The sequence below is a fragment of the Sturnira hondurensis genome, unplaced genomic scaffold (assembly GCF_014824575.4).
Source record: "Sturnira hondurensis isolate 20B ecotype Veracruz unplaced genomic scaffold, ASM1482457v3 Scaffold0007578, whole genome shotgun sequence".
Classification (NCBI taxonomy): Eukaryota; Metazoa; Chordata; class Mammalia; order Chiroptera; family Phyllostomidae; genus Sturnira; species Sturnira hondurensis.
This window is the reverse complement of record NW_028080209.1, coordinates 907,587-1,045,340: the sequence shown is the minus strand read 5'-3', so window position 1 is coordinate 1,045,340 and position 137,754 is coordinate 907,587. Positions and strand designations below refer to the sequence as shown.

Below are 137,754 nucleotides of genomic sequence, written 5' to 3'. Positions count from 1 at the left end.
TATTTTTCTTTTTTCTTTTTTTTCTCTTCACTTTTTTAAATTTAATTATTGTTCAAGTACAGTTTTCTGTCTTTTACTCCCATCCCAGCCCACACACCCCCAGTGCTCCCCACCTCCCTCCCATTTCTACCCCCCACAATTGTTGTCCATGTGTCCTTTATACTAGTTCCTGTAGATCCTTCCCCTTTTTCCCCTGAAATTCCCTCCCCTCTCCCCTCTGGCCATTCTCACTCTGTTCTCTATTTCAGTGTCTTTGTTTTTATTTTGCTTGCTTGTTTGTTTTGTTGTTTAGCTTCCTGTTAAAGGTGAGATCATATGGTATTTATCTATCATCACCTGGCTTAGTATAATGCTTTCCAGTTCCATCCATGCTGTTGCAAAGGCTAGAAACTCCTGCTTTCTTTCTGCTGCATAGAATTCCATTGTGTAAATGTACTATAGTTTTCTAATCCATTCATTTACTGATGGGCACTTAGGTTGATTCCAGCACTTGGCTATTGTAAATTGTGCTGCTGTGAACACTGGGTTGCATTAATTCATTTGGATTGGTGTTTCAAGGTTCTTAGGATATAATCCTAGCAGTGGAATTGCTGTGTCAAAAGGCAGTTCCACTTTCAGTTTGCTGAGGAAATTACATACTGTTTTCCATAGTGGTTGTACCAGTCTGCAATCCTACCAACAATGGATTAGGGTCTCCTCTTTTCCACAACCTCTCCAACACTTGTTGTTTGTTGCTTTGTTTATGATGGCCATTCTGAATGGTGGGAGGTGGTATCTCATCATGGTTTTAATTTTCATCTCGATAGCTAGTGATAGTGAACATCTTTTCATGTGTCTCTGGATCCTCTGTATGTCCTCCTTGGAGAAGTATCTATTCAAGTCTTTTGTCCATGTTTTAATTGGGTTGCTTGTCTTCTTAGAGTGGAGTCATGTGAGTTCTTTATTTATTTTAGAGATTAAACCCTTGTCTGATGAATCATTGGCAAATATGTTTTCCCATATGGCTGGTTCTCTTTTTATTTTAATAGTTTCCTTTAGCTGTGCAGAAGCTTATTATTTTGATGAAATACCATTTGCTTATTCTTTCCTTTATGTTCCTTGCTCTAGGGGACATATCAGTGAAAATGTTGCTGTGTGAAATATCTGAGATTTTCCTGCCTATGTTCTCCTCTGGGACTTTAATGGTATCACAGCTTATATTTAAATCTTTTACCCAGCTTGAATTTATTTTGGTGTGGTGTAAGTTGGTGCTTGAGTTTCATTTTTCTGAACATAGCTATCCAGCTCTCCCAAAACCATTTGTTGAAGAGGCTATCTTTACCCCACTTTATGTTACTGCCCCCTTTGTTGAATATTAATTGACCACAGAGACTTGGATTTATTTCTGGGCTCTCTGTTATCTCCCATTGGTCTATGTGCCTGTTTTTATGCCAGTACCAGGCTGTTTTGATTACAGTAGCCTTGTAATACTGTTTGGTATCATGTATTGTGATTCCTCCTACTTTGCTCTTCTTTCTCAAAATTGCAGCAGCTATTTGGGGTTGTTTGTGGTTCCATATAAGTTTTTGAAGTGTTTGTTCTATGTCTGTGAAATATGCCATTGGCACTTTAATAGGTATTGCATTGAATCTGTAAATTGCTTTGGGTAATATGGACATTTTGATGATGTTAATTCTTCCAATCCATGAACACAGTATATGTTTCCATTTGTTTGTGTCTTTCTTGATTTCTATCTTCAGTGTTGTGTAGTTTTCTGAGTACAGGTCTTTTACCTCCTTGGTTAGGTTTATTCCCAGATATTCTATTTTTGTTTTTGCTTTATTGAATGGATTTTTTCTTGATTTCTGCTTCTGCTGTTTCATTGTTGGTATACAAAAATGCCTTTGATTTCTGGATATTGACTTTGTATTCTGCTGTTGTGCCAAATTCATTTATTAGTTTGAGCAGTTTTTTTAGCGGAGTCTATAGGATTTTCCATGTACACTATCATGTCATCTGTGTACAATGCCAGTTTTGTTTCCTCCTTTCCAATTTGGATGCCTTTTATCTCATTTTCTTGTCTGATTGCTGTGGCTAAAACTTCCAATACTATATTGAATAGAAGTGGTGAAAGTGGGCAACCTTGTCTTGTTCCTGATCTTAGTGGAAAAGCTTTGAGTTTTTCCCCATTGAGTATGATGTTGGTTGTAGGTCTCTCATGCACAGCTTTTTTTAAAGATTTTATTTTTCTAGAGGGGAAGGGAAGGAGAGAAGGAGAGAAATATAAATGTATGCTTGCCTCTCGTGTGTCCCCTGCTGGGAACTGGCCTGCAACCCAGGCATGTGCCCTGACTGGGAATCGAACCGCGATCATGTGGCTCGCAAGCCCCGGCTCAATCCACTGAGCTACACCAGCCAGGCCATATATGGCCTTTATTATGTTTAGGAATGCTCCCTCTATTCCCACTTTGCTGAGTGTTTTTATTATAAATGGGTGCTGTACCTTATAATTTTTTTGCATCTATTGATATGATCATGTGACTTTTGTCTTTGCTTTTGTTTATGTGATGTATTACATTTATAGATTCATGAATATTGTACCATCCTTGCATCCCTGGGATGAATCCCACTTGGTCGTGGTGTATAATCTTTTTAATGTATTGTTGGGTGTGGTTTTCTAATATTTTATTGAGGATTTTAGTCTCTACGTTCATCAGCAATATTGGCCTGAAGTTTTCTTTCTTCGTTGTATCTCTATCTGGTTTTGGAATTAGGATGATGCTGGCTTCATAAAAAGAGTTTGGGAGTGTTCCATCATTTTGGATATTTTGGAATAGCCTGTGAAGAATAGGAATTAGCTCTTTCTTTAAAACTTTGTAGAATTCTCCTGTGAAACCATCTGGTCCAGGGNTTTTAGTCTCTACGTTCATCAGCAATATTGGCCTGAAGTTTTCTTTCTTCGTTGTATCTCTATCTGGTTTTGGAATTAGGATGATGCTGGCTTCATAAAAAGAGTTTGGGAGTGTTCCATCATTTTGGATATTTTGGAATAGCCTGTGAAGAATAGGAATTAGCTCTTTCTTAAACGCTTTGTAGAATTCTCCTGTGAAACCATCTGGTCCAGGGTTTTTGTGCTTTGGGAGATTTTTGATTACTGCTTCAATTTTATTTGCTGTTATTGGTCTACTCAGGCATTCTACTTCTTCTTCATTGAGTTTTGAAAGATTATATTTTTCTAGAAATGTGTCCATTTCACCTAGGTTTTCAAATTTCTTGGCATACAGTTCTGCATAGTAATTTCTTACAATCCCTTCTATTTCTGTGGTATCAATTGTAATCTCTCCTCTTTCATTTCTGATCGTGTTTTTTGGGTCCTCTCTCTTCTTTTCTTGATGAGCCTGCTTAAAGTCTTGTTGATTTTGTTTATCTTTTCAAAAAACCAACTCCTGGATTCATTGATCCTTAGAATTGTGCTTTTAGTCTCTATGTCATTTAATTCTGCTCTGATCTTGGTTATTTCCTTCCTTCTACTTGCTCTGGGCTGTCTTTCTTGTTGTTGAGTTCTTGCAGGTGTCGAGTTAGGTTGTTTGTTTGAAATGTTTCTATCTTCTTTAGGTAAGCCTGTATTGCTATGAACTTCCCTCTCAAGACTGCCTTCGCTGTGTCCCATAAGTTTTGGGTTGTCATGAGTTCATTTTCATTTGTTTCTAGAAACTTTTTGATTTCTTCCCTAATTTCTATCTTAACCCATTTATTGTTTAATAGCATACCATTCAGTCTCCATGATTTTGTGTGTTTTGGGTTTTTTCCTTTGGGGTTTGTTTCCAATTTCAGTCCCTTGTGATCAGAGAAATGCTTGGTATGATTTCAATTTTCTTGAACTTTTTGAGACTCGTTTTGTGTCCTATCATGTGGTCTATCTTGGAAAATGTTCCATGCGCATTTGAAAAGAATGTGTATTTAGCTTCTTTGGGATGAAGGGCTCTCTATATATATCAATTAGGTCCATTTCATCTAGGGTGTTGTTTAATGCTGCAATATCTTTGTTGATGTTTTGTTTGGAAGATCTGTCCATTTTTGACAGTGGGGTGTTAAAATCCTTTACTATAATTGTGTTACTGTCAATATCTTTCTTGACGTTCTCTAGAATTTTCTTTATATATTTGGGTGCTCTTATGTTGGGTGCATATATATTTATGATGTTAATGTCTTCTTGGTGGATTCTTCCCTTGAGTATTATGAAGTGACCTTCTGGGTCTCTCTTCATGGCCCCTTTTTTGAAGTCCATTTTGTCTGAAATGAGAATTGCTACCCCAGCTTTTTTTTCTTGTCTATTTGCTTGGAAAATTTGTTTCCATCCTTTCACTTTTAGTCTGTGATGGTCTTTTGACCTGAGATGGGTCTCTTGAAGGCAGCATATGTGTGGGTCATGCTCTCTTATCCATTCAGCTATTCTATGTCTTTTGATTGAAGCATTTAATCCATTTATGTTTAAGGTTATTATTGATAGGTACTTACTCATTGTCATTTTTATACCTGTGCTTCTCATTGTCTCTCTCTTTTCCTTCCTTTCCTTAAAGCAGCCCTTCTAGTATTTCTTGCAGAGCTGGTTTGGTGGAGATGTATTCTTTTAGACTTCTTTTGTCTTGGAGGCTCTTTATTTGACCTTCTATCTTGAGTGAGAGCCTTGCTGGGTAAAGTAGCCTTGATTGTAGGCCTCTGGTTCTCATTACTTGGAATATTTCTTGCCATTCTCTTCTTGCTTGGAGTGTTTCCATTGAGAAGTCAGTAGCCAACCTTATTGGGGCTCCCTTGTATGTTATTTCGTTTTTCTCCCTTGCTGCCTTTAAGATTCAATCTTTGTCTTGGAGTTTTGCCATTTTAATGATGATGTGTCTTGCAGTGGGCCTCTTTGGGTTCCTCTTGATTGGGACTCTCTGTGATTCCTGGATTCATGTGACTTTTTCTCTCATCAAATTAGGAAAATTTTCCATTATTACTCTTTCAAGTAGGCTTTCTATCCCTTGTTCTTCCTCTTCTCCTTCTGGTATTCCTATTATTCAGATATTATTATGTTTCATATTGTCTTGCATTTCTCTTAATCCCTCCTCATTCTTTCTGAGTCTCTTTTCCTTTACTTGCTCTGTCTGGAAGATTCTTTCTACTCTGTCCTCTAACTCACTGATGCAATCTTCTGCCTCATCAGTCCTGCTTTTCATACCTTCCACTGTGTTCTTCAGTTCAGAAATTGTATTCTTCATTTCCTCTTGGCCTTTGCAGATGGTTTCTATTTCCTTTTTCATGTTGATATAGTTTGCAGTGAGTTCATTGTAGCTCCCCTGTAGTTTCTGGTAGCTCGTTGTGAGCTCTTTGAACTTCCTGATAACCAGTGCTTTGGATTCAATATCTGATAGCTGACTTGCCTCTATTCCACATAACATTCTTTCTGAGACTTTCACCTTTTCTTTCATTTGGGGATTATTTCTCTGTCTTTCCATTGTTTGTGATACTCTTCTTGTTGGCCTCAGCTTCTTAAATTGATCTGTTCTGATTCCCTGGGTTTATGGTGTGAACCTCTGTGGTAGAATACCTGTGAGATTCAGTGGTACAGTCTCCTGCAGGTATCTTGGTGTTCTCCACTTCCACCTACTGCTTTTTTTTTTTTTTGTTCGTTTGTGATCAGTTGGAGGGGGAGGCAAAATGGTTTATAATAGCGGAAGAGTATTTTATATTATTTATAGTCACAGTCGTTAGAGAAGAAATTATCAATCTTTAAGCTATGTATAGTGTTAACCATACTCTTTGACCCAGCTTGCCACTTTTAAGAAAGGATGGACAGAGGATAAGTCTCTTATTGGGAAGGGAAGGCTTGTGAGTTGTATCTAGAAAGCAGTGAGGGTATGGGTGGTCAGATTTTGAGGTAAGGTGAGAGTAAAGGATAGTAACTAGGTGTGGCATGTGAGCAAATAGAGTTAATCACTACAGTAATAGAATTCAGGAACCTGTAATGTGGTCTAAGGTTCAAGAGATGTGTTGTGAAGTATTTACCATTGTATAGAACAGCTGTTATGTACAATAAAATTAGAGCAACAGTCACATGACAGACTCTATGTGATCTGTTTGAATGGGGGTTACAGAGCTTGGGTAGTATGCCAAAGGAAAGTAAGTGGTGTGAAGTATAGAAAATTAGCAATACACTGTGGAGGAAAGAACAGGGGAAACCTGTCAAATAGTACAATATAGCCAGCCAGGACTAAGAAACCTATACAGAAAGAGGAGGAATACAAAGATACTATTAAAATAAAAAAAGAAGTGAGAATAATGAAAAAATAATGCACCTATGCAGCAACTTGAGGCTTCTCTGCTATAGCAAAGTGAAATTTGTCTCTGTGTCACTATTGTTGAGATGCCCCCTCTTTAGGTCCCACTATGGTCCTTTCCCAGTTCCCAGTTATTTGTGTCTCTTGTGGGTAAAACTAAGCAATGAACAAACAATCCAACATACACACACACAAAAGTTAGGAGAAAGGAGGAATAAGCGAAAACTTTGGAAGAAAAGAAGAAGGACTAAAACCGGACAGAAAGAAAGGAGAGGAACAAAGTATTGAAAGATAGAGCAATAATACAATTAAAAAATATATAAGATTACTTAGAAAAGAAGTTGCTAACAAAAAAAAAACTTCCCTTGTCGGTTTCAAACTGTCCAAACTGGATTTTCTGGTTGCAGCAGGACCTCTCTGTAGGCTGGGATGCAGGTGCGCATGCTTGTGCACCTGCACCAGCCAGGCTACCAGATTGGGATGTGGGTGCCCGCACCCCCAGCAGGCTGCCTGGGTCCAGCAGGATCTGTCACTGTCCTTCCCAGTCCTGTGGCTGGACCCAACTGCTCCAGCCCCTCCCCTGGATGGCTGCTGGGCTAGTTGGGCCGTGAGGCAAGTTGCTGTCGCAGAACACTTCAGTTCACTTTCCAATAAAGACTTCTCCACAAAGCCTGCCTCTCAGCCCAGCCCAGTGCCCAAAAGCCCGGCAATGACAGTGTCCTCAAATCCCCCGGGCTGGCGAGCTGGTGGGCTGGTGGGCTGGTGACCACAGAGTCTGCAGTTGAACTCGGGCCTCTGCCCTTGTTACCCTTTATGTAAACTTAAGCAGACAGGTCTCTGCCCGGTATTGCCCAGCCTGGCTTAGACGGGGAGGGAGGGAGTCAGTTCTTTCCCACGGACCCTATAGCAGGCCCACGGTTCCCACAGAGTCTGTTGTAGACCCGCCAGGTGTCGGGCTTCCAGAGATCCCTCCGCAGCAGGCGCCCCGGAGCTGGTCCCAGACCGAGGCCTGTTTCCTGGCCGCGATAGCGGCACTGAGGTCATTAGGTCGCCGGCCGCCTCTTATTGTCTGCACTCAGGTATCAGGCCATGGGTACAGCCCACAGCTGCTTTTGTCCTCACTCACATCCTGGAGTCCTCACTGATCTAGCTGTCTGGTCCCTCCGTCACACTCTCTGGTCTCTAATTTTCATAAATGCTGGGGAACTGTTGGTTGATTATGCTATTCCTCCGTAGATCCGCCTGGATTTTCTACCAGGTGTATGGGAGCTGGATCCCCTCTGTGCTACTCTGTCGCCATCTTGTCCCCTTCGCAAATATATATTTTTAAAATAGTTACCTATTATCCTATATATTCTGCAAACTTCCCTATTCTCATCACAGAAAAACAGGGTCTGGCTCTATTATCTTAAGAAAGGAATGATATAATAGAATCCCAACTACAAATGAGTCCAACATTTGACTTTGGGATTTTAAAAGCCAAAGACTCATGACATAAGAAAACAGCTTTGGAAGAATAATTGGAGAGTTCATTTTTCTCAACACATCACACATACACATACACAGCCCTACATATACATATGTGCACACTGACACATGTGTGCACGCACACACTTAAAGGACTAGATAAAAATTCCCTGGACTTTGGAGTGGGGAAGTCAGATGGAAGCAGGAAGGTAGAATGGGTAATATATGGGGAAATTATCCATGTGCTTTCTTTTTGTCCTCAGTAACTAAATGACCTTTTTATTTGGGAATCTTGTGAGGAGATTAGGGTTGTTTCAGAGGAATATAAAGAGAAGACAAGAGCTAATATGAGTCTATTGAAATTCAAAAATAGAATTTCCAACAAGACCATAGGCTTGAAAACTGGACTCTGTGAGAAATAATTTTCTACATTTATTTAGCTCCCATTTCACAAAATCAAGATACAGACCTAGATTCAAGTTTCTACCAAACAGGAGGTAATTTAATCTCTTATCTTTGATTTCCTCATTTTTTCATAATGATAATGATGACACCTACCTCAAAGGTTGCTTTCAGAGGAAGGTGCCTCTTGGCTGGAGGGAGACAAAGGGAGAGCCAAAGATGGTGCTCACCAGCCAGCAGTCCCCATGGTTTGTATTCAAGTACTGAGATGTCTGCCCCTCAGGCTGATTAACGCTATAGGGTCTGCACTTGGCCTCGTTCACCTTGTGCACAGGAAGTCTGGGTCCTTCACAGTGGGCTTCTACCACACACCCCTGGGTCAGTTTTAAAGTAGAAAGTAGAGAGGGAAGATGGAGGCCAGGTAGGAGGGAGAGGATTCCACTTCCCCTTGCACACGGGAGAAAAACCTAGCCAATCTACAGAGGAACAGAGCAAACAGCCAACAGTACCCCAGCATATGTGAAGATAGGAGACCAAAAATTGTAGTGGACATTGAAAAACCATACAGTAAGAAGAGTGCTTCAGGACAATAAGGTCCGTGGGACCAGAGCGGCTGCACCCCCAGACCCCATTCCTGCTGGTTCTGCCACAGGGTTCTTGGGAGAGTACCAGGTCAACAGCTCCCTCCCCAGCCAAACAAGGTTTGAGCAGCACTAGGAGAGACCTGATTGCTTGAAGTCGAAGACAGGGGAATAAGGACTAAGTGGCAAACACACAGGGGCTGTGAACACGCACAGAATCTGTGGATGCCAGCTAGGGAGAGTTGAGAGTTGGGCTGTGGTGGGCCCCAAAACGGAGAGTCCCCGGTCTGGTTGGAGAATTGGGCTGTGTTAGAGGCCAGGCCTCTGTACAGAGCAGCAAGCTTGAGTAGGAGAAATTTCTCAAAAAGAAAAAGTAAAAAAAGAGACACTGTTTTGAGAATTCTCCTGCAGCAGCCACTTTGGCCACCTCCCCACCCAGCCGGCCAGCGCTCCCAAGGTGGCAAGGAAGGCCCTGCGCACCTCCATGGCACTGGGAAGAGACCACACCTAAACCTGAGGGACCAGATGTGGCCTGGCCAAGCACGCAAGCCCAAAACCTGGGGAGAGTATGCTAGGCAGAAGGCCTGGATCCCACACCCAAAGCCCTAGGAAGAGGCACCCAACTAGCCCTGGGGAGAGTACATGCCCTAGGCTGACTGAGTGTAGATCAGGAAGGGATAAAAGCAAAACCAATCGCCCCTCAGCCTGCTGCAGCCAGCAAGACCAGCAAGACGGGTTTGGCCAGTCTGAAGCCAGCAAACCAGCAAGAGGCTTTTTTTTTAAAGTAATTCTTTATTTTTATTGTTTTATCTTTCAATTCCTTTTTCCTCTCTTTCCTTCTTTCTTTTTTATTCCTTCTTCTTTTCCCTCCAATTTTATCTCTTCTTCCTTCTTCTTCTTCTTCTTCTTCATTTTCTATAAATACACACAAGTGAGACCAAAAAAACCTGGAGCTGTGAAAAGACCTGAGTTGGACCAAAAGAGGGGTCATCCCAACAGCTGAGACAGTGAGACAAATTTCACTTTGCTATTAGAGAGTATTAGAGAGAACCTGCAAGTTATTGCGTATTTGTATTATTATTTTCTTCATTATTCTTACATCTTTTATTTTATTAGCATTTTTGTATTTCTCTTCTTTCTGTTTAGTCTTCTTTGCTTTGCTGGTTAAATTGTATCATTTGACAGATTTCCCATGTTCTCTCTTTCATAGTGTATTGCTAATTTACTGTCCTTCACTTCACTTGTGTTCCATTAGCACACTACTCAAGGTCCTATACTTCCTATTCTTGTTATCCAGATCACATAGATTCTGTCATATGATTGTTGCTTTTGTATTATTGTAAATAATAGTTGTTCTATACACTTGTAAATACTACAAAACACCCCTCCCAGATCTTAGCCCACTTCACGGTTTCCTGAACTTTATTACTGTAGTGGTTAACTGTATTCTCTCAAACACTAAACCTATTTACCATCCTTTATTTTCACCTTACCTCAGAATCTGACCTCCCTCAACCTCACTCCTTTCTAGATCCAAATCACAAACCTCCCCTCCCCAACAAGAGCCTTATGATTCTTCCATCCTTTCTAAAACGTGGCTAGCTGGGTTGAAGATTACGGTTATTGCTGTACATAGTCAGGGGATCACCTATCTCTTCTCTACTGGCTGCTACTGTAAATATCATAGAATACTCTCCTGCTGTCATAAACCAGTTTGCCTTACCCTCAAACTGATCACACACACAAAAAAGAGTAGGTGGAAGCGGTGAACACCAGGATACCCAAAGGAAGAGGAAACCCAACAACAATGAAACCACCAACAGATAACAACAGAAGGAGGTGAAGGAAAGAGTAGAAACCACACAAACCTCAACCCAAGACCTATCTGTAAATACAACTAAACAGCAGAGAAACTACCCAGGGCAAACAACTGAACAAGAAGAAAAGAGAATCCTCAAAACCCTATACACGCAGAAGAACTGGCTTCAATGCAACCCATCCTCAACAGCAGAGCAAATTAAAAAGGGTAGCAGACAAAGGGACCATCAGTTCATCAGCAGGTGGGAAAGACCCACAAACAAACAAACAAACAAACAAACAAGCAAAAAACCCAGAAACAACAAAAACCCAAAGACAAACTCAGAGCCAACGTAAAGGACATCCCAAGACCAGTAATCTGGGGAGATCAAGGAGGCTACACCACTGAATCTCACAGGTATTCTACCACAGAGGTTCACACCATAAACCCAGGGAATCAGAACAGATCAATTTAAGAAGCTGAGGCCAACAAGAAGAGTATCACAAACAATGGAAAGACAGAGAAACAATCCCCAAATGAAAGAAAAGGTGAAAGTCTCAGAAAGAATGTTATGTGGAATAGAGGCAAGTCAGCTATCAGATATTGAATCCAAAGCACTGGTTATCAGGAAGTTTAAAGAGCTCACAACGAGCTACCAGAAACTACAGGGGAGCTACAATGAACTCACTGCAAACTATATCAACATGAAAAAGGAAATAGAAACCATCTGCAAAGGCCAAGAGGAAATGAAGAATACAATTTCTGAACTGAAGAACACAGTGGAAGGTATGAAAAGCAGGACTGATGAGGCAGAAGATTGCATCAGTGAGTTAGAGGACAGAGTAGAAAGAATCTTCCAGACAGAGCAAGTAAAGGAAAAGAGACTCAGAAAGAATGAGGAGGGATTAAGAGAAATGCAAGACAATATGAAACATAATAATATCTGAATAATAGGAATACCGGAAGGAGAAGAGGAAGAACAAGGGATAGAAAGCCTACTTGAAAGAGTAATAATGGAAAATTTTCCTAATTTGATGAGAGAAAAAGTCACATGAATCCAGGAATCACAGAGAGTCCCAATCAAGAGGAACCCAAAGAGGCCCACTGCAAGACACATCATCATTAAAATGGCAAAACTCCAAGACAAAGATTGAATCTTAAAGGCAGCAAGGGAGAAAAACGAAATAACATACAAGGGAGCCCCAATAAGGTTGGCTACTGACTTCTCAATGGAAACACTCCAAGCAAGAAGAGAATGGCAAGAAATATTCCAAGTAATGAGAACCAGAGGCCTACAATCAAGGCTACTTTACCCAGCAAGGCTCTCACTCAAGATAGAAGGTCAAATAAAGAGCCTCCAAGACAAAAGAAGTCTAAAAGAATACATCTCCACCAAACCAGCTCTGCAAGAAATACTAGAAGGGCTGCTTTAAGGAAAGGAAGGAAAAGAGAGAGACAATGAGAAGCACAGGTATAAAAATGACAATGAGTAAGTACCTATCAATAATAACCTTAAACATAAATGGATTAAATGCTTCAATCAAAAGACATAGAATAGCTGAATGGATAAGAGAGCATGACCCACACATATGCTGCCTTCAAGAGACCCATCTCAGGTCAAAAGACCATCACAGACTAAAAGTGAAAGGATGGTAACAAATTTTCCAAGCAAATAGACAAGAAAAAAAAGCTGGGGTAGCAATTCTCATTTCAGACAAAATGGACTTCAAAAAAGGGGCCATGAAGAGAGACCCAGAAGGTCACTTCATAATACTCAAGGGAAGAATCCACCAAGAAGACATTAACATCATAAATATATATGCACCCAACATAAGAGCACCCAAATATATAAAGAAAATTCTAGAGAACGTCAAGAAAGATATTGACAGTAACACAATTATAGTAAAGGATTTTAACACCCCACTGTCAAAAATGGACAGATCTTCCAAACAAAACATCAACAAAGATATTGCGGCATTAAACAACACCCTAGATGAAATGGACCTAATTGATATATATAGAGAGCCCTTCATCCCAAAGAAGCTAAATACACATTCTTTTCAAATGCGCATGGAACATTTTCCAAGATAGACCACATGATAGGACACAAAATGAGCCTCAACAAATTCAAGAAAATTGAAATCATACCAAGCATTTTCTCTGACCACAAGGGACTGAAATTAGAAACCAACCCCAAAGGAAAAAACCCAAAACACCCAAAATCATGGAGACTGAATGGTATGCTATTAAACAACGAATGGGTCAAGATTGAAATTAGGGAAGAAATCAAAAAGTTTCTGGAAACAAATGAAAATGAACTCACAACAACCCAAAACTTATGGGACACGGCCAAGGCAGTCCTGAGAGGGAAGTTCATAGCAATACAGGCTTACCTAAAGAAAATAGAAACATTTCAAACAAACAACCTAACCCGACGCCTGCAAGAACTCGAAGAACAACAACAAAGACAGCCCAGAGCAAGTACAAGGAAGGAAATAACCAAGATCAGAGCAGAATTAAATGACATAGAGACCAAAAGCACAATTATAAGGATCAATGAATCCAAGAGTTGGTTTTTTGAAAAGATAAACAAAATAGACAAGCCTTTAAGTAGGCTCATTAAGAAAAGAAGAGAGAGGACACAAATAAACACAATCAGAAATGAAAGAGGAGAGATTACAACTGATACCACAGAAATAGAAGGGATTGTAAGGAATTACTATGAAGAACTGTATGCCAAGAAATTTGAAAACCTAGGTGAAATGGACAAATTTCTAGAAAAATATAATCTTCCAAAACTCAATGAAGAAGAAGTAGAAAGCCTGAACAGACCAATAACAGCAAATGAAATTGAAGCAGTAATCAAAAAACTCCCATCACACAAAAGCCCCGGACCAGATGGTTTCACAGGAGAATTCTACAAAGCGTTTAAGGAAGAGCTAACCCCTATTCTTCACAGACTATTCCAAAAAATCCAAAATGATGGGAAACTCCCAAACTCTTTTTATGAAGCGAGCATTATCCTAATTCCAAAACCAGAGAGAGACACAACAAAGAAAGAAAATTACAGGCCAATATCACTGATGAACATAGATGCTAAAATCCTCAACAAAATATTGGCAAATCGCATCCAACAATACATCAAAAAGATCATACACCATGACCAAGTGGGATTCATCCCAGGGATGCAAGGATGGTTCAATATCCGCAAATCAGTAAATGTAATACACCACATAAACAAAAGCAAGGACAAAAACCACATGGTCATATCAATAGACGCGGAAAAAGCTTTTGATAAGGTACAACACCCATTTATGATAAAGGTACTCAGCAAAGTGGGAATAGAGGGAGCATTCCTCAATATAATAAAGGCCATATATGAAAGACCTACAGCCAACATCATACTGAATGGGCAAAAACTGAAAGCTTTTCCACTAAGATCAGGAACAAGACAAGGTTGTCCACTTTCACCACTTCTATTTAATATAGTATTGGAAGTTCTAGCCACAGCAATCAGACAAGAAAAGGAAATAAAAGGCATCCAAATCGGAAAGGAGGAAACAAAACTGTCACTGTTTGCAGATGACATGATAGTGTACATGGAAAATCCTATAGACTCTACCAAAAAACTGCTGGAACTAATAAATGAATTTGGCAAAACAGCGGGATACAAAGTCAATATCCAGAAATCAAAGGCATTTCTGTATACTAACAATGAATCAGCAGAAGCAGAAATCAAGAAAAAAATCCCATTCGATATAGCAAAAAGAAAAATAAAATATCTGGGAATAAATCTAACCAAGGAGGTTAAAGACCTGTATGCAGAAAATTACACAACACTGAAGACAGAAATCAAGGAAGACACAAACAAATGGAGACGTATACCGTGTTCATGGATTGGAAGAATTAACATCATCAAAATGTCCATACTACCCAAAGCAATTTACAGATTCAATGCAATACCTATTAAAGTACCAATGGCATATTTCACAGACATAGAACAAACACTTCAAAAATTTATATGGAACCATAAAAGACCCCGAATAGCAGCTGCAATGTTAAGAAAGAAGAACAAAGTAGGAGGGATCACAATACCTGATATCAAACTGTATTACAAGGCCACTGTAATCAAAACAGCCTGGTACTGGCATAAAAACAGGCACATAGACCAATGGAACAGAATAGAGAGCCCAGAAATAAACCCAAATCTCTACAGTCAATTAATATTTGACAAAGGGGGCAGTATCATAAAGTGGGGTAAAGATAGCCTCTTCAACAAATGGTGTTGGGAGAACTGGACAGCTATGTGCAAAAAAATGAAACTCGAGCACCAACTTACATCATACACCAAAATAAATTCAAGGTGGATAAAAGACTTAAATATAAGCCCTGACACCATTAAAGTCCTAGAGGAGAGCATTGGCAGGAAAATCTCAGATATTCCACATAGCAATATTTTTACTGATATGTCCCCTAGGGCAAGGGACATAAAGGAAAAAACAAACAAATGGGATCTCATCAAAATTAAAAGCTTCTGCATGGCTAAGGAAAACAGTATCAAGATAAAAAGAGAAGCAACTGTTTGTGAAAACATATTTGCCAATGATACCTCAGACAAAGGTTTAATCTCCAAAATATACAAGAACTCAAAGAAGATGAGCAACCAAATTAAAAAATGGGCAAAGGACTTGAATAGACACTTCTCCAAGGAGGACATACAGAGGATCCAGTGACACATGAAAAGATGCTCAATATCACTAGCTATCAGAGAGATGCAAATTAAAACCACAATGAGATACCACTTTACACCAGTCAGAATGGCCATCATAAACAAAGCAACAAATAACAAGTGCTGGAGCAACAAATAACAAGTGCTCCTTCTGATGAATAACAAGTGTGGGGAAACGGGGACCCTAGTTCACTGTTGGCGGGATTGCAGACTGGTACAACCACTATGGAAAACAGTATGGAATTTTCTGAGAAAACTAAAAATGAATGTGTCTTTTGACCCAGCAATTCCACTATTAGGAGTATATCCTAAGAACCCTGGAACACCAGTCCAAAAGAACCTATGCACCCTGATGTTCATAGCAGCACAATTACGATAGCCAAGAGTTGGAAGCAACCTAGATGCCCATCGGTAAATGACTTGATCAAAACACTATGGTACATTTACACATTGGAATTCTATGCAGCAGAAAGAAAGAGGGAGCTCCTACTCTTTGCAACATCATGGATGGAACTGGAAAGCATTATGCTGAGTGAAATAAGCCAGGTGGTGAAAGACAAATACTATATGATCTCACCTTTAACAGGAATCTAAACGACAAAACAAACAAGCAAGCAAAATATGACCAAAGACACTGAAATACAGAACAGGCTGACAGGGACCAGAGGGGAGAGTGGAGAGAATCACAGGGGAAAAGGGGAAGGATTCACATGAACAAGTATAAAAGACACATGGACAATAACTAAGGTGGGGGGTGGGAATGGGAGGGAGGTGGGGAGTACGGGTGGGGGGGCAGGGCTGGGAATATAAGACAGAAAACTGTCTTATATTCCAATGACAATATAGATAGAAAAGAGGACAGTGTCTTATATTCAAATGACAATATAGATAGAAAAGAGGATAGTGATGGTAACCCAACCAAACTGCCACTGAGCTGTCCCAACTGCAGCTCCTTCTTTGATTTTGAGTCATCACCCTGGCTCCAAGAACCTCCAAAGGCAGGAAAATGAAGCCAAGATATTTTTGCCCAAAAATATGTTTTGTACTTTCATATACATTACCTTGTTTTATTCTCAAAGCACTCCTTGAAGGTAGGTATTAACATTCTTACTTTTTAATAATGAAAGAATGTAGACTGAAACAGGTTGAATAACTCCTCCAAAGGTTCACAGCTAAAACCCAAAAGAAGTGGGATTCAAACCCTATCCCCTGTGATTACCAATATCACTATCCCTTCCCCACAAGGTGCCTCTTGAGAGAATGTGCCAGCACTATGTGGGGAGGACTCTATAAAGATGAGTGTCTCTTTCTCTAGAAATTTATTTTGAAACAAGCTTAAAATAAGTTTACCTAACTTAGCTTAAACTAAAGGGGGCCATATTTAAGGCCTTCTCAAGAAATATCATATTTTTGTGAGAGTGAGGCCCTGCTCCCCTGCCAACTATTAGCAGGAGCTCACCCTGGGATGGGTCAAGAACCCAATCTGGAAGCACTATTTGGGCATTTCCCACTCTCATCTTTAAACTTAGGCTTTTGAAGGCTATAACAATGGGTAAATAAAACAATGTTTATGCTTCATATTTTTAAAATAATTTTAAAAGTTCTAAAATGCGTATTTTCGTTTGTATAACACGTGCTTTTAGCTCCTCTGCATGTTCAGCTCTTTTCAAGCACAATAAAAGTGTCACCAAACCTTCCTGGTCTATTGAGGGAATACCTCAAACACCAAGAACCTAAAGTTCCTCTTTTGGTTCAGTTTGGGTTATCTATGGATGCAAACAGGTAGCCCCAAAACTCAGTGTCTTAAAAAGTAACCATTGTATTGTTTCTCACAATTCAATGGGTCATGTCTATTGGTAGGTGATGTCCACTGGGCTGGATGTCCATCAAGGGTTCTTCACTCATGTGTCTAGAGCCTCAGCTGGGAAGGCTCAAGTAAAACTGCTTAACTGAGCTCACATGCCCTAGGCTTCGGTTCTTTGTCATGAAATCTCAGGATCTTTCCTGCCATGTGGCCTCTCCATGCAGTCACTCCCACAGGGTAGAACGTGGACACTCCAAGTTCCCAAGAGAGGAAAAATATTACCAGGGTTTCTTAGGGTTAGGCTCAGAACCAGCATATACTCAAGTCTGCTGTACTTAATGATTAAATCAGGTGACAGGATCAGTGCAGATTCAAGGAGAGGGGACTACACAAGGTTGTGAATATTGGGAGGCATCCATTAGGGGTTCCTAAAGTAACAGACCACCACAGGTCTCCAAGTGCATCAGCCAGCCCTGCAGAAATTTCTCTTCTCTGGTTCTAGACAAGCCCACGCGAGGCCTTACATGTGTTCATAAACATCAGCTCTAACTACCATGAAGTATCTGCCATGTTCCTCCTCTCCTATTCTGGTTCAACACCTATAGTTCTCAAAGCTGCTCAAGGAAACTGCTGTTTCCTCAACTGAAACCTACAGAAGATGCCATCAGCCAATCCTCAGAGTATTACATTAGTGCTGGGATCTGTGACAAATTTGGACAATAAACCTCGCCTTGGGAGCTGGGCTCCACAACATTGTGGGGACTTGCTTCTAGCATCCCTGACATCTCTCAACAAATAGCTCCTTCTGATGAACACAAGCCTGCTAATCACTGGCACTCAAACCCATACTACAGCCTGGGGTGATGTTGAGCAGACATCATGTTATCCCATAACATGTAAATCTCTTTCCCATAAATGTTAAGTCAGAAGGTCAATGCTCTCAAGCTTCTAAAGCAATACAAGCAGAAGGTGGAAGGGACAGATGTCTTCACTAGACAGAAAAATGCCCTGTTACTCAAAATAATTGTGTGATAATCTCTTTCTGACAAAATATTGAAGTGGTATTCTCCCAAGTTATTAGAGTTGGAGATTAAATGTCACAAATAAAAGAATGTAGGTCATAAAAGAATGCAGAGGGAATTTTAATGAGGTACTTTTTTCTTTTATTTTTAAATACATTTTATTGATTATGCTATTACAGTTGTCCTAATTTTTCTCCCTTTGCCCCTCTCCACCCAGCACCTCCCACTCCCTCAAGCAATCCCCACACCACTGATCATGTCCGTGGGTCATGTGTAGATTCTTGGCTACTCCATGTTCTACACTGTACTTTAATGAACTATAGAAACGATCCCTGAAAGTATAGTCTTTTTTTTTTTTAAGAGGGGAAGGAGAGAGGGAGAGAAACATCAATGTATGGTTGCCTTTTGTACGTCCCCTGCTGGTAGTTAGCCTGCAAGGAACCGGCCTGCAACCCAGGCATCACGATCGTCTGGTTCGCAGGCCCGTGCTCAATCCACTGAGCTACGCCAGCCATGGCTGAAAGTATAGTCTTTACACTGTACTTTACATCCCCATGGCTATTCTGTAGCTACCTATTTGTACTTTTTAACCCCCTCACCTCTTCATCCATTCCCCTACACTCCCTCCCATCTGGCAACCATCAAAATGCTCTCCATATCCATGATTCTGTCTCTGTTCTTCTTGTTTGCTTAGTTTGTTTTTTAGATTCAATTGTTGATAGATATGTATTTATTGCCATTTTGTTGTTCAAAGTCATAAAAAGCAGGGACCTACAGCCAACACTGCTCTAACCAGAAAATACATTATTTAGAATTGAGGGGCAGATTAAGCGCTTCCCAGACAAGAAAAAACTAAAGGAGTTCATTATCACCAAGTCATTATTATATGAGATGTTAAAGGGACTTATTTCAGTAAAAGAAGAAGCTCAAAATTATGAACAATAAAATGGCAATAAATATATATCTATCAACAATTGAATCTAAAAAACAAACTAAAGAAGAGTGGAGACAGAATCATGGCTACAGAGAGGGTTTTGATGGTGCCAGATGAGAGGGGGTAGGGGGATGTGTGAAGAGGTGAGGGGATTAGGAAGTACAAATATGTAGTTATAGAATAATCATGGGGCTGTAAAGTACAGTATAGGAAATGGAGTAGCCAAAGAACTTACATTCATGACCCATGGACATGAACAGTGGTGTGGAGACTGCCTGAGGGAGTGAGGGTGCTGGGTGGAGGGGGGCAAAGGGGGAAAATTAGGACAACTGTAATAGTATAATCAATAAAGTATAATTTAAAAAATGAAAAAAGAAAGCTGAAAAGCAAATGTAACTACTTCAGTAGATCAGAGAAAGCTGAGGAAAACAGAAGCAACCAGGTTTACAACACAGAAGCTGCAAAAGAAATTAGTGACCCTAGTTACCTATGGAGGTGAGGATGGGGATAAAAACAGAATATTTGATTGAAAGTCTACTTAAAAAGTAGTTAAACCTCAGGTACCTTTCCTCTGAGAGCAGGTGTGTGGCTTCCCCTCTTGCCCCATAAGAAGTCTGAGAATTTTACCCTTGAAGGTACTGATTAGAGAGTCTGTGGATTGGGAGACACCAAAGAGCAGGGGTGTCATCCTGAACTAGGAGGGTGAAGTGAAAACAAAATTTCCCACCGGAAGTTGAGATTTCCAGCCTGCCCTCTCACTTAGCTCACAGAACCCTGGCAGCTAGGTTGGAACCCTTCAGACAAGTGGTTGTCTGGAAAACATGAGAAAGACAAAAAGAAAAGGTCTCAGTACAGATGGGAGTTCCCAAGTAACAGTCCCATTAAACGGCTGTAGCAGACATTATTCTCCCCACCCATAACCCCTGGGCAGTCCCACATGAATGTATTCCTGCTGACTTCCAATTGCTTGTATCTGAGTTGCTTATTTCAAGTTTCTCTCCAAAGGCAGGGAAAGCTACTCTGCTCAGGCATCAGCCAGGCTAGGAGGGCTAGGAAATACCCTCTCCCCAGGAGCGGCTCTCAACCAATGACTGTCAATATTTGATGTATAAATAACTCAGCCACCTTGTCTTTGCATGCGATAACTCTAAAGTGTGTGATTTCGCCATTTTCCAAAAATCTTTCTGTAGGATTAAGCCTTAGTCATTTTCAGTTCTACTTAGCATTATAACTGCCTTCTCTGCTTGTCTCATTTCTGTGCTCCCTTACTTTTGTATCTCTGAGTACTTCCATTCAAATACATTTCTCAGGGTCTCTTTTAGGGAAACCCAAATTAAGACAATCAAGTTGGAGTTCCAAAGCCCCACACCAGTGAACAGAGCTTCTAAACAGCCTTTTAGTCCCCCACCCTTAAGTAGAAGCAGACAGCCAAGGGTCACCAAAAATTTAAGAAAAAAAATTTAAACTTGAGATATAGAGATCAAATAAAACAAAGATAAAAGAATAATTTGGAAGAATAGAAACTAAAAAGGGAGAAGAAAACTTACAAAAATCTATTATTAATATCTTCAAGGAGTTGATATTACATTTAAGAAATATGAAAGGAATACTATAAAAATAATATTCAGAGGACAGCCCTGGCTGGTGTGGCCTAGTGGATTCAGTGCTGCTGGCCTGTGAACTGAAAGGTCACTGGTTGGATTCCCAGTCAGGGCACAGGCCTGGGTTGCGGGCCAGGTCCCAGTCGGAAGCAAGTGAGAGGTGACCTATCGATGTTTCTCTCACACATCTGTGTTTCTCTCTCTTCCTCCCTCCCTTCCCCTCTCTCTAAACAAATAAATAGAATCTTAAACAAAATAAAAATAAAAAATATTCAGAGAACAAGGCAGCCTTGAAAATTCAAAAATAACACATGATAGCAGAAATTAAAACATGCTAAAAGATTTGGAAGGTAAAGTTAATGGAATCTCCCAGAAAATAGAGCAAAAGAAGATAATAAGGAAAATGGGAGAAAAAGAGGATTAGAAAGTCCAAGAGGTCCAATATCTGATTTGGGAAGTTATGTGAAGAGAGGATGAATAAAGAAGTTGAAAGGATATTATAAAAAAATATAATTTAAGGTTCTGGCTGGTGTGGCTCAGTGGATTGAACATGGGCCTGCAAACCAGAGAGGGTCACCAGTTCAGTTCCCAGTCAGGGCACATGCCTGAGTTGCAGGCCAAGTCCCTGGTTGGAAGCGTGTGAGAGGCAACCAGTCGAGGTATCTCACATATTGATCTTTCTCTCTCCCTTTCCAGCTCTCTAAAAATAAATAAGTAAAATCTTTTAAAAATAAAAATATATATAATTTAAGAAAATTTCCCAGAACTCATATTTGTAGAGTTGAAAAGGCCCAGCACCCTGAATAAAAATATGCTAGCTCCAGCCTGGCTGGTGTAGCTCAGTGGATTGAGCGCAGGCCTGCGAACCACACGATCTCGGTTCGATTCCCAGTCAGGCCACATGCCTGGGTTGCAGGCTAGTTCCCAGAAGGGGACTCACAAGAAGCAACCATACATTGATGTTTCTCTCCTTCTCTCCTTCCCTTCCTCTCTAAAGACAAATAAATAAAATCTTTAAAAAATATATGCTAGTTCCACAGTTCCATCATTTTGAAATTTCACCAGTGAGGACAAAGAGAAGATTCTAAAAACTTCTGGGATAAAACTGGTTTTATGTAAAGGAGCAAGAGTCAGAATGTCATGCACTGAATGCACGAACACAGTGGGACAATGCCTTCAAATTCCTGAGGAAATTTTTTTTGATCTAGGATTCTACACTAAACAATACTATTAATTTAGTATAAGAATAGAAAACATACATTTTCAGACATTCAAGAACTCAAAGCATTTATTTCCCATGTACTAAAAACTTCCTTTTCTCCCCTGGCGGGTGTAGCTCAGTGGATTGAGCACGGGCCTGTGAACCACACGATCGCGGTTCGATTCCCAGTCAGGGCACATGCCTGGGTTGCAGTCCAATTCCCAGCGGGGGACTCACGAGAGGCAACCATACATTGATATTTCTCTCCCTCTCTCCTTCCCTTCCCCTCTAAAGATAAATAAATAAAATATTTAAAAAATAAATAAAATAAAAACTTCCTTTTCTCAAGAAGTTTTTAGAGGATGTCCTCTACCACGACAAGGAGATAAACAAAAACAATGACTTGATATGTATGAAACAGAGGTGTAACATGGGGGAGGAGGAAGAGAATTCCCAGGAAGACAGTGAAGGGAAACCCCAAGGACCACAGCTGTTCAGCAGTCCTGGAGGGCAGCCAGTGCACCCTGGAGCTGGTCAGAGGCTTCAAGAGGGAATTTCATTCAGATGTAACAGACTATATAATATGTTTGAACAGACTGAGAAGAGATACATAGTGGGGGATATCTGGGGGTTGAATTAATGGTAGAAAACACAGAAACAATTCACACATAGGCAATTATCAGATCAAGGGAAAATGAGAGTTTATGCAGTAACATTTGCGAAGTCATCATAGGTAAACATTGAATGTCCATCTAACCAAAATAAGTTCTGTTGGGCTGATAGGGAGATGAGAAGTGGGCAGATGAGGCAGGGGGGGAGGGGCATGTTTCTTTTCATAAAAAGCTACATAGAATTATTTGGACCTTTAAACTACAGCTTTGGTTGTGTGGTTCAGTTGGTTAGAGCATTGTCACCAAAAGGCTGCAGGTTTGATCTCCAGTCAGGGCACATGCCTAGGTTGTGGGGGTGGGGTGTGTGTGTGTGTGGGGTTATCAACCCCCAGTCAGGGTGCATACTGGAGGCAATCGATCAGATGTTTCTCTCACATCTCTCTCTCTCTCCCCCTCCCTCCTTTTCTCTCTCTCTAAAAGCAATAAACATATCCTTGCATGAGGATTAAAACTAAATAAATAAACTATGTGCCTGAATAACTTTGATAAAATAACAAAATTGTGAGATTAATAGCAAAATAAACAGCTAAGTAAAATAAAAGCTGGAACCTCTAAACAGGAATGGAGGTGCAAATAGGTATCAGTGGCCTGTTGCTTTTTGTAAAAAAGCCTTATTAAATTATGTGACTCTTTGTTTTTCAGTTTCTTTGTTGACACTTTTTTCTTGATGTATAGCATGCATACCTAAAGTGTACGTACCATAAATATACAACTTGATTTTTTTCACAAATTGAACTACTACCCAGGTCAAAAAAACAGAATATTGCCCTTATTGGCCAGCACCATTTACTTCTTTCCAGTCACTACTGACAAGGGTACCTCTTCCTGACTCTAACATTGTATCAATAGATTGAGCTTGATTATTTTGCATTTTATATAAATGAAGTTCACATAGTATGTCATCTTTTATGTCTTGCTTCTCCATTTAATATTATGTCAGGGAGACCCATCTAGTTGTGTGCAGCTATAATTCATCCACTCTCATTTTTATTGTATTTCTTTGTGAGAATATGCCACAGTTTATCTATTCTACAGTTAATTGCATCTGCATTGTTTCCAGTCTAGCACTACTATAAATAGTCCTACCAAGAATATTTTTTTAAATATTTTATTTATTTATTTATCTTTAGAGGGGAAGGAGAGAGGGAGAGAAACATCAATGTATGGTTGCCTTTTGTGCATCCCCTGCTGGGAGTTGGCCTGCAGGGAACCTGCCTGCAACCCAGGCATGTGCCCTGACTGGGAATCGAACCGCGATCCTCTGGTTCACAGGCCCGCGCTCAATCCACTGAGCTACACCAGCCAGGCCCTACCAAGAATATTTTAGTAAATATTTTAATAGATATCATATACATATTTTTGTTGGGTATATATACCTAAGGCTTATACCTTATACATACCTTGGTCATAGGTTATGTGTATGCTCAAATTTATGTAATGCCAGAAAATTGTCCAAAGTTGTACCAATTTTCATTCCCACCATCAGTGTGTGAGAGCTTCAGGTGATCCACATCCTTACCAATTCTCACTATTATTAACCTTTTTCATTTTATTTTATTTTTTTGTCACACGCACACCCATTTTTATTAGCCTTTCCTGGGATGGGGGTTTGCATCAAGTTTAAAATGCAATGTGTGTTTGTAAGTTTGTGCTCAGGCCAGAGAGAGAGGCAAAGCGCCTCGTTTGCGTTCTAGTCTCAGTAGGTTCGTAGAGCCCTCGCGCCACCCGCCCATGGTTTTTGTAACGGTGTTTGTTGTGTGTGTGTGCGCGCGTGTGCTCTCTCCCATCCATGCTCCCAGCGCATCTCGAGCCCAATAGCGGGGTGTGGGCCAACCTTTTTCATTTTAGTTAATCTGGAGATATGTAGTGGTATTGTATTGTGGTTTTAATTAAGATTTCACTAATGACTAATGGAGTACTTTTTCATAGGTTTATTGGTCATTTGCATATCATTTTTCATGAAGTGTCTCTCCAGGTTGTTTGTTCAATATTTCTATTGTGTTTTCTTCCTCTTATTGATTTGTAGAACTTTTTCACTTATTTTCATATCAGTCTCTTGTTGTCTATACATATCATAAATGTTTTCTCTTACTCTTTGGGTTACCTGTTTTACTTTTGAACACTGTTATACAAATAAAAGCCAGAACCAAAATATACACCCTCTGCAATTTAGGTTAAAAGTAAAGAATGCAAAAAGACAAATTATACAAACACTAAACACAAGAAAACAGAGGAAATATATTGATACCAAACTAGATTAATAATAAGGACTATTACAAGGGATAAATAGGAACATAATGATAAAGAAATCAATTCATGAAGAAGACATAACAGTTGGAATATTTGTGCAACAAACACAGACTCAAAATACTTATAGTAAAATTTATAGAACTAAAAGGCAAAATAGGTAAATACACAAATTATCATTTAGAGATTTCAACACTCCTGTCTCAGTAATTGATAAAACAAGTGTACAGAAAATCCGCCAAGATATAAAGACCTGAACACATTGTCAACAAATCTGAGCTTCTGGTCAAGATGGCAGCATAGTAAATATGGTATTTGCTTCCTCCACAACCACATCAGAATTACAAGGAAACTACAAAACAACCTGAAGTGCCTGAAATCTGGCTGAATAGAAGTCTTTCAACAAGGGAATTAAAGAAGTCACATAGAAACTGGTAGGAAGGGTATAGATGAAGAACAGGCTGGTCTCACATCTGTGTGTGGTGGGTAAAAATCAGAAGGGATATCTTGGCTGCACAGGTACCCCTGAGGAGTGAGGGATCCCACCCCCACACCAGGCCCCCCAGCTCAGGGTTCCAGTGACAGGAAAAGGAGTCCTCATAACTTCTGGTTGTGAAGATCAGCAGGGATTGAGATTAAGTGAGACAGGGTGGGGGTGGGGGGCGTGGTTCTGGATCCCAGGAAGATCCTCTTAAAGGGCTGGTGTATGGACTTACTCAGACTCAGAGCTCCAGTGCTAAGGCAGCAGTTCAAAAAGGCACCAGAGATATACGAGGAGTTCAATATCAAGGTGAGAGCTGGAGGAATGGCTTTTGCCCAGACAGAAGTACTGGCAGAGGCCATTGTTCCTTTGATGAGCCCTCCCCTCACAGAGCCAGCAGATGGGCACAACATTGGAGACACCATGAATCTGGTTCACACTGTTTTCCCTGCACTGATTCCTTGAGGCCCTACCCCACCCAACATTTAGGCCCACCCAAGCTGTCCATAGTGACATTTCTATACAAATAGCCTGTCTTGGCTCAAGCTTCAGATTTTCCTAACATCTATCAAACAAACAACATCTGGCCTCAATGAGATCTATACCTCTCACTAAGTGGCCTCAGGCCTGGCACTAGCAGCAGCCAGCCTTGGTTCATAGCTTGGCCTCTCCTAGACAGCCAAGCACAGGTAGCAACCATCTGCAGATAGCTTTGTAGCTCATGCTGGGTGGTCCCAGGCAGAACATAGGCAGTAGCTGACCTTGACCTGTATCTCCCTGGAGGTCACAGAGCCAGTGCACCCAATGGACAGCTTCAGATCACATCAAAGCAGCACCCAACCACCTCTACAAGTGACACACTCAGGGAGCAGACTCAACAGGAACCAGATCCCTGCCAAAGTAAGTCCTGTTCTGTGGGGTCGGTCCCTGTACAACTGGTTGTTGGTCAAAGTCATCCTTGCTGCTGATCAGCCTGGGGACAAATCACTTCCACTGTTATGCCAACAGCAATCAAGGCCCAACTATAAGAGGAAGGTGTATACAGCCCATGAGGGTGCCCACCTCCAGTGCCCAGTTTGGGTGATCAGAGAGGCTATGCCATTGAATCCTACTGAATACCTACTACATAAGTGCACTCTACCAAGGCAGTGAGATTTAGCAGTTCTACCTATACATAGAAACAAACACAGAGAAGCAGCCAAAATGAGGACACAAAGGAACATGAAAGAACAGTACAAAACTCCAGAAAGAGAACTAAACAAGATGGAGACAAGCAATCTACTAAATGCAGAGTTCAAAACACTGGGTGCTCAGTGCACCTAGGGGAAGAGTAGATGACTCAGTGAGAACTTCAGAAAAGAGAGGGGAAACATAAAAGTAGATCTAGAAAACATAAAAATGAACCAGTCAGAAATGAAGAATACATTAATCGAAATGAAGAATACATTACAGGGAATCAACAGAGGAGTATATTGAAGCAGAGGATCAAATCAGAGATTGGGAAGATAAGGAAGTAGAGAACACTCAATCAGAACAGCAAAAAGAAAAAAGAATATGCTCCAGCTTGTGCGGCTCAGTGGATTGAGTGTCAGCCTGTGAACCAAAAGGTTGCCATTTCCATTTCTACTCAGGGAACATGCCAACAACAAATTTAAAAACAAAAAATAACCAGAACTGCCAGAAGAAGCTTGCAGGCAAAAAGGGGCTAGAAAGAAGTGTTCAAAGTCATGAGAGGCAAGGACTTACATTCAAGATTACTCTACCCAGCAAAGCTATCATGTAGAATGGAAGGGCAGATAAAGTGCTTCTCAGATAAGGTCAAGTTAAAGGAGTTCATCATCACTAAGCCCTTATTATATGAAATGTTAAAGGGACTTATCTGAGAATAAGAAGATAAAAAACATGAACAATAAAATGACAACAAACTCACAACTATCAACACCAGAATCTAGAAAACACAAAAACAAAAACAAAAACAAAGCAAACAGCTAGAAAAGGAACAGAATGACAGAAATGGAGATCACATGGAGGGTTATCAGCAGGGGAGTGGGAGGGAGAGAAAGGGGGAAAAGGTACAGAGAATAAGTAGCATAAATAGTAGGTACAAAATAGACAGGGGGAAGTTAAGAATAGTATAGGAAATGTAAAAGCCAAAGAACTTATATGAACAACCCATGGACATGAACTAAAGGGTGGGTGTGGAGGGGTGGGATGCTGTTTGAGGGTGGTACAGGGCAGAGGGGAATGAAGAGGAGAAAAAAAACAGGACAACTGTAATAGTATAATCAATAAAATATATGAAAGAAGAAGATTAAAATATGAATAAAAATTGCAATAATACATTGTCAACAACTGAATGTAAAAAACAAAATAAAGCAGAACATAAATAGGCTCATAAATACAGAGAACATTGTGATGGTTGTTAGATGAGAGGGATTTGGGAGGCTGGGTGAAAAAGTGAGGGAATTAATAAGTATAAAGTTGTTGTTACAGAGTAGTCATGAGGATGTGAAGTATGGTGTAAGGAATATAGTCAATAATATTCTAATAACTATGTATGGTATCAGATGGATGTGAGATTTATTGATATGATCACTTAGTAATTTATGTAATATTTAATCAATGGAGTATACACTTGAAATTAATATAATAATGTATATCAACTATAATTTAAAATTTTTTGAAAATTGTTTTTGAAAAATTTGAGCTTTTTAAAAAGCTTTACAGAGAGGGGAAGGGAAGGAGAAAGAGAGGGAGAGAAACATCAATGTGTGGTTGCCTCTTGCACACTCTGTGAAGTGTGCCCGGTCCAGTATGTGCCCTTCCACATACTGGAACCCTGGCCCACAACACAGGTGTGTGCCCTGACTGGGAATCAAACGTGTGACCCTTTGGTTCACAGTCTGGCACTTTATCCACTGAGCCACCCCAGCCAGGGCAAATTTAAAAATATTTTTAAAATACAAACAAATTTAGCCTAATTGACATTTATATAACACTCCACCCAACAACAAACCAACATTCTTTTCAAGGGTACATGTAGCATTAATCAAGATAGATCGTATTATGGGCCATAAAACAAGCCTCAATGAATTTAAAATAATTTAAATCCTCAAAAGTGTGTTCTCTGACCACAACTAAATATAACTAGAAGTCAATAATGAAGCAATATCAGGAAAATCTCCCAAGTATTTGTGAATTATACAACACACTTCTAAATAATCCATGGGTGAAAGAGGAAGTCACAAGGGAAATTAGAAAATATTTTAAATTGAATAAAAGTGAAAGCACCACATATCAAAATTTGTAGGACACAGCCAAAGCTGTGCTTACATGGAAATTTAAAAATCAAACTAGAGCCCTGGCTAGTGTGGCTCAGTGGATTGCACTCCAGCCTCCAAACTGAAAGGTCACTTGTTCAGTTCCCGGTCAGGGAATGTGCCTGGGTTACAGGCCAGGTCCCCACTTGGGGGGCGTGAGAGAGGCAACTAGCTGATGTATTTCTTATGCATCGATGTTTTCTCTCCCTCTCCTTCTCCCTCCCTTCCCCTCTCTCTAAAAATAAATAAATAAAATCTTTTAAATATTAAGCTAGAAAACAAGAAAACCTTTAAATCAGTAATTTAATCTTCCCTCTTCAGAAATCAGAAAAAAAAGAGGACTTCCACCAAAATGGAGACATAGGTGGAAACAGTGTGCCTTCTCCCACAACCAGGTTTGAATACAGCAAAGGTTTAGTAAACAAAGATGCAGCCAAAGAACAGAAAATTGAACTATAGGGAAGTCCAACAACAACGAACCATTCAACTGGGACGGGTAAGAGGGGCGGAGCCAGCAGTGGAGCAGGGTTGGGTAGGAAAGATCCCCCAACCCAGGTGTGCAGGCAGCCAGGGTAGCATCGTGGACCTAGTGAGAGTGCAGGGCAGGCTGACTGCGGTCACACATTTGCATGCAGATAAACCAGCAGAGGAGTGAGCAGTGAGGAGGACCACACAGGCCCCAGCAGGTGAACCCAGTGAGTGTGCAAGGCAGCGGACCGTGGTCGCACTTTCAAGCACAGTGGGACAAACCGAGAGGCCCTGGTGGCAGGAGGCAGCAGAGGGGACGCCATTGCTTTCCTTTGACCCCGCTCCCACATACAGAGTCACAACCCAGCAACTGAGTTGCCCCGCCCTGGTGAACACCTAGGGCTCTGCTCCTCATACATAACAGGCACAAACAGACCAAAATATGGCTCAAGAAGAACTCAAAGCTCCAGAGCCGATACCTCTAAGGGACCAAGAAATAGCCAGCCTATCAGATGCACAGTTCAAAATACTGGTGATCAGGATGCTCACAGAACTGGTTGATTATAGTCACAAATTAGAGGAACATATGAAGGCTAAACTAATTGAAATGAAGGGAAATGCACAGGAAACCAATAGTGATGAAAGGAAACTGGGACTCAAATCAATGGAGTGGACCAGAAGGAAGAACAAAACATCCAACCAGAAAAGAATGAAGAAACAAGAATTCAAAAAAATGAGAGGCTTAGGAACCTCCAGGACATCTTTAAATGTTCCAACATCTGAATTATAGGAGTACCAGAAAGGGAAAAGAAACAGCCACGAGTGGAAAGCTTATTTGAACAAATAATAAAGGAGAACTTCCCCAATCTGGCAAAGGAAATAGACTTCCAGGAAATCCAGGAAGCTCAGAGAGTCCCAAAGAAGTTGGACCCAAGAAGGAACACACCAAGGCACATTGTAATTACACTAGCCAAGATTAAAATGAAGGAGAGAATCCTAGAAGCAGCAAGAAATAAGGGGACAGTCACCTACAAAGGAGTTACCATCAGACTGTCGGCAGATTTCTCCAAAGAGACCTTACAGGCAAGAAGGAGCTGGAAAGAAGTATTTCAAGTCATGAAATCCAAAGACCTACATCTAAGATTGCTTTATCCAGCAAAGCTTTCATTTAGAATGAAAGGACAGATAAAATGCTTCTCAGATAAGGTCAAATTCAAGGAGTTCATCATCACCAAGCCCTTATTATATGAAATGTTAAAGGGACTTATATAAGAAAAAGAAGATGAAAAAGATGAACAGTGAAAGGACAGCAAACTCACAGTTATTAACAACCACACCTAAAACATAAGCAAACCAAGAGGACAGCTAGATCAGGAGCAGAACCATAGAAATGAAGAACACATGGAGGGGTAGCAACAGGGGAGTGGGAGGAGGAGAAGGGGGGAGAAGGTACAGAAAATAGCATAGACAGTAGGTAGAAAATAGATAGGGGGGAGGGCAAGAATAGTAGGGGAAATATAGAATCTAAAGAACTTGAGACACGTGGTCATAAACTAAAGGGGGGAATGGTGGAGGAGGGGGTGTGCAGGGTGGAGGGAAATGAAGGGGGGAATAGAACAACTGTAATGGTATAATCAATAAAATATGTTTTAAAAAGAAAATTAAAAAATAAAAAATAAAAATAAATAAAATATCTAAGCCTCCATTTAAAAAAAAGATTTTATTTATTTATTTTTTAGAGAGGGAAAGAAAGGGAGAAAGAGAGGGAGAGAAACATCAATGTGTAGTTGCCTCTCTGCATTGTGTACTGGAGACCTGGCCCACAACCCAGGCATGAATCAAACTAGCAACCCTTTGATTTGCAGGCCAGCACTCAACCATTGAGCCATACCAGCCAGCGCATCTAAGCCTCCATTTTTATGACTGAATTTTGTATTTTTCAATTAAAGTTGAAGTACTTATAGTTGGCTAGTATAATTTATGTTATATTAGTTTTAGGTGTACAACAAAATGATAGACATTTATATACCATATGAAGTGATTACTCCAATAAATCTAGTACCCATCTGGCACCATACATAGTTATTATAACGTTATTGACTATGTTTCCTATGCTGTACTTTACATCCCCATAACTATTTTTTATAAGTGGCAATTTGCACTTCTAAGTATCTTTCTCCTTTTTCACCCATCCTCCCAACGACCCTCTCATGTGGCAACCATCAATCTGCTCTCTGTAGTCCTCTCCATAGTTCATTCTGCTCTCTTGATAGTTCATTTCTGTTTTGTTTGTTTATTTTGTATTTTTAGATTCCACATGTAGGTGAAATCATATAGCATTTATCTTCTACCTGATTATATCACTTTGTATAATATCCTCTAGGTTCATTCATGTTGTTGCAAAGGCAAGGTTTCATTCTTTTTTATGGCCAAGTAATACTTCATTGTGTATATATACCAATTCTTCTTTATCCAACCATCTATCAGTGCAAATGCAAAGAAAACCATCAACAAAACAAAACAAAAAAGCCCAACCTACTAAATGGGAGAAGATATATTCAGATGATATATCCAGTAAGAGGTTAATGTCCAAAATATATAAAGAACTCAGCCCTGGCTGGCGTAGCTCAGTGGATTGAGTGCGGGCCTGCAAACCAGAGGATCGCGGTTCTCTTGAGACCACGTGTCTCTTTGTTGCAGCCCCTCTAGTCCTTCCATGATGGCCTCCCAAGTGATCCAGTCTGGCTTAGGTTGCTCCTTGCTGTGAGGAGACTTACCTGTCATCGACTTCCAACCATGCTTTGGGGGCAGGGAGGAAACTGAGGCAGCATTTGCTACCAGAAACAAGCTTTATCTCCTGTGGCTCACATTCTGGAGGTTGCTCACTCATCCTTAGCCATGGGGGTAGAGTTACAATTCCTGAAACCAAGCAGAGCTGGTCCACAACACTCACCCCCCAGCCCTCTCCACTTCTCTCCTGTTTCCACCACTCCCCCTTGTTATTGTCCATGTGTCCTTTATAATTGTTCCCGCAAACCCTTCACCTTTTCCCCTGAAATTCCTTCCCCTCTGCCCTCTGGTTACTGTCAGCCTGTTCTCTATTTCAGTGTCTTTGGTTATATTTTGCTTGTTTGTTTGTTTTGGTGATTAGGTTCCTGTTAAAAGTGAGATCATATGGTATTTATCTTTCACTGCCTGGCTTATTTTGCTTAGCATAATGCTTTCCAGTTCCATCCATGCTGTCACAAAGGGTAGGAGCTTCTTCTTTCTGTTGCATAGAATTCCATTGTGTAAATGTGCCATAGTTTTTTTATCCGTTCATTTACTGGTGGGCACCTAGGTTGCTTCCAGCACTTGGCTATTGTAAGTTGTGCTTCTATGAACATTGGGGTGCACACTGCATAATTTCTGAGGCTAGGCCATAAAATATGTGGTTCGCAGGCCCGTGCTCAATCCACTAAGCTACACCAGCCGGGGCTAGGCCATAAAATATGAAACAGCCTCTTCCTTGCTTACCACAACACTTGCTTTTGGAACCATGAGTGCCATGTAAGGCTTCTAACTATCCCAATGTTGCCATGCTGTGACGAAGCCCAGGCTACATGGGGAGAACACACATAAGTGTTCTGGCCAGCAACCCCAGCAGAGATCCGTCTGACAGCCAGCATCAACTGTCAGACATATGAGAGAAGATACCTCCAGATGATTTCAGCTCTCAGCAGTTAAGTCATTCTCAGTCCTAAAGTTTTCCAAGCTGACATCACTGAGTAAAAATAAGCTGTCCTGTGTCCTTTTTGAATTTCTGTCATGGTAATCCATGAGCATACTAAAATGGTTGTTTTACACCACTATGTTTTGGGGTGGTATGTTAGGCAGCAATAGTGACTAGAATAGTGTGTGTGTATACATATGAGGTCTGACTAGAAGCTATCCAGCCATGTAATATGAAAAATAAAGACATTTATTGAAGAAGACACAAGAGACAAGAAACAGTGTACATAGGACAATGACACCTCAGTCTCCTTCAAAGTAGGCACCAGTCCCCCCAGTGAGCTGCCTTGTTGTATTTTCCTGAATCTCATTGATGGTCTGAAATCTTCTCTCTTTCAAAGGTGATTTTAGTTTTGGGAAAAGTCAGAAGTTGCAGGGCACCACATCTGGGCTGTGGGGGCTTAGTCACCTGGGTGATTTGATGTTTCATAAAAAAACTCTGCACAAGATGTGATGTATGAAAGGGTGCATAGTAGTGATGAAGTTGCCAATCACCAGTTGCCCATACCTGCATTCTTCTGGCTAATCTGAATAGTTTCTGTGGAGGTATGTTCAAGTTTAATGCAAAATTTGATGCAGATTCGTTGTTTTACTCACTCAGTCATTTCGAATGTGATGCCACACAATACACATGCTCTCTCAACAGTGTCTACTGCCCCTACTGACTAGTACAGTGAAGTCATCATTGTTTATGCATGTGTATTCCAGTCCACTCTCCTTGGTGGCCAGTAAATTGTTTTCGTTATGTTAACAATAGATGCACTTTTTCCAGACAGACCTCGTATATACATATATATTCATGTATTTTTTAGCTTTGTGTGCTGAGAAGGCCTAGAAACAATGGCATCCTGGTAATACTGAGGAAATCTGGCATCCATATCTTGGTTTCCAAATACCATCCACTGCTAAAGGAAGCCAGAGCCACTTAAAGAAATGGCTGATTCCTGAGCTGAGGCAGGAAAAGTAAAAATGAAATCTGAATTATTTCTTGTACCAGAAAGTAAGGAAGTGCTTAAAAAATGTTGAGGACATTTCAAAAGGACATAGGAACTAGCCTGAAGGGCATTCCCATTTGCAAAATTGGGGATAATTTAGACATCCAAAATAATAATGATAGTAACTGATTATAATTTATTGAATAAAATAGAAATTTATTGGTCCATCCCTGGCTGGTGTGGCTCAGTGGTCTGAGTGTGGGCTTTGCAAACAGGCATCGCTGGTTCAATTCCCAGTCGGAGCACATGCCTGGGTTGCGGGGTCCTGAGTTGGGGGCATGCAACAGGCAACCACAAATTGATGTTTCTACCCCTCTCTTCCTTCCTTCCCCTCTCTCTAAAAATAAATAAATACAATCTTAAAAAAAGAAATTTATTAGTCCAGAAAATCTAAATAAATATGGTAATGGGTTACACTTCATTGAGTAAAATAAGAATCCACGAGTCCATATTATATAAATAAATGAATAAATGAGAGAACAGGAATGCTTTCTCTTACACTGTATGTCAGCTAAAAACTGAAGGAGAAATGATGAATTTTTAAAAATCACCATTTAACAAACATCATCATGGTGGTTATTACAATGGGGGTCATAGACGAATTAAAAGGTAGATAAGTGGAGATTTGATAAGGTATCAGACACCTAGGAATTACAGAGACAAGTAGTGGCTTTATGAGGGAGAAACCAGGCAGTACCAGGGGTGCAAGGGGCTCACCTTTTGATGTGATGTACTGAGAAAGGCATGCATCATTTCTCTTTTGCCCTTACATATATTTGGGTTTGAGGGACATCTAACAGAAATGAAAGGCCTGTACTCTTTAAAAGGGATTCATTAAGTCCTGGCTGGTGTAGCTCAGTTGGTAGGGCATAATTCCACAAAGAGAAAGGTCTCTAGTTTGATCCCCAGTCAGGGCACACGACTGGGTTGCAGGTTTGGTCCACACATGTGAGAAGCAACTGATTGATGTTTCTCTCTTACACTGATGTTCTCTCCCTCTCTTTCTCCTTCCCCTCCTCTCTAAAAATGAATAAAATCTAAAAAAAAAAAAAAATCCAAAACGCAAAACTGAAAAAGCAACTGTTTAAAAAAAAGAAATTTTTGTTTAGTGTTTTGCTGCTGAAACTTAATAGCTTTAGCTTCTAAAAATACTTAGTTCTCTTATGATTAAGGAAAGGGTACTTTTTTTGTTTTTCTGCATTTGATTGCTGTATAAATCTGCATGGTGACCTAACATGGTTTATTTTTTCAATCAAATGTACATCAATTTCAGATTTCCCCCAGAACTCTATTATTTCATTTACTACATGCTACAACAACTTATTTTTCGCTTTGCTTAATAAATGATAAGCAAGGCCTTTTGTTCAATAGATTTTTATACAGGTTATTACATAAACTGAACTAAAAGATAATAAAAAGTTAAAGTTAAAAAAAAGAACAAAAAGCCCTGGCTGGTGTGGCTCCGTGGATTGAGCATGGGCCTGCAAACCAGAGGGTCTTGGTTCGATTCCCAGCCAGGGCACATGCCTGGGTTGCAGGCCAGTTCCCAGCAGGGGACACACCAGAAGCAACTGAACATTGATATTTCTCTCCCTCTCTCCTTCCCTTCCCCTCTGAAGATAAATAAATAAATAAATAAAACAAAAATTCAATAGAGTAAATGTAAAGATCTAATTGGTTTTATTCAATGAATACATTTATTCATGAATCAGGCAGCAGCCCATCTAGTAAATAGATAACCCCCCAGGAACTAGACAAATGTAAGGCTTTCATAAGCAGAAATAGGGGGAAAGGGGAACAAGGAAGTTAAAAGAGTAGATTATTTCAGGCAAGGTCATCTTTTCTTAGGGGAAAGAATGGGGTCTCATCAGGCAGATTACCACCTTAGTGGTAACTAGGAAGGTACCACCAGTAAGATGCCACTAGTAAGGTACCACCTTAGTGTGACTAGGAAATACCAGACTGATTCATTTAAAATTCCATTCCTGGGAGAGGCTGAAACTGCAGTTAAATTAGGTATTAATTCTTGGTGGGATTAGCAAAAGAGACTTCATTTCAGGCCTGTTTTTTTTTTTTTTTTAAAGATTTTATTTGTTTATTTATCTTTAGAGGGGAAGGAGAGAGGGAGAGAAACATCAATGTATGGTTGCCTTTTGTGCGTCCCCTGCTGGTAGTTAGCCTGCAAGGAACCGGCCTGCAACCCAGGCATGTGCCCTGACTGGGAATCAAACCGCGATCCTCTGGTTCGCAGGCCCTTGCTCACTCCACTGAGCTACGCCAGCCGGGGCAGGCCTGTTTTTTTTTTTTAATAAGAGCCATTTCAATATAAGGGCCTCTTTGTTTAACTTAACACAACTAATAAATTATTAGTTTGGATGCTGATCCCAGGGTTTTTTTTTTTTTCATAATGTGAACCCCTGTGGAAACAGCAAATGATGATATGAGTTGACTCTAAAACAAAATTGTGGCGTTGTTTGTACCATTTTGGGTCAAGAAAATCTACCCAAGTAAATAAGATCTTCCTATTAAGGTGAAAATGAAGTTTAGGTAGGAGACCTTAAAAGATTCAGGTTTGAAGTGCACTACAACATTCACACATTCTCCAATGTCTGCCCCATCACCACCACTTATCCCAGGAGCCCCAGGCTTCCATTTTTCTTACTGAACTTCAGGTTGGTGCCTGGGGAGCAGGGTCCAGAAAAAGCCTTCAATCCCTAAGACAACTTTTGGGGGAATATTTCCCACCAACAACACTCAGATCAGGACCTCTCATGGAAAAATCTCTCTTTCTTATTGGCCCAACTGGTAAGTCCCAATCATACATTCTTGCTCTACTGACCAATCATGGTCTTTGTTTCTCCCTCCTTCTTCCTCCCTCTCCCCCTTTTCTTTTCTTCTTACGTCTTTCTCTCTCTCTCTCTCTTTCTCTTTCATATTTACAAACCTCCCCTTAAACTCCTGCAGCTGCTTGTTTCTACCAGCCTCTTTAGGAGAGTTCCACCGCTCAACCCCAACACCAACTGTTAATCTGGAATGGACATTAGATCTTTGACTGACAGAAGCTCAAGGTAACAAACCAGATCATGTACATTGGATTGGATAATTATATGATTGTTCCAAAGGCTCAGAGGCTCTACTCTCCTGCTTCCCTCCCATGCTCTCTCTGTTTCTCTCTCTTTTTTTAAGATTTTATTTATTTATCTTTAGAGGGGAAGGGAAGGAGAGAGGGAGAGAAATATCAATGTATGGTTGCCTCTCATGCATCCCCCGCTGGGAACTGGCCTGCAACCCAGGCATGTGCCCTGACTGGGAATCAAACCGCGATCGTGTGGTTCACAGGCCCGCGCTCAATCCACTGAGCTACGCCAGCCAGGGTCTCTGTTTCTCTCTTTTTCTCTCAGGAATTAGGGTCAAGCCAGGCAGGTGCAGGACTTGCAGCCACCACATCCCTTAATCCTGGCATTGCTGAGCAAGGGCTTCTATTCCAGCCTCCCTGATTCAGCTAGATGCCAGACCATCAGTTAAGATGGCAGAAGAGGAAGGTGGTGTGGACAAGGAGGATGTGTTCCTGGTTTTTGCCCAGGGTCCTACCCCTCCCAGGGGTACCCTACGTCGGGCCTTGGACAAGGCCTTTTTTATCTTCCTGGCCATTTTTCTGACACTACTGATGCTGGAGGCTCTTTATAAGCTGCTGTGTTCTCTACCATGGACAATGTTTGGGGACTGGCTCCTGGGAACACCTCAGAACGAGGAGGAGTTGGAATTGTGACCACCTTTTCTGTAAATGTCCTCTTACCCTGCTATGGAGGTGAGAGGGGAGATGGGGGCAAGTAAAACTGTTGGGGACTATGGAGGGCACATTTGGATAGCTTAGAGCAGCTGTCTAAAATTTCTGCACCTATACACCAGGAAACGATTTAGAAAATATTTGTACTCCTCACATATTTTTAAGTAACCGTATAAATTTTTTCATCATAAATTGAAATTATTTCAAGGATGTAATTCCTGGCATATTAAAAATATTCACATTTTAAAATAAAATAATTAAATCACCCTTTTGAATATCCAGGGGAACTGAAATATCAGAGTGATTTGATACCTACCATCATCCATTAAAAAATACATAAATATGTTCTTAACAATTGGAAATCATTCTTTTTCTTCTTTTTCTCTTTTCTCCTTGAACTCCTCTTAGTATTCCACTTCCCCAGAAGCAATTTTATGCTTTTATACTTGAAGGTCCCAGGTGAAAATTATTTTTCTTTCTTGTGACCAAAACTCTAGTTTAAAAAATTTTCTTCAGGGTTATCATTACAATTATTATGACAGCAGAACTGATCAAATAGCATGAAGATTGTATACACTTTTTATAACTGTTAAAAATAAAAAATACATTTTTAATGAGTAGATAAGGTGGTGTTTATGGTGCCTTGGGAAAAGAAAGGGACTACCTATGTATTTATTTAAGACAAGGTGAGATTATTTCCAGATTTCATGGCTGAGAACTACACTCTTTTTTTAGAGGGTGAAAATGTACAGTAAATGAGAAAAGGAAGAAAAAGAACCCCTACTGCAGGTATTTACTCAGGAAGACAGAATTTGGAAAAGTTGAGGATCTGGAAATTAAATTCTTTGTATCTCCCAAGTCCTAGTGCTCTTTGGGGACTTTCATTTTCCCCAATTTGAAGACGGTAGGCTTATACGACTGGAAAGAAGTGGTTTGAAATTCTTCAAATGGAAGGGAGGGTTTGAAGTTCCGGGTCTCTGAGGGCTTGGAGGTGTGGGGATCTCTGCAGTCCTAGAAAGTGACAAGATGCTCACCAGCTGTGGAATGCGGACGGATCCAGGAGGTGGGGAATCTCAGCCACTGGAACCGTGTCAGCCTTTCCACTTTCTCCACAACTCACCTTTCGAGCCTGCCTTGCCTCCACGAGTCTCTCCAGCCTCCCTATAACTGACTGAGGTGGAATGCAGGTGAAGTGGATGTCAAAGTAAGCTCTGGCCCCGTATGTAGCTCAGCTGATTGAAGCGTGATCCCCATACGCCAGGGTCGAGGGTTTCTTCCCAGTCAAGACAAAAGAAGAGTCAACAAAATCTCTCTCTTTAAAATCAATAAATAAAAGGGACAGGGGAGAGAAAATTTCTCAGCATTTATAAAACAAGCAAACCAAAACCAAAGTCGATTTATTCTTTGTTCTTTCCTCAGCTCCCCGAAAGATAAAGGAGACAAGACCCGAGGTATTTTCGGAGGCTCATTTCGTCTCGCAGCCCTCAGAACGGCAATTTGCACTGATTCTCTTCAAGGTCCCCGTCACATATGCCCAGTCCTTAGGCTCTGGCAAAGTACGGCTTCTGGGTCATCACTGCCTGTGCCTAAGTGATCCCTCCAGAAATGGACGGAGAATCACCTAGGTTCCACCTATTTGGTTAGTCATTATTTCTGTGGTGAAGCTTGAGAAGCAAATCAACAATAGCAATAATAATAACAACACAATGTTTAGCGCTTTGATTTGTGTGCATGTGTTTTGAGTTCACGTTTGGGAGACTGTTGGGAGACGTTGTCACCATTATGTAGAAACAGCAAAGGCACGAGCATCCCGTGTAAGAGGAAGGGCAGGTGCCGTGGGATGAAGCGGTGGAATCTGGAATTTGGCAGGTAGGAAAGAAGATGAGGAAAACTTCTCAGCAGCCCATTGGACGGAAAAGGTTTTATTTCCCTTATAAGTGACTCCCGCCCTTCGGTGCACCAGACGCAGCCTTGGAGATCCCAACTCCTGAACTGCCTTGTTTGGTTACCCCTCACCTACTAGGAAAGGTGGCAATGTCCTTCCGGCACGCGACTCGGCGGCGGTTGGCTGGTTGAAAAGAGCTTCATTGGCGGCGCCCGGGTGTCCCGGCAGTCACTGACGTACAACAAAATGGCGTCCCCCAAGTTCTTAAGGACGCGCCGAGGGGGCTTGTTACCCGTCCCGTACAGGTCAGGCGGAAAAGAACCTCATACTAGGAAGGCGGCAATGGAGGGGTTCGGACATCCGGCGTACAGTCAGTTCCGGCCACAGTGGGGACTGGATTCCGTACGACAATATGGCCGCACTTAGGTTCCTGTAGGCGGAAACCCTGCAGCTTCCGGTCCAGAATAGGGCCTGCGGTAGGAGGGGGAAGGAAAGAGGAGGGGACCATGCGAGCTTCTGATATCCGCGATGAGGGTCGCCTCGAGAGGCTGTTTCTGAGGTGCGGGCCGGACGGTGCGGGGATCGAAGGCGGGGGCGGGAATGTCAAGGGTGAGGTACTCGGGAGTCCCGGGCACTAAGTCTGAGGGGCAAGCTGTGGTACTCTTCCCCCCTATCCCTGAAGGGGAGAGGGGCGGGCGGGGGCCGAACTGGGGGAGGGGGACTTGGCGGGAAGCTCTTCCTGGGGAAGGGGCCAAACAGCGCTGGGATCCGAGAGGAATCAGGAGAATCCATTGCGGGTCTCAGAATCAGTTACAGGTCATAGTGAGAGAATGGGGAAAATTAGGGTGGGGTGAGAGGGAGGTTGAGGTGAGACACCTCCAGTCTAACTCCGCGGTTTGAGATCCATTAGGGGTGGGATATGGAGATAATTCAGAAAGGGTAATGTATTATTAAGAGGGAATCTTATTCACCTCAGAGAGTCTGGGAGTTGGGGTGATCCTTCAGGATGGGGTGAAGGTGTGAATTTGACGTGTTTGAGAGCAAAAGAGGGAAACACGTGAGGTGTTACTGACGGGTGTAGTTTTAGTGCCTGTGCTAGGGGATGTCAGTGAAATCTGGAGTGCAGTGTGAGAAGTGGTCCAGGGGTTGGGAGAAAAAATCAACTTGCCAACTAGGAGAAATACTGGGGAAACCGAAAATGAAAGGGCGGATATATTATGAGGGGTGGAGCTGGTGGTGGGGATTTCAGGTTTCAGGTGCCTTGGGGCTCCCTAGTAGGGGCCCTAAAAGACATGGTACTAATAGTTGCTAAAAATAGGTAGTGAGGACACTATTGGGAAGGGCCGGGGTTACTGAAGCCCAAGAAGATTGGAAAATGTGTGAGATGGAGGGATGGGGCTATGCTGGAGGGGGCTCTTTCTAAGGCCCCATCCCCTTCTAGCAGGAATTACGAAATCCCCAACACTTCCTCCCTCTGGGGGATTTGATCCCCCATGGCCACCGATAACAGCATCATTGTGCTGGATGATGATGACGAAGATGAAGCAGCTGTTCAGCCAGGGCCCTCCCACCCACTCCCCAATCCGACCTCACCCCGGGCAGAAGCCCCTGGCTCCTCTCAGTCCCATGGGGCTGGAGGGAACAGTAGTTCGGGCGGCAAGAAATGCTACAAGTTGGAGAATGAGAAGCTGTTTGAAGAGGTGAGCTTTAGGGGAGAGGATTCTTGTACCCCAGGGAGAGGGGTGGCTGACTGGCTTTCCTGTCCTTTCTTCCCCACTAATCCCACCTTGCCTTCTTTCTCTCAACCCCTTCCCTTCTCTCTTTCCCCCTCTCTTCTTCCCCTGAATCCTCCAGTTCCTTGAACTGTGTAAGGCGCAGACAGCAGACCACCCTGATGTGGTCCCATTCCTCTATAAACGGCAGCAGCGTGCCCACTCACTGTTTTTGACGTCAGCGGAGTTCTGCAACATCCTCACCCGGGTCCTGTCTCGGGCCCAGAGCCGGCCAGCCAAGCTCTATGTGTACATTAATGAGCTCTGCACTGTTCTCAAGGCTCACTCAGCCAAGAAAAAGCTGAACCTGGCCCCTGCTGCCACCACCTCTAGTGAGTCCTCTGGGAATAACCCTCCTGCAGACCCCTCCTTGGACCCCACAAATACTGAGACCATTGGCTCTGAGGCCCCAAGGACCCGTGGTTCCCGGCGGCAGATCCAGCGCTTGGAGCAGCTGTTAGCGTTGTATGTGGCAGAGATTCGGCGGCTGCAGGAAAAGGAACTGGATCTCAAAGAACTGGATGACCCAGACTCCACATACCTGCAGGAGGCAAGGTTAAAGAGAAAGCTGATCCGCCTCTTTGGGAGGCTGTGTGAGCTGAAGGACTGTTCTTCACTGACAGGCCGAGTCATAGAACAGCGCATTCCCTACCGTGGCACTCGCTACCCAGAGGTTAACAGGCGTATTGAGCGGCTCATCAACAAGCCAGGGCCTGATACCTTCCCTGACTATGGAGATGTGCTGCGGGCTGTGGAAAAGGCAGCTGTTCGCCACAGCCTTGGCCTCCCCCGACAGCAGCTCCAGCTCATGGCTCAAGATGCCTTTCGAGATGTGGGCATCAGGCTACAGGAGCGACGCCACCTTGATCTCATCTACAACTTTGGCTGTCACCTCACAGATGACTATAGGCCAGGTAGGGATTAGTGAGATGCCCATCAATAACTCTTACATGTCAGATGTGTGGTAGAGGGGGCATCTCTCTAGTCCCTTCTTCCAGGATTTGGACTGAGTACTCTGACTTTATATCTTCTCATGTAGGCATTGACCCCGCACTGTCAGATCCCACCCTAGCCCGGCGCCTGCGGGAAAACCGGAGCTTGGCTATGAGCCGGCTGGATGAAGTCATCTCCAAATATGCGATGATGCAAGATAAGAGTGAGGAGGGCGAGAGACAGAAGAGAAAAGCCCGGCTCCCCCAAGCCACCTCTTCTCATTCTGCAAACCCCCCCAAAGTCTCCTTGGATTCTGGTGAGGTGTGGAAGGGATACACTCTTCAGAGAAACCCCTTTCTTCCCTTGCACTGGCCAGCAGGGAGTCTAGGGTGACTGATGGGGGAGTTTGCAGAAGGAACACAGAAGTAGACTCTGGAGCAAGGGATTGCTTAAAGAAACTCCTTTGTCCCTCAGGGCCCTAGTGGAATGGTATCCCAGGAATGTCTCACCTCCACCAAGGCTGAGACAGATGACGAAGAAGATGAGGAAAGTGAGGAAGAGGAAGAAGAGGAGGAGGACGAAGAGGAGGCCACAGATTCTGAAGAAGAGGATTTGGAACAGATGCAGGAAGGTCAGGAGGATGATGAAGAGGAGGAGGAGGAAGGAGGTATGTCCAGGAAAGTCTCCTCATGTGTCAGTTCCCCCTACTCTACTCTATTGGGCATAAGGCACCTGTTTGAGACCCTTCCTTTCCTCCTCATACTCCTAGTGTTTTCTCAGCATTCTTTCCTTAGTTCTCATGCTACCCCTCCCCTCTTTTTACTTTTCCAGGTAAAGATGGAGACAAAAGCCCCGTGTCCCCACCACAGATCTCCACTGAAAAGAACCTGGAACCTAGCAAAGGGATCAACATGTCTTTGGGGGATCCGCAAAACAAAGGACTCACAACATCACCATCTTCACTGTCAGAAAAGCCCCTGGTCCCTTCCAGTGTAGATGCTGAAAGCAATGGAGGAGAATACCTCGAGGAATTGCCCCTGGAGAAAGAGAGCCCTGTGTCTCAGGTCTTTGAGCTAGAGATTGAAGCCTTGACTGTGGATAACACCCCGTCTCCTGAGGAAGGGGACACTTCCTCTTCCAGGAAGCAATCAGAGGACCCCCTTACCACTGTCTTGGAAAATGGAGCAGCCATAGTCACCTCTACTTCCTTCAATGGAGGTGTCTCTCCTCACACCTGGGGAGATTCTAGTCCCCCCTGCAAGAAATTTCGGAAGGAAAGGCAAACAGGAGCAGGGCCATTAGGAAACAGGTAACAACAAAGAAGAAAAAGAAGAAGAAGAAGAGGGCAGCAAAGGAGGGATTGCAGGGAGCTTTCTGAGAGTATTGAGGAACTGAGTCTGTTGGGAGAGACTGACACTCTCCCTCCAGCCTCAAGCTCCCTACATTTATGTTTCTGTCCCTAGCTATGTGGAAAGACAAAGGGCAGTACATGAGAAGACTGGGAAGAAGATACGTACCCTGCCCAGCCCACCTTCCCCTTTGGCTTCCATGGCCTCAGTTGCTGATTCCTCAACAAGGGTGGACTCTCCCAGCCATGGCCTGGTGACCAGTTCCCTCTGTAGCCCATCTCCAATCCAGTTGCCCCTAACCCCCCAGTTAAAACCATCCAAGCCTGGTACTTACAAGGTAAGAGGGGGAGGCTGTTTTCTCTCACTTCATTCTCTTTCGATGCCTGTTATTTTTCAGATGCTCTATCTGAACATTGCACTCACCACATCCTCTCCTCCTTTTTTCTACCCTAGTTTTTAATCTGATGAGGCCGTCCCTCTGCCTCTCCTCCCCCTATATTCCAGACCTCTCTGACTCTTTTTCTCTCACTACCTTGCAGATGAGTGTGGCCACACAGTGCGATCCAGAGGAGATCATCGTGCTCTCAGACTCTGATTAGCTGCCTCCCCACCACCTGACTCCAGAATGTTTGGGCATAGTATTTGGAGGACGGTGGGAAGCAGATGACTGAGGGAGGGATGGATTGATCTAATTAAGCCCCTTTGGGTGGTGTTAAAAAAACAATTTAAGTTTTACACAAAACATTAATAAACAATAAAGTTCTTATTGTAATCCTGTCTTGTCTTTGTCCTTCTGCTCGCCTGATTTGACACCAGCTGTTATCTGGCTCAGGGTTAGCTGGCCCCAGGATACCTGGATGCTCCCTTTCTAGCATGCCTTTAGCCCTGCTCTCCAGGAGTTTCATTGCCCTCAGGCTATCCCCTTGCCCTTTGCCAGGCACTAAAAAAAAAAACCCCCAAAAATGCCTCAGCGCTTTACTTTCTCACTTTGAGCGGTGGGAGTAAAAAGGCCAATCAGGAGCAGACTCAAGGTTATTCGGCCAATCCTAGGCCCGGAAAAAGAGGGCGGGGTTTCCGGGGCTACTGTCAAACTGGGAGATTTGGGCGATTAGATTTCTCAAACGCGTTGATGGCCACAGCTCCAAGGCCCAGACCTTGCAGTAATGGAAGAGGCAGGCTTACAGAATTAAAGGGAAATAAATGCTTCAGCTGAACCAAGTGCTGAGTTCTAAGCGAAGAGACCTGGTACCTTTAAGGTGGAATGAAACAACTAGTTTTTAAAGGAGAAGTGGTCGAGTCTGCCGAGTATTGCCCAGCGGCACGGGCGGGGTGCCTGACTGTGCCTTTAAAGCCGAAGAAGTAGGAAGTGGAGCAGAGGCGGAGGGCGGAGGGAGTCGGCGCAAGATGGCGGCGGGAGGGGCTCAGGCTGCGGCTCTGGTGGCCGAGTGAGGGGCGGGGGGGGCCCGGGGGCGCGCGGCCCGGTAAGCGGAGACGCGCGGGGTTGTGGGGCGCCTTCCGGGTGGGCGAGAAGGTCGAAGTAGCTCTTGGGGCGGAGCAGAGGGGGGCGGGGGTAGGCAAGGGGCGGGGCCGAAAAGCTACAGAGGCGGATCTTGAAAAGGGCGGGGCCGAAAGGGCTTTGGGGCGGGTCTTGATTGGGGCGAGGAGGCTAGAGTTATGCTGGGGGCAATGGGGCGTGACTAGCGAAAGAGCCCGAGGCATATAGCCTAAAAAGAACTGGAGACAGGGTGGTTTTAAGTAGCAAAGCAGAACCCCCCTGCCGAGAAAAGGGTGCAAAACATCAAAAAGATAAATTTTGGAAAATCGGGCTCTCTGATATATTGGAAATTCCAAGAGGAGGCACCCCATTTCGAAAGAGCACCTATTTCCCTAACCTCCCAAGAAAGAGCACTGAATTTGGAGTCAGGACACCTGAGTTTGCTGGTGCTGCCACTTGCTGGCTGTGACTATGAATAATCTCTTTGTCTTTCTTAGCCCCAGTTTCCTCATCTATAAATGGGTTGAGAGGAACAATAGCATTATGGGAGTTACTGAAATAATGGATGTGAACACGTTTTTAAATTGTAAAAGGCTGTTTCATTATGAAATGTTCTCTTTTTTTCTTCCCAGAGACCCACCCCCCCAGCCGCCCTCCTTCCCTTGTTCCTGTGGCTGGGGGGGTACTCCCTCCCTCCACACCATGGAACCATCTCCTTTGTCTCCAAGTGGGGCAGCACTTTCCCTGCCTCTGTCGCTGGCCCCGCCCCCACTGCCCCTGCCTACAGCTGCAGTGGTACACGTGTCCTTCCCTGAGGTAACCAGTGCCCTCCTGGAGTCCCTCAATCAGCAGCGGCTTCAGGGGCAGCTCTGCGACGTGTCCATCCGGGTGCAGGGCAGGGAGTTCAGGGCTCATCGTGCTGTCCTGGCTGCCTCCTCCCCTTACTTCCACGACCAGGTTCTGCTCAAGGGTATGACCTCCATCTCGCTGCCCAGCGTCATGGACCCAGGCGCCTTCGAGACTGTCCTAGCTTCAGCTTACACTGGTCGCCTCAGCATGGCCACTGCTGACATTGTCAACTTCCTCACAGTGGGTTCTGTGCTCCAAATGTGGCACATTGTGGATAAATGCACTGAACTTCTTCGCCAAGGCCGAGCCTCAGCCACCAGCACCACTGCAGCAGCCACCTCTGTCACTGTCCCTGGTGCTGGGGTCCCATCAGGAAGTGGGGGTACTGTGGCCTCTGCCACCATGGGCTCTGTGCGTTCCCATGCCTCTAGTCGAACCAGTGAGAATCAATCACCCAGCAGCAGCAACTACTTCAGCCCCCGAGAGTCCACTGAATTCTCATCTTCTTCCCAAGAGGTGTTTGCAGTTTCTGCAGTGGGCAGCAGGGAGCGTCGAGGAAGCGGTCCTATATTCCCAGCCCCTGTGGTTGGCAGTGGGGGGGCTACCTCTGGAAAGCTGCTGCTGGAGGCAGATGAGTTGTGCGATGACAGTGGGGATGGGAGAGGTGCACTGGTCCCTGGGGCTGGGCTCCGGAGGCCTACCTATGCACCCCCTAGCATCATGCCACAGAAACACTGGATATATGTGAAACGGGGTGGAAACTGCCAAGCACCAGTGCCTCTGGTTCCCCAAGACCAAGATCTGGAAGAGGATGAGGAGGAGGAAGACCTGGTTTTGACCTGTGAGGATGATGAAGATGAAGAGCTAGGGGGTGGCTCTGGGGCTGCAGTGGGGGGAGGACCTGAGGCTACCCTTAGCATAAGTGATGTCCGGACCCTTACTGAGCCTACGGGCAAAGGAGAGGAACAGGTCAATTTCTGTGAGTCCTCCAATGACTTTGGAACCTATGAAGGTGGGGGTCCTGGGACAGGGCTTGATGATTCAGGGGGGCCTACCCCTTCCTCCTATACCCCTTCCCACCCACCACAGCCCCTGCTTCCTGTAGACATGCAGCAGGGCAACCAGATCCTAGTCTTCCCATCTTCGTCATCCTCCTCCTCCTCACAGGCTCCAGGCCAGCCTCCGGGGAATCAAGCTCAACATGGGGCTGTGACCCTGTCTGGCACATCTACAGGGGGCCTGGGTGTCCCAGCTGGCACTGGAGGGACAGGCAGTGGGGATGGCAATAAGATCTTTCTGTGCCACTGCGGGAAGGCCTTCTCCCACAAGAGTATGCGAGACCGACATGTGAACATGCACCTCAACCTTCGACCCTTTGACTGCCCCGTGTGTAACAAAAAGTTCAAGATGAAGCACCACTTGACCGAGCACATGAAGACTCACACAGGCCTCAAGCCCTATGAGTGCGGTGTCTGCGCTAAGAAGTTCATGTGGCGAGACAGCTTCATGCGCCACCGTGGACATTGTGAACGCCGGCACCGCTTAGGTGGTGGTGGGGCTGGACCCGGACCAGGAGGGCCCACAGGGCCAGCTTTCCCACCCAGAAGAGAGTCCCCTGGGGTGGGTGGGGGCAACAACGAAGAGGTGAGTGGGGCCATGCCTCCGTCCAGCCGTAGGGTCTGGTCCCCACCCAGTGTCCACAAAGTAGAGATAGGCTACAATGGGGGTGGCGGAGGAGCAAACTGAAGGGGCAGGCTACTGGGAGTAATTTTCAGGTAAGAGAAAAATAGCAGGAGCCAGGGGTGTTGCGGTTCTTAGGTGATCTCCCACTCCAGTTACTGTCTTCCTTATCTCTATGGACTTGTATATATTATGGAGGGGGAACCACACTGAGCCATCGACCACCCCATTGCACTCCTCAGCCTCTGCCCCTCAAAGTTTCCCTGTAAGCCCTTCTTAGACGTGTACACTGAAGCCCCAGCTCCAGAATAGGGCGCATGTAGTGGGGGAGCAAGAGGGCACCTGTTGAACATCGTGGAGTCACGGTGTCAAGGGCCAGGTGGTTGTAGTTTGTATCTGAAGTCTGTGTTTGTGTTGTGAGGGCCAGGCCTTGGATCCCCATCCTTGTCCTAGAACCCACCCCGTCCCCTCCCCCAATGATGTACCCCTAATGTCTACCCTAATCCCTCCTCCCCTTCCTTGGGGTCTCTCAACTCTCTTACTGGGGAAGGAGTGGAGATAGGGAGGTAGGAAGTCGTAGAAATACAAGGTTTTTATTTTAAATCTTATTTTTTTTAAACAGTGATTAAAATATTTATTGGTCATTTTGCTTGGCTTCCCGACGCCCCCTGTGTATTTGCTGGGGACCGGGCACGAGCCGGGGGAGGGGGGGGGCGAAGCGCAGTAACGGTTCTTGAAGTGGACGCTGGGTGCGGGGAGGTGGCGGGAGGAGGAGCCTAGGGTCGCGGAGGGCGCCTCCCCGCGGCGCCGGGTGGTTCTAGAGGGTGAGGTGCGAGGTCTTCAGGACTGGAGCGGTTGTTCGGGCGTTCGGACTGCACCGGCAGAGGAAGCGCCCACCTACCACACGCCCTCACCTAATAAGGGTGGGGATTTCCCCCGCCTCTCCTGCCAGCCTTTCGAGGGAAGTGAAAGTGAAAGGGGGAAAGAGGAGGCTTCAGGGCTGAGGAGAGCATAGCGCCATGAAGCTCCTGTCTCTGCTCCTCGCTGTGGCTTTGGGTGAGCAAACCCCGCGACTCTTCGCCCTGGAACCGAAGTGGGGGAGCGGAGGGAAATGGAACACGCCGAGCGCGCCCCTCGGGGGTGGGAGGATTCGGTCGCCTGAGGTCTGAGCTGCGTCTTCACTCTCACCCAGGCTTGGTGACCAGGGTCTCCGCGGGACCGGCAGTGGTAGAGTGCTGGTTTGTGGAGGATGCAGGCGGGGGCCGCCTGGCCAAGAGACCCGCTGCCTTGCTGCTGCGCCAAGGCCCGGGGGAACCGCCTCTCCGGTCGGACCTCGACCCTGGGCTCTACCTCCAAGTGCGTGGTGAGTCTTCCCGGACTCGCCCCCGACTGTCAGCCTCCACGGAAACCTCTTCCGTTTTAGGTTGCGCAGCGACCTCGGGCCTCGGTTTCCCCCTCTGTAAAATGAATCTGGATGACTTCAAAATTTTAACCTAACGGGTTGCGCGTGCTCTTGACATTCCCTGGAATGCCCTCCTGGACGCTGCCCTCCCCATCCCGTTTAACGATGACTCTGCAGCTGCAATCCTTCCTGCTCACTCGCAGATCCTGCGGGCGCCCTCCAGACGGCCTTAAGGCGATACCCCCGGAGCGCCCCCGCACCTCGCTGTGAGATGAGCCCCTACCTCCCTCTCCCTGCCTCAGCAAACTGGGCCAGCAGCCTGAACCCAGAGCAGAGCTGCCCGCGGGCCATGGACGGGACTTGGCTCGTGGTCAGCATGTCCAGCCGGGTCATCAGCCTCTCCAGCCTCCTGCAACTACAGTCGGAGTCTCAGAGGGACTCTGCGTTCATCACCATGGCAACAGGTAGCTGGATCTGAAAAGTGGAACTGAATGGGTGGATTCTAAGCATCTAGGTCAGCCGGCGACCGCTGTGTGGACTTGAGCAAGTTCTGTTTTTTTTATTTGCAAAGCGAGTGGGTTCTAGGAGAAAGAAACTATCTCTACCGAGTCTTCTAGCCCCAAACAGTTAAAAAAAAATCCCCAAAAAACAAAACCAAAACCAAAGAACACCTTGAGGTTTGGGCGGGGCTTTGAAGAGAGGCGGGACTTCCAAGTACCGGACTTTGTAAGGCAACACTTTTGGGAGGGCTCAGGGCGGATACGTTTTTCTCTTCTCTCAGATCTGTAACTTGCTAGGTACCCCCACCTTTGCGTTTCAGCACCCTAGTGTTTTGACTTTCCTGACAGCCCCTTCCCCGTGGCCCTTGGGGATGCCTTGACTCTGGTTACCAAATGGTGTGCTCCAATGGGCGGAAGGGGCACTTCGGAAGACCAGATGGTTTCCATTGCAAGCAATTCCTACTGCTTAAATTCGGTGTGAGACCCCAGGGTGGGCGCTTCACAGTGCAGGGGCTCAGAGATGAAGAGGGTCGGGTAAAGCCGAACGGTGTGATCTGACTGGGATATCTAGGAGCTCACCTAGTGAAGGAGGATGTGAGTAGAGCTCTCGGCTTCCTTCAGTTTTTCTGTGATTCTTTGTAAACAAAGCAGCCTGACTGGCAGGTCAGCCCCACCCTAGTTGTGCACCTTCCCTTCCCCAGTACCTTCTCCCTGCCACCTTCCTGACTGAGAGAATCATCCGCAGGACCCCACACCTGGGCAAGGGCTGGAGCAAACTGCCCTTGGGTACAGTAGCTCTTTCCAGTGTGGAGGAGTATTTCCCAGAGCTACTACTGGCTTTACTGGGATGGGGCAAAAATGTCCTTATATCTTGAGTCTGTTTTTCCAACTGTAAAATGTGGATGCTGTTTCCCATCTGCCTTTAAGTTGTTGTGCCTGTCAAGGGACACTCTTTTTTAATTTATCAGTGATTCAGGAAATACTTATTAGCACCAAGAACCCAGTAGTTCTCAGTCCAGGTCCAGGCTGCAAATTGGAATCCTCTTGGAAGGAGGATTGCATTGAGTTGCATTCCAGACAAATTAAATCAGAATCTGTGGGATGGTCCTCAGCCCTGTATGGGTCACAGAACTGATATGATGTAGATTCTGCTCTCAAGAAGGTTCTTGGCAGATTTGTCATTTGTCATTCAGGAAGTCACTTGGACCCTGAAAGAAGTGCAGCTAGGGGAATGCCCAGGTCTTTGCATCTCACTCCCACTGGAGGTAGAAATTAGTTGCTGTGTTTCGCCTTCCCTTTCAAGTATTTCTGTTTGATTAGGAATTTAAGACAATGAAGTTTGTTGTTTTAATGTAAAATTAAAAATGGAATCTTCAGGGCCACAGATCATTGATAATTTTGCTAACATACATTTATATATTATTTCTTATCAAATATAGGATATTTTTATTTTATACATTTTAAAAGATTTTATTTATTTTTATTTTATTTTTAAATATATATTTTATTTATTTACTTATTTATTGAGAGGGAAACAGAGGGTGAAAGAGAGAAACATCAATGTGTAGTTGCCTCTAGCGTGCCCCCTACTGGGGACCTGGCCTGCAATCCAGGCATGTGCCCTGACTGGGAATCGAACCAGTGACCATTTGGTTTGCAGGTCTGCACTCAATCCACTGAGCTACACCAGCCAGGGCAAGATTTTATTTATTTTTAGAGAGAAAAGAAGAGAGGGAGAGAAACATCCATGTGGTTGTGCCCCAGCTGGGGACCTGGCCCTGCAATCCAGTCATGTGCCCTGACCAGCAATCAAACTGGCGATTTTTCAGCTTGCAGGCTGGTGCTCAATCACTGGGCCACACCAGCCAGGGCAAATATAGGATACTTTTAAGTGTTTGTTGACAAATACACTTTATTAGCATATATTGAATGACATTTAATTCTCATCGTTCTTTTAAAAGATTGTTATGGTGATATTTCTCCCTTCTTTCTTGAAGGTCTTTTTAAAAAAACGTTTTAATTTAATTTAATTTATTTTTAGACAGGGGAAGGGACAGAGAAAAAGAGGGAGAGGAACATCAATGTGTGGTTGTCTGTCATGCACCCCCTAATCCCTGGGGACCTGGCCTACAATTCAGGCATGTGCCCTGAGTGAGAATCAAATTGGTGACTGGTTCACACACCAGCACTCAATCCACTAAGCCACACCAACCAAGGCTTTCTCTAAAATCACTAAAACATATCTTCCATTGAGGATTTAAACAAAACCAAACATTGTTACAGAAAATCTCAAAGATACACAACAGTAGAAAGAATAGTATAATGAACTCACATGCCTATCACCAACTTGTAGAGTTGTTACATTTTACCAATTGTTTCACCTATCCTCCCCACCTTTTCTTTTTTTTTAAGATTTTATTTATTTTAAAAAAAGATTTTATTTATTTATCTTTAGAGGGGAAGGGAAGGAGAGAAATATCAATATATGGTTGCCTCTCGTGAGTCCCCTGCTGGGAACTGGCCCGCAACCCAGGCATGTGCCCTGACTGGTAATCGAACCACGATTGTGTGGTTCACAGGCCTGTGCTCAATCCACTGAGCTATACCAGCCAGGGTCCCACCTTTTCTTTTTTTAAAACGTGTTTTAAAGAAGATTCCAGGCATTATATTAAATATTTTACTCATAAGTAATTCAGAAAGCATCTTTCTCTCATCAGTTTTTCTTCTTTGTTCAATACCTTCACTTCCCAGCTTCCTCCACTACAGCTGTCAGTCTGCTTTCTAGCTATGAACCTGTTTATATTTTGCTTCTTAGTTCATTTTTCTCACTAGACTCCACATATGACTGAAATCATTTGGTATTTATCTTTCTCTGACTGGCTTATTTCACTTAGCATAATGTTCTGTAGGTCCATCCATGCTGTCACAGAGGTTATGATTTCCTTCTTTTTATCATACCTAACAAAATAAACAATACAGTTCCTTAATATCATTTAATTCCTAACCCATATTAAAAATTTCCTAATTGTCTAAATGATACTTTTGAATTGTTATTTTATAGTTTATTTGTTCAAATCAGGATCAAAGACAGGTCCATGTGTTATATTTTGTTGTTGTATCTGGTCAGGCTTAAACAACAAACTTATTTTCTCACAGTTCTAGAGGCTAGAAGTCTAAGATCAAGTGAGAGATCAAGGTGCTAACAGGGTTGGTGAGAGCTGGCCCTTTGTGGCTGTGTCCTCACAGGAGAAAGTGACATCTCTGGTTTCTCTTCTTGCAAGGACACCAGCTCTGTCAGATTAGGGCCTTACATTTTTTTACCTCATTTAACCTTTCTCGCCTCATAGCCTCTATCTCCAAATATGGTCACATTTTGAGTTAAAGCCTTCAACATATGAATTTGGGAAGCGGGGAGACCACAGACATTCAGTCCATAACAGTTTCGTTTCTTTAAAAAAAAAGATTTTATTTATTTATCTTTAGAGGGGAAGAGAAGGAGAGAGGGAGAGAAATATCAATGTATGATTGCCTCTCGTGCGTCCCCTGCTGGGAACTGGCCTGCAACCCAGGCATGTGCCCTGACTGGGAATCGAACTGTGATCCTTTGTTCACAGACCCACACTCAATCCACTGAGCTACACCAGCCAGGGCTCACAGTTTTGTTTCTTAAATCTCTTTTAGTCTATAATTGTGCCCTCCCCCTGCTTTTAAATGCTATTGATTTGTCATTTGTTCTATACTATTTCCCACATTCTGTATCTGGTCAATCATTTCCTCACAATGTCATTTCCCTTCTTCCTTTTTTCTCCATAGTTCCTTTAAATTGATAGATCTAGAGGCTTGATTACCTGATTTTCAGTAATATTTAATTTTTTTTAAAGATTTTATTTACTTATTTTCAGAGAAAGAGAGGGAGAATGAGAGGGAGAGAAACATCAGTGTGTGGTTACCTCTCGCACGCCCTCCGCTGGGGACCCACAACCCAGGCATGTGCACTGACTGGGAAGCAAACCAGCAACCCTTGGTTTGCAGGCTGGCACTCAATCCACTGAGCCACACCAGCCAGAGCTTCAGTAATACTTTGTAATAGTTGTTACCATTCACTTTTTTTAACAGAAAAGCAAAAACCTATATAATACAGGTTACAAAAACAGATAGAAATTCTATTTGTTTAGAATTTCTATCTAACAGATAGAAATTACTATTCTGGCCCTGCTGTACTTACATTTGTATTTTTATAGAGTCCAGTGTATGGGCTGCAGATCTAAAACTGCGTCATAACCTGTACTAAAAGAGCAGTTACCTTGAGGGTTAAACCCTAAAACCTCTAGCTTTTGTTATTAATCCCCTGGATTGTTTTTAACAATTCAAAAGTATGTTTCTGGACTTTGATAAACTAAGTGACATTGTCTACTTTTGTTTATTCTGTTGAAAGAAAACAATCCTATGAGGTTAAGAGAAGTTTAACCTTGTAGGCCCCAGAAACTAGGATTGAAAATCACATACAGATAATGACAAGAAAAAAATAATAGTTCTACCTGGAGGACCCAAGCATTTCTGGGAGGAAGTAGCAGTGGAACCTTGAGGGGACATGGAGTTATAAATGTTTGGGAGAAAATGAGGAGGGACATTGGAAACTGAAGAAATCTTATGACCAAAGTAAAGAAATTCCCAATGATTAAAGTTCTACTACTTGCAAGAAAGGGATTCCATGTGGCTGGTTCTTAGGGTGCAAGAGAAGCCTTGAAAGATAGGTTGGGGGTTGAATTATCAAGTACCCTACAGGCTAGGCTTCACAGGTGATAGTGAACCATCAGAAGGTTTTGTGTGTGTGTGTGTGTGCATGTGTGTGCACCATTTTTCCAAAGAGCCTGTTATTTACTTGATTCTTACAAAAGGTAGGCAAGGATCAGATCATTGGAGTAATGAGGAAAATACAGATTAACTGGTTTTCCCAAGATACCTAATTCATGGTGATAGTAATGGAAATAGTAACAGCTGACATTTATCGAGCATTTTCTATATGCAAGTATGTTCTAAGCACTTTATAGGCATAATCTCAGTTATTTCTCTCAGTTGCCATAGGAACTACATACTTATGCTATCTGCATGTCACAGATAAAGTATGAGACACAGGGCAGTTAGGTAATTTACACACAGCTTGTAAAAAGAGGGGTAGAAATTGAACCTGGGCCATTTAGCTCCAGCCTATGCCTTTAGTTGGTTTCCATGGTAGCTGGGGTTTTTAAACAAGCAAGTGACCAGGTCAGACTTGTAGCCAGCCACAGTGGCTACCATGCAGAGGATGAATTAAAGGAAAGAAATACAGGATAGAGAGACCAAAGAGGAGGCTATTGTAATTGTCCAAATGTACGCTGATGAGAACATGAATTAGGAACAGATCTATATAGGAGACAGAACTAGGGCCTGGTGGGGACAGCACATAGCATATTATACTTGGCAATTTGCTCATCTGTCTCCCTTATTAAACTGTAAGCAGTTTGAGGGCAGGGACTGCCCATCTTGTATACCACTCTGTCTTCTATCTTGAATATCCTAAGTGCTCAATAAATATTAGTTGAGTGAATAAAAGGAAGGTGTCTTGTGACTCCAAGTGTTGATCTTTCATCAAGGCAGGAAAAATGGACATTGGAGCAGGGTGGGAAATATTGCAGAGATGCTGTTGAGTTGGGGCCTGTTGAGTCTGGCAGTTGGTTACAGGCAATCACAGCAAATACTTTTGTAGACTTACTATGTTCCAGGCACTCTACTAAAGTGCCTTTTATATATAAGTATCTTTGTTATCCGGAATCAGGAACTGAATATAACTGGGTAGCAGGAGTGGTTAAATTATGTAATCCTCTGTACAACCCCATGAAATAGGTACTATCATCATCACTGTTATCTTTATTTAGGAGAGCCATGGAAAAGTGAAGTAACTGGCCCAAGGCCCCATAAATAGCTTCAGAGCTGGGATTAAATAGGGCGCCCAGGCTCCAGGCACGTAATCATCGTAGTTGCTTCAGTAGAGCAGAGGTCTGTTGTCAGGTCTAGGCCAGAACCAGAACCTTCCAACATTGGCAAGTACTCTTTATAGCATCATAGGATCAACAGTCATGAATCATCATTGTCTTTACTAGCAAACCAAGAAAGGCCTGGATCTTTTAAGGGTGGTGCTGGAGACTGGACTGATTCAGGCTGTGTCAGAAATGCACTCAGCCCTGGCTGATGTGGCTCAGTGGATTGAGTGCCATCCTGTGAACCTAAAGGTTGCCGGTTTGATTCCCAGTCAGGGCACATGCCTCAGTTGCCAGGTCCCTAGTTGGGGGTGTGCAAGAGGCAACTAATCAATGTATCTCTTGCATGTCCATGTTTTCTCTCCCTCTCTTTCTACGCCCCTTCCCCTCTCACTAAAAATAAATTTAAAAAGAAAAAAGAAATGCACTTAGATCCTGCTGTCGCTAGAGCTCAAGAGGACTGTGTTCAGAGCAGCCTGCAAAGGCTATTCCTAATTTCCTGTCCCTATTCACCTCCAAACCACTCTGCTCACCTTCAGCCACACTGGGTCCCACCCAGTCCCAAAGCAAAGGTTATTTGCAGAAATGGCTGTCAGATGGTGAGTCTCAGGAAAGGAGGTGTCTTCTGAGGGGTGGGTAAATTGGAGTTCAGTCCACTTTATAACTCCATTTCTCTGTTTTTTTTCCCCCTTTCTCTCATGCCCTTCCCCTGCCCTTCCCTTCTCTCCCCATCTCCCCCAGCTGTGCTGACTGTTGTCACCCACACCCCTACCACTCAAATACGACTGGGGCAAGATGCTCTGCTGGACTTGAGCTTTGCCTACATGCCCCCTACCCCAGAGACTACTGCATCTCTGGCCCCAGGCCCTCCCCCCTTTGGGCTGGAATGGAGACGCCAGCACCAGGGTAAGGGGCACCTGCTCCTGGCTGCAACTCCTGGGCTAGGTGGGCAAATGCCAGCTCCCCAAGATGGGGCAGTTGCATTTGCCACTTGGGATGACAATGAGCCATGGGGTCCCTGGACCGGAAATGGAACCCTCTGGCTGCCTTCAGTGCGGCCCTTCCAAGAGGGCTCTTACCTGGCTACCATACATCTTCCATATCTGCAGGGGCAGGTCACCCTGGAGCTTGCTGTGCAGAGTAAGTTGGAGTCCCCATTGGTAGAGGGTGGGCTTTGGGATTATGGGGACACCATGTAGGGGGAGGGGTGGTGAAGAGGATGCAGGGTGAGCAGAGGAAGGTAGATTGGGGTCCCTGGGAGCCAGAAGTACAATGGGTGGAGGCTCCCCGAGAATCTGAGGGGTTTTGGCTGGAGAAGTCCTGTGATGTACCAGTGGGGAGACAGTAGGTTCCCTGTCCTGGGTGAGAAAGAAACCCCCCCAACCCTTAGTTTTGGGGAAGCCAGAGGGCAAACTGAGGGACCCTGAGGGAGGACAATGTAGATTGATTCACTCCATGCTCCTTTTCTTCTGTCGTCTCAGAGCCCCCCAAAGTGTCCCTGACACCAGCACCTCTTGTATGGGCTGCCCCTGGGGAGGTACCCCCAGAATTGGTCTGCCTCGTGTCCCACTTCTACCCCCCTGAGGGCCTGGAGGTGGAGTGGGAACTCCGAGGTGGCCCAGAGGACAGCTTTCAGAAGGCCAAGGGACAAAGCTGGCTGTCAGCCCTGCGCCACCACTCAGATGGCTCTGTCAGCCTCTCAGCACACCTGCAGCCACCTCCTGTGACTGTGGCTCAGCATGGGGCCCGCTATGCCTGTCGTGTCCACCATCCCAGCCTGCCTGCCTTGGGGCGCAGTGCTCAAGTCACCCTTGAGGTGGCAGGTAAGAACCAAAGGGATCAAGAAGTGGGTAGGGTGCTGAGAAGGGGGTGGGGTGCTGGGGAAGATATGAAGGAGCTCACTCTTGCCCCTCCCACCAGGTCTCTCTGGACCCTCCCTGGAGGATGGCATAGGCCTCTTCCTTTCTGCCTTTCTGCTCCTAGGACTCCTCAAAGCGCTGGGTTGGGCAGGTAAGTGTGAGCTGACACTGTAAGTCATTTCCTGCGTACTTCCAGAAGCCTCACACCCATCCCTCTGCCTGCCACACCACTCCCCATTCCATCCCTTCTCCATCTCTCCACAGCTGCCTGCCTGTCTACTTCTAAGGAGTCAAAGGAGAAGGTAATAGCTTCTACCATAGCCTAATCTTTCCCTTCTCATTTCATTGCCTTCCCTCTACTCTTCACTAATGGGGGGAGATTGCTGGCATGGTGGGCAGAACTCTGCCTTGGAATTCACACAGACTTGAGTTAAATCTTGCCACCTTAAACATGCTACTTAACCAACATCTATGTTTACTTGGGTGTAGGTATTTAAAAAAAGTAGGCAGTGCTGTCCGATAGAGATCTAATGCAATGCTCTGACGGGTGGCTCAGTGAGTCCGGGCGTCATCCCACAAACCGAAAGGTTGGTGGTTTGATTCCTAGGGACACATGCCTGGGTTGCCAGCCAGGCCCTCAGATGGGGGCCTGCAGGAGGCAGTTGATCGAAGTTTTTCTGACATCACTGTTGCTCTCTCCCTTCCCCTCTCTCTAAAAATAAATTTAAAAAAATATGTAATGCAGCCCTGGCTGGTGTAGCTCAGTGGATTGAGCGTGGGCCTGTGAACCAAAGGATCGTGGTTCAATTCGCAGTCAAGGCACATGCCTGGGTTGCAGGCCATTTCCCAGCAGGAGACACATGAGGGGCAACCATACATTGATATTTCTCTCCATCTTTCCTTCCCTTCCCTTCTAAAGATAAATTAAAAATCTTAAAAAAATATGTAATGCAAGCCACATATGTAAATCGAAATAATCTAATAGTCACATGAAAAGGAGTTGATGCAAAAAGCATCCAAACCCGTAGAGAATTTTTATGAGTTTATTTGAACCAATACTAACAATTGCCAGGGAGCAAGATCTCAAGTGCTCCTCAGAATGACAGTTTGCAGCTTCTTTTATGCATTTGAAATTGAGGTAATATATAAGGAAGATTACACAAAAGTAGGGGAAAGTAAAGCAGGGATCAGATTACAGGATAGTTAACAAGATTATGTGCTTGCTCTCTAGAAGGCAGTTATTATTTCAAAGTTTGCTAACCTAGATGCATGAAAACAATGGACAGGGCTTGCTTAAGGCAAAGATAACCTTTTACTAAAGAAGTTATGTGTTGGGGGTGTGACTATCCACCATAACCTGCCCACTTAGAAATTCATAATTAGATAACCCTGTGAAGCTACTTTCCATAGGACTTTTTTTTGTCCAGAAAGTTGAAAAGAAACAGGTGAAATTAATTGTAATAATGTACTTTTTCACCATGTAATCAGTATAAGAAATTCTAGTGTTTTTGTTCTAAGTTTTCAAAAACGTGGTTTTTGTAAAATCCTCACCCAAGGAAATGTTCATTGATTTTGAGAGGAAGGGAGAGAGAAATATCTATTGGTTACTTCCCGCACGTGCACTGAGTGGAATCAAATGCACAACCTTCTGGAGCACAGGAGCTCTAACCAATTGAGCCACGTGGCCAGGGCAACAGGTGTTTATTTTAAACTCAGCACATACCAATTCAGACTAGCCACTTTCAAATGCTGAATAGACACGTGTGGGTAGGGGCTACCGCATTGCACAGTGGAGTCTTCAGAGGGCTTTTGGGAAGGTTAAAGAAGATAGTGCATCTCCTTTGGAAGATGCAGGAGCATAAACATTCAGCACAGTGTCTGCCAGGCAGAGAACGGAAAATGTTAGCTTCATTATTCTCCCACCGTCTGTGCCCATGATGGTTTATCTCTGGATCAACCACGAGCACTTTGTCCTAATTTCTAAAACTCTAATTCCTCACCTCGTTTTTACTTCTTTTCCAGAAAGCACAGTGACAACACTCACCATCCTGGGGAAGCCACCATCATCTCTGGCCTGAGCTACTGTGGTAGTTCTTTCCCCCTCAAATATGCCATCACCTGGAAGAAAGTTTCCTTCCAACCGTTCTCCACTGTGCCACCAGAATGTTTTGCTGTTGTTGTTTTTACAGACACAAATCAATGGCATTCACCTTCTTAGACTTCTAGGGCAGTGGTTCTCAAAATTCTTGGTCTCAGGAGTTCTTAAAAATGATCAAGGACTCTAAAAAGCTTTTGCTTATGTGGGTTATAAACTAGAGACATTTATCATACTAAAACTTAAAAGTTTCAAACAATGCACAAGCACATTCCATTGGTTGTTAGGGGGATGTATGTAAATATACATCATGTAGCTTCTGGAAAACGCCACAGTACGTTTTTGAGAGTGAAAAAGGCAAATAACATCTTAGTGTTATTATGAAAATCGTTTTAACTTCGTATACTCTGTGAAGTAGTCTCAGGGACCTCTAATACAGGGCCCACACTTGGAGAATGTGCTTTAGAGGCCAAATCCATTCTTCTTGCCCTTGGTACATGCATTTTCCGCTGGAGCCACTGCTAGGCTAACCTCTGCAACCCCACCTGGTATCCTCCAGTCCTCTCAAAGCTCATCACACCGAAGGGCTATTCCTTTCCTCCAATGGCCTCCTACCCATCCTCCCTGGGTCCAAGAACTTTGCTCCCTCTCCCCGGTCTACCCTCGCTTTCCCTGGGCTCCAGACCAGGCCAGCCTCGTCTCCCTCTCAGATCCCCGCGTGACCCATCTGTGTGGTTCACCACCTTTGTATTTCAGTCGTTGTATTTCAGCCTGTCTCTCCTCCCGGACTCTGCTCTCGGAAGGCAGGAACAAATCTGCTCGCTGCGGTATTCCGGACGCTGGACCTGGGTCAGGCGTCCCCGGGAGGCTCTCGGTATAAGATACTGTAGTATTTTCCTTTTCGTTCTAAGTATGCAAAAGCAGGTCTTGGGTGAAATAACTTCTGGGCGAAAAATGCTGCGGCTCGACTTGAGGACCTCCGACGAGCAGGGTGGTGGGCCAGACCTATGCGGGAGGGGGTCTAATCGGGTGAAATAAAGTTGTGTTTTGATGCTTCCAAAGGAATGACTTCCATTCACTTCTGGTGCTTTCCAATTACCCCGACCTCCCGTAGACACCCAACCCGCTTCCGAAACACTCTGGGGTCGGGCGCCACCATTGGCGGACCGGACACGCCCGAGCAGCAGACTTTACCGAAAGAGCGGAGACCCAGGGCGGGAAGCGCCGGAGCTCCCGTTCTGGAACCGGATATAGTGGCTTCCTGGTCCGCCCCCTGGCGGGAGGGCGGGCTCCGAGGGCTCTCCGGAAGACCCGGAGTAGATTAGGGCCAGGACACGCGTGGGTGGGCAGTATAACCCCGCGGGGTGGAGTAACTGTGTTTCACTCGCTTAAAGCGCGTCCCGCGGGAGTTTTAATCTAATCCGGGGAGGGGAATGTCAAATTATGCTCCGGCTCTCCCCTAGGACTGGAGACTAAACTATATACCCATCCAGTGAGGGCCACACGGGTTCCAGGATCCCAGAGCCAGAGGTGGGGCTGGGCGGGGGAGAGGGGGGATGCAGGACAGCGGAGCTGGGGACCCGGGCTCCTGGGTCCTGGCCCCTGGACGTCCAGCGCTCCTCTAGTCCGCGGCCCTGACTCCTGTCCTCACTTCCTTCCCCTTTTGGCTCCTGCACTCAGAGCGGACGGACGTAGGGGGGAGCGGAAAGGGCGGGAGGGCCGGGAGCCTGGCGGGGGGGAGAACAGAGGCGGGGGGTGCGAAAAGCCGGGGAGGGGAGTCGGTGGGGACTGGAGACCGACGGAGACAGCGGCCCGGGACCTGCGCTGCCCCCACCCCTCCCGAGCAGGTCAGAACCAGAGCACCTTGTGACCCTGCCTGTTCCCGTACTCATGACCCCCTCAACCCCAAAAGCACCAGGGCCCTCCCATATTGCACCCCTGTGTTGCCCCATCCCTAGACTCCCAGGAGGACGCCCATCGGGTCACCTAGATACCCATCCGCCTCTTTCCCCGCTCCCCAGCACCCACCAGACTCCATCGGTCTCCCTCCTGTTTCTCCCTAGGCGCCCAATGGCCCAATCCCGCTGACTACCAGGCCATGCTCCCGCGGCCCCTGCGGCTGCTTTGGGACACGAGCCCCCCCGGGGGAGTGGTGCTGAGCAGCTTCAGGAGCCGAGACCCCGAAGAGGGTGGGAGCCCAAGTGGCCGGAGCGTGGGCGAGGGGCAGGAGGAAGAGGAGGAGGAGGGAGAAGGCGAGGTGAGATGCGGGTGATGGGAGGTTGGGGGTTATATTTCGGAGACTCCGCCTTTCTCTCTGTGTCTGTGTCCCTGAATTTCTTCCTCCCTGCATCATTTATTTCCACTCCTCATGCTGGTGTCTGTCTGTCCCCCCGCTGCTGGGAGTCCTGGCATTTCTGTGGTTCTCTGTGGCAGTGTGACTGAGGGCCTCACCGCACTGTTACTGCCAGGAGCGTCTGGCTGGTTGTCCTGCGGGTCTCCGGCCCTCTACGCCTCTGCTAGAGTTCGCCTGCCTCTCTGGCAGCTGTGTCTCGGTCCCTGTCTCCCTCCTTGTTTTTGTTTGGCGGGGAGGGGTTTGTTTCCACAGTAACCGGCTCTTCTGAGTCTGGGATTGGGGAGGGAACCCTTCGATTTCTTGACCCCTCCCGCTCTCCCTCCTGGCACTGAGTGCAGGCGGGAAGCCAAGGTTCTGGGATTTTGGAGGGACAATCCCAGGCTGAACTGTAGTGGTCACCTGCTTTCCTCTGGGACTAATAGTGGTGGCCAGGAGCAGAATTTGGGGTTTCAGTAGGGATCAAAAGTTGGATTTGGGACCCCGAGGTCCAGAGACTGGGTGAGGGTAGAGTGACTGGCAGGGCTAGTTTTTCGGGATCGGTTGGTGGGGGGGGGGAGGGAGGGAGGGCCTGGGGTCACGTGACTCCCAAGAGTCTACCACACCCCCCGCCCCCGACCATTCCCACTTCCCCTTCTCCTTTCTATACTGGGATAAGAGCCACCACCTTGTGAGGGGCGGGGGGTTCTCTAGGGATCAGGGGAAAGGGCTAAGGGAGAAAGGCTAACTCTTGGGGCTTGGCCAGTTCCTTGGGGGAGGGCGGGGCATACGGCTGTGCCTGTGACTGAGATTTCAGCTTCTCAAGGTCTCTGCCACTGGTTTTCTGTCACTCTCCGTTCCCTCTCCCACTCTTCGCACTTTGCTTCTCTGCTGGGTTAGGGTTCAGCTCTGTGGGGAAGGGGCTACGGTGGTCTCTGGTCTCTCGGATCAGGGTTCCTGCATTCTACCCCCACCCCTGCCTCACTGCAACCCCCTCAACTCCATCAGGCTCTGAGGCGTTTTGGGTGGGGCTGTCTGGGCCCCAGTGGGGGAGACCTGGGGTCACCAGCCCCCCAGACCCCTCGAACTCGCTGGTACTGTCCCCTGCCGCCACAGGTTAGGGGTACAGAGGACCTGGGGGTGAGGGCTGGGGCAGTGGGAGGTGGTGTGGGCCTAACCTTCCCTTCTTTACTCCTGCAGGCCCCTGTGTCTGTCTGGGATGAGGAGGAGGATGGTGCCACCTTTACTGTCACAAGCCGCCAGTATCAGCCTCTTGATCCCTTGGTGAGATCATAACTTTGGCTTCTCAGCTTTGACCTATTACCTGCAGAATGGCCAACTTTCTGGCCAGAGTGCTAGGGTGGAGGTCTGGGAACCCGGACTCTGCTATGTGACTTTGGTCAAGTCTTTTTCCGTCTCTGAAGATTAATACAATGATCCTGGATCATCTCCGAAGTCTGGGGTTTCCCCCAGAGATCCAGGGGCAGAGTTGAAGAAAGGGGCAGTGACTGGCCTTCTGTCTCCCCCAGGCCCCGACACCTCCCCCACGTTTGTTCCGAAGGCTTCGAGCTGGCACTCTGGAGGCTCTGGTCAGACACCTGCTGGATGTCCGGACATCAGAGGCTGATGTGACCTTCACAGCAACCTTGCTGGCCACCCACCGGGCCTTCACCTCCACACCTGCTCTGCTAGGGCTTATGGTTGACAGGTCAGATTCATAAGGGACCATAGGTCATAGAGGTATCTGGACTTTCTAGAGCCACAATATTGTACAACAGCAGTTAAAGCCACTGGGGGTTTGGCAGTAATGGACAGACAGAATCACATTCCCTCCCCAGGCTGGAAACCCTTGAATCCCATCCTACTGAAGAACTAGAGAGCACAAAAGGGTGAGTGACCCCTGATTCTTAACCTCAGAGTCTCCTCTGCCCAACCTGTAGCTTGACATCTGACCCCTTACTGATCCTCCTCCCAGGGTAGCCATCTCTGTGCTGTCAACCTGGCTGGCCTCTCACCCTGAGGATTTTGGCTCTGAGGTCAAGGGTCAGCTTGACCGGCTTGAGAGCTTCTTGCTTCGGACAGGGTATGCAGCAGGGGAGGGTGTTGTGGGGGGCAGCACTGACTTCATCTGCAACCTACGGTCCCGGGTGGACCCCCAGACCCCTGACCTTCCTAAGCCCCTGGCCCTCCCCGGCGATCCACCTGCTGACCCCACGGATGTCCTGGTGTTCCTCGCTGACCACTTGGCTGAACAGCTGACCCTGTTAGATTCGGTGAGACCCTGACCTGTGACTCCCATGTCCCCTGCCCCCTTACTAACCTTCCCCTGACTCCACATCCTTTCCTTGCTTCCAACCCTTCTCTGTCCCAGCCTCCTCTGTTCACCCAGTTTTGACCTTTCCATTTCCCTTTGGTTGTTATCCTTCAAATTCTGTGCCCCTTTGGTTCCTTTGCCACCTGAGATACTCATACCCCTAATATTTGGAAGGCTGGCTCTCTTGACTATGAACTTTAACCTCTGACCTCTGCCCCACAGGAGCTGTTCCTCAATCTGGTTCCCTCTCAGTGCCTGGGGGGCCTGTGGGGTCATAGAGACCGGCCGGGACATTCCCACCTCTGTGCATCTGTGCGAGCTACTGTGGCACAGTTCAACAAGGTGGCAGGGGCAGTGGTCAGCTCTGTCCTGGGGGCTACCTCGACCGGAGAAGAGCCTGGGGAGGTGACCATACGGCCACTCCGTCCACCCCAGAGGGCCCGGCTTCTGGAGAAGTGGATCCGAGTGGCAGATGTGAGAGAGAGGGTTGGCCCTGTTTGGGCGCCGTGGTGTGGAGAGAGGTCCCGCAGCTGTGGCCTTCCTCTGTGACCCCCACAGGAATGCCGACTACTCCGAAACTTCTCTTCAGTTTATGCTGTGGTGTCTGCCCTGCAGTCCAGCCCCATCCACAGGCTTCGGGCAGCCTGGGGGGAAGCAGCCAGGTGGGGAGGATGGGGCACTGGGTTGAGGTGAGGACTGGGAGAGTGGTGCTGAGCCAGGCCCATCCTCAGACCTGCTGCCCCCTATCCCCCAGGGACAGCCTCAGGGTCTTCTCCAGCCTCTGCCAGATTTTCTCTGAGGAGGATAATTATTCCCAGAGCCGGGAGCTGCTCCTTCGGGTGAGGCCCTGTTCCCCGGCATTCCTAGCCATCCCTGCCCTCCCTCCCACCCCCATGTCTCCTTCTTCTGTCACCCCCAGGAGGTGAAGGCACAGCCCTCTCTGGAGCCAAACTCCAAGAAGGCCCCAAAGTCTGGCTCCCGGGGTGGGGTGAGTGCCTAGTGGGGGGTTGGTTGTGAAGGAGTAAGGCGTGTGTGGTGGGAACAGTCTGTGGGACAGGAAAGGGAGGCACATTGAGGTGAGGACAATTCGCTTTGTCCTTTATGGCAGTGGGACGGGAAAGTGCAAGGCTGGAGAGCCCCCAGGTTCAGATACCCGGGCAGGGGTATCTGACTCTGATCTCTGACCTCAGGGTGTGGTCCCATACCTTGGCACCTTCTTAAAGGACCTGGTGATGCTGGATGCAGCATCCAAGGATGAGCTGAAGGTCAGTGGTGTGTATGTTCAGAGAGATGATGGCACAAGCGGCCTCAGGGTCAGGCAGACCTTCCAGGAAGGGGCTGCAGGCATGAGCACTGGGGTCTCAGCAGGGCTCAAGCCAGAGTGCCAGGGTTCTAGTTCTGTCGGTTTAGCAAGTTGCTTAACCTTCCTGTGCCTTAGTGATCTGTAAATGGGAAACTAGCGACAGTATCTACATCAATCTGCTATGAAAGTTAAATTAATTAATTTTTGGTGAGTGCTTAGAACATACCTGAAATTTAAGCATATATATTGTTAAGTAAGTGAACACTGGGACTTAAGGAAAGTTCCTAATCCTCTTTGAGCCTTAATTTTTCTCTTCTGTAAACACAATTTTTACCTGAGATTGTTTAGAGGGTAAGGTAGGCTACTTAGGGAATGATAGATGAGCAGAGGGAGGGGGTGGAGGTCAGAGGCAGGGGGAATGTGTGTGGTTGGATGTGGAAATGCCTGTGTTTGGGAGGGGGCGTAGTCTCTTTCTCTCTGGCAGGGTTGGGATTCTTATCCCAACTTTTATCCCACCCCCTTATCCTTGCAGAATGGATACATCAATTTTGACAAGCGGAGGAAGGTGAGGGGAGTGCTCTGGGCTGGGTGCTAGACATCCCTAACTATGTCCCGGGAAAGAGAAGGGGCAGAGGAAAAGTCAGCGTTCTTAAGTTTGGTTCCCATAGTCCGAGAGTCCCTTCCTAGGAGTTTGCTGTTCTCTCTGAGCTGCGGCGGCTCCAGAACGAATGTCGTGGCTATGATCTCCGACCCGACTCCGACATCCAGCAGTGGTTACAGGGGCTCCGGCCACTGACAGAAGCCCAGAGGTGACTGGCTGGGTGAGGTTGGGACTTCAGCGCTTGGGCAGAGTATGGGGATTGGTGTCACATCCTGATCTCTGCCATTGCCCTTCTCCCCAGCCATAGAGTATCCTGTGAGGTGGAGCCACCTGGTACCAGTGACCCTCCCGCCCCTCGAGTGCTTCGGCCAACACTGGTCATCTCACAGTGGACAGAGTGAGGGAGTCAGAGGTTGGGGGTAGTCTTTTGGGGACTTTACTTCTTCCTCTGACCCCCCCATCTCCTGCCACTCCAGGGTTCTGGGCTCTGTTGGGGGTCCCACTCACCTTGTCTCCTGGGACCGGCCCAGTGTTGGGGCAGATGAGGTTCCTGGAATGCCTGCTCCTCTGTTGACCCGGCTGGCCCAGGTGAGCTGTTCTCCTGACCTCTGATCACAGCACCGACCCTGACTCTGAATATTTGTTCTTTGACCTCCCTGCCTTCACACCAGTACCCCATGTTGCTTGTCCCCAGCACATGAAGTGGCCGTCTGTGTCATCTCTGGACTCCGCCTTGGAGGGCACTCCATCCCTGCCCAGTCCAGCTGGCCCCAGCCACCTCTCCCCACCAGCATCCTCCCCTAAGCCTTCTCGAGGTCACCGCCGCTCAGCCTCCTGTGGTTCCCCACTTAGTGGGAGTGCGGAAGGGGCCTCCAGGGGGACTGCATCTGGGGGAGGGGGGTCTGGGCCAGGGGCTTCCGATTGTGGAATCATCAGAGTCCAGATGGAGCTGGGGGAAGATGGCAGTGTCTACAAGAGCATCTTGGTGAGGGAGCCATGGGCTGGGAGGTGGGGTGAAGGATGTTGACTTGTGGGGTTATAGATGAGACCAATTTTAATTTTGACCTTTGGTTTTAGTGGCCAGATTTTATTATTAGCTGTTGCACCTTGAACTTTTAGTTCAAGACTAAACATGTTACATGTTCAGACCAAACAGCTGTTTTTCCCACAGGGATGCAGCCCTATCTCACTGGGCACCATGTGGGTTGGCCTGCGGACAGGGAGTCACCACATAGGGTTTCCCTGTTCACTCTGAAGGATTGGACACGGTCAACCTTTTTTGGTTGGAGATCAGTGTCTGGGGTTGGAAGGATGGGAAGCAGAGGTCATTCTGGCCAATTTATTGCTTTTTTGGTTTCCTGTCCTGCCAGGTGACAAGCCAGGACAAAGCTCCAAGTGTCATCAGTCGTGTCCTTAAGAAAAACAATCGTGATTCTGCAGTGGCTTCAGAGTATGAGCTAGTGCAGCTGCTACCAGGGGAGCGAGGTCAGAGGCAGACTGTTGGAGGGTCAGCAGTGCCCACCAGTGGGAATGCTTCTACACCTAGGTGGTTGCGGGAGGAACAACTTTCTTTGTGCTTGACACCCCATTTCTGAACCTACAGAGCTGACCATTCCACCCTCGGCCAATGTCTTCTATGCTATGGACAGAGCCTCACATGATTTCCTTCTGCGGCTGCGGCGAAGGCCCTCTACTGCTACACCAGGCCACACCACTGGCCCCTCTGCCTCAGGAACTCCCCCTAGTGAGGGAGGAGGAGGTTCCTTTCCTAGGATCAAGGCTACAGGGAGGAAGATTGCCCGGGCACTGTTCTAAAGATGAAGCTTCTTTGCTTCACATAGCTCTGTGGCCATTATCAGATGTGGGTAGCCATGCTGGATAGTAGCAGTTACATTGCATTGGGAAGAAACCCAGAAAGGTGGCCAACCATCCTGGGGCAGTGAAGTGCCACTGGTTTATCAGACAGTCAAGAGAGCCTGCCCTGTGGAAACTGGTAATCTGAGTAACCAAGTTGGATATCCGTATACAGCTCCCCACTTTCCAGGAATGCAGCACATGGCTAGTGCTAGAAAAGGGGGTCTGATTCCTGGCCATGTCCTAGCATGCCAAGGGCCAAGGAAAAGGCCACAAGTATGGGGAGAGGAAATACCTAGAGGCTCTGAGCTCCAGGGAGAGAGGATGGCAAGAAGTAAGTTCTAGTAGGAATTTGTTTTCCCATTCTGGGGGTTCCTGTCACTGTGACACTAAAATAAACCACAACACTACCTGATTCTACTCCTGCTCTTGCACTGTGTATGGACCAGCTACTGGGAGTGGGAGTGGGGGCTGTCTGAAACTTAGATGCCATGGAACACAAATGCATTATTTTCCATCCCCATGAAGAACTGAAAGTGAGATGTTGCTGAAAAATGCTTTTCTCAGAATTAAAAAAAAATTTCATTTTCAGAGAGGGAAAGAAATATCCACATGTGAGAGAAACACAGATTGTCTCCCTCATGCCCCCAACTGGGGCCCTGACTTACAACCCAGGCATGTGCCCTGTGAAGCAAACCTGTGCGGGAGGACACCCAACCCACTGAGCCCCATTAGTCAGGCTCCTCAGAATGGTTTACTTCTCCCTAGCAACCTCCCTGGTTCCTTTATTTGCTTTTAAATTTTTTGTTAGTTGTCACAGACCCATGTCAAGTACTAGCCACCCAAATCAAGTGATCAGTAGAAAGAACTCCCCTGGCTATAAATTTGTAAAGAGCAATTTTAGGACAAAGAAAGGGAAGAATTTTGTGGACAATGTACAGACTTGGAGGACATACATCACAAAGCATTTGTTAGGATTTCAAATCGATCCAAGCTACATTCATACAAATACTAGGAAGAGAGAAAAGAACTAAGGCTATTTGGCAGTAACAAGATATAGCATAGATGGTCACCACCTTTCATCCTGAGGTCTCAAGTTAGAGAACTGAGTTCTTAAACAGATCTTCCCAGCAATTGTTGAATTGTAAATGACCTGACGTTTCCTAAAGGGAAATGCCAACCAAGATCAGGGAGAGTTTGGGTTTTGTATACAGATAAACAGGTTTGAGATATTTCAGATTTTAGTCTCAAGAAAGGATGGACTGCTGTGTCAGATTTCAGTTGCAAGAATTTGAACCTGAGGTAACAGGTGGCCAAGGGCCACGGGAAAGGATGGAGATAATTATGACAGAAGTGGCTGGTCAGAAAACAGCCAGGTATTTTCATATTTTATTAGCTACAGTATAGATCCTAGAGCTCCCTGGTTTCCCTCCCTCCCCCCAACCATGGGGTCAGGCCTTTTCAGGAGCCCCTGCCTTTGCTGCCTGGGCCCGCTGGAACTCCTGCTGCAGCTGAGCAAGGGTCTCTCTCTGTTGCTCTGACTGCTGCTCAAGGTCCCGGAGCTGGGATTCGTATCTCTTACTGAGGAGGGGCAAAAAAACAAGTAAGAAATTAATAAGACTTACTGAGGATGTTGAAAGCAGAAAAGACATTGGAGAACAATAAAAGTTAAAAAAAAAAGATCAGTGGACAACCTGAGATGTAAGGGAGGGAGCGTAAGAGGTTAATGGTGAAGGAGATGGAGAAGTGGACTACTGGGGTACTCTGGAGAGATACTCTACAATGGTTTCTCAACACTGCTACTCTGGCGGTGTGAGGCACATCACAGGGTGGTGGGACAAAGACTCACATTTCAGCTGTGATATAGTCCAGTCTCTTCCCCACTGTGGCCCGAGCCTCCCCCAGGTCCTGTTTGACCAGCACAGGGCCCAGAAGTTTAAAGACCACGTTGGACCCATCCAGCAGGGCCAGTTCCTGATGATGGGGTGAAACACATATGATCAGAATCCTTGCCAGTACAGGCCCTTATTACCCCACAAATCCCAGTCTCACCTCCTTGACGATATTATTTTCTGTTAGTTGTGCTTCAAGCTTCTGCCGCCCTGACATAGATTTACTCAAGTCTAGGGGTAAGGGAGTGTGGGTGAGAGGAAAGACTTGATTAAAGACATCAAATGTGGTACCGGACCCCAATCTTAGAAGAAAATGGAGCTGAGAAAGTAGACAAGGATGGGGCGGTGGGTCAGGGAATAAGGAAGAAAACAGGATTTTGGTATGGCTTTGCGTTTGCAGTGAGAGAAGGGATTGGGAGAGGCTACACCCACCCGCTGCCTTACCCTTCTGTAGCTGTTGATATTTCTCCACTTCTCCCTGTAGCTTCTTCTGTATCAGCTCGGCCATGGTGGAGACGAAAGTCTGCGGGAAAGGGGCGCTGGGTCTAACGTTCTGGAAGGTACCCGAGCTCCCTAATGGTCTGGCCTGCGGAGATGACAGCACTCCAGAGAGGCAGCCTCTCGGGCTACCCCTAGGTTCTCCCCGTCCGGATATCCACACGACCTAGGCCGTAGGGGTTGGCGGTTGAAACATGACCCCAAGCCTCTCAACCAAAACCTGGCTCTACTCACGTTCTCTCTTCAGTATTCATAAACCCGGAAACAAACAAGGAATGGTGGGAAAAGACTGCGCTGTAGCTCTAATGCATCCCGGGAATTGTAGTTCAAAAGCGTTCAATACGCAGTGTTCTGCGTAAAAGCAAACAAACATCCAAAACTTTGAAGGTTTAGGCAAGAGGGGGAAACGAAGATGGAAAAAAGAAAATATACCGTTTCTTGGGCCTGGTTCCGGACTTGTCTTTATTTGTTACTCGTACATAAGCTGCCACTCAGGAGGGCGGAGCCAAGGCCGAGCGCTATCCCATTCAAAATGGCGACTAACGGCGTCACTCCTGGTCCCGCGCTGGTTGGGTGAGGGCTGGAGGACTTCCGGGAGGGCCCGGTCCGACTGTGTACGCTGAGAGGAGTTTGCACGTGCATCGTCTGTAGGCTGCGCTAGATGGAGGTTGCCCCCGAGCCGGGCAAGGATGTGCCTCCCAAGAAAGACAGACTTCAGACCAAGAAGAAGGTAGAGATCTTCCTAGGGTGGAAGGGAAGTTTTCAGCTGTGGGGTCGGAAGGGTGGGCACGGATGGCGGAACATCAGGGCGCCTCATCTGCTATAGAAACCGCGGCGATACTGGGAGGAAGGGATCACTCCGACCGCTGCTGGAGCCTCTCCGGGGACTCCTGGTAACAAGAGGAATCCAGAGCGCCTCTCCCAGAAGCCAAAGAATACTCATACCCAAAAGAGGTCTCGAATCTCGAAGAAACCCCAGTTTCCGAATAAGCCCCGAGAACGGAGGAATCCGAAGCCTCAGCGGAGCTTGTCCGGGGTGAGCATGGGACCTGATAGGGTGGCGGGGCAAGTTCCCTAGTACTTTGAGGGTGCGAAGGTTGGGGTCAATCCAAGCCTGACAGTGAATTGCTTACTCGCTGCCCTAGGCACAGGACCCATTCCCAGGCGCCGCCCCGGTCCCTGTGGAGGTAGCTCAGAAGTTCCGTCGTATTGACAAATCCAAAAAGGTGAGGACCAGCTTGAGAGTGGGGTTGCAAGCAGGGAGTGTCTGGATGGTCTAGATGGAGATGGGACCAGGTGGCTCTTCTGTGGACCCACACAGCCTCTGGTTCTTTTTCCACTCCTCCCCACCATCGATGTTATAGCTGCCACATTCTAAGTCCAAAACCCGAAGCCGGCTTGAAGTGGCTGAAGCTGAGGAAGAGGAAATAAGTGTTAAAGCAGCTCGTTCTGAGCTGCTGCTTGCTGAGGAACCTGGGTGAGTGGCCTTCCCAGTCCCTGCTTTATAGGACTCCGCTTTCTCATTTTGTTGTTGATACCCTCACTTCATACTAGGAAATTTTACTGCAGCCCCAACACTCACTTGCAGGTTTTTGGAAGGCGAGGATGGGGAAGACACAGCAAAGATAAGCCAGACTGACATTGTGGAGGCTGTAGACATTGCAAGTGCAGCCAAGGTGGGCTTGAGGATGGGAAGGGGGCTAGGCAAGAAGGAAGTGGGGACTAGAAGAGGGAATTACTGATGTGAGCCAATTATTGTTATTCCTTAATTCTTTTTTACACTCTCTCCTTTCCCAGCACTTTGACTTGAACTTGCGGCAGTTTGGACCCTACAGGCTGAATTACTCTCAGACTGGGAGGTAAGGTTGGATTTCAGTGATACTTGAACTGGGATGTGGTCATGTCTCCTTAACCACTTCAGCTACACAGTGTGTTTGGGTTATTGATGTAGGGAGAGAAGGGGCTGGCTTTGGCAGACCTCAAATGGTCTGAGGGTGCTCCCCTTCATTGACACTGTATTTGTTCCCCACCTCCAACAGGCACTTGGCTTTTGGAGGGCGCCGGGGTCATGTGGCTGCCCTTGACTGGGTGACAAAGAGGCTCATGTGTGAGATCAATGTCATGGAGGCGGTGCGGGACATCCGGTCAGTGGCAGTGAGACAGTGAGACTTCTCCATTCCTCACATCAGTAATTGCCCCTTACCCATTGGGCCACTCCTCCTCTTCTTCCCTCCTCTTCTTCCCTCCTCCCAGGTTTCTGCATTCAGAGGCACTGCTTGCTGTCGCTCAGAACCGCTGGCTTCACATCNTCATGTGTGAGATCAATGTCATGGAGGCGGTGCGGGACATCCGGTCAGTGGCAGTGAGACAGTGAGACTTCTCCATTCCTCACATCAGTAATTGCCCCTTACCCATTGGGCCACTCCTCCTCTTCTTCCCTCCTCCCAGGTTTCTGCATTCAGAGGCACTGCTTGCTGTCGCTCAGAACCGCTGGCTTCACATCTATGACAACCAGGGAATTGAACTCCACTGCATCCGTCGCTGTGATCGTGTCACACGGCTTGATTTCCTACCTTTCCACTTCCTCCTGGTCGCATCTGTGAGTGACCTTGTAGCACAGAGATTGGGTGGCAGTCCCTGAAAAGACCACTCTTCTGGGACCCCAGTAAAGGAAGAGCAGGGCACTCAGGACTTATTCTCTCTCTCACAGTCAGAGACAGGGTTTCTGACCTACCTGGATGTGTCAGTGGGGAAGATTGTGGCAGCTCTGAATGCTCGGGCTGGGCGGCTTGATGTCATGACCCAGAACCCTTACAATGCTGTCATCCATCTCGGACATAGCAATGGTTGGTCCCTGGCTGATCTTTGACTCTAACTATCCTAACCTGCCTTTCTTCTATGTTTGTACTTCATGAGTCCTTTAAAGTTGCCCTTTTACCTTTCTCTCTCAACCCCTCTTGGCCTTGAGTCCCCATCTTTCCATGGTTAGTAACTTTGGTGCTTGTTAGTAACTTCAGCTCTTCTCTGACCTCCAGGTACTGTGTCCTTATGGAGTCCAGCCATGAAGGAGCCATTGGCAAAGATTCTCTGTCACCGTGGTGGGGTCCGGGCTGTGGCAGTAGATTCTACAGGCACGTAAGTCAGTTGTTTGGGCATGAGGTACTGGGGGTCACAGCTGGACAGAAAGGAGCACAGACTCTGTAGTCATACTACCTGGGTTTAAATCCTGGTGCTATCACTGATAAGCCAGCCGAGTGTGGACACATTACATAACCTGTGTGCCACACTTGTCTTAACCTGAGATGATGCGTGAGTGTCTAGCCCAAGGGTCAGCAAGCTTTTTCTATAAAGAGCCACGCAGTAAATATTTCAGGCTTTGCTGGCCTAGAGGCAAAATCAAGGGTGTTATATAAATACTTAAATAAACATAGAGAAAACAGTATCACAAATTTTTAAGCAATGAAATTCAAAACATAATGAATATAATAGTTTTCACATACAGGTCTACTAATAGCGCCTAGTAATGGGAAGAATTGGATTTCTCTTTTTGAGGATATTTTGCTTAATTGACATTCAAAGTTAATGTTTCAAAGTATAGTTAGAAAAAATAAGTCTGTTAATACAATGGAAAAAACAGCTAGCGTTCCACTTGACTGCCAGTGTTTATCTGTTAATGCTAATCTGTAGGGGTTTTACATATTTTATCTTTGAACACATTTCTGGCACAGGCAGGTAATGAGGTAGGTGGTCTTTGAGATTCTTGGAGTGCTTCTGGGTTATAGCTGTGTCACTGGGATGCCATCATCAGTGTGAAGTGACAAGATGCCAAACACAGTGTCTGCCTTGACCTGTGCAGTACGAAAGCAGTAAATGGATGTGGTTGTGATCCAATAAAACTTTATTTGTGTACACAATTTCATATAAGTTCCTACTCTCAAAATATCTTTAAAAAAAAAAAAACAGAATGCTTCACGAACTTGCATGTCATCCCTGTAGAGGGGCTGTGCTAATCTCTGTCCTTCCAGTTTTCAGTACACGTGCTGCCTAAGCGAACAATCAAAATAGTCTTCTTTTGATTTTTTTCCAATCACTTAAAAATGTAGAAACTCTTCTCAACTTGTGAACATTACAGAAGTAGGTGGTGGGCCAGATTTGTTTGGCCACGGTTTGCCAACACCTGGGCTTAGCTCATAAAGTTGTTGTAGATGGTGAGTGAGTTAAGGCACTTAGAGTTTAGCATGGTGCCCAGTGAATAGGGAGCACTGTCCTTCATCATCATCATCATTAAAGATGGTTTTCTCTTTGGGTCTGGCTGGTGATGTGAGGGGTGGGGTGGTGGGTCTGCTTTGAATTTCTGTTCTTCCTGAGAGAGTATTTGCATTTCCCAGCTGTTGTGTCTGATTTGTATGTATATCTGTATCTGGGGGACAGTTTTTCATACTAATTCTTATGTGTTTTCCTTTAATTCCTTCCATTCATCAGGCCTTCACTGGGTACCTGCAGTCGACTGGGCTCTGTGCTAAGGTTCTGAGGTGTAAGGATGAATTGGTTCCCATTCCACTTTCTTTACCAAAACAGGTGGCAATAGTTTGCAGGAATGATTGGTTGGGGCGGGGCTGGGGGGGCATTTAGTCTCACTTGTCTTTTGTTACCCTAAACACTTGATGTGTTGTGCATCACTGGATCCTACACCCCACTCCCAGAATTCTTCCTGGCTCCTTTTCTGCCACATTTTCCTGTCACCCCCAGTTTGACTTCTTTGACACCTCTAGCCAGCTACACAGACTCACCAGGTTCCTTAGCCGTTAGGAATGTCAGGAATCAAAAGCATTGTTTACAGTGCTTTCTGGTTGCCCTGGTTCTGCTGTTCATGACCTCCTGTGAAGTCCTGATTGCCTGTTCCCTCAAAGGTCCCTCCAAGGTGTGTTTCTCTTCCTCCTTGCTGTCTCTGGGCATGTGTGGTGCTCACAGCTGGGTTCCAGCCTCCAGTTTTTCCTCTTGCCTTGTTCTGCAGGGCCTTGTCAGAATCACTTTTCCCACAGTTGCTTTCCTCCTTTTACACTGCTGTTCAGGATTCTACATTAAATATAAACTACGTGGCTGTATTTTTAAGTTGTTTTAAAAGGAAAGCCTTCCCGAGGCTCAAACCCCTTAGACTCTTCAAGTTGTATCTTTGGGGGCAAGTGATTGGCTCCCCCCTTTTGACTCCCTGGCTGTGCCTGCTTGGATTTAGGAGAGTGAAGAGGCCAGCCCTGGCTGGGGCTTCTGGGCTGCTGGACCTGAGCTACAGTTCGCCTTCCTGGGGCTGCATGGGTCAGCCGCTTCTGTTCCCAGGGGGTAATCAGCCAGTTTACCGAGGTTTGGTCAACATTTCCATGCTAATGGTCTTTGATCTTAGGTTCAGCCCTGCTTGTCTCTGGTCCTCCTGAGGAGCACCTCAGACAGGCCACAGGGGCTCCAGAGATGAGGCTTACTGTCTTCCTTAAGAGGCTTTCTGGAAGCTTGCATTAGGATTAGATTCTCAAAGCTGCACTATTTTTTACAAACATAGTAGTGTGGTGCATGGGTGCCCATCTGGCCCGTGGGCTGGTATTTGCGCAGGGGATCCCAAAGGTTTTTGAGGAGCCAGCATGTGCCCCAGGTTGTTGGTTCACTGCAGAGTGTGACCCTGTGTCCCAGGAGCCCTCAGTAATTCTTGGTTTGCACCAATGGCCTTTCGCTTTGGTGGAGTTGGGAAACTGCACCAAACTGGCCTTTTGGATTGTCTTGTCAGAAGTGTCCGGCTGGGCCTCTGTTTGGCACCATCACAGAGCATGCCTTTGCTCTTAGGAACTTTGCAGTACCCTCCTCCTGGGTTTACAGTCACAGCTAAAAAGAGGGTTCTTGGCCCTTTGGCAAACATACATCTCCTGGCCTGGCCGGTTCCTTTTCAGCCTCCCTCTCTGAGGAACAACTTGAACATAGGTAGAAACTCCAACCTCTGAAAAGAAACAAGTTATACAGGGCCTGATTCCTTGAGAGGCTCTGGTCAGCAACCTTGCTCTCCCTCCTTCAGGGAAAAGAGAGGGTGGGGTAGGGCGGTCTAGCACTTGACTTCGTTACCTCCCAAGGTTTCCTCAGGTTTATGCAATCTTCAGTTGTAGCTTATTACTGGCAGAGGGTGCTGGTGGGGCATTGGGACCTCAGTCTGACTTGAAAGAACCCCTGCCACTTGTTCCCTCCTGATCCTCCTGGCTGTGTTTCCCACCGATCCTGGAAATAAGCCTTTGCTTCCATCTCCCCATCTGCACTCTGCTCATTCAGTTGTACCTGCTGTATCTCTGCTTCTTGTGTTCTCTTGAGAATTACTGAGATTGGCTTACAGCCCAGTTTTCCCAGGCAGTCCTCTCTGACCACTGCAGTTGATCCTCCTTGGTCCTTCCCTGTGCCGAGCTGCCCTGCTGCCCATCTGCAGTAGGACATCACATTTAGGTAGACATTGTCACGTGCATTCTCCCTTTGGTTCACATCTTGAGTAGGTTAGAGGGCTAAAGAAACAGGCCTGCCTTGAATTCTAGCTCTACCCTTCACCCTGATTTCCTCCCACTGAGCTTCAGTTTATTCACCTGTGAAAGGAAAATAAAAATAGTACAAGGGTTGTGTGATGCATAACCAAGATATAACTCTGCTGTCTGCAGAGTGTCTGGTGTGATGGTGGTAGTTCCTGTCAGTCTTTTTCTCCCGAATCGGACTTGATGCCTAGACTTGGCCACAGGCCTCCTCAGTAACACCTTAGATTAACTGATTCCTCTTCTTCCACCAGGCACATGGCCACCTCTGGCCTGGACCACCAGCTGAAAATCTTTGACTTGCGAGGGACATACCAGCCTCTGAGTGCTCGGACCCTGCCCCAGGGAGCGGGGCACCTGGCCTTCTCCCAGTGGGGACTGCTTGCTGCAGGAATGGGTGATGTGGTCAACATATGGGCAGGGCAGGGCAAGGGCAGCCCACCCTCCTTGGAGAAGCCCTACCTCACCCACCGGCTCTCAGGCCATGTGCATGGCCTTCAGTTCTGCCCCTATGAAGATGTGCTGGGGGTGGGGCACAGTGGAGGCATCACCAGCATGCTGGTTCCTGGTGAGTGGGCCAGGGGATGGGGCTTAAAGTGAATGCGCTCTGGGTGGATGTTTGAATGGGCCTGAGCCAGCCAGGAGCAAGGGGCTTGGTCAGGCTGGAACACTGATTTGGGTTCCTATATATGGCTCCATGTTCTTCCCTCCCTCTAGGGGCTGCTGAGCCCAACTTTGATGGCCTGGAGAATAACCCATACAGGAGCCGGAAGCAGCGACAGGAGTGGGAAGTGAAGGCCCTTCTGGAGAAGGTGAGGAAGTGGGGGTGGGAAAAGCTCCTGTGCTGGGGGGAGGGGTCTTCGGAAGAGTGGGATTTAGCAGTCTTTCTCGATTCAGTCCCTCTTTGGGGTCACCCACCTCACCCATTCCTGTCCCTCTGTGACATCTCCAGGTACCTGCAGAGCTCATTTGTCTGGACCCACGAGCCCTGGCAGAGGTTGATGTCATTTCTTTGGAGCAGGAAAAGAAGGAACGGATAGAGAGGCTGGTAAGGAGCAGAGCCCTGAGTACTCAGGCACATCCTCTACGACCTTGTTCTCAGAAGTATGGTATAGCAGGTGGGTGCTGCCAGTTCCCTGGCTCTGAGGCTGTTACAGACTTCACTCTTGTCCCCTCCCCCAGGGCTACGACCCAGAGTCCAAGGCTCCCTTTCAGCCAAAGCCAAAGAAGAAGGGCCGAAGCTCGACAGCAAATTTGATGAAAAGGAAGAGGAAGGTCATGGAGGAGGAACACAGGGTAAAGCAGCATTTGAGGGGTGGGCCAGGCCTCCCATGGGCTGTACCCTGCTTGTTTATGCCTTTGGCCTTGCGGGCCTGCCACTTCTCACTTTGCCTGCCCCCCCCCCCCCCCCCCCCCCCAGGACAAAGTCCGGCAGAGTCTTGAGCAGCAGTCACTGAAGCAAGAAAAGGTAGCCAAGCCTGTGGGGGCCCGGCCATCTGCCCTGGACAGATTTGTGCGCTGAGCCAGGCTCCAGGGTGGCCTGAGAACAACAATCTCTCCCCAAGATCATCTGTGGGGGAATGACCCTGTTTCTGGAATAAGGAGGGGGACAGGTGCCCCTTCCACAGCTGCTGTGGGAGTGAACAGCTGGTTCGTGGGGTGGGTTGGTATTAAAGAGGAAGGTGAGCTTTTTGAATCATGTGTCTGGATTGTTCTGTGGACCTGCCTCTACTTCCACCCCATATCTTGTGGTCACTATGGCCTTAGCTTTGCTTTTTAGTGACCTTTCTCCTAGAGGCGGTCCCCTCTCTCCCATGCCTCTGGAGATGTGCTTTCCATCAGTAGGGCCTAGCATCCTCCAGGTTCTCCAGGTTTATATGCTGGGGCTCCTGGTGAGGACCACACTGCACTCAAAGAGGTAGAGAGACAAGTTTATTAAGGGGCTTGTGCCCTCTCCTGCTGTGGATGTTTTATTCTCCGGATGATTATATTTGAGGCTGGCAGGATACAGGCCAGGTCCCAGGTTTGCCCTGTATCCCTTAGTCTTCAGTGACAGACCGAGCAACTGGTGTAGGGGAACTGTTCAGTTGTAGCCAGTTGCCTTAGGCCTGGGAGAAGGGTTGTGGGGGTGCTGGACTCAGCTCCTCAACTCCCATGGCCCAGATACTCAGCTGTGAAGCCAGGCTATTACCCGACACCGCAGAATGCCCAGGACTCCCTGGAGCCAGGAGCAGAAGGGTGCAGTCCTTTCCCCATCAGAGCCGCCCACCAGCTTCCAAGCTTCCTGCATCTTCCATGGGTCCAACCTGTGGGATGTCAGCAGGAATTTCCCATAGCAGCACCGGTCCAAAGGGTAGTGGGTGGCACCAGCCAGTCTTACACAGTGGGTTGGGGTGAGGCCTCCTCGTCGAGCACTTATCCCTACAAAGACATCCTCCAGTGGCAGAGGAGGTGACCGGCTGGCCACTTTGAGGATGAGCTGCACAGCAGAAGCTGACAACACATACCCTGTGCCCGAGGCATAGGGTGGAAAGGGGCCCCAGGTGGGAGGCCACTGCTCCTCTGATAGCTGGTGCTTGCCCCCTGGTCTCCGAGAGGGATGCACCCGCCAGTGCACACGGCCCAGGTACAAAAGAGGCACGGGCAGGCTCCCCAAAGTGCGGCTGTCGCCTTTCCACTCTTCATCTCCAGCCTCAGCCTCTCGGCCCCTCTCCCATTGCTCCCAACGGCCCCCTCGCCGGACCAGCTCCGATACCAGTTCCGGGACGTTGACAAACACATCATCATCGGTCTTGAGGATGTAGCGGGCCATGGGGCAGTGTTTGTAGGCCCAGTTCAGCCCGCTGAGGGTCTTGAGGGTAAGGTTGCGGTAGGAGTCCTGGAAGGCTGCCTGTAAGATGTCTCCCCGGGCTGCAGACTCCCGTGCCAGGTCATTCTCATGGGAGCCCCAGGTGGGACGTGGCTCTCCCAGAAGAAAGAGAGTCTTTACCCTGAGCCCTCGGGTCTCGCGTTGCCCGCCCCACGAGGCCCGAATGGCGTTTCTTTGGTTCAGGTTCTCCGGAGCCGTACATACCAGGATGAGCAGGAAGGGAGGGGAGCCAGGGCCACGACAGGCGTCCTCATTAGGGATCAAGAGGCGGGGCAAAGCCAGGGGTGGCCCTGGTGATGCTGGTGCTGGGAGCAGGGAGGCTAGTGAGAGGCTCAGCAGCTCCTCCCCGAGGCCTGAAGGACCGAAGAGGGTCCAGACAATAATCAGCACCAAGGCGGCAAGGAGAAGGCGCCGGAAGAGACTGAGGCGCATGGTGTGGCGCAGTCAGAGGGAACGTGGGAGAAAAGATGGAGGGCAGCTAGAGGGCGCAGAGCCCAGCTCTCAGCAGCCTGGGTTCCTAACCAACCACGCCTAGGATGGGGCCAGCAGAGCATGCGGGGAGTACTAGCGCCGGAACACACACAGGAGACGGCGTGGGAGCATACAGCAGGAGCAGTGGGGAGGTTACCTTGTCGCAGCCCCGGCACTCTGAAGCTCGACTCCATGGCGGGCGACATCAGTGTCTTCCCCCGCCCAACCCTGGCAGCCCCGCCCCTTCCCCGGGAAGGGTGTGGCGCCGCGCATTCCCAGAATCCCAGCCGGAGGAAGCATTGACAGAACGACCGCCAGGGTAGGAATGTAATCGGAGCATCGTGCCTCGCTGCAGAAGCCTTCCTCCCGAACAGCATGTGCATCACCGGGTGTGGAGCCCATCGATTCTGATTCTACATCCGAAAAACCTGCACCCCCACCAGCAACCCGCCATCATCTATCTCACATTCTTTGGAAACCCAGGATGGCCCAAACCTGCACTCACCAGAGCTGTAACAGACTAGGCCAAACTACCTACCCATGCCACACCACACCACTCTGCACCCAAGCCCCAGCAAGAACTGGTTGGGCTCCTCCTTAAGCCTGAGTGTTGACTGCTCCAACTTCCTGTTACCTTAAGGGTGGGGGAAGGTAATGAGACCACTGCTTTCACCAAAGCATACTGTTTGGGCAGCTGGGTGGGAACATCAGCCCAGAGACTTGGGAAAGCGACCAACAGGGTCCTTCAGACTTGGGAAAGCGACCAACAGGGTCCTTCAGGAGAGCTGGCATTCTCTATCAGTGTCCCCAGAAGAAAAATCACAAAGTAAGCCACAGGTGCATAAACCATTTATTAACAGACAAGGCCTAGAGATTTATTTCTTCTTGGACACACCCACAGTGCGACCCCGGCGGCCTGTGGTCTTGGTGTGCTGGCCCCGAACACGAAGACTGCAGGTGAGAAAAAAGAAGTGTCACAGGTCATACACATTACACAGAAAAGATCTGGGAAAAAGACAGAGCATGAGAAATCTTTGGGAGCCTGGGGACAGGACAGGGAAGGAGACCCCCTCGCCCCCACTGACTCACCCCCAGAAATGGCGCAACCCTCTGTGGGCCCGAATTTTCTTCAGCCGCTCCAGGTCTTCTCGAAGCTTGTTGTCCAGACCATTGGCCAGGACCTGGATTTAGAATAGAGACTGAGAGATGTTTGTTTTACCACCCAGCCCCTATGACCAATTCCATTCTATTCTAATGGGATGTCCTGCCTTTTTCTAAGGTCTCATCTCAATACACACCTGGCTGTACTTTCCATCCTTCACATCCTTCTGTCTGTTCAAGAACCAGTCTGGAATCTTGTACTGGCGTGGGTTCTGCATAATGGTAATCACCCGTTCCACCTGGCAGGCAGGACAAGGGTCAGATCCTGACAGCATCCTTCCAAGGTAGGCCCAACCCACAACCCCCTTCCTTGTCCTCACCTCATCCTCTGTGAGCTCTCCTGCCCTTTTGGTGAGGTCGATGTCTGCTTTCCTCAACACCACGTGAGCATATCTTCGCCCCACACCCTGAGGAGGTTTTGGAATTGGGTCTGAGTCTTTTTTTCCTTTATAGCTCCATTATTCAAAAGCACGAAGGTAGGGCCTGCAATAACCTAGTGCTTTAAACTTTCCCAGATGACCTGTACCTCACCCACTTTTCCAAATAAGAGGTCTAAGCATTAAGTAGAAAGGACAAAAATAGTTTTATTCAAAGAGCTGGGCTGGACCAAGAACAGAGAACTTGGGGTAGATAACCCTTTGAAAGCAGGAACTTTTCATTCAGCACCATCTACTTTGTTGATAAAGACTCTGCAGCAGCACTCGGGAGCAGAATCTTCTGATTTCCGCATTGTGGAGGACAAAGGACCTGGCTATCAAAGCAGATACAGCTTCAAAGCAGCAAAACTAGGGTCTTTTGGTCAACAGGTGATCAAGCGGTAGGACTGTCAGTTGCTTGGAACCTCTGAAGATCTTAATTCTTTGGACAAATCACTGCAACCCCATGATCAAACTTCAAAAACCATTTTTTAAAATTTATTGATTTTTAGAGACAGAGTGAGGAAGGGAGACAGCAATTGCTTGTTCTATTTATACATTCACTGGTTAATTCTTGTATGTGCCTTGACTGGGAAAGAACTCACAACCACAGCTTATCAGGATGACGCTCTAACGACCAACTACTGGCCCAGGGCCCTCATAATCAGTTTTTGAAGATCACAAACTAAGTTTTGTCAGTGCCCAGAGATGACCAGGCCCTAGGGAACTTATTGCCCAAATCAAACTTAAACACAAACAAACAACCCCCGCCACCCCCCAAAAAAACCCCTAACACTTATTCCTTACACTGGTGGCATCATATAAACACCAACCCTGGTACTCATTGCCACCTCAACCGTTAACCAAACACCTGGATAGTAAAGAAGGGTGCACTGGGCTAAGTCATCCATACCCTGCCCCCCACCATGTATTTCCATCCAGAGTCGGAATTAACCTTTGCAAATATGGTTAGAATTAGGTTATATTGGATTAGGGACAACCTTAAATCTCATGATGGTGTCCTTACAAAAGGAGGACCCTAAGGCACAAAGGGGAGGCCACATGACATCCTAACAAAGCCAAGAGGTTGGAGTGATGCAGCTACAAGACAGGGAACATTAAGAACCACTGGTGACCACCAGAGGATAGGAAGAGGCAGGATAGGATTCCTAGCACCTTCAGAGGGAGCATGGCCCCACTGACACCTTCATTTGGGATGTCTGGCCTCCAGAACTGATAGCTGTTTTAAAGTCAACAAGTCTGTGGCAACTTGATACAAGGAAATGAAAAGATACACTTTTTCCTCTCTGGAAGAAAGTAACCCAAGAAATCAAATGACCAGGATGGTTCAAAAGAGATTAATGTCTAAGTTTCTCAAATTTAAATGCAGACAAATAGTAATTTTGAGCTTTACTTTAAAAACATGTGTGGACAGCCCTGACTGGTGTAGCTCTGTGGATTGAACGTGGGCCTGCGAACCAAACAACCGTGGTTCAATTCCCAGTCAGGGCACATGCCTGGGTTGTAGGCCAGTTCCCAGCAGGGGACTCACGAGAGGCAACCATACATTGACATTTCTCTCCCTCCCTCCTTCCCTTCCCCTCTAAAGATAAACAAATAAAATCTTTAAAAACAATGTGTGGACAGAAAAGGGCATGCATGAAACAAGAGTTCTAGTTTTAACTAAATGATACATCCACAGGGGTTATAATTTTCTTCCCTTTACTTTTTAAAAGATATTTCAATTTATGTATTTATTTTTTAAAAAAGATTTTATTTATTTATCTTTAGAGGGGAAGGGAAGGAGAGAGGGAGAGAAATATCAATGTATGGTTGCCTCTGGTGTGTCCCCTGCCAGGAACTGGCCTGCAACCCAGGCATGTGCCCTGACTGGGAATCGAACTGTGATCACCTGGTTCGCAGGCCCTCACTCAATCCACTGAGCTACACCAGCCAGGGCTTAATTTATTTTTTGAAAGGGATGGAGAAAGAGAAACATCAACTGGTTGCCTTTAGTACACACCCTGACTGGGGACCGAACCCACAAACCAGACATATACCCTAACTGAGAATCAAATCAGCAACCTCCTTTGTGGGATGCTGATTTTGTAGCTCAACCAATTGAGCTACACCAGCTAGGGCCCCTTTATTTTTATTTTAACTTTACATCAATGTGACAGAGAAACATCTACTGGTTGCCTTCCACACATACCTTGACTAGAGACAGAACCCACAACCCAGGAATGTGCTGACTAGGAATTGAACCGGCAACCTTTCAGTTTGTGGGACGATGCCCAACCAATAGAGCCACTAGGGTCAGGGCACCTTCCCTTTATTTTTAAATGTTTAAAACCTTCCATAATCAAGTTTTTAAAAGTTGCCACCAAGCTAAGATTTTTTAAAACTGTGAACTGAGTTTAGATAATGGCTTGTCAATTTCCTAAGATCCACAGATGCCCCCATTTCTGCCCCAGCATAGCCCCTGCTTTCTCCATCCAAAAGACTACACTACAGGGGACTGACACTTACCTTTGTAGCCCAAGGGCCTGTACCGCATAACAGAAACAGTGATACCAACGTAATATTACCCTCTGAAAGTATTTATGTAAGTATTACTCACAGGGACACTGGCATTGTAGCTGGAGAAGAATTCCTTTTAAACAAGGCCAGTGGGTACTTCCCAGTCATTGTAACCAAACCATCACCCCCTCGATGTTTCCAAATAATCCAGATAGCAGTTATCCCTGATTTAGAGGAAGATCAGAAGACCAGCCAGCTTTAAAGAATACTCCTATCAAAGGTCTACAAGTGGGAATACAACAATCAGGAAGAGATCAAGGCATAGAACAATCTTGCAGGATCTTTATTATTTCTCAATACCCTCTTCTGCTGGTGTCGACTTCCATTCCATTTTCTACCCCATTTGCTGGCCAACTAACCTTGCTTACCACCTTTCCCCCAAAGATTTTATTTATTTTTAGAAAGAGGGGAAGGGAGGTAAAGAAACATCAATGTGTGGCCGCCTCTCACATGGCCCCCACTGGGAACTTGGCCTACAACCCAGGCATGTGCCCTGACTGGGAATCGAACTAGCAACCCTTCGGTTCATAGCCCACGCTCAATCCACTGAGCCACACCAGCCTGCCTTTACCCCATTCTGGATCCTTAATAAAAGATTACCTTCAAGCTTTAGTTTTCTTACCAGAGGAAGAGTGGCTGCTTTTACTGGCTCTTCACAAAATTAGCAAAAACCTCATACTTATCTACAGGAATAACATTTCCCAATGATAAGCAGGGCATCAGGATCCCTAAAGACTTGTCAAAATGTTCATTCAGTACCTGGAAGTGCTTTGGTTAAATGGTTTTAAGTTGATTACAAAGTTATGAGACAGATTTAACTAAAATAAGCACCCCACTAACCATGGTCACCTTTTACCCTTACCATCTCACTTAAGTCTTGTAACAATGCCTGAAAAAGGTACTACTATATTTTACACCACCTTACTAGTTTCCCAGAAGGAAGCAACCTTCTTACATACAAATTAGTAAGAAATACAAATTGTGCTCCCTGCAGTGCAGAATTAAGAACCAAGGGAATCTGATGAAGCTTGGATTTAGTTTTGAATTAAGAACTCTATACCTGATAACATGCATTTCCTAACACTGCCTGAGCACCAAAGGCTGGGGACTGCAAGACAAAACTATCCCTAACAAGAGAGAGTGTGCATACAGCAAAAAAGGTTAGTCATTCAGCCATCATCACAACTAACTACATACTCAAAAAAAAAAGGAAGAAAAATTAGGTATCCCTCTGGAAGGCTACAAGTTTATTAGGTTGGTGACCGAGTGTGCACTCACCAACTTATTTCATGTAATAAGCCAAGAACTGGTATCTGCTTCAACTGGAAAGGGACAATGACTTTCACCTCCGGCATCTGAGCAAATGTTCTGCTCATGATGCAGTGATACCCCTCCAAACTGCACTTTTCTTCACACTTGGAATCTGTTGGCATTTCTACCCAAGCCTCAAGATGCAGAATTATTCAACTTAGGGTATACAAATATCACAGGAAGGGTTGCTGTTAATGATGCATGGAGGGAAGGGGCAGAAACCAAACACAGAATCATCTCATGATGGCTGGTGGTCCAGGAAATCACTAGCAAACTCAGGTATTCGGCCAAACCTACTCCCCATCCCCTGGGTGAAAAATTTTGGTTTGACCTGAGGCTATTCTCTGGGTTTTGTCACTTACTTTTCAGGGTAAATATGGTAGGGGGTTAAGGGGATTACCCCAGCAGTTGAGGTGATATAGTTGGGAGTAATGTTTCCTCAACCTTGCCTCACTTACACCTTAGGTCTTTCCAACTTAAGTTTCATTTACATTCTCCACACCTTACCCTACTTTACCTTAATTGCAGTGATGGCAAAGGCTATTTTTCGTCGCCCATCGATATTGGTGTTGAGTACTCGCAAAATGTGCTGGAACTTCTCAGGAATCACTAGAGACTGACAAAGATTGGGGGAGAAAGCAGATACTGTGAACTATCATCATAACCTCAAACAGGAACGTTAAACTGAGTCACACAGGGAGAGATGATCCCTCTTCAGGTTTTCAAAATACAGCAAATTCATTAATTCTGTAGACAGCGAGCACATTAAGTGCTCGGGCTTGGGAAAAATGAAGCCTCTGGGAGAGGACAAGTCTCCTGCCTGTTCCCAAAGGTACACTCTGAGTAGCGGAGGCCGGAGGATCCCATGCACGCCAAAGCCTTCCGCCGCTTTGGAGCGCTCAGGGAATGATTCTTCCTCTGGCCCCATTCCCCCAAAACAGATGTCTTTAGTCGTTCCTTCCCAGGACAGCGATCCAAGGTTTCAGACAGAAAGCTGCAGGCCCTAAACAGGGTGTTTTCGACTCCCTGATAGCAGACTTTCCCTGCCCCGGTTCCGATGTCGCCGGATCCCCGAACAGACTCGAATCTTACCATGGCTGCAGTGGCGTGTAGGCCTCCTGTGGAAGAGAGAGCGGAAGTTACGAAAGAGTCTTATATACCTAGCAGGCGGAAGAGGCGGGGCGATCTTCGTGAAGAGCTTCCAGAAAAGGAGGAGTCTCCTGGACTACTGAGAATCTGAATTACAGTGCCGCAACTTCCGGCGCAGTTCTTTACAGTTCATCAAGTTTTGGGGTATAAGAGCAGCGAAGGTTCCGGGTGAGATTGTCCTTTAGACTTCCAGTTCTCATTTTACTTGGGTGAAGTGGTTAAAGCTGAAAGGGAAGGCTGGAGTCGATGTAACGAAAGTATCTGGGAACGATTTCGCGCTGTGCAAATTACTTGGCTTGTAGTCCCTTTCGTGAGAACGTACTCACCGCGACAGCTGTCGGAAGTGAGGCTGCGCGGAATGGCGGCCGCTGCCACAATATCGGTAGCTACGCCGGAGCTAGTGATGCGGACCGGAGCCTCAGATATGGAGGAGGACGAGGGCCCGCTGGTGAGAACTCAGGTCTTTTTCTTCTCCAGAATCTCGTTCGGCCGTCTTCGCGTCAGAAAAACCTGGGCTGGGTTTAGCTGTAAGGGTGGGAGCCCGGCTGCTACCAGAGATACACTTCATAGCCCTCCCTGGGATCGAACCTGAACCTGAGCTGTGACCAGAATGGTCGACTTAGGTTCCCGGGGCACAATTTCAATTAGCCACCAAATTTAGAGGCAGAATAGAGAAGAAGTGCCTTGTAAAGGTTAAGAACATGGCCTCTGGAGCCGGGTTGCCTCTGTTTTAATTCAGTTCTGCCACTTATACTCTGTGTGTCCTTGGGCCAGTCCTCTGTGCCATTACTTACCATACCTGTAAGGTGAAGAAAATAAGACCTATCATATGGTTGTTGGGTAGATGAATGGGTATATTTAAGATGGCACCTGCATGTAAGTAAACACTTGTGTGTAAGCTGATGTTTCCAGAAAAACTGGAGCTCCCCAGAGGGATTGTGATATAACACCTAAGTTAGCAGGAGTCTGGGGCCTCCTAAATTCAAATGCATATTCTGCTCTGTCTTCTGCAACTCCTGGTTTTTCTCCTTCAGACACCTCCATTCTCTGTAGGTTGCCTGGCTCCTTGTCCATAGGCCCTAAATTGTAGGTTGGGTACAATGTGAGACTCTTGGGATTTTTACTCAGTACCTATAAGCTCCCCAGTAAGTGTTCCTCCCTCCCCCTTGAAGGATTAGACATTGTCCTGTTACAGTTTGCTCTTCCCCTCCCCTTTCCCTGTACACTTTCTCGTTAACTTATCCCTCCTAGGGGCATGGTCCTCGTCTTCAGGAGCCATTGCAACTTGGAGAGTTGGACATCACCTCTGATGAATTTATCATGGATGAAGTGGATGGTGAGTGATGGCACAGGGTGGGTGGGTGCAGAGTGCCTATAATCTGAGAGGCATGGGGTCTGGAAGTAATAAGGCAGCATTTGGTGTGCAGATGTTCAGTGTGGGAAGAGGGAGCTATGGAACTTAACCCTTATAATAAACTTCTATTTCCAGTTCACATTCAGGCAAATCTGGAGGATGATTTAGTAAAGGAAGCTCTTAAAACGGTGAGGCTTTCCACTATACTAACCAGCCCCCCTTCCAAAACACATATCCTCCCCATAAAGGAAAGTAAAGGAAATAGTCTTATCCTCTAGTCCTTTATTGATTCTGTTCCATTGTCCCCTTACTGTGACTTTCTCCTGACCTGTCATGTTTGTGTTCTCTCAGGGTGTAGATCTCCGTCACTATTCAAAGCAGGTAGAGCTGGAGCTACAGCAGATTGAGCAGAAATCCATTCGGGATTGTATCCTCCAGCAGAGAAGGGTGGTGGTATTACAACTGGGGATTTTGTGGAACATGTTGCAGACAGCCTAGCTGGGGATGGCATCTTCTCTCTGAGGTAACTGTCACATTGGGGAGAAATAAGAGAGGTCCTTCAGGTCTGAGGATCTCCATCTTTACATTGAGGTCCCTTGACTTTCTGTGGGTCAGATATCCAAGAGAGTGAGAACATAGCATCTCTGCACAACCAGATCACAGCCTGTGATGCTGTTCTTGAGGTTAGTATCCATGATATGTAACCCCTAAAATAACTCAGTTGGTTAGAATGTAGTCCTGATACACCAGGGTTGTGGGTTCAGTTCCTGGTCAGGATACATACAGGAGCCAGCCAACGAATGCATAAATAAGTGGAACAACAAATCAACTTTCCTCCCCACACTCCCCCTCTCTAAAATCAACCAATTAAAAAAAAATAGCCTTGGCTGGTGTGGCTTAGTGGATTGAGTGCAGCCTGTGAACCAAAGGGTCACTGGTTCCATTCCCAGTCAGGGCACATACCTGGGTTGCAGGCCAGGTCCCCAGAAGGAGGTGTGCAAGAGGCAACCACATGTTGATGTTTCTTTCCCTCTCTCTAGAAATAAAATCTTTAAAAACAAAAAACAGCCTTGAACCAGGTCATGGTTTCTGGCATCATTCTTTAGGTCATCAGTCTTAGGTGGGGACAGTTAGAGTCACTTGCAGTATGACCTCAGCATCCTTTTTTGTCTGCCATAAATAACGTTACTTGCCAGTGTCCTTTGGGGTACCGCTTTTCTTATCACCTGCTATCTTCATGGGTTAATAGATAGTGGAGACTTCACCAATGCACTTAGGTGGCCCACTTGTCCTGTGGTGCTGCAACAACATCTGCTTTTCCTCAGCGCATGGAGCAGATGTTGGGAGCTTTTCAGAGTGACCTCAGCTCCATCAGCTCTGAGATCCGGACGCTGCAGGAACAGTCAGGAGCCATGAACATTCGGCTTCGAAACCGCCAGGCAGTTCGAGGGAAACTTGGGGAGCTTGTTGATGGTCTGGTAGTGCCCTCTGCTCTGGTCACGTGAGTTACTAGTTTGAAGGGTTACAATGTCTATAGCAGGTGGATCAGCTGGGCTGACCAAACCTGCTTGCCCCACCAGTTTCCTGGCTCCAGGTTATCGAGTGCCTTCCAGAAACTGATGGTTGGGTTGACAACTCTTTCTAACCCTATAGAATGCTTTAGGCATCAAAAATTAGGAATCATGCAGGGTCAGGTAGGTAATGAGGAGGTCCAGGAACAGAAAATTACACATAAATCCTCACTATGATATGGTGTAGGAAGGGAAGGGAGACAGAAGCTGGATGTAAGGGAGATGATTTGGAGTCTAGGCATGTCTGGGTCTCCCTCCTACCTAATCCACCCCCCCCCTTGCTACCCAGGGCAATTCTGGAGGCACCAGTGACAGAGCCTAGATTCCTGGAACAGCTGCAGGAACTAGATGCCAAAGCAGCTGCAGTCCGAGAGCAGGAAGCGAGAGGTACAGCAGCCTGTGCAGATGTCAGAGGTGTGCTCGACCGACTCCGGGTCAAGGTGAGGGGTGGGTTGATACCCCAGAAACTTAGAACCAGCCTCCTCAACATTTTCGCCCTTGATTTTCCTGGCAGGACTCATTGTAGCCTGTCCCCAGGAACTTTACCCCGCCTTACCCTGGCAGAACTCATGTTCATATCTCTAGGTTCCCCTGAGAATCTTAAAAGTCACTGAAGAGGTATTCTCCACACTTCCTCCTCTATTTAACGTGGTCCCTTCCCCCAGTGCTCCCAAACAGTACGCAGGCAGCAGCTTCATGCCCTGTGTTTTGTCTTCCATGTCTAGGCAGTGACGAAGATCCGAGAGTTCATCCTTCAGAAGATTTATTCCTTCAGGAAACCAATGACCAACTATCAGATCCCCCAGACGGCCCTGCTGAAGTACAGGTCACCATGGGAAGGATGGTCTCTGAGCTTTGAGCAGCCAAGTGTGGTGTCTGGTTTCTTGGGCAGGCCGGGAGACTGACTGATCTCTGGTCCCTCCAGGTTCTTCTATCAGTTCCTGCTGGGCAATGAAAGAGCAACAGCGAAGGAGATCCGGGATGAATATGTGGAGACTCTGAGCAAGATCTACCTCTCTTATTACCGCTCCTACCTGGGTCGGCTAATGAAGGTGCAGGTGAGGTCAAGGAGAGAGAGGCATTCCTAGGCACCTGGGCTGGGAGGAAGAGCTACCGCTGGGACAAGTTTAGAGAAAAAATTTTTGGTGCTGCGGAAAGAGATATTTACCTCTTCTTTTTTTCCTCTAGTACGAGGAGGTTGCTGAGAAGGATGATCTAATGGGAGTGGAAGATACAGCAAAAAAAGATATCCTACAGCTGAGGAACTCCCGTGCTAGGCCTGGAGAGCAAGGGAGCATCTAGCTCCAGCTGCCAAGGCACTGCTTCTTACTTTTTTCTCTGGGACCAAAACCTTTGAGAATGTGATGAAGGCTATGGCCATCCTTCCCAGAAAAAAGCATTTTGATGCTTAGTTTTGCATATGATGTTGGGATGTAGAGGTTTTCTGGAGCCCATTCACAGATGTCAGGTGAAGTGGGGCCCCAGTTCTGGGGAGGAGGGGTGTCTAGGCTGTGTCCAGCTGCTGGAGACCCTGGAGGTACCAAGTCAGATATATCACAGCCGTGATCTTACTGTTTTCCCTGACTGACCCTTCACGGTTCTTTTCGAAGCCTTCACTGCGAAGCAGAAATACCATCTTCACCCTGGGGACCCGTGGCTCTGTCATCTCCCCCACTGAGCTGGAGGCCCCCATCCTGGTACCCCACACGGCCCAGCGGGGAGAACAGAGGGTAAGAGGAAAAAGAAGCTTCAGTCATGGGCTGGGTGCTGAGATGGGTGGGCCAGGGGTTTATGGGAAGGTCAGAGTTTCCCACAGGACTTATGGGCATGTCGGGGGAGAGACCTACTGAGGGGAGTGATGTGTGCTGAGGCAGGTTGTAGAGGTAATTGTAGGAGTAGCCACAGCAGGTGGGGACAGGCTGTTCTCTTGTACCCCCTTTCCCTCTTCAGAATCCACCCATTCGGGATGCTCTTTCTTTGTTTCTGCCTCCCACCCCCCTTCCCTCCCTTTCTTCCTTTTCTTTCTTTCAAGATTTTATTTTTATTTATTTTAAAAAAATTCTCTCCTAAGGACACGTTTATTGATTTTAGAGAGAGAAAGAGAAACATCTATGTGAGAGAGAAACATCAATCAGTTGTCTCCCTTACATGCCCCAACTGGGGATGGAACTAGCAACCTAAGTATGTGCCCTCACTGGGGCTTGAATCCTCAACCTTTTGGTGTATGGACAATGCTCCAACCAACTGAGCCACTGAGCTAGGGTGAGGATGCTGTTTCAAAATAACCTAGACTTGGGTTAGATGAGAAGGGTCTCCTGAACTCTGTATACCCTGGTTTGCTGATTTCCCAGCTATATCTATGGGGAATGAGTGTTGGGATTCATTATTCTGTCTCTCTCCTTTACCATTCCATCCTAGTATCCGTTTGAGGCCCTCTTTCGCAGCCAGCACTATGCCCTCCTAGACAACTCCTGCCGGGAATATCTTTTCATCTGTGAATTCTTTGTTGTGTCTGGCCCAGCTGCACATGACCTTTTCCATGCTGTCATGGGCCGTACGCTCAGCATGACACTGGTAAGATCCCTAGCTCTTGTGCTCTCCAGTCCTCTAGTCCCCTAGCCCCCGTGTCCTCCGTCCTCATTGACACCATGGGAGCATCATAGCTCTGATGGTATTGAAACCAGGACCCTTTGTTCTAAAATGTCTAAGCCCTGTATTTGTGTTGTGACTCCCTACTAAACCCTGAAAGCTTGGGGTCCCCAAGACTCCCCCTTACTGCTGATCCACACCCAGGCAATAGCACTTGCAAACTGAGGGGCCCTAAACCTTGGTGCTCACCCCTGAATTCCATTCTGGACTTGTGATCATAGAGCCTGGTGAGCAAGGCAGCAGGACCACCTGAGTTGTCAGTGGTCAGAGAAGGAGGCGACATTTCCCTTTTAGATATCTCTCCCCCCTCCCCCCCTTCCTCCCAGTGCTGTATTCCCCAAAGGGGCAAATGCATTTGTCTTTAGCCACTGGAAAGGACAAAATAACATTCTCTCTCAATCCTCTACCTGCCCCTAAATTGCAGAAGCACCTGGAGTCCTATCTCGCTGACTGCTATGATGCCATTGCTGTTTTTCTCTGTATCCACATTGTCCTCCGGTTCCGCAACATTGCAGCAAAGAGGGATGTTCCCGCCCTGGACAGGTCACTGAGTTCTGGTCCTTAAAGCCCTGCTGGCTTTGAATTCTTGGTCTTATATGACTCTGTTCTGACCCTTAGGCTCCTACTGATTTGATACCATTGACACTATTCCTACTCACCTGCCAGGAGGCAGCATGCCTGGTCTGACTCACCTTTCACACCCAGTCCTAGCCACCAACTGTTAACCTGAAGGATGCCCCAGAATTAGATGGGTTTCCCACACAAACCCTCTAACATAAACACCACCTCTCCCCCACCATCCACCCCACCGCCATCCTTGACTTGACATTCCTGGCCAGCTGATTATTGATTCTAATTAAGCCCACAGGTACTGGGAACAGGTGCTTGCCTTGCTGTGGCCACGGTTTGAACTGATACTGGAGATGAATGTACAGAGTGTCCGAAGCACTGATCCTCAGCGCCTTGGAGGCCTGGATACTCGGCCCCACTATGTGAGAGAGGGCAAGGGTACCGAGGGTTCCTGAAGGGTAGGACTCTGAGCTTCAGTCGGGGGTGCGGGGCGGGGGGTTGTCTACATGGTTATGTTGGGCCCAGCAGGATGTTTAGCCACGTGGTGTGAGGGCAGTCCAGGCATGAGGGTACGCTTAGCATGGTTGGGCGTCCTTTGTAGGGCTGGAGACAGGAGTCATACCGATAGGCCAGCCAGCTCCAGGAGCTGGGAGATTGTGTTGGCTGAGTCAAAGGCTTGGTGTGATTTTGCTGCTTTCTCTCAGATTACACGCCGATACGCAGAGTTCTCCTCTGCTCTCGTCAGCATCAATCAGACAATTCCCCATGAGCGGACAATGCAGCTGCTTGGGCAGCTCCAGGTGAGGGCCAGCTCCAGCTCCAGCTGCAGCCACTTGGGTGTAAGAAGGGCCATGTGTCTCCACCTTCTGCTGTCACTGCCTTTGGCTTTTCCAGGTGGAAGTAGAGAATTTTGTCCTCCGAGTGGCAGCTGAGTTCTCCTCAAGGAAGGAGCAGCTTGTGTTTCTGATCAACAACTATGACATGATGTTGGGTGTGCTCATGGTAACAGACGCCCCTTCTTTCCTTTTCCCCTACCCAGGGAACTTGGGTTCCCTTACTGTTCTGCTAGCTCCGAGGGCAGCTGTATGTTGGTCTTGTTCAGTCATGTATTCTGGCATCTGGCACATTGTCTGATGGTAAATGGAAGGAAAGGGATATCCTCCAGTGAGGGCTGCTTCTCCCCAAACTCGAGATTTCCCTTTGCCTTCCCTTAGGAGCGGGCTGCGGATGACAGCAAAGAGGTTGAGAGTTTCCAGCAGCTGCTCAATGCTCGGACACAGGTAGTGTGTGGGGAGAAGGAAAGGGAGTCCTGTGTACTGTTTCCTGTGTGTGCGTGTAGGGGGTGGCAGTTAATGGACTCCCTCTACATAGAATTGGAATTACAACTCTTAGTTCACAACATGCTGTCATTATTGGTCTATTTTTTGTATTTTTGTATTTTTTATCTTTTATATTTATTTTTAATTAGTGGAAAGTTTTATTTTTTCTTATTTCATTGATTATGCTGTTAGTGGTCCCAATACTTCCTCCTTTGCCCCCCTTCTACCTGGTACCCCACATTTTCTCCAGTAGTCCCCTTCTTAGTTCATGTCCATGGGTCATACATGTAAGTTCTTTTGGCTTTTCCATTTCCCATACTGTTCTTAGCCTCCCCCTGTCTATTCTATACCTACCCAGTTTTACTTCTTAATTCCCTGCACTTGACTCCCACTCTCCCCCTTCCTGCTCCCAGCTGAGAACCCTCCAAATGATCTCCGTATCTATGAGTCTGTTTCTGTTCTGATTGTTTGGTTAGTTCTTTTTCTTTTTTTTAAGATTCAATTGTTGGTAGTTGTGACTTTATTGCCATTTTAATGTTCATAGTTTTAATCTTCTTTTTCTTAGACAATAATTTTCTTTTAACATTTCATGTAATGATGACTTGGTGATGATGAACTCCTTTGGCTTTACTTTGTCTAGGAAGCACTTTATCTGCCTTTCCATTCTAAATGATAGCTTCACTGGATAGAATAATTTAGGTTGTAGGTCCTTCCTTTTCATCACTTAGAATACTTCTTGCCAGTCTCTCCTAGCCTGCAGAGTTTCTTCTGAGAAATCAGCTAATAGTCTTTTGGGAACTAGTTTGTAGGTAACTTATTTGCTTTTCTTTTTGAAAAATATTTTATTTATTTATTTTTAGAGAGAGGGGAAGGAAAAGAGAAAGAGTGGGACAGAAACATCAATGTGTGGTTGCCTCTCATGTGTCCCCTACTGGGGACCTGGCCTGCAACCCAGGCATGTGCCCTGACTGGGAATCGAGCCGGCAACCCTTTGCTTCACAGGTCCGTGCTCAATCCACTGAGCTACACTAGCAAGGGCTTATTTGCGTTTCTCTTGCTGCTTTTAAGATTCTCTCTTTATCTTTAACATTTGTCATTTTAATTATGATGTGTCTTGGTGTTGTCCCTCTTTAGATCCAACTTGTTTGGGACTTTCTGTGCTTCCTAGAGTCATATGTCTATTTCCTTCAACAAATTAGGGAAGGTTTCTTTCATTATTTTTATAAATAAGTTTTCGGTTTCTTGTTGTTTCTCTTCTCCTTTTGGCATTCCTGTGATTCGAATGTTGGTACATTTGAAGTTGTCCTGGAGGCTCCTTAGCCTATCCTCATTTTTTTTTTTTTAAGATTCTATTTATTTATCTTTAGAGGAGAAAGGAGAGAGGGAGAGAAACATCAATGTATGGTTGCCTTTGGTGTGTTCCCTGCTGGGAGTTGGCCTGCAGGGAACTGGCTTGCAACCCAGGTATGTGCCCTGACTGGGAACCGAACCACGATCCTCTGGTTCACAGGCCTGTGCTCAATCCACTGAGCTACACCAGCCAGGGCTTATCCTCATTTTTTTTTAAATTCTTTTTTCTTATTGCTGTTCTGACTGAATGCTTTTTTCTTCCTTATGTTTCAAATCATTGATTTGGCTTCATCCACTCCACTGTTGATTCCCTATAAGTTTTTCTTTGTTTCACTTAGTGTAACCTTCATTTCTGCCTGGGTCTTTTTTATGTTGTTGAAGTACCCAGTGAGTCCTTGAGCATCTTAATAACCAGTGTTTTGAACTCTGCATCTGATAGATTGTTTATCTCCATTTCATTTAGTTCTTTTTCTGGAGTTCTGTTTGTTCATTTGGGCCATATTTCTTTGTCTCCTCAATTTGTAAGCCTCCCTGTGTTTGTTTCAGTGTATTAAGTAGAGCTGCTTTGACTCCTTGTGAAAGGCACCTGCAAATTGTGTAGGGCAGAGCCTTTGGTAATTGCCGGCGCCGGGGTCAACCTGCTTTACTGACCGCTTTATGGCTCCGTGTGGGAGGAGGTCTTGGAGAGGGGATAATGCTGCTGCCTGGCTTCTGGAGCTTTGCCCAGAACTTGCCCTGTTTCCATTCACTTCACCCACTTACCATATGCAACTGGCGCCCTTCCGGCTGTTGCCCAGGTGGTGAATCATAGAGTGGATGGGTTTGCATAGGTTCTAAGCCTGTGAGGGCCCTTTAATCAAACTCTTCTGAAAATCTGGCAGTTTCTTCCTCACCCAATACCCACTGTTTTTTTTTTAAATTTAAGATTTTATCTATTTCTGTCTAGAGATGGGGGAAGAGTGGGAGAAAGAAAGGGAGAGAAACATCAATGTGTGATTGCCTCCCATGTGCCCCCCCCCGCATTGGGGACCTGGCCTGCAACCCAGTAATGTGCCCTGACTGGGAATCAAACTAGTGACCCTTTGTTTCGCAGACCAGCACTCAATCCACTGAGCCACACCAGCCAGGACCCTCACTAGTATTTACAGCCAGAAGTTACCGGGATTTATCTTCCTGGTGCTGGAACTGTGGACTGTGCAGTCTGATCTGGGGCTGGGATTGCTTGCTTCTAAGGTAGTCCTCCCCATTTTTACCCACTACACATGAATGTGAACCGCCCATTCAGCCACCACTGCCTCTGGGCACTGTACCATGTCTCTGCATCTTTTCTTGTCTTTGCAACTCTGCCCCTCCTGCTCATGGATGAATGTGACTTCTTTAAATCCTTGGTTGTTGGGCTTCCACACAGCTTGATTTTCTGACAATTCTGGTGGTTATATGTTTTGAGAAATAGTTGTAAGGTTGTAACCACATTCTCTGTGGTTGCGCAAGGAGGTGAAGCCCGTCGTCCTATGTTTCCATCTTGAGTGGTAGTCCTCATGCTCTTGCTTTTAAAAATATAGCTATAGTTAAGCCCTGGCCCAGGTAGCTCGGCTGATTAGTACATTGTCCTGATATGCCAGGGTTGCAGGTTCAGTCCTTGGTCAGGGGACACAAAAAACTTAACCAAGGAATGCATAAATAAATGGAACAACAAGTTGATGTTTCTCTTTCTCTCTCTGTCCCCCCTCTCTAAGATTAATCTAAAAAAGAAAGAAATCCTTTTTTTATTCCAAGGTCAGAAAAATACTAAATTTTCTTCTTTATATTATAGAATTTGCTTTTACTTTTAACTCCTAAATTTACCTAGAATTGACTTTTATGTGTGTTATGAGGTAGGAATCTAATTTTTCTATATGGATAATGATTAGATTGAAACCATTTATAGAAAACTTTCCCTACTTGATCTGCAGTGTTCTCTTTGTCACATAGCAAAATTCCACAAAGATGTGTATCTTGCCTTTATTTTATCCAATTGATCAACTTGTCTACTCTGCAATATAGTTTTAATTATACTTTATAAGTATAAAGTATAATAATTCTCCTACTTTTTCATCAGTATCATCATTGGCATTTTAAAAATTATTTTATTTTTACTTTTTAAAGATTTAATTTTTTTGCCCTGGCTGGTGTAGTTCAGTGGATTGAGCACGGGCCTGCGAACCACACGATCGCGGTTCGATTCCCAGTCAGGGCACATGCCTGGGTTGCAGGCCAGTTCCCAGCAGGGGACTCACAAGAAGCAACTGTACATTGACATTTCTCTCCTTCTCTCCTTCCCTTCCTCTCTAAAGATAAATAAATAAAATCTTTTTAAAAAGATTTAATTTTTTTATTTGTAGACAGAAGGGGAGGGAGGGGGAGAGGGAGAGAAACATCAATGCATGGTTGCTCGCACACACCCCTTATTGGGGACCTGGCCCGCAACTCAGGCATGTTTCCTGACTGGGAATCGAACTGGCAGCCCTTTGGTTCTCAGGCCAGCGCTCAATCAGTTGAGCCACACTAGCCAGGCCTGGCTTTTTTTTAAACCCTCACCTGAAGATTGTTTATTGATTTTAGAGAGAGAGGAAAGGAGAGAGGAACAATTATGTGGGAGAGAAACATTAATCAGTTTGCCTCCTATACACAGACTAGGGATTAAACCCACAACCTAGATATGTGTCCTGACCAGGAATAGAACTTGCTACCTTTTGGTGTATGGGACAAAGCTCCAACCCAGTCACCTGGCCACGGCTAAATGTGTTTTTATTGGCTAAATAATCATAGTAGTTAAATACTTGCCTAAGGCTATAAGAAGTCAAATAACTACATCCCAAGAAGGGTAAGAAGAAAGGAATTATTACTAAATTCAGAAAACTAAATGTGGGGACACACTGTAGGTGGAAGTGGTGGGAAGAGGGCTCATTGCATGCCCTCAGACACTTACCCAAGGTGATGAGACTTGGGCCTTGCTTTCACTGTGTGTGGAGTTGTTCCGCCAGAAAAGATTAGAAGTCGTGTGTGTGTTTTCTCTGACTGGGTCTAAAAAGCACAGCTGACCCAGGATCTCTAGGCATAGTTTCAAAGAGAATCAGTTCATTCTCTGATGTGGTCCATTTTCTAGAGTGTTATATATGCCTGGGGTACCCTTGGCCAGGGCAGTGCTGTGTGACGGTTTGACTTGGCTGAAGGTCAGGGTGGGTGACCTAACCTGGGGATGATCCTGCTTGGTAAGGGGTGGGCTCCACTGATCAAGGTTGGGCTACTCTGTCCTTATCTCTGGAGATAGAGTAAGTGGTGGTGAGAGCCTTACTAAGTTCCTCATTCCTCTTGGGGTCAGTGTCTTCCATTTTCCATAGTTGGAGAGATTTCAGCAAGGATGGTTCCTTGATACTGCCTGCCCTGCCCTAGGGCTCCATGTCAGCCAGGAATTTTTGCTTCTCCTGGATTTCCTTCACCAGTTCAGAGCTCAGGGGTTGGGTTCTCCTGTTGCACAGGAGGGGGCTTTCTTTTCCGTTCCTATTTGTCCTTCCCTGTGGCAAACACATTTTAGAGTCCTAACTATTTCTCCTCTAGTTCTCTGAGGAGCTCTCAGGGGTGTAAGTGGCTTGCTTGGGGCAGTGCCAGAATCCCATTTCTTCAGTCACTGTCTCCACCCTCTCCTGGGAAGCTGTGGGATGGTCACAAATGTAGACCTTGTTTTAGTTTATCTAAATTCTTAAAAGTTTAGAATCATTATCTATTACAGATGACTTGAAGTATTTGTCAGTATATAAGGACCCACCTTAGCCCTAATAATTTTGTCTTAAAGCCTATTATGTCTGATACTAACATAGCTCTGCCAGCTTTATTTTGGTTAATATTTGCTTGTTAATTTATTTACATTTTTTTACTGGCAGCCTTTTAAAAAATACATTTATTGATTATGCTATTACAATTGTCCCATTTTTTTTCTCCCCTTTATTCCCCTCTTCCTTGCACCACCCCGCCCACCAGCATTCCCCTCCCTTAGTCATGTCCATGGGTCGTACATATAAGGTCTTTGGCTTCCCCATTTCCTATTCTTAACTTCCCCCTATTTTGTACCAGCCATTTATGCTTCTTATTCCCTGTACCTTTCCCCCATTTTACCCCTCCCTCTCCCCTTGGTAACCCTCCATGTGATCTTCATTTCTGTGATTCTGTTCCTGTTCTAGTTTGCTTAGTTTTTTTTTTTTAGATTCAGTTGTTGATAGTTGTGAGTTGTCATTTTGCTGTTCATATATATTTTTTAATATTTTATTTATTTATGTCTAGAGGGAGGAGAAAGGAGAGAGAAGAGAAGGAAAGAAACATCAGTGTGTGGTTGCCTATAGTATGCTCCCCACCGAGGACCCAGCCCTCAACCCAGGCATGTGCCCTAGACAAGGAATCAAACTGACAACCTTTTGATTTGAAGGTTGGCACTCAACCACTGAGCCACACCAGCCAGGACTACTGTTCATATTTTTTAACATCTTTTTTTTTCTTAGATAAGTCCCTCACTAACATTTCATATAATAAGGGCTTGGTGATGATGAACTCCTTTAACTTGACCTTATCTGGGAAGCACCTTATCTGCCTTTCCATTCTAAACGATAGCTTTGTTGGATAGACTAATCTTGGGTGTAGGTCCTTTCCTCTCATGACTTCAAATACTTGTTTCCATCCCCTTCTTGCCAGAGAGATTTCTTTTGAGAAATGAGCTGATAGTCTTATGAGAACTCCTTTGTAGGTGACTGTCTCCTTACTCTTGCTGCTGCTTTGATCCTCTCCTTAATTTTAATCTTGGGTAATATAATTATAATGTGCCTTGGTGTGTGGTTCCTTGGGTCCAACTTCTTTGGCACTCTCTGAGCTTCCTGGATTTCCTGGAAGTCTACTTCCTTTGCCAGATTGGGGAAGCTCTTCATTTTTTTTTTCAAATAAGTTTTTCATTTCTTGCTCTCCCTATTCTCCTGCCACCTCTGTGATTTTGATGTTGGGATGTTTAAAGTTGTTCTGGAGGTTCCTAAGCCTCTCCTCATTTTTTTTTTTGAATTCTTTTTCTTTAAAGATTTTATTTATTTATCTTTAGAGGTTAAGGGAAGGAGAGAAATATCAATGTACGGTTGCCTCTCGTGTGTCCCTTGCTGGGAGCTGGCCTGCAACCCAGGCATGTGCCCTGACTGGGAATGGAACTGCAATCGTGTGATTCGCAGGCTTGCGCTCAATCCACTAAGCTACACCAGCCAGGTTGAATTCTTGTTTCTTCATTCTGTTCTGGTTGAATGTTTATTTCTTCCTTCTGGTCCTTCTGGTCCAAAGCATTGATTTTGAGTTCTGGTTTCCTTCCATTCACTGTTGGTTCCCTTTACATTTTCCTTTATTTCACTTTGCATAGTCTTCATTTATTCCTCTATTTTGTGACCATACTCAACTGTTTCTGTGAGCATCCTGATCATCAGTGTTTTGAATTCTGTGTCTGATAGGTTGGGTATCTCTTCATGCCTTAGTTCTGTTTTTGGAGCTTCAGTCTGTTCTGTCATCTCAACCATATTTTTTTGTCTTGGCCCACCTTTTTACATTGAAAGGGCCAGAGCCTTAGGTATTCGCCAGGGCAGGGCAAGGTAACCCAGGTCATTGTGTTGTGATGCTCTATGTAGAGAAGGGGTCAGAGAGGGAATAATGGCGCTTGCTCCACTCTCTGCTGGATTTCAGTCACTTCTCCCCATTCCCACAAGCAAATTGGGCCCTTCTGGTGCTGATTCCTGGGTGGATGGACTTGTATACATTTTAGGACCCTGTGGGTCTCTCCATCAAACTCTTCTGTGAGGCTGGGAGTTTCTTCCACTGCCGCCTCAAGCCCCACAGGTGTTTTCAATTGGTGGTTTGAGGCTGTATTTCCCCACACTGGGACCCCAGGTTTTGCGGTCTGTCTTGCTCCCCAGTTGTTTCTCCCTGTTTATCCACATGCGGATGTGGGACCTCCCAGTCCACCAGCCACCACCTTGCTGCTTGTCCTCTCCGCTCTGGCTGCCTGTCTCTGCTCCTCCTACCAGTCTGAATGAATGTTTCTGCTTTACCTCCCTGGTTGTCGGACTTCCATACAGTTTGATTTTCTGGAAGTTCTGGTTACTTATTTATTGTTAAATTTTTGTTGTCCTCAGTTTGGTTGTTTGAGTAAGTGTATCAACATCGTGGTATACTTTGATGTATCAAGTGTACCCTACATCTTGGCCAGAAGTCCTCCATCCAGAAGTCCTACTTTCAGCCTTTTTCAAAAACTTTTTTTATTGGCCCTGGCTAGTGTGGCTTAGTTGGTTGGAGTGCCATCTTGTAACCTAAAGGTTGTGGGTTTGATTTCCACTCAGGGCACATACCTAGGTTGTAGGTTTGATCCCTGGTCAGAATGCATACGATTCCCAGTCAGGCATGTATAGGAGTTACCCAAGTGATGCTTCTCTCTTGCATCAACATTTTACCCTCTCCCTTCCTCTCTCACTAAAACCAATGAAAAAAATGTCCTTGAGCCTTGGCTGGTACAGCTTAGTGGATTGAAAAAATGTCCTTGGGTGAGGAGAAAAAGTTAAAAAACTTTATTTTATTTTTAGAGAAAGTGTAAAAGATTGAGAGAGAAACATCATTTGTTGTTCCATCCATCCACGTACACATAGGTTGATTCTTGCATATGCCTGGACTTGGGATTGAACCCACAACCTTAGCTCATTGGGATGGTGTTCCAACCAACTGAGATATTCAGTCAGGGCGCCTTTCAGCCTTTTTATGTTTTCACATATTAAGTGTTTTGTAAATAGCATATAGCTGGAATTTTGAAATCATCCAGTTGGATCTTTTAAGTTAGGATTATAATCCATTTATGTTTATTATAATTAATGTACATTTGGACTTGGTCTTACCATCTTTAGTTTTCTGTTTGTGCTGTGTAGTTTTGCTTGTCTTTATTTTTACTAATGTAAAATAATTTTACATTTTATACTCTTTTCTATTAGAATTTATCCTTTTAATTTTTACCTTGCATCTTTTTATTAATGTTTATTGTATTTTTCCCATTACCATTTAGTCCCCTCATGTCCCCCTCCTGCCCAGCAATCACCACATTGTTGTCCAGGTGCATGAGTCCTTATTCCTTTTTGCCCAGTCCCTCTCCTCCTCCAATAGCTGTCATCTACTCTCCATTTATGAGTTTGTCTCTATTTTGCAGTTTATTTGTTAAATTCCACATACGAGTGAAATCATGAGGCACTTGTCTCTCTCTGACTGACTGACTCACTTAGCACAATGTTCTCCAGGTCCATCCGTACTGTCACAAATGGTAAATTTTTTTTCTTTTTTATGGCTGAGTAGAACTCCATTGTTTAAATGTTCCATAGTTGTTTTATTCACTCATCTATAGATGGACACTTGGACTGCTTCCATATCTTGACGATAATGCTGCAGTGAACAGAGGGGTGCTTATGTTCTTTCGAATTAGTGTTTTGGGTTCCTTCAAATCTACTCCCAGAAGTGGGATTGCTAGGTCACAAGGCAGATCCATTTTTAATTTTTTGAGCTGTCTCCATACTGCTTTCCACAGAGGCTGCACCAATCTGTATTCCCACTAACAGTGCAAAAGGGTTCCCTTGTCTCTACATCCTCACCAGCACTTGTTTGTTGATTTGTTGATGATAGCTATTTCAACAGGTATAAGAGATGGTATCTCATTGTGGTTTTAATTTGCATTTTTCTGATGATTAGTGACATTGAGCATCTTCTCATATGTCTGTTAGTCATCTGTATGTCCTCTTTGGAGAAGTGTCTATTCAGGTCCTTTACCCATTTATTAGTTGGGTTGGTTTTTTGGGGGTGTGTGTGTTGAGTTTTTTAAACACTTTATAAGTTTTGGATATTAACCCCTTGTCAGATGCATCTGCAAATATGTTCTCTGATTCTGTAGGTGGCCTTTTTATTTTGTTGATGATTTCCTTTGCTGTGCAAAAACTGTTTAGTTTGATGTAGTCCCATTTGTTTATTTTTTCTTTTGTTTCCCTTGCCTGGGGAAATATATATGATAGAAAATTGCTATGAGCAATGTCCAAGATTTTGCTGTATATGTTATCTTTAAGGATTTTATGGTTTCTGGTCTAACATTTAAGTCTTTGATCCATTTTAGAATTTATTCTCGTGTGTCGTGTAATAAGACGGTCTAATTTCATTTTTCTGCATGTATCTGTCCAGTTTTCCCAACACCATTTATTGAATATACTATCCTTAGTCCATTGTATGTGCTTGTTTCATCTGTCAGGTGTTAATTGACTAAAAAGGTGTGGGTTTACTTTCTGGGCTCTGTATTCTGTTCCATTGATCTGTGTGTCAATTTTTATGCTAGTACCAGGCTGTTTTGATTACTATGGTGTCTTGTAGTATAGTTTGACATTAGGTAGTGTGATTCCTCCAACTTTGTTCTTTTTTCTCAGGGTCACTGTTGCTATGCAGGGCCTTTTGTGGTTCCATATAAATTTTTGAAATATTTGTTCTAGTTCTGTGAAATATATCATTGGAATCTTGGTAGGAATTGTATCGAATTTATAGATTGCTTTGGGTAGTATGGACATTGCAATGATGTTAATTCTTTCTATCCATGAACAGAGTATGTGCTTCCACCTATTGTATCTTCTTCAGTTTCTTTCTTTCTGTCTGTCTTATAATTGTCTATGTACAGGTCTTTTACATCCTTGGTTAGGTTTATTCCTAGGTATTTTATTATTTTTGAAGCAAATGTGAATGGGTTTGTTTTCTTAATTCCCTTTTCTGTTCATTATTGCCATATAAAAATGCAACTGATTTCTGGATATCAATTTTGTACCCTGCTACTTTGCTGAATTCATTTATCAGTTCTAATAGTTTCTTGCTGGAGTCTTTGGGGTTCTCTATAGTATCATGTCATCTGTAAATAATGACATGATAAAGAAGTTTTACTTCTTCCTTTCCAGCTTGAATGCCTTTTATTTCTTCTTGTCTGATTGCTGTGTCTAGGACTTCCAGTCCTAGAGAGGTGAAAGCGGACAGTCCTGTCTTGTTGCCAGTCTTAAAAGGAACGCTTGTGGGTTTTGCCCATTGAGTATGATGCTGGAAATGGGTTTCTCATATATATGGCCTTTAGTGTGTTTAAGTATGTTCCCTCTAATCCCACTTTGCTGAGAGTTTTGATCATAAATTGGTGCTGAATTTTGTCAAAAGCTTTCTTTGTATCTAACCATATGATCATGTGGTTTTTACCTTTCATTATGTCTATGTGGTGAATCACATTTATTGATTTGCAAATATTGTACCAACTTTGCATTCCCAGAATAAATCCCACTTGATCATGTTGTTTGATCTTCTTGATGCATAACTGTATTCCATTTGCTAATATTTTGTTGAGGATTTTAGCATCTATGTTCATCAGGGATATTGGTCTATAATTTTTTTTCTATGAAGTGCTTTTATCTGGTTTTGGAATTAGGATAATGTTGACATCATAAAGTGAGCTTTCCCTCTTGCATTTTATGAAGTAGTTTTAGACGGAGAGGTGTTAAGTCTTCCCAGAATGTTTGGTAAAATTCACCTTTGAAGCCATCAGTCCAGGGCTTTTGTTTGTTGGCAGTTTTTTTTATTACTGCTTCAATTTCATTACACCTAATTACACCAATCTTCAATTACACCTCAATTACACCAATCTTTCATTACACCTCATTACACCAAACTTCAATTTTTGGAAGATTGTATGTTTCTAGAATTTACCCGTTTTGTCCAGGTTGTCCAATTTCTTGGCATATAGTTGTTCATAATATTTTCTTACAACCCTTTGTATTTCTTTGATGTTGTCATTTCTCCTCTTTTATTTCTGATTTTATTTATTTGAGTCTTCTCTCTTTATTTCTTGATGCGTCTTGTTAAAGGTTTGTCAGTTTTGCCTTGGCTGGTGTGGCTCAGTGGATTGAATGCCGACCTGGGAACCAAAGGGTCGCTAGTTCAATTCCCAGTCAGGGTACATGCCTGGATTGCAGGCCAGGTTCCCAGTTCGGTGCCGCTGCCCGCAGCAGCAAGGGTGGTCGCGAGGTGAGGCGAGGGACTTAAAAGAATGGAGAGGACCATAAGCTCTGCTGGCAAATGGCAACTTTATTCAAGGAACTGCTGGCTTATATGCAGAACTGCAGTGGCCTGAGAACAATGTTGTTTTACAAAAGTTTGTACACTCCCGAAAGCTATCAAGAGGGCAAGATGTTCTCATATCCTGAGAACATTAGCCCACAGATAACAGTGTCCTCATGACTATCACTTTCTTGGAACATGACGCATATGCCAAGATCTTGTTCTTTCCTTCAAGGCTGAGCAGGAGAAGGTCCAGAAGATGTCAAGATACCCGCCGGCTCCAGGGACCAGAAACCAAGTCCCGCCACCATTTTCACAGTGGGGGACTCTGTCCTTGGTCCCCTGCGGCCTAGCGGGCTCCCACAGTGGGGGGCATGTGAGAAGCAACCACACATTGATGTTTCTCCCCCAGTCTTTTTCTCTCTCTTCCTCTCTCTCTAAAAATAAGTACAATCTTTTAAAAACATGGTTTGTCAATCTTGTTTATCTTTTCAAAGAACCAGCTCTTGGATTCATTGATCTTTTGTATCACTTTTTTAGACTCTATTTTGTTTATTTCTGCTTTGATATTTATTATTTCCTTCTTCTTACTTTGGGCCTTGTTTATTGTTCTTTTTCAAGTTCCTTAAGTGTGAAGTTAGATTGTTTATTTGAGCTTTTTCTTGGTTTTTTTGAGATCAGCCTGTAATGCTATGAATTTCCCTCTTACGATTGTTTTCTGTGTCCCACAGATTTGGGATTGCTATTTCCTCATTTTTATTTGTTTCACCGTATCTTTTGATTTCTTCCTTGATCTTGTTGTTGATCCATTCATTGTTTAATAACTTGATATTTAGCTTCCATGTCTTTGCATGTTTTTCAGTGTTGTTGTGATTGATTTCTAACTTCATAGCAGTGTGGTCAGAGAAGATGCTTGATATGATTTCAATCTTAAATTTATTGAGATTTGTTTTGTGTCCTAACATATGCTGTGGTCTACCCTAGAAAACGTTCCATGTGCATTTGAAAGTATGTATTTTCTGCTGCTTTGGGGTAAAATGCTCTCAAGATGTCAGGTAAATCCACTGTCTGTTGGTTTTCTGCCTGGAAGATTCATCCATTAAAGTCAATGGGTTGTTAAATTCCCAACTATGACTGTATTTCTGTCGATCTCTTCCTTTATGTCCATCAAGATTTGCTTCACGGCCCTGGCTGGTAGCGCAGGCCTGCGAACCACACGATCACGGTTTGATTCCCAGTCAGGGCACATGCCTGGATTGCAGGCCAATTCCCAGCAGGGGACTCACGAGAGGCAACCATACATTGATACTTCCCTCCTTCTCTCCTTCCCTTCCCCTCTAAAGATAAATAAATAAAATCTTTAAAAAAAAAAAAGATTTGCTTCACATATTTAGGTACTCCTATGTTGGGTGCATAAATGTTTACTAGCATTATATCCTCTTGTTTGATTATTCCCTTTAGTGTCCTTCTGTGTTTCTCAAAACTATAGCCTTGGTTTTATTTTATTTTATTTTGTTTGTTTCTTTTTTAAAAAAAATATTTTATTGATTATGTCATTACAGTTGTCCTACTTCCCCCCTTCATTCCCCTCCACCCTGCACACCCCCTCCCCCACTGTTCCCCCCCTTTAGTTCATGTCCATGTGTCACAAGTTGTTTATACTCTGTATTTCCCATACTATTCTTGCCCTCCCCCTTATCTATTTTCTACCTACTGTCTATGCTACTTATTCTCTGTACCTTCTCTCCTTTTCTCCCACTCCCGTGTTGCTAACCGTCCATGTGTTCTTCATTTCTATGGTTCCACTCCTGATCTAGCTCTCCTCTTGGTGTGCTTTTGTTTTAGGTGTGGTTGTTAATAACTGTGAGTTTGCTGTCCTTTCACTGTTCATATTTTTATCTTCTTTTTCTTAGATAAGTTCCTTTAACATTTCATATAATAAGGGCTTGGTGATGATGAACTCCTTGAACTTGACCTTATCTGAGAAGCGCTTTATCTGCCCTTCCATTCTGAATGAAAGCTTTGCTGGATAGAGCAATCTTGGCTGTAGGTCTTTGGATTTCATGACTTGGAATACTTCTTTCCAGCCCCTTCTTGCCTGTAAGGTCTCTTTTGAGAAATCAGCTGACAGTCTGATGGGAGCTCCTTTGTAGGTGACTGTCCCCTTATTTCTTGCTGCTTCTAGGATTCTCTCCTTCATTTCGTTTCGGCTAATGTAATTATGATGTGCCTTGGTATGTTCCTTTTTGGGTCCAACTTCTTTGGGACTCTCTGAGCTTCCTGGACTTCCTGGAAGTCTATTGCCTTTGCCAGACTGAGGAAGTTCTCCTTTATTATTTGTTCAAATAAGATTTCCACTCGTGGCTGTTTCTTTTCCCCTTCTGGTATCCCTATAACTCGGATGTTGGAACGTTTAAAGATGTCCTGGAGGTTCCTAAGCCCCTTCTCCCTTTTTTTTGAATTCTTATAACTTCACTTCCTGTTTGGTCATTTCTTTCTTCCTTCTGGTCCACCCCCTTGATTTGAGACCCAGTTTCTTTTCCATCACTATTGGTTTCCTGTGCATTTCCCTTCATTTCAATTAGTTTAGCCTTCATATGTTCCTCTAATTTGTGGCTAAAATCAACCAGTTCTGTGAGCATCCTGATCACCAGTGTTTTGAACTGTGCATCTGAGAGGTTGGCTATTTCCTTGTCACTTAGAATTACCGGCTCTGGGGTTTGAGTTCTTGAGCCATGTTTTGGTCTGTCTGTGCCTGTTACATATGAGGGGCAGAGCCCTAGGTGTTCACCAGGGTGAGGCAACTCAGTTGCTGGGTTGTGACTCTGTATGTGGGGGCGGGGTCCAAGAGGGGCAATGGCAGTCCCCTCTGCTGCTTCCCACTGCTGGGGCCCACACAGGTCATCTCACTGCTTGCTCCTTCACCTGGTCTACCTGTGTGTGAATGCGTGACCTCAGTCAGCCAGCCGCCTTGCACCCTCACTGGGTTTGCTAGTCGCAACCTCACTCCTGGGATCTGCCAACTGCTGCTCCTGCGCCTGGGTCCCTGGGTCAGTCTGGTTGAGTTTTCTTGCGTAAGCCCGCTCCGCCAGTTGCTGGCCCTGCCCCTCACTGGTCTAGCTGAACGGTTGTTGTCAGACTTCCGTATATTTCAATTTTCTGTGTTTGGTTGCGATTTTGTTACTGAAACTGTTGTTTTTAAACTTGGTTGGGCGAGGAGGCACAGTATTTCCACCTACGCCTCCATCTTGGCCAGAAGTCCCTATAGCCTTGGTTTTAAAGTCTGTTTTGTTGTATATAAGTACTGCTACCCCTGCTTATTTTTCATTTCTATTTGCATAAAGTATATTTTTCCATGTCTTTACTTTTAGTCTGTGTGTTTCTTTCAATCTGAGATGCATCTCTTGGAGTTAGTATATATATAGGTCTTGTTTTCTTATCCATTCAGCTACTCTTTGGCTTTTGGTTGGAGCATTTAAGCCATTTACTTTTAAGGTGATTATTGATAGATACATGTGTAATGCCATTTTTATTGTTAGACTGTTTTCCTTTGTTTTTTCTTTTTTCTTGTTCAAGCAAGCCTTTTCACATTTGTTATAGTACTGGTTTGGTTTTAACAAACTCCTTTAGTTTTTTCTTGTCTGGAAGCTCCTTATTTCTCCTTCGATTTTAAACGATAGCCTAGCCTGGCTGGGTAAAGTAGCGTTGGTTGTAGGTCCTAGCTTTTCATCACCTTTAATATTTCATGCCATTCCTTTCTGGCCTGAAATGTTTCTGTTGAGTAATCAGACCCCAGTCTAGTTGGTATTCCCTTATAGGTAACTACCTGCTTTTCTCTTGTGGCTGTTAGGATTCTCTTGTCTCTGTCTTGTCATTTTAATTATGATGTGTCTCTTTGGGTGCAACTTGTTTGAGGCTCTCTGAGCTTCCTGGGCTTGTGTGCCTTTTTGCTTCATCCAATTAGGGAAGTTTTCAGTCATCATTTCTTCAAATAGGTTTTTTATCCCTTGCTCACTCACTTCTCCTTCTGGTGTTCCCATAATGTGGATGTTGTTACTCTTCATGTGGTCCGAGATATAAGCTCTCCTCTTTTTAAAAATTTTTAATATTTTTAAGATTTTATTTATCCTTAGAGGGGAAGGGAAGTAGAGAGGGAGAGAAATATCAATGTATGGTTGCCTCTTGTGCGTCCCCTGCTGGGAACTGGCCTGCAACCCAGGCATGTGCCCTGACTGGGAATTGAACCGTGATCCTTTGGTTGGCAGGCCCGTTCTCAATTCACTGAGCTGCAGTAGCCAGGGCTCTTCTCATTGTTTTAAATTCTTTTTTCTTTTTGCTGCTCTGCCTGGGTATTATTTTCTACCTTGTCTTCCAAATCTTTGATTCGATCCTTTGCTGCATCTAACCTACTGTTTATTCTTTGCAGTGTATTATTTATTTCAGATATTGCATTTGTTGTATCTGAGTGGGCCTTTTTTATGGTTTCTATGCCTTTTTTCAGGCTATAGAGTATCCTCATAATTACTCTAAACTGTATCTAATACATTGCTTGCCTACATTTCATCTAGTTCTTCTGGAGAATTCTCTGGTTCTTTCATTTGGGGTCTGGATTTTTTGTTGTTGTTGTTTTTGTTTTTTGTCTTCCCATTTTGGCTGTTGCTTTGTACTTTCCACCTGGGCTGTTAAACTGATCAGTTGTTAATCTAATCAATCTTTAATCAACCTGGCTTTAGTTGTACACTGTGGGGCTGAGTAGTTCCTGTGGGTGGGGCTATTGCTTCCCCTCTGGTTGATGCTACTTGGAGAAGAGGTTCTGAGAAAGATGGTTTCTGCTTTATGCAGAATGACTCAGCACAGGGATCTTGGTAGCTGTTCCTTCAGTTCTATCCCCAGAGCCACCAGCCCCAGACTCTCAAGCATCTCTAGTCCACGCTGCCCTCCCTTTGACAGAGCCCAGGGTAGGTGGCTGCAAATGAAATTTTGTGCGTTGGCCTTTTGAAAGGCTCTCTGCATCTTCTGCTCTCTCCTGTTGGCAGACAGAAACCCTGCTGCTTTTCACAGCTAGATATTATCTGGGTTCCTTTCTGACTCTGGCGCTGTAGGCTTGGGGTTTAGACCCCATTTCTCAGGGGGAACTCCCTGACTGCTGAAATATCCCTCCAGAACTTCAACTGCCATCAAACAATATGTGAGCTCTAAAATATTTTAAATGTTTTAATGCTCCAATCACTCCTCCTTCTTCTGTCTTCCGTGCTAATTATTGACCAGCATTTTATTTCTGCCCTACTTTCCATTGTTGCCATTTTATAGTGATATAATTTATTTGGATTTCCATGAGTTTTTCCCAGTTAATTTTCTCACCATTCCTTTTTAAAACTCAGGTGATCTTTTGGGGATCCTTTTCCTTCTTTCTTTTTAAGAAATTCCTTTGTGAAAGTTTATTGGTAAATCCCATTTTTATTTTCCTAGAGATGTCTTTATTTCTTTTTTTAAAAGTATTTTATTTATCTTTAGAGGGGAAGGGAAGGAGGGAGGAAGAGAAACATCAATGTATGGTCGCCTCTCGTGCATCCCCCGCTGGGAACTGGCCCCTGCCAGAAACTGACCTGCAACCCAGGCATGTGCCCTGACTGGGAATCGAACCACAATCATCTGGTTCACAGGCCCACGCTCAGTCCACTGAGCTACACTAGCCAGGGCTTTATTTCTTTTTTGTTAGGAAAAGGTAGTTGTGCTGGCTGACTGTCAAATTCTAAGTTAACAGTTGTTTTTTCCTCAAAATATAGAGGATAATTTTTCACTGTTAACTTAAAATTTTACTCTGGAGAAGTCTGTTGTTTTAAATTATTGTTCCTTTGAAGGCAGTTTGTTCTGTGACTGTGAAATTTACAACAGTGTCTAGATATGGGTTTATTTTTTGTTATCTTGTGTGTCTTGGGTCTTTGAATTCATCTTTTTCATTAATTTGGGAAAATTCACAGCCAGTATCTTTTTTAATAAAGATTTTGTTTATTTATTTTTAGAGAGGTGGGGAGGGAGAAAGAAGGAGAGAAAGAGAAACTTCAATGTGTGGTTGCCCCTCATGTGCCCCCTACTTGGGACCTGGCTCACAATCCAGGTGATGTGCCCTGACTGGGAGTGGAACCATTAAGCCTTTGGTTCGCAGGCTGGCACTCAATCCACTGAGCCACACCAGCCAGAGGACAGTCTCTTTTTAAACATTGCTTTCACTCTATTCTTCTTCTCTCCTTCTGGATATGATTAGTTGTAGGTTAAACTTTCCCATTCTGTTCTCTCTTTTTAGTAAAATAAGCATGTAATTAGATGACAAGGAAAACCATTGTCCTCACCCGCTCAGTTAGGTGACCCAGGAAATGTCAGCTCTGCCTTCAGAAGTGTAATTTTTGCCAAAGAACCTATACACATGACCCATGGATGTGAACAATGGTGCGGGGATTGCCTGAGGGAGGGGGGGGACACTAGGTGGAGGGGGACAAAGAGGGAAAAATTAAGACAAATGTAATGGCATGGTCAATAAAATATTATTAAAGAATCTGAAAGAAAAAAATGTAATTCTTTAGACCCTCTGAGTTCACAAAATGCACTTATAAACTAAGGGACTCTGTTGAGAGCAGCTCAGGCAACGTGGAATTTGTCAGGGTGGGGAGCCAGCTGTCATCTGTCTCCTAGTCTTTTTTGGTGGGCTTCTGCTTGATATTGTGTGGGACAGATCGCTAGCCAAAAGCCAGTATGCACTGTTTCCCTCTGGTCACCCCTCTACTATGAGAATATTCTCTTTTGCTGGATAGAGAGCATAAATAAATTTATATCAAGTCTAGACCAGTGCTGTCCTATAGAAATCTAATGCATGCCACAATATGAGCCACTTAAGTAATTTAAAATTTTTAGCAGCTACATTTTAAAGATTAAAAAGAAATAGGTGAATGAATTTAATAATATATTATTTAAACCACTATATGCAAAATATTATCATTTCAAAATATAATCAACAAAAATTAGTAATTATTTATTTAAAAATTTTTCTGCCCTGGCTGGTGTGGCTCACTGAATTGAGCGCTGCCCTGCAAACCAAAGGGTTGCTGGTTCAATTCCCAGTCAGGGCTCATGCCTGGGTTGCGGGACAGGTCCCCAGTAGGGGGTGCATGAGAGGCAGCAACAGATTAATGTCTCCCCCCCCCTCTAAAAACAGATAAATAATGTTTAAAAAAATTAAATTAAAATTTTTCTCATAAAGCTCTGGCTGATGTGGCTCAGTGGATTAAATGCCAGACCGCGAACCATAGGATTGCTGGTTTGATTCCCAGTCAGGGCACATGCCTGGATTGCAGGCGAGGTCCCCATTGGGGGCTCTTGAGAAGCAACCACACATTGATGTTTCTCTCCCTCTTTCCCTCCCTTCTCCTCTGTCTAGAAATGGATAAATATAAAATTTAAAAATTTTTCTCATAGGAAGTTTCTAAAGTCTGGTGTGTATTTCATACTCCCAGCACATACCAGTTATGACTAGCCATGTTGCAAGATCACTCATGTGACTTACAGTGCTGTGTTAGGGCAGGTCATCCCTATTAGCTGAACTTCCTTTTGTATTCTACTCCCTGTGTCCCCCTCCCTTACAATATTAAGAATGTAACAGGCCTGTGCTCAATCCACTGAGCTTCACCAGCCAGGGATATATGTCTATTTTCTTAACCAGATTTTCCACTATTATTTTTTTCACATAGGTTTTCAATCCATTTCTCTCCTCCTTTTGGAACCTCAATTTTACGAATGTTGGTGTGCTTGAAGTTGTTTTAGAAGCTACTTATACTATCCTCTTTGTTTTTGAATCCTTTCTTTATGCTGTTCTCATTGGGTGTATGCTGCTTCCTTGTCTCCCAGATCTCTGATTTGATCCTCTGCTTCATCTACTCCACTGTTGATTCCCTATCATGTATTCTTCGTTTTAGTTAATGTATTCTTTATTTCTGACTGGTTCTTTTTATGTTTTCTATCTCCATTTTTATGTTTCCTGTCTTTTTGTTGAAGTTCGACTGAGTTCATATACTCTTCCCCTAAGTTCATTGAGCACCCTTATAACCAGTGTTTTGAACTCTGCATTGTCTTGTCTCCTTTGTTTAGTTTTTTTTTCTGAGCTTTGTTCTGTTCTTTCATTTAGGACATGTTTCTCTGTCTCCTCATTTTGGCTACTTCCCTCTGTTTGTTTCTATGTGTTACCAAAAGCTGCTACATTTCCTGGACTTGGTAGAGTGGCCTTTATGTAGTAGGTGTTCTGTAGAATCCAGCTGCACAACCTCCCCAATCATCAAATTGGGTACTCCAGGTGTGCCTTCCGTGTTGGCCGTGTACACCCTTCTATTGTAGTTGAGCCTTGATTGCTGTTGGCAGTCAATGGGTGGGATTTACACTACGTCAGATCAATTGTGAGGACAGGCTGTGAGCACTGTGGAGGATCCGCTATACAGGAGCTGACCCCCACAGAACAAGACTTAACTTGAGCCGGGCTCTTGGTGCCCACTAAGTCTGGTGCCCTTGAATGTGCTACTTGAAGAGGTAGTTGGGTGGTGGTCTTTGATGTGGTCTGAAGCTGTCTACTGCGTACAATGGCCCTGGGGACTCCCAGGAGGTGCAGGCCAAGGTCTGCTGCCTCCTGTGCCCTGCCCATGGCCATGTAGCATGAGCTACAAAGTGATATGCAGATAGCTGCTACTTTTCCTGGGCTTGGAGATGCCCAGGAGAGGCAAAGCTGTGAACCATTGTGGGCCACCACTAGCGCCAGGCCTGGGGCCACTTAGTGAGAGAGGTAAGGGGCACACTGAGGCCAGATGCTGCTTGTTTGAGAGATTTTAGGAAAGTCTAAGGCTTGATCCAAAACAGGTCATTTGTTTGGAAAAGCCACTGGAAATAGCTGTGTGGGCCCACAGTTTGGGTGGGGTATGGAGGGGAGTTCTTAGGGAATCACCAGGGCAAGGAGAACAGTGTTAGCCAGGTTGATGGAGACTCAGACATGGTTCTTTGGGGGAGGGCTCAGGACAGGAATAAGGCTCTCTGTCAGCACTTCTGTCTGGGAGAAAGCTGCCCCTCCATCTTTTACCCTGATTTCAGACTATTCAGTTCTTCCTATGTCCCTGGTGCTCTATTGCTGGAAATCACAGTGAGTAAGACCTTGTGCAGGCCCTTCAGGAGGAACTGGTTAGGGCTCTGGAAGTTCCTCATGTCACTCAACCACAATCTCTGCTGGTTTTTATAGCCAGAAGTTATGGAGACTTGTCTTCCTGGCTCTGGAACCCTGGGCTGGGGGGCCCGGTGTGGGGCTGGGACCTTTTGCTCCCCAGGGGGGGACCTCTACAGCCGATGTATACCTCCTGATGTGTATCCGTCACTCCTGGGTGTGAGAATAGCCCATTGTTTGTTTCCACCCCTCGCACCATCCTCCTTGTGGCTTCTTTATATCCTTAGTTGTAGAGCTTCTGTTCAGCTAGATTCAGGCAATTCTGAATGATGTTTGTTCTGTAGTTTGGTTATAATTTTGACGTGGTTGTGGGAGGATTTGAGTGACTGCATTTACCTATGCCACCATCTTGACTCGAACCCCTAAAACAAATTATTTTAAAAAGTAATTTCTAAAAAATTCCATGTTGTTTGAACTCTCTTCATTCCTTATCTTGGCAACTGGTTATCTTTGTGTCTGTATCTTTTTTTCTTTTTTAAGGTTTCCTCTTGTTAGGTCACCTTTTCAAAAAAAATTTTTTTAATTGATTTTAGAGAGAGGAAGTGGGGGGAGAAGAAACAGCAACATTTTAGTGTTTCACTTCTTTATGTATTCACTGGTTACCTCTTATTTATTTGTTTGTTTGTTTATTGAGAGTGGAAGGGAGGGAGAAAAAGAGGGAGAGAAACACTAATGTGCAGTTGCCTCTTGCACACCCCCTACTGGGGACCTGGCCTGCAAGCCAGGCATGTGCCCTGACTGGGAATTGAACCAGTGACCCTTTGGTTCACAGGCTGGCACTAAGTGCATTGAGTCACACCATCCAGGGCTGGTTGGGTTTTTTTTATGTGCCCTGACAAGGTATCTAGTCCACAACCATGATGTGTTGCTCTAACCAACTGAACTAGCTGGCTGGAGCCTGTGTCTGTATCTTTAACTTCTTTAAACATTTCATAAAGAATGTACAACAACCTGGCTAGGTAGTTCAGTTAGTTAAACCATCTTTCCAGTACAGGGGGATTTATTTTTGAGGATTGGAAGCCTTGAAGATTTCCCCTACCTCTTGTGCAACCAGCAGTTTTTTAAGGTATATGACCTTGCAGGTTTAGCTGTTATGCTGTGGGAATGTTCTAAGGACCTCACCCGTCATGATACCAGAATTGGAAAAATCTGCTGACGCCAGGACACTCAACTGTGTGTGTTTCTCCAGGAATTCATTGAAGAGTTGCTATCTCCCCCTTTTGGGGGTCTGGTGGCATTTGTGAAGGAGGCGGAGGCTTTGATTGAGCGTGGACAGGCTGAGCGACTTCGAGGGGAGGAAGGTATGAGAATGGTGTGGTAGTAATGGGGTCTGTGGTAAGATTATTGGAAAAGAAAAATGAGAGAATGTAGATTACATGGGCAGCGGGTGGAGCAGGAAAGAAGGGATTGGGAGAGCACCAGAAAAGAGGAGTTGGATGGTGAGGATGGCTGTACTTTGGGGAGGACTGTGTGGGGTCAAAGATCATTTAGCCTTGTCCCTGTCTGACACTATCTCTTTTATCCCACCATCAGCCCGGGTTACTCAGCTGATCCGTGGCTTTGGTAGTTCCTGGAAATCATCAGTGGAGTCTCTGAGTCAGGATGTAATGCGGAGTTTCACCAACTTCAGAAATGGAACTAGTATCATCCAGGTGACCTGCAACTCCCAGCCCCAACTCCCACCCTGCCCCCATCACTCATTTATCCCCCTTTTCCCTGGGCTCAGCGTCATCCAAGTGACCCTTGATCTTCACCTACCAGCTATGCCCAAAGTTCTGGATAATCCCTAACCTGATTCTTTTTTTAAAAAAATATTTTATTTATTTTTAGAGAGAGGGAAAGGGAAGAAGAAAGACTGAGAGAGAAACATCAGTGTGTGGTTGCCTCTCATGTGTCCCCCACTGGGGGCCTGGCCTGCAACCCAAGCATGTGCCCTGACTGGGAATCGAATCACCAAGCCTTTGTTTCACAGGCCCATGCGCAATCCACTGAGCTACACCAGCCAGGGCCCTAACCTGATTCTTAATCATCATCCTTAGCGCCACCCCACAGTCTTACCCCTCCTTGACTTTCTCTGACCAGGGAGCATTGACCCAGCTGATCCAGCTTTATCATCGTTTCCACCGGGTGCTGTCTCAGCCGCAGCTCCGAGCTCTCCCTGCCCGGGCTGAGCTTATCAACATTCACCACCTTATGGTGGAGCTCAAGAAGCACAAGCCCAACTTCTGATGTGCCGGACGCTGGGATTCACCAACCCTCTTCATGGACTCCTGTATCCCGTCCTGTCCCCTTCCTCACCTGGCGTGCCCCTCCGATTCCTCCCTTGCCTCCCAGGTCTGTGACATGCCTCACCCTGCCTGCATTCCAGGACCCTGCTTACCCAGGATAGGCTGGGTCTCTTTAGCTTTCTGAATCTCCCAGTGTCTTCAGGGTTCCCAGGACCACCTTTCCCTGGGCTCCCAGAGTGCCATTTATCATTCTCTAATTTTGTCTTTTGTCACCCCCTCTACCCCTTCCCTCTAAAAAAACTCAAAAACCCAAGGCTCTCTCAATCTCTGGTTCATTAAGCTCTTGTCAGCATGTCTTTAGGTGTGAAGCCTCAACTCTTGAAATTAATTGCGGGTAAGGGGAGACTGCCTCCAAATCATTGATTTATCTTTTTTTTCCCCCCATGCAAAGTGGTTTCTTTTCTGTAGTTTTGACCTAAGATCTCAGCAACTTCAACACTAAGCAGTTCCCCTCCTGGCTTGAGAGATACTCCAAGGTCAGTCTGCAGAGAACAATAAATATTAATATGACACAACTTCTCTCCCATTTTCTTTCTCCTTCCTCCTGGGACCTGCAAGTAGCCCCATTTCTACTCCAGCGTCACCTCCATCTTCGAATATGTCCTGGGCTTACATCCCTTCTGGTTGGTGTTGAAAAAGGAACACCTCTAGCTGCTTTAGGCCAAAGTGACTGCATTGGTTTTAGGGTGGAGATTATTTCATGAGTAACCTCCCTGGTGGAAGAAGGTGGCCCCTGGTTAGAATGGCAGATGCGAGTGCTGGGTACATGGCTGTGCAGCATCAGGCACTGGTGCAAGGGCTGCCTTGGGACCCCCCACACTGGCTTTCCTTGGATACCATCCCTTGGATCTGACTGGGATTGCTGTTCCTTCAACATCAACTCTCTACCTGCTCTGGTTGTGGCTGTCACAGCCCCTTGCAGAGGGCTTGTAGCACCCGCACCAGTTGGGGCAGGGGTAAGCCAGCTTTGCATGGTGTGCCTTTCACCCACTTCTGTATTTGACTTAAGTCCTCCTGCTGCCTCTGCTTATACACTTCATCTGAACTTAGACTCTGGACTGGAGAGACACAGGGGTGCCTTTAAGTCCTGCGAGTAAGAGGGGCAGTTGGGTGAATGGTAATTAGGCGATGTTTCCTCTGATAACTATGCCCTTACATCCTAATCATTCCATCCCAGGGCTTGGTGGATTGTAGAAGGAAAACAGTTTCTATTCTCCGCTTATGCCCTCGGGGTGCGGGTCCAGCCAGCCCCGGCTGGCAAAGGTGTCCTTATAGGCACCGCACATGGTCGTACCGGTGGATCTTAAGTGTCCAGCGCAGGGCAGTGCAGCGAAGACTGGCTAGTTCCTTGGCTGGTCGCAGTTGGCGGATGCTCCCGATTGGCTGCCGCGGGGAGGGGGTGAGGTGGAGGGTCGCCCTCTCAGCTCTGGTTTTTTCTTGGGTTCCACCCCAACCCATCTCCGACAGCAGCACTCTGGCTACAGAGGTTGGGCTTGGCTGCTTTGAGCGCCTTGGCACCCGAGGCTAAGTGTGCCGGTGTCGGGGACTGAAAGTGGCTCTGGATTGGCTCGGACTCCCCATACGGAACCAAGGCAGCATCCGTAGCTGACCTCACCTGGCACCCCCAGCACCGCTTTCCGCCTCCTATCAACGCCTTCTCCGCTTTATTCTGCCTGACTCTCCGCCCCAGGCCTGCCCTGTGCTAGGCGGCGGTGTGCTGGGCTCTAAGAGGCGGAAGGCTCGTCCAGGTAGGCAGCCCTGGCAATCCTCTGTTTTGCCACATTCTTTCCTGCTTCTCGTTTCTTACCCACCAATACCCACACCCCACTTCTAGGTTTCAACCTTGGGGGATACAGATGATTTCATATTTGACCTGACTCCAGCTTCAACCTGAGGAGAACAGGGGAGGCGCAGGCTGCTTTGACAAAGAGCGGGTTCGAAGAGAAAGTCAACCATACCTTGCGAGGGAGACTGTCCCTCCCCCGCCCTCTCATAGGCGACATCATTGGTAGTCAACTAATGCTCCAGTGGAAGAAGGCCCGTGCAGGCAGACACCTTAGATTTTCTCAGTTTCTGACCTTCCATTCTATCCAACCCCCGAACCCAAATATTCAGACTTGGCTGATAAACGAGGTTTTTTGCAGGCCACAGTGCTAGCGTGTGAGGAGACTCGTGTTCTGGAACCTGGAGGTATTCACATTATACTGGAGCACACAGTTTTCAGGGACATTGAAGTCTCCCGGGGATCCGTATGAAATCTCTGACCCGAAGTCCCCCGGTGTGGGATGAAAAGGAGGCAGAATTGCGTGAATGGGAGCCGTGATACCTCTGCCGACGTCCAGGGGGCAGCATCGACCAGGAGATGGAGTTCTCGGCTGCAAGGCTTCTTCCATGCCTCCTTGCTGAAGCACCAAAGGATTCTCTTCAGCTGAAAAACCCTTACTTAGATGGGACATTGCGGTGACCTTAGAAGTGATCCCCAGGCTGTAACTTTTGGTTAACATCACTGCCCCTCAACTTTCTTCCTCACTTAGTTCGTTTTGCTGATGATGGACACACTGGCCTCACATATCTGAAAGTATCTGGGGTCACTTCCCAGGACAGGGTTGTGTCAAGCTCCAAGAATGGAGTCTGTATCTGGTACAAGGGGCCCTATTTTCACCTGGTGTCAAATAGGAAGGGCTTGGAGGTATACAGCAACCCCACGCTGTTCAGGGATTTCAATCTTTTTTAACAAGTCATTTTTCTCTTTGTCCACAGCTCTGCTCTGAGTTATTAATCGGACTCTCTGGGAAATATTTCTGTGTTCTACAGCTCTGTTTCTACATAACATAAGGGTGCTCATCTCAGCATCAGTTTCAGAGCTATAGAATATGTAGCCCTGGCTGGTGTGGCTCAGTAAACTGAGTGCCCACCTGTGAACCAAAGGGTCACTAGGTTGATTCCCAGTCAGGGCACATGCCTGGGTTGCGGGCCAAGTCCCCAGTAAGGGACGTGCAAGAGGCAACCACACATTGATGTTTCTCTTCCTCTCTTTCTCCCTCTCTCTAAAAATAAAATAAATAAAACCTTAAAAAACAAAAGAATATGGATATGTACTCTCAAGGACAAAAAAAATGAGAGACATCCTTTTTTCTCCCCATCCTATCCATATGGACCCATCCACCCTCCACTTAATAAGGGTGACTTTTCTGGTTTCAGAAAGCAGACATTAGAAGAAGCAGACAAATTGGCTGGGTTCCAACATAGATTTAGGGCAAAGATTCAAGGACAAAAGGAGAAAGCAACACTAAGACAAAACTTTGAGGGGAAAAAGAGAGATCAGCTCTCTTTGTCCTGGGAATATTGGATACAGCAACTCACTTTGCATTTTAGAATTTACTGAGTATTTTCAGATACGGTACTCATTATACCAAGATACATTTATTGATTCTGTGTCCTGTGGACCCTGATCTTACAGAGCAGATATTTCATCTCACTGGATTCACATACGTGCCCTGTAAGGAGCTGTTCTTCCCATTTTGTATACTTGAATTTGTAGTGAGCCCCACATCACACAGCCACTCTGGCTTGGACGTCCTGTGCCACATTCACCCTTTGAGCCAAGTCTCTGGTCTGGGAGTCATGGAGCGGAGGGAACAGCTGGCTATAGAGAAATACCAAATTAACTCCAAGAAGAATAAGTTATTGAAAGGATATTTCTAGAACTGAAGGAAAAGCTAAACGGGCAGGCTTTGGAAAAGGACAAAAACCTGGACTGTCCCAGCATCCAGGTAGCAGGGACCAAGGGTCAGAAGGTTCATGGGCAGGAAGGAGCATGTTGTTCACTGAGCTCCCTTCCCTCTCAGACACTTGGCTGTCTGTGTTGCTGGGCCCTTACCCAGGGAACCGACAGATCTGTGAATGAGGATGGAAAAACAACATTTTATTTTCACTAACTGCAAACTAAAATTTAACATTTCTTCCAATGATAAATGTAAGCAACAAGCCAGCACAGAATTAGCAGTACCAGTGACTGTCACCAACAGGAATCCCAGACTTTTTCGTGTATTTTATTGTTTATGCTATTTTTCTCACTTTGCCCTCCTCCTGCCCCAGGCAGAATCACAGATTTTTTTTAAATCACCTTTCACTTGCAGAAATTTTGAGATGTTGTACATGCTCATCATTGCTTTGTGGTCATGGTCATGGTTAGACTCACCACTACATCTTATTTATCATCACACACTTGTTTCTCATTTTGATAACTATACTTCAATATCATTGTTTTCTTTTGTAATCCTGTATGTTTTATTTTATGCAGTTGAAAATATATTCTAAGACTCTACTAAGACTAAGACTTCACCAGACTGCCAAAGGGGTCCAAAGTGTAAAAAGGTTAAGAATCCCTAGATCTCTGATGAAATGGTAGTTTCATGTTCTGTCTTTTTTTTTTTAAGCCATGGTCATTGGAACGGTTTTCTGTGTGTTTGAACTAAATGCTTACTTCTGTAATTTTCTGCCCATATTTTCTTACATCCATCATTGTTCAATTCAGTTATTCATTAATTCATCATATACTTAGGAAACGCCTTTCTTGTACAAAGCGTGGCTCCACAAAACTACTACTCCCTTCACAACAATCCTCACTTGCCTTGGTTCCTATGGGGGATCCCAAGTGGGGGGAGGAGCGGGACTGTACTCAGATGGGCACTCAGGCTGCTGCTTACCAAGGGCACGGAGCAGGGAGGGGCACCCTGGGACACACCTACAGAGGTGTGTTGTCTGTAGGGAATTTATATTCTGGTTTTTGAAGTACATTTTATTGACTACGCTACTACAGTTGTCACATTTTTCCCTTCCCCTTTATTCCCCTCCACCCTGCACCTCCCCCTCCCACCTGCATTCCCCCCTTTGTTGATGTCCATGGGTCACACGTATACATTCTTTGGCTTCTTCATTTCCTATACTATTCTTAACCTCCCCCTGTCTATTTTGTACCTACCATTTATGCTTCTTATTCCCTATACCTTTTCCCCATTCTCCCTCCTCTACTTCCCCACTGATAACCCTCCATGTGATCTCCATTTCTGTGATTCTGTTTGTGTTCTAGTTGTTTGCTTAGTTCATTTTTGTTTTTGTTTTGTAGGTTCAGTTGTTGATAGTTGTGAGTTTGTTGTCATTTTATTGTTCATATTTTTTATCTTTTTCTTAGATAAGTCCCTTTAACACTTCATATAATAAGGACTTGATGATAATGAACTCCTTTAACTTGGCCTTATCTGGGAAGCACTTTATTCGCCCTATTCTAAATGATAGCTTTGCTGAACAGAGTAATCTTGGATGTAGGTCCTTGCCTTTTATGATTGTGAGTACTTCTTTCCAGCCCCTTCTTGCCTGTAAGGTCTCTTTTGAGAAATCAGCTGACAGTCTGATGGGAACTCCTTTGTAGGTAACTGTCTCCTTTTCTCTTGTTGCTTTTAAGATTCTTTCCTTATCATTAATCTTGGATAATGTAACTATGATGTGCCTTGGTGTGTGTTTCCTTGAGTCCAACTTCTTTGGCACTCTCTGAGCTTCATGGAAGTCTATTTCCTTTACCAGATTAGGGAAGTTTTCCTTCATTATTTTTTCAGATAAGTTTTCAATTTCTTTGTCTTCCTCTTCTCCGTCTGGCACCTTTATGATTCAGATGTTGGAACATTTAAAGTTGTCCCAGGGATTCCTAAGCCTCACCTCAATTTTTTGAATTTTTCTTTTTCATTCTGTTTTGGTTGAATATTTATTTCTTCCTGCTGTTCCTAATCATTGATTTGAGTCTGGTTTCCTTCCCTTCACTGTTGCTTCCCTGTATATTTTTTTAAATTTCACCTTGCATAACCTTCACTTTTTGCTCTATTTTGTGACCATACTCAACCATTTCTGTGAGCATCCTGATTACCAGTGTTTTGAAATCTGCATGTGATAGGTTGGCTCTCTCTTCATGGCCTAGTTCTATTTTTGGAGCTTTGTTCTGCTCTTTCATTTGGGCCTTGGGGCTTCCAAACTAACTAAAACCTTTTCAATTATATATTCATGAAAGGTGGGGCATTGCTCTAGGAATCCTCACCCAAATGCATAGCGACATTCCCCAACCCACTGCATGCATGTCAAGGAAAGTGGATCACACTGTTCAGGGGTGGCCAGCCTGCCTGTGAGCTGTGATAACCAACTGTGAGCTCTCACAGGAAGCTGAAAAATTTTCCTCACGACAGTCTATCACCATTTATGCATCCCACCAATTGTTGAGTGTCCTGAAGCAAAATGGAAATTTGTGGCTGACTGTTGGAAGAGTGGGCAGGTACCAAGCAATTCTTGACCATCTCAACGTTTCCCTCAAAACTATAAGTTAAATCCTGCCTCTCTTCTCCCAGAGCCTCGCTTAGCTGTGCTAATACCTGACTGTGCTGAGATAACTGATGAAGTGCATTCTAGGAGAATTAATTTATAGATCCATCCTGTAGAAGAGGCAGACTGGACTCTATATGCAGATGGAAGCAGTTATACGGACAAAGGAAACAGAAAGGCTGGGTGTGCAGTTGTTTTTTAAAAATATATATTTTATTTTATTTTAGAGAGAGGGAAAAGGAGGGAGGGAGAGAGAGAGAGGGAGAGAAACATCAATTGGTTGCCTCCCTCAAGCTCGCAACTGGGAACCTGGCCTGCAACCCAGTCATGTTCCCTGACTGGGAACCAAAGCAGCAACCCTTTGGTCCACAGGCTGGCGCTCAATTCCCTGGGCAATACCAGCCAGGGCTGGGTATGCAGTTGTGATTCATGAAGGAGTAGTGGAGGCCTAGGCCTTGCTGCTGGGAACCTCTGTTCAGAAAGCTGAACTTATTGCAGTGAGGGCACTGGAATTCTTGCGCAAAAAGAGAGTGAATGTGTGTAGCAACTCAAGCTACAATTTCCTAATTTTGCATGCACTTGGTTCACTCTGGAAGAAAAGAGGACCATTAACCTCCAATAAAAAGAAGATTAAGCATGCAGCAGAAACTTTAAAATTGTTAGAAGCTGTCCAGGTACCTTTACAGGTGGCAATTATGCACTGTTTGGGGTATCAGAAGGAGGGCACTGAAATAGCTAGAGGAAACAGTCTGACTGATCAAGCAGCGAAAGGGGCCAATAAAAGAATGTTTATAATGCCTTTGGTACCTGTTCTAGACTTGTCACAATTCGAACCATGAATATTCAACTGCAGACTTAGAGAAAGATAAGAGTTGGGGGTTTTGATCAAGAAGGTGCTGATAGTAGACAGAGAAAGAATAAGAAGGGAGTTATACTGCTTCCTGAATATTAAGTAGAGCCAGTCATGAAGCATTTGCATGAGGCCAGTCACTATGTAAGGAAATCATTAACCACCTATATTAAACCATGGCTCACAGTCCTGGAATTTCTAAAGCCATATGGAAAACTATAGCTGATAGTTTGTGTGCTGGAAGAAGAACCTCAAGACAAACCCCCATCAAAAGAAAGAAGAGAAAAAAATGAGAGAAGAGAACAATACCAAGGACAGTCCCCATTTGAGGACTGGAAAATGTACTTTACCCACATGCCAAGGGTCCGAGTGTGGAAATATTTGTTAGTCTTTGTTGATGCCTTTTGAGGATGGGTGGAAGCCTATCCTACTAGAACTGAGAAATCCTCAGAGAGAGTGAAAGCCCAACTGAAGGAAATAATTCCTCACTTTGGACTACTCAGCAACAACCAGAGAAACAAAGGACCTGCTTTTGTTTCAGAAATTACACGGAAGCTTAGTAAATTTTTAGGGATCAAGTGGGGACTCCACAAGGCACAGAGAGCTCAGGCTTCTGGGAAGGTAGAGAAGATGAATCGCACCTTGAAGGAAAATATAGCCAGGCTCTGCCAAAAAACTCCTCTTCATTGGGATCAAGCTTTACCTATTGCTCTGCTCAGGATAAGGGTGGCTTCTCGAAGTGGGATTCAGTTGAGTCTTTATGAAATTGTGTACAGGTGGCCATTTCAGGCTATGATTGGGGTGGGAGATATGTGTGTAGATCAAGAAGTGGAGGTAAAGAAATGTGCACCACATTTAAGTCATACCTTACCTGTAATTAATGACCTTGCTTGTATTGGAGACCTCTCCCCCCATGTTTGGCTACATTCCTTTGAGCCTGGAGATAAGGTGCTACTCAAGACTTGAAAGTCAGGATCCCCAGAGCCAATCAGGAGGAGAGTGGACTGGACCTTGGAATGTACTCCTCACCACCCCAATTGCAGTGAAATTGGCAGGAATAAAACCTTGGATTCCTCACACCGCAGTAAAGAAAGCACTGGAGGAACAATGGACCACCGAACCTCAAGAAGACCTGAAAGTCATCTTTCGAAAACAATGCCTTATATTCTTTTCATTACTTTTTGTTTAACCCCATGTTATGGAGAACTTGTTCCTTTCAAATGAGATGAAAATATTGGTATATTTAGGAAAAATGTTCTAAACATCTCTGAATTTTGTCTCGCAGGAGGAACTTAGGTTGAACAAACTTCCACTACATGTCTTATAGGTGTTTGTACTCCCTTGGAAAGCTTTCAAACTTATACTTTGTTTAAGCTTATGTCAATAAGAAAATAACCTACTCTGACATTTATAACTGGGGACCTGTGGTAACTCTAAAGGACAGGGAAGTGTTTTCCTTAGAAGTCACTAATGTAGCCCCAGCTAGAGTGTGTGCACCTTTTAAGTCAACTGTGCTAAAACCTGTTTTGTGCTTTATCATAGCTTGTTGTTGCGTACAATGTGCCCTCTTAATGGGAATCTGCAATTAAATGTGTTTCTTAGCCCCCTACCAGACAGTCTGATGCTAAGAAACATGCTCAACAGCAAAATAAATACTTCCACATGAAATCAATCTCATAGAAATAAGCCAGTTTAACTGTGGAAGGATGATGGACTCAAAAGTTGGAAAATTTTAGTTTTAGATAATAGCTAATAAGCTAAGGAATCAATGCATATAAAAAGCTATTGTTCCAGGAACTGAAGGTTTGACCCACCCTGACTCCAAGAGACCACAAGCAGTTCTACCTTTGTGCCCTAGGGGACTGCAAGCAACGGAGATGGTGTCTGAGCCACTGTCCTCCTGGGAGAGAACTCTGCTGACTAGGACACAGATAAAAATCACTGGTCAACAGATGGAAGAATGCTGCAATTTTTTATCTGAATAACCTTTTCTCTGAATTCCAAACCCCTTACTTACACTTTTCTTTTCTCATAAAAAGGGTTGGTTTGGCATGGAATGTAAGATGATCTATTAGGGTACAAAGCTGCCTTCTTCTCAGATTGCCGGCCATCTGAATAAAGTGCCCATAAAGATTCAGTCCCTGAAAACTCAAGTGTGGGGACTTCCAGCCAAGATGGAGGTGTAGGTGGAAATACTGTGCCTCCCTGCACAACCAAAATTAAGGACAACAAAGATTTAGAAACAAAAACACAACCAGAACAGACAGAAAATTGAACTGCACAGAAGTCTGACAATCATTCAACCAGACCTGTAAGAGGGGCAGAGTTGGCGGCCTGCAGAGAGAGGTCACAGCAGGAAAAGGCAGTGGCTGCCAGACCCAGGAGTGCAGGTGACACGGGGCTGACTGTGATCACACTTCTGTACACAGATAAACCAGGCAAAAATGGGCAGTGAGACAGACCATGCAACCCAGGGCTCCAGCTTCTGGGAAATAAAACCTAAGAGCACCAGTTGAAAAAGTGCCAGGAGAGACTCCCAGCCTCACAGAAGCATTTGTTGGAGAGACCCACAGGGTCCTAGAATGTACACAAACCCACCCACCTGGGAACCAGCACCAGAAGGGCCCAATTTGCTTGTGGAAAGCATCAGAGGGGACTGAAATCTGAGAGAGAGCAGAACAAGCACCATTGTTCCCTCTCTGATCCTACTCCCACATACGGCATTACAATCCAGTGATGTGGGTTGCCCCCCACTGGTGTACGCCTAAGGCTCCGCCCCTCATACATAACAGGCATGACCTGACCAAAAAAGTATGGCTCAAACAGAAGAACTAATCAAAGCCCAAGAGCCAATATTTTTCAGCAACCAAGAGATAGACAACTATCAGATGCACAGTTCAAAACACTGGTGATCAGGATGCTCACAGAAATGGTTGATTTTGGTCACAAATTAGAGGAAAAAATGAATGCTACACTAAGTGAAATGAAGAAAAATGCACAGGGAACTGATAGTGATGGAAAGGAAACTGGGACTCAAATCAATGGAGTGGACCAGATGGGAGAAAGAAACAACCAAACAGAAAATGAGGAGAGGCTTAGGAACCCTCAGGACATCTTTAAATGTTCCAACATCTGAATTATAGGGGTACCAGAAGGGGAAGAGGAACAGCCACGAGTAGAAAACTTATTTGAACAAATAATAAAGGAGAACTTCCCCAATCTGGCAAAGGAAATAGACTTCCAGGAAATCCAGGAAGCTCAGAGAGTCCCAAAGAAGTTGGACCCAAGAAGGAACACACCAAGGCACATCATAATTACATTAGCCAAGATTAAAATGAAGGAGAGAATTCTAGAAGCAGCAAGAGATAAGGGGACAGTCACCTACAAAGGAGTTCTTATAAGACTATCAGCTGATTTCTCAAAGAGACCTTACAGGCAAGAAGGGACTAGAAAAAAATATTTGAAAGGCAAGGATCTACATCCAAGGTTGCTCTATCCAGCAAAGCTTTCATTTAGAATGGAAGGACAGATAAAGTGCTTCTTAGATAAGGTCAAATTAAAGGAGTTCGTCATCACCAAGCCCTTATTATATGAAATGTTAAAGGGACTTATCTAAGAAAAAGAAGATGAAAAATATTAACAGTGAAAGGACAGCAATCTCACAGTTATTAACAACAACACCTAAAACAAAAGCAGACAGCTGGATCAGGAGCAGAGCCACAGAAATGGAGATCACATGGAGGGTTAGCAACAGGGGAGTGGGAGGAGGAAAGAGGGGGAGAAGGGACAGAGAATAAGTAGCGTAGACAGTGGGGAGAAAATAGACAGAAGAAGGCCAAAAGTAGTGTGGGAAATGTAGAAGCTAAAGAACTTACGACTCGTGGACATGAACTAAAGAGGGGGATGTGGGCGGGAGGGGGTGCGCAGGGTGGAGGGGAATGAAAGGGGGAAATGGGACAACTGTAATGGCATAATCAATAAAATATATTATTTAAAAAGATTCAATCTCTGTCTCTGATTATTGGCTCTGGTAATGATAGGCAGCACAAACACCAGCTTTTCTGATTTCATTCCCATTTTATTGATGTCATCTCTTTTTTATTTCTCCTTGCTGTGATTGAGTTTGATATGCTAACCTTTTTCCAGTGTCTCAAGATTGATACAAAGAGATCTGATCAGACCAACTGGGAAGGAGTGGGGAGGGGCTCTGGGGAGGGGCTGTGGGCAGAGGATGCCCAAGGCATTGATAAACAGCCTAGGACAGGATTGGCTGAAAAGCTGAATGCCTCCACAGCACATGGAACTATGGGTGAGAAGATTTGAAATAAAAGAAGCACTCTCAGGCTCTGGGATGGTTGCTGGCTGGCTCTGGCTCTCTGGCTCTCTTCCTCGAGGGTGTTTGAATGATTGTGCTGCAGTTGCCTGCATTTCCCAATGGACAATGGACAGTATTTGGGATGGAAAGGAACTCTGGGCACAACCTAGTATTAGTCTGGCCTGGCAGAGGGTGGCAGGGTCATTCTTCTCTGGGTGTTTTACTAGTGCTCTGAGGCAGAAGCCTGCCATTTTTCCAACATTGTGTAGCTTTTGTATCTTACGTTGTTTTAGTTTGTAAACTAACTGTACAGAAATAAGAATTAGCACTAACAGGGAATGATAGGAGAACTCAGGTGTTGAAGAGTTTAGCCTTAATTGATAGGCTTAAGTGACTAATGCACGTGGAAAGCTGTCATTTCAAAATGGTGAAGCTTTTGAGTACAGACTCCTTTTCTTTATCACCAAACCTTTGCCTCTGGAATTTTACTGAGAGGGTGGCAGCGGGCAGTGGCACCCCAATTGCTGTTTGGTAATAAGATGACTTTCAAATCACTGGCTTTTAGCCCTGTCCTCTTTTCTAAAGTGAGGATTTAATTATGTAAATCTCCCTCTAAACACTATTTAGTTGTATTTCACAAGTTTTGATAGTTTTATCTCTATCATTGTTCAGTTCAAAATATTTTCTGATTTCGATTGTATTTTCCTTAACCCAGGGGTTATGTAGAAATATATTGCTTGATATCTAAGTAGTTTAGTACTTTTTAATCATTTTATTATTGACTCATACCTTCCCAAGAACATACAGGGAATGGTTTCAATCCTTTGACATTTTTTTAAAAGATTTTATTTATTTATCTTTAGAGAGCAAGGGAAGGAGAGAAGGAGAGAAACATCAATGTATGGTTGCCTCTTATGAGTCCCCTGCTGGGAACTGGCCTGCAACCCAGGCATGTGCCCTGACCGGGAATTGAACCTCGATCGTGTGGTTCGCAGGCCTGTGCTCAATCCACTGAGCTACACCAGCCAGGGCTGACATTTTTTTGAAGCTTGTTCTGTGACATGGCATTGGGTAATTTTGGTAAATAAAATTTGATACACAAAAAATATGGATTCTTTTGCTGTTGAAGGAAATGTTCTATATTTGTCATAGGTCAAGTTGTTAATTGTGTTCTTCAGATGTTCTGTGTCCTTAGTGGTCTTTTGTTGTGTGCGTGTGTGTTTTTTTTAAATTGGTTGTTGAAAAAGGTATGCCAGAATCTTCCATTATGAACGTGGATTTAAAAAATTTTTTTATTTAATTTTATCAAGTTGTCTTGTCTAATTTAATGTATGTTTTTGGATATATATTACCTCGGGTTTGGGGAAGGAAAGGAGTCATGAGTATATGGAACTGCGATATCCTATTGTCTCTCAAATGGAGTTAGGACTAGGGTTCTATTTACCTTTAAGTTCAGGATCTGGGTCAGAGTCAGAGGAGGTCAGCACTGCGCTGGAGGGTGAAGTCTGGTGGGAGAAACCCAGGGCACAGCGACAGGGATGATCATGGAGAGCTCAGGGTCCAGGGACCTCATCCGGATTCCTGACAGTCCTCAGTATAGATCACACGTAGGAGATGGGGGGACAGTAGCTCCTTGAAGAGAACACAAATAGGCCAGGCCTCTAGCTAGTGGTCAGGAGGGGGAGGTCCCTCAGTCTGCACAGGGGTGACCTGAGAAGACATTGTCCTCCCATTTACATCCCAGGATCCTGTGTAGAGCTTCACTATAACGACAGAGCAAGGGATCACTCCTTGACCTCTGGTTGACCTCATTAATGGTCCTGAAAAGTCCCACAAACAGCACCTGTAGGCCTTGTCAGCAGCTTCCCCTTCTGCCCCTGTGCTTGAGGCCCTTAGCATTTGCTTTGCTTTTGTCAGTGCGTGATTCCTGTTCCTCATCTCCAGCTGTATCCCATTCTTCAAGAAAATTGGATTTCCTGGATCTCACTAATGAGCCTGAAGTTTTCTCTGCTCCCTCGCTTCTTTATCCTTCTTGACTTTCTGAAGATTTCTCATAGTTTTACTTGGAAGTGTCACTGTCTCCATTCTTATTCCTGAGTTTTCTCTGATTCTTTTCTCTGAAGCCATAAGGCCTAATCCAGGGCCTGTGGAGAGCTGACAGCTGGTCTGAGCTGCAGGACTGAGGTGAGTAAGGAAGTCCCAGAGTGGAAATATGTTTTTTCATTTCCAGCCACTATTGAAAAGCTTTGGATGGGCCCTGGCTGGTGTGGCTCGTGGATTGAGTGCTGGTCTGTGAATCAAGGGGTCGATGGTTCAAGAGTCTCGGTCAGGAGACATGCCTGGGTTGGGGTCCAGGTTCTCAGTGTGAGTCATGTGATAGGTAAGAAAACATTGATGTTTCTCTTCCTCTCTTTCTCCCTCCCTCCCCCTCTCTGTAAAAATAAATAAAATCTTTTTTAGAAGTCTGTTACCTTTAAAAAAAGCCATGGATGGGATTGAGTTGGACTTACCACATACAAGATAAACTGATTTAGGGCTTTTTTATAACTGAAAAATTCCTGCCTAGCAGCACCCAGCTTAAAATTTGATTAAATAGCCCTGGCTGGTGTAGCTCAGTGGATTGAGTGCGGGCCTGCGAACCACACGATCGAGGTTTGATTCCCAGTCAGGGCACATGCCTGGGTTGCAGGCCAGTTCCCTGAAGGCCAATTCCCAGCAGGGGACACACGAAAGGCAACCATACATTGATATTTCTCTCTCTCTCTCTCTCCTTCCCTTCCCCTCTAAGATAAATAAATAAAATAAAATAAAAATTTGATTAAATAATTAGAGAACGTGATAGCTACCAACTAGGGCAGTGATTTCAAGGGTCCCCGGGCCCCACATTCCCAGCTTCAAAATGTGAGGTTGTTACATTTCTACAAATGAGCCCTTTGCTGCACCCCACACTACAATTCACTGCCTAAGTTAGTGTGAATGACTCAGTGATGTCCTTTGGGCTTGGCATCTGAGGTCTTTCTGTGCCCCAGGAAGAGTGGTCTGAACAGAGGGTTAGGGGAAGACAGCAGGTTTCAGCTGGTTGAGGGTAGAAGGGTAGTCATACCTTGCTCTTTCTGAAGCACAAACAGAATTTGGATGCCAAAAGCCTCTGTTTACCTTGGGGGAAACTGAGGAAAGCCTCTTATCCTCCCAGTCTTTCCTCTCTGTCTCCTGAGGTTTCCTCAACCTGATACCTATCATCTCATCCTGTGTTTGACCAGTGATTTGATGGCAACCCAACCACCTTCGATGGAAGATTTGAGTATAAAAAACAGCTTCTTGTGAGGGGAGGGGTAATAAGAGGAGGTAAAGGAGGGGATGGGGGCATAAATGGTGATGGCGGAGACTTGACTTAGGATGGTGAACACACAGTACAGTGTACAAATGATGGGATGTAAAATGGTGCACCTGAAACCTGTATGATTTTGTTAACCAATGTCACCCCAATAAATTCAATGAAAAGGAGGAAAAAATCAAATAAATGAACAAACAAAAATCAGCTTTCTCTGTAGTCCTCAAGGACACAGAGTCCACACAAAGTGTGAACTTGTAAGAGAAGGAGCTCGCTAATTTGTCCAAATTTGGAACACTCACCTCAAGGGTCTTCTCAGATGTACTGAACACCAATTGTTCCATCCACAAGATGGGAACTATGTTTGCTCATGACTGCCTTCTCGTGGTGCGTTCCAATGACCCAGCTCTCCTGTCAGGCCTCCAGTCCAGCTGCTTTTGGTGCAGACAGCTTCTTCATGTAGACTTTACACTTCTTGTTTTGAGGCATATAGTTCTCCTTCCGCTCAAACTCTGCCACTTTGACATGTAATTTGTAGCTCCTAAATTTCATCTTTATCTAAAAATGTTAGAGCAAGATCCACAGATTCCCTCTTTAAATGACAGCAAAGTCCATCTCCTTTCAGATTTCTTTATAAAGCTTGACCTTAAATTCTTCAGGGAGAGGAGCACGAGCATGGCAGCATGCTGGTGGCTCTTGTGTGTCTCTGCAGCTGCTGCTGGTTTATGGGGTTCCCTCAGCCTCTGCCCAAGAAAACAAGGCAGCGGCTGTGTTCGTGTAATATTCTTTTAGAAGTTTAGAACTAGTTCATCTTTTGCTTTGATCTTCAGTTCATTTTGAACAAAATGAGCTCAAAGTAACCTAATTGTCCCTGTACGAAGTAATTTTTTGAGAGGTGTACTCAAGAAATTTTTTCAGTATTGTCTGAATTCGGGCATACTTTATTTATTTATTTTTAAAATATTTTATTTATTTATTTATCTTTAGAGGGGAAGGAGAGAGGGAGAGAAACATCAATGTATGGTTGCCTTTTGTGCGTCCCCTGCTGGGAGTTGGCCTGCAGGGAACTGGACTACAACCCAGGCATGTGCCCTGACCGGGAATCGAACCGCAATCCTCTGGTTCGCAGGCCCGCGCTCAATCCACTGAGCTACACCAGCCAGGGCCTCGGGCATACTTTAAAAGTAAATCATTACACAACAATAAACTCAAAATGGATAAAAGACTTACATGTAAGTCACAAAACCATAAAAGTATAGGCAGTAAGATCTCAGATATCTTACATAGCAAATTTTTGCTGATATATCATCTAGGGCGAGGGAAACAAAAACCTCCCCTGGAATTATATTCTGGAGGGCGGGCCCCTTGAGTGTTCTAGGAACCCATCGGTATCAGTGTATCAGCTGGTGGTGTTGTGAGAGGCTATGCTGGGCTTCAGTGAATTTTTTTTCTTGAAGACTTTTTCAACGTGTTTGCCCATTTCATGATGGCCGATTTACAAGTGCGCCTGCCCACGCTATGCTGAGTGTTCAGCAGTTTTTGACCCAAACACAGCATCATGACCTGTACAACCCTCCCTCCCTATTCACCCCCATGTTGCCCGGAGAGACTTTTTTTTGTTTCCCTAGATGAAAGAAGTCCTTAAAGGGAAATGTTTTGCCAATGTGGAAGAGGTGAAACAAAAAACAGGAGAAACACTAAGAGGCATCAAAATGGACGAGTCAAAAACTGTTTTGAGCAGCAGAAAAAATTCTCAGTAGGTGTATTGCATCAAAAGGAGAGGACTTTGGAGGTGACTGAAGTTTAAACTGACTAGCTTCTATGTGTAAAAGTAAATACACATTTTTAAATAAACAAATGCCACCTTGGGGGACCCCCTTGTACAAATGATGGCCCACAGACATATGAAAAATGCCCACTGTCACTAATCACCAGAGAGATGCAAATTAAAACCACGGTAACATCACCTCACACCTGTCAGAATGTCTGCCATCGATAAGTCAACAAACAACACGTGTTGGCGAGGATGTGGAGAAAAGAAAAGCCTCCTGCCCTGTTGGTGGGAATGCAGACTGTGCAGCCACTGTGGGAAATAGTATAAATTTTCCTCAAAATAATTAACTATGAGACCCCCTTTTGGCCACATTCTTAACCACCACTTTTTTTATTTTTAAGATTTTATTTATTTGTTTTTAGAGAGAGGGGAAGGGAGGGAGAAACAGAGGGAGAGAAACATCAATGTGCGGTTGCCTCTCATGGGCTCCCTACTGGGCACCTGGCCTACAACCCAGGCATGTGCCTTGACTGGGAATCAAACCAGTGACCTTTTGGTTCACAGGCCAGTACTCAATCCACTGAGCCACACTAGCCAGGGATTAACCACCATTTTTTACAGCTTCCAAGAGACTGGCTGGATGAGATCCAGCCTGTCTTCCTCCCTGTTTGTATCACTCAGTGGTGAAAATGTACACTCTGCAGTCCACCCACTCTATGGCATTGTCGTCTCCATGACACACTGTGCTTTCTGGCTGTGACCGGGCCCTCTACTTGTCCCCTACCTAAACTACTCTTATGCCCTCTAGTAAACAGCAAATCTCATAGCCTTAACTTCCCTGCAGAGCCTCCCTCCACTTACAGGCTTTAACTGAAATTTAAGGCTCCCTTGAGGGCATGGCCTCCTCTGCAGGCCTCTGAAGTGAGAGCTGTTTGTTTTCTTATAGGTGAGGCTGCTTCCCTTGCTCCAGATGGTTGCTTCCAGACTCCTCCTCCTCCAACTGCCACTGCCTAGTTTAAAATAACCCTCTACCTCTGAGGCTCAGCCACTAGGCTAATTACCCTCTCCCTCTCCCCCTCTCCCTCCCCGTTGGTACTGTCTGCCATCTGCCTGACCTCTCCCTCACACACCCGGCAGACTGTGTCTTCCCATCTTATTGTCCACGAGGGGGACCTGTTCCCCATCTGATCTCCCAAGAGCTTGGTGACTCTATCTCCTCGACCTTTTCTACTCCAAACCAGCCACCCCATTCTCTCTGTCACCTTGTCATCTGAAGCAGCCCTTCCCCGAGGACCACTCATTCAAGCAGCCTGCCTTAGCCCCCGTCTCCTAACCGTCCATCTACAAGTCTGTCTACTCCGCTCACAACCATTTTCAGTCTCCTGGGACCTCCAGATCAATGCTGTGACCCTTTGTCCAAGCCAGCAGCTCCTCCTTATCCAGCTCCAACTGTGCGGCCCTTCATGTCAACAACGCTCTTGACAATGCCCCAAACTTCCGGCCCCTCTCTATTTTTACACCTCGCAACTGTCTGGCAAAACCTCGGTCCTAGATGAGCCCAGTGATTTGTTTTCTTCAGGAATTTACTGAGAGCTCACAAGTGGGGGAAGTCACACGATCAGGATATGGTTACTACTCCTTATTTATGGTCATTAACCCCTCATTGCTTTGTGACCCAACCACATCATGCTGGTTATTGGCTCCTTTAAACTCCCTGACCCTGGCCCTGGCTGGTGTGGCTCAGTGGACTGAGTACTGTCCTGCAAACCAAAGGGTTGCCTGTTTGATTCCCAGTTGGGGCACATGCCTGGGTTGCAGACCAGGTCCCCAGTAGGGGGCGCATGAAAGGCAACCACACACTGATGTTTCTCTCCCTCTCTTTCTCCCTCCCTCCCCCTCTCTCTAAAAATAAATAAATAAAACTTAAAAAACAAAACTCCCTGACCCTGGAGCCTCTGTCACAGAGAAAACTGAAGCTGTCAGAGGTGAACTCCCTCAATCACCTGTTAGCAAATCTACACTGCACCTGTGCCCCCCTCCTCCCCCTGTTAGGGTAGACTGATTGCTCTCCAGCTCTGTGTGCCTCAGACTTGCCTGGAGGCCATGTGAAAACGTTTCTGGTTCAGTAGGTGAAGGTGGGAGGAGCAGCAAGGATTTTTATTTGTGACTAGTTCCCGGGTTATGTTTGATTTGACGCTGCTGGTTTGGGGATCCCACTTTGAGAACTACTGGACTAGAGGAGCTGCCTTCCTCCTGCCCGAGGCTAGTCTCTCTAAACGTGTTCTGCACCCCATTTCCTCAATTGCCTATTTCCCCCCCTGAATCTATAATCTATCCCTCTCAAAACCAATCCAAACCAAACCCCAAACCTCCCTTTCTCCACCTGGTTTCTCTCTCTGACTGCTTCCTGCACCTGTCAGGTGCCTCACGCAGCCTCCCTCTCACATACACAGTGGGAGAGAGGCGTGCACCTCAATGAGGGCCTTGGACAAGACATACATTCTGGTGCAACCCATGTGAAGAGCAGTATGGCATTACCTCAAAAAGTTAAAAATGGAATTGCCAGCAATTCGACTTCTGGGAAATCATCCAAAGAAATCTGAAACATTAATTTGAAAGTATGTATTCACCCCTATGTTCATTGCAGCATTATTTACAATCACCAAGATTTGGAAGCAGCCCAAGTGCCCATCAGTAGATAAATGGGTAAAACAACTATGGGACATTTACACAATGGGATACTACTAGGTAAAAAAAGAAGAAAAAGGAAGACAATCTTACCTTTGCAACAGCATGGATGGACCCAGAAAGCATCATCCTAAGTGAAATAAGAGAAAGACAAATACCATATGATTTTCCTCCTCTGTGGAATCTAATGAACAAAATAAACTAACAAACAAAATAGAAACAGAGTCATAAATAGAGAACAGACTGACAGCTGTTAGAGGGGAGGAGTGTTTCAGGGCTGAGTGAAACAGTTGAAGGGATTGAGCAAAAAACAAAACTAAACTAAACAAAACCCTTATAGACACAGACAACAGTGCGGTGATGATCAGAGGGAAAGGGGAAGGGGGAATAAATGGCGATGGAAGGGGATGGGACATGATAAAATATACAGATGATGTATTATGGAGCCATACACCCGAAACGTTTATAATTTTATTAACCAATGTCAACTTAATAAATTCAGTACAAAATAAAGCTAAAAAAGAAAAGATGTATAAAAGACACTCTGGTGTTAATTGGGGAGAATTCGAGTACATTCTACATGTGAATAATATTTGGGACAGGTTGTAATTTTTTTTAGAAGTTTTACGTACTTTATTTATTTTTTTAAATATATTTTATTGATTATGCCATCACAGTTGTCCCATTTCCACCCCCCGCCCCCTTCATTCCCCTCTTGGTTTGCTTGTTTTAGGTGTGGTTGTTAATAACTGTGAGTTTGCTGTCCTTTCACTGTTCATATTTTTCATCTTCTTTTTCTTACATAAGTCCCCTTAACATTTCATATGATAAGGGCTTGGTGATGATGAACTCCTTGAATTTGATCTTATCTGAGAAGCACTTTATCTGTCCTTCCATTCTAAATGAAAGCTTTGCTGGATAAAGCAGTCTTGGATGTAGGTCTTTGGATTTCATGACTTGGAATACTTCTTTCCAGCCCCTTCTTGCCTGGAAGGTCTCTTTTGAGAAATCTGCTGACAGTCTGATGGGAACTCCTTTGTAGGTGACTGTCCCCTTATCTCTTGCTGCTTCTATAATTCTCTCCTTCATTTTGGTCTTGGCTAATGTAATTATAATGTGCCTTGGTGTGTTCCTTCTTGGATCCAACTTCTTTGGCACTCTCTGAGCTTCCTGGATTTCCTGGAAGTCTGTTTCCTTTGCCAGAGTGGGGAAGTTCT

At 45.3% G+C, this 137,754-nt stretch overlaps 10 protein-coding genes and 2 long non-coding RNA genes across 24 annotated transcripts; 8 read left to right on the top strand and 4 right to left on the bottom strand.

The window, feature by feature from the left end:
* The first annotated feature begins 37,264 nt into the window (after nt 1-37,264).
* SMIM40 (small integral membrane protein 40) lies at nt 37,265-39,081 on the top strand. Of its 3 annotated transcripts, none has more exons than XM_037052752.1 (2): nt 37,265-37,599; nt 38,616-38,660. In XM_037052752.1, exon 1 carries the CDS (start codon nt 37,318-37,320, stop codon nt 37,558-37,560), a length of 243 nt encoding a protein of 80 aa, XP_036908647.1. In that variant the 5' UTR covers nt 37,265-37,317; the 3' UTR covers nt 37,561-37,599; nt 38,616-38,660. The 3 variants fall into 3 exon arrangements, 2 of the variants coding, with proteins under 2 accessions (XP_036908647.1, XP_036908646.1); XM_037052751.1 differs by lacking the exon at nt 38,616-38,660 and adding an exon at nt 38,998-39,060 and having other exon boundaries at nt 37,266-37,599; XR_005067424.1 differs by lacking the exons at nt 37,265-37,599; nt 38,616-38,660 and adding exons at nt 38,696-38,765; nt 38,998-39,081.
* A 97-nt stretch (nt 39,082-39,178) lies between these two features.
* On the bottom strand, nt 39,179-39,789 carry LOC118991492 (uncharacterized). The gene is made up of 2 exons (XR_005067425.1): nt 39,599-39,789; nt 39,179-39,433 (listed from the first exon to the last, which is right to left on the bottom strand). It is a non-coding gene; the product is annotated as an uncharacterized LOC118991492 (long non-coding RNA).
* Nucleotides 39,790-39,922: 133 nt separating this feature from the next.
* Nucleotides 39,923-44,231, top strand: DAXX (death domain associated protein). 3 transcript variants are annotated; one of them, XM_037052744.1, is made up of 8 exons: nt 39,923-40,022; nt 40,905-41,163; nt 41,318-42,149; nt 42,275-42,489; nt 42,643-42,835; nt 43,000-43,477; nt 43,632-43,854; nt 44,057-44,231. In XM_037052744.1, exons 2-8 carry the CDS (start codon nt 40,957-40,959, stop codon nt 44,114-44,116), a joined length of 2,208 nt encoding a protein of 735 aa, XP_036908639.1. In that variant the 5' UTR covers nt 39,923-40,022; nt 40,905-40,956; the 3' UTR covers nt 44,117-44,231. The 3 variants fall into 3 exon arrangements, with proteins under 3 accessions (XP_036908639.1, XP_036908641.1, XP_036908642.1); XM_037052746.1 differs by having other exon boundaries at nt 39,931-40,022; nt 40,908-41,163; XM_037052747.1 differs by lacking the exon at nt 39,923-40,022 and adding an exon at nt 40,053-40,072.
* Nucleotides 44,232-44,605: 374 nt separating this feature from the next.
* Nucleotides 44,606-48,196, top strand: ZBTB22 (zinc finger and BTB domain containing 22). Its single transcript, XM_037052748.1, has 2 exons — nt 44,606-44,998; nt 45,645-48,196. The coding sequence occupies exon 2, from the start codon at nt 45,715-45,717 to the stop codon at nt 47,605-47,607; it is 1,893 nt and encodes a 630-aa protein (XP_036908643.1). The 5' UTR covers nt 44,606-44,998; nt 45,645-45,714; the 3' UTR covers nt 47,608-48,196.
* Nucleotides 48,197-48,398: 202 nt separating this feature from the next.
* TAPBP (TAP binding protein) lies at nt 48,399-60,475 on the top strand. 2 transcript variants are annotated; one of them, XM_037052750.1, is made up of 8 exons: nt 48,399-48,597; nt 48,734-48,904; nt 49,147-49,407; nt 56,202-56,600; nt 56,942-57,283; nt 57,381-57,470; nt 57,584-57,621; nt 59,342-60,475. In XM_037052750.1, the coding sequence occupies exons 1-8, from the start codon at nt 48,561-48,563 to the stop codon at nt 59,351-59,353; spliced, it is 1,350 nt and encodes a 449-aa protein (XP_036908645.1). In that variant the 5' UTR covers nt 48,399-48,560; the 3' UTR covers nt 59,354-60,475. The 2 variants fall into 2 exon arrangements, with proteins under 2 accessions (XP_036908645.1, XP_036908644.1); XM_037052749.1 differs by lacking the exon at nt 57,584-57,621.
* Nucleotides 60,476-61,175: 700 nt separating this feature from the next.
* RGL2 (ral guanine nucleotide dissociation stimulator like 2) lies at nt 61,176-68,235 on the top strand. Of its 2 annotated transcripts, none has more exons than XM_037052743.1 (18): nt 61,176-61,261; nt 61,478-61,671; nt 62,944-63,027; nt 63,273-63,451; nt 63,582-63,632; nt 63,719-64,016; nt 64,280-64,531; nt 64,616-64,719; nt 64,812-64,896; nt 64,977-65,045; nt 65,248-65,322; nt 65,893-65,925; nt 66,069-66,169; nt 66,263-66,358; nt 66,438-66,549; nt 66,656-66,946; nt 67,332-67,446; nt 67,565-68,235. In XM_037052743.1, the coding sequence occupies exons 2-18, from the start codon at nt 61,513-61,515 to the stop codon at nt 67,774-67,776; spliced, it is 2,316 nt and encodes a 771-aa protein (XP_036908638.1). In that variant the 5' UTR covers nt 61,176-61,261; nt 61,478-61,512; the 3' UTR covers nt 67,777-68,235. The 2 variants fall into 2 exon arrangements, with proteins under 2 accessions (XP_036908638.1, XP_036908637.1); XM_037052742.1 differs by having other exon boundaries at nt 66,048-66,169.
* A 922-nt stretch (nt 68,236-69,157) lies between these two features.
* PFDN6 (prefoldin subunit 6) lies at nt 69,158-70,714 on the bottom strand. 2 transcript variants are annotated; one of them, XM_037052741.1, is made up of 5 exons: nt 70,638-70,714; nt 70,152-70,556; nt 69,868-69,938; nt 69,665-69,789; nt 69,158-69,396 (listed from the first exon to the last, which is right to left on the bottom strand). In XM_037052741.1, the coding sequence occupies exons 2-5, from the start codon at nt 70,213-70,215 to the stop codon at nt 69,267-69,269; spliced, it is 390 nt and encodes a 129-aa protein (XP_036908636.1). In that variant the 5' UTR covers nt 70,216-70,556; nt 70,638-70,714; the 3' UTR covers nt 69,158-69,266. The 2 variants fall into 2 exon arrangements, with proteins under 2 accessions (XP_036908636.1, XP_036908634.1); XM_037052739.1 differs by having other exon boundaries at nt 70,152-70,713.
* A 65-nt stretch (nt 70,715-70,779) lies between these two features.
* WDR46 (WD repeat domain 46) lies at nt 70,780-78,449 on the top strand. Of its 2 annotated transcripts, XM_037052734.1 has the most exons (16): nt 70,780-70,935; nt 71,032-71,241; nt 71,351-71,431; nt 71,570-71,682; nt 71,794-71,881; nt 72,003-72,064; nt 72,245-72,349; nt 72,459-72,510; nt 72,706-72,804; nt 72,916-73,051; nt 73,241-73,340; nt 77,008-77,321; nt 77,471-77,565; nt 77,706-77,801; nt 77,936-78,049; nt 78,174-78,449. In XM_037052734.1, the coding sequence occupies exons 1-16, from the start codon at nt 70,867-70,869 to the stop codon at nt 78,273-78,275; spliced, it is 1,836 nt and encodes a 611-aa protein (XP_036908629.1). In that variant the 5' UTR covers nt 70,780-70,866; the 3' UTR covers nt 78,276-78,449. The 2 variants fall into 2 exon arrangements, with proteins under 2 accessions (XP_036908629.1, XP_036908630.1); XM_037052735.1 differs by lacking the exon at nt 72,459-72,510 and having other exon boundaries at nt 72,654-72,804.
* Nucleotides 78,450-78,670: 221 nt separating this feature from the next.
* B3GALT4 (beta-1,3-galactosyltransferase 4) lies at nt 78,671-80,640 on the bottom strand. Of its 2 annotated transcripts, XM_037052736.1 has the most exons (2): nt 80,251-80,640; nt 78,671-79,975 (listed from the first exon to the last, which is right to left on the bottom strand). In XM_037052736.1, the coding sequence occupies exons 1-2, from the start codon at nt 80,474-80,476 to the stop codon at nt 78,921-78,923; spliced, it is 1,281 nt and encodes a 426-aa protein (XP_036908631.1). In that variant the 5' UTR covers nt 80,477-80,640; the 3' UTR covers nt 78,671-78,920. The 2 variants fall into 2 exon arrangements, with proteins under 2 accessions (XP_036908631.1, XP_036908632.1); XM_037052737.1 differs by having other exon boundaries at nt 78,671-80,639.
* A 285-nt stretch (nt 80,641-80,925) lies between these two features.
* RPS18 (ribosomal protein S18) lies at nt 80,926-86,744 on the bottom strand. Its single transcript, XM_037052738.1, has 6 exons — nt 86,654-86,744; nt 86,079-86,177; nt 81,575-81,661; nt 81,392-81,493; nt 81,183-81,274; nt 80,926-81,044 (listed from the first exon to the last, which is right to left on the bottom strand). The coding sequence occupies exons 1-6, from the start codon at nt 86,654-86,656 to the stop codon at nt 80,969-80,971; spliced, it is 459 nt and encodes a 152-aa protein (XP_036908633.1). The 5' UTR covers nt 86,657-86,744; the 3' UTR covers nt 80,926-80,968.
* A 10-nt stretch (nt 86,745-86,754) lies between these two features.
* VPS52 (VPS52 subunit of GARP complex) lies at nt 86,755-117,729 on the top strand. Of its 4 annotated transcripts, none has more exons than XM_037052730.1 (20): nt 86,755-87,170; nt 87,962-88,046; nt 88,200-88,252; nt 88,416-88,491; nt 88,680-88,747; nt 89,390-89,565; nt 89,925-90,075; nt 90,361-90,461; nt 90,561-90,693; nt 90,824-90,881; nt 91,232-91,365; nt 92,054-92,209; nt 92,709-92,827; nt 93,153-93,276; nt 93,559-93,654; nt 93,749-93,856; nt 94,069-94,134; nt 116,115-116,226; nt 116,459-116,577; nt 117,008-117,729. In XM_037052730.1, the coding sequence occupies exons 1-20, from the start codon at nt 87,069-87,071 to the stop codon at nt 117,152-117,154; spliced, it is 2,184 nt and encodes a 727-aa protein (XP_036908625.1). In that variant the 5' UTR covers nt 86,755-87,068; the 3' UTR covers nt 117,155-117,729. The 4 variants fall into 4 exon arrangements, with proteins under 4 accessions (XP_036908625.1, XP_036908626.1, XP_036908627.1 ...); XM_037052731.1 differs by having other exon boundaries at nt 86,756-87,158; XM_037052732.1 differs by lacking the exon at nt 88,200-88,252 and having other exon boundaries at nt 87,067-87,158.
* Nucleotides 117,730-123,625: 5,896 nt separating this feature from the next.
* LOC118991557 (uncharacterized) lies at nt 123,626-125,667 on the top strand. The gene is made up of 2 exons (XR_005067442.1): nt 123,626-123,655; nt 125,001-125,667. It is a non-coding gene; the product is annotated as an uncharacterized LOC118991557 (long non-coding RNA).
* Nucleotides 125,668-137,754: the final 12,087 nt, after the last annotated feature.

Coding starts and splice junctions, on each gene's coding strand:
- DAXX (XM_037052744.1), top strand. CDS start 40,957: ATGGCCACCGATAACAGCATCATTGTGCTGGATGATGATGACGAAGAT. Junction 41,164..41,317: donor ATGAGAAGCTGTTTGAAGAG/GTGAGCTTTAGG, acceptor TGAATCCTCCAG/TTCCTTGAACTGTGTAAGGC. Junction 42,836..42,999: donor AGAGGAGGAGGAGGAAGGAG/GTATGTCCAGGA, acceptor TTACTTTTCCAG/GTAAAGATGGAGACAAAAGC.
- SMIM40 (XM_037052751.1), top strand. CDS start 37,318: ATGGCAGAAGAGGAAGGTGGTGTGGACAAGGAGGATGTGTTCCTGGTT.
- ZBTB22 (XM_037052748.1), top strand. CDS start 45,715: ATGGAACCATCTCCTTTGTCTCCAAGTGGGGCAGCACTTTCCCTGCCT.
- TAPBP (XM_037052749.1), top strand. CDS start 48,561: ATGAAGCTCCTGTCTCTGCTCCTCGCTGTGGCTTTGG. Junction 56,601..56,941: donor CCTGGAGCTTGCTGTGCAGA/GTAAGTTGGAGT, acceptor CTGTCGTCTCAG/AGCCCCCCAAAGTGTCCCTG. Junction 57,284..57,380: donor AGTCACCCTTGAGGTGGCAG/GTAAGAACCAAA, acceptor CCCTCCCACCAG/GTCTCTCTGGACCCTCCCTG.
- RPS18 (XM_037052738.1), bottom strand. Junction 81,494..81,574: donor GAGAGCTCACAGAGGATGAG/GTGAGGACAAGG, acceptor CCTGCCTGCCAG/GTGGAACGGGTGATTACCAT. Junction 81,045..81,182: donor GGGTTGCGCCATTTCTGGGG/GTGAGTCAGTGG, acceptor TCTCACCTGCAG/TCTTCGTGTTCGGGGCCAGC.
- VPS52 (XM_037052730.1), top strand. CDS start 87,069: ATGGCGGCCGCTGCCACAATATCGGTAGCTACGCCGGAGCTAGTGATG. Junction 88,253..88,415: donor TAAAGGAAGCTCTTAAAACG/GTGAGGCTTTCC, acceptor GTGTTCTCTCAG/GGTGTAGATCTCCGTCACTA. Junction 93,277..93,558: donor TGGATACTCGGCCCCACTAT/GTGAGAGAGGGC, acceptor GCTTTCTCTCAG/ATTACACGCCGATACGCAGA.
- B3GALT4 (XM_037052736.1), bottom strand. CDS start 80,476: ATGCACATGCTGTTCGGGAGGAAGGCTTCTGCAGCGAGGCACGATGCT. Junction 79,976..80,250: donor AGTGCCGGGGCTGCGACAAG/GTAACCTCCCCA, acceptor TCGGTCCTTCAG/GCCTCGGGGAGGAGCTGCTG.
- RGL2 (XM_037052742.1), top strand. CDS start 61,513: ATGCTCCCGCGGCCCCTGCGGCTGCTTTGGGACACGAGCCCCCCCGGG. Junction 63,028..63,272: donor ATCAGCCTCTTGATCCCTTG/GTGAGATCATAA, acceptor TGTCTCCCCCAG/GCCCCGACACCTCCCCCACG. Junction 67,447..67,564: donor GCTGCTACCAGGGGAGCGAG/GTCAGAGGCAGA, acceptor CTGAACCTACAG/AGCTGACCATTCCACCCTCG.
- WDR46 (XM_037052735.1), top strand. CDS start 70,867: ATGGAGGTTGCCCCCGAGCCGGGCAAGGATGTGCCTCCCAAGAAAGAC. Junction 72,065..72,244: donor AATTACTCTCAGACTGGGAG/GTAAGGTTGGAT, acceptor CACCTCCAACAG/GCACTTGGCTTTTGGAGGGC. Junction 72,805..72,915: donor ACTTCCTCCTGGTCGCATCT/GTGAGTGACCTT, acceptor TCTCTCTCACAG/TCAGAGACAGGGTTTCTGAC.
- PFDN6 (XM_037052741.1), bottom strand. CDS start 70,215: ATGGCCGAGCTGATACAGAAGAAGCTACAGGGAGAAGTGGAGAAATAT. Junction 69,939..70,151: donor ATATCAACAGCTACAGAAGG/GTAAGGCAGCGG, acceptor CCTTACCCCTAG/ACTTGAGTAAATCTATGTCA. Junction 69,397..69,664: donor GACTATATCACAGCTGAAAT/GTGAGTCTTTGT, acceptor GCCCCTCCTCAG/TAAGAGATACGAATCCCAGC.